This window comes from Squalius cephalus (assembly GCF_949319135.1).
Source record: "Squalius cephalus genome assembly, chromosome: 7".
Taxonomy (NCBI): domain Eukaryota; kingdom Metazoa; phylum Chordata; class Actinopteri; order Cypriniformes; family Leuciscidae; genus Squalius; species Squalius cephalus.
This window is the reverse complement of record NC_137128.1, coordinates 26,888,393-26,992,973: the sequence shown is the minus strand read 5'-3', so window position 1 is coordinate 26,992,973 and position 104,581 is coordinate 26,888,393. Positions and strand designations below refer to the sequence as shown.

General features: G+C 38.9%; 1 protein-coding gene across 3 annotated transcripts; it reads right to left on the bottom strand.

The window, feature by feature from the left end:
• Positions 1 to 2,003: 2,003 nt before the first annotated feature.
• Positions 2,004 to 94,002, bottom strand: ppp2r3a (protein phosphatase 2, regulatory subunit B'', alpha). 3 transcript variants are annotated; one of them, XM_079875663.1, is made up of 15 exons: positions 93,808 to 94,002; positions 76,125 to 76,188; positions 35,913 to 38,532; positions 10,602 to 10,868; positions 9,970 to 10,073; positions 9,784 to 9,886; positions 9,229 to 9,303; positions 7,167 to 7,253; positions 6,901 to 7,057; positions 6,616 to 6,664; positions 6,434 to 6,523; positions 5,320 to 5,495; positions 4,799 to 4,917; positions 4,472 to 4,578; positions 2,004 to 4,320 (listed from the first exon to the last, which is right to left on the bottom strand). In XM_079875663.1, the coding sequence occupies exons 3-15, from the start codon at positions 38,040 to 38,042 to the stop codon at positions 4,224 to 4,226; spliced, it is 3,561 nt and encodes a 1,186-aa protein (XP_079731789.1). In that variant the 5' UTR covers positions 38,043 to 38,532; positions 76,125 to 76,188; positions 93,808 to 94,002; the 3' UTR covers positions 2,004 to 4,223. The 3 variants fall into 3 exon arrangements, with proteins under 3 accessions (XP_079731789.1, XP_079731790.1, XP_079731791.1); XM_079875664.1 differs by lacking the exon at positions 76,125 to 76,188; XM_079875665.1 differs by lacking the exons at positions 35,913 to 38,532; positions 76,125 to 76,188; positions 93,808 to 94,002 and adding an exon at positions 12,251 to 12,848.
• Between the last annotated feature and the right edge of the window lie 10,579 nt (positions 94,003 to 104,581).

The following is a 104,581-nucleotide window of genomic DNA, read 5'->3' as shown; positions in this document are numbered from 1 at the left end:
GTCATTAATTACCCTGATGTCATTCCAAACTCTATTTCATCATTCCTGTGAGCTTCCGCAAGAACCAATGAGGTTCATTCTCGTGTGTTACGCAGTTAGCAAAACCAATGAGGTTCATTCTCGTGTTGGGCAGCACATTTGAGCTTACGCAAGAACCAATGAGGTTCATTCTCGTGTTGGGCAGCACATTTGAGCTTACGCAAGAACCAATGAGGTTCATTCTCGTGTGTTACGCAGTCAGCAAAACCAATGAGGTTCATTCTCGTGTTACGCAGCACGTTTGAGCTTACGCAAGAACCAATGAGGTTCATTCTCATGTTATGCAGCACGTTTGAGCTTCCGCAAGAACCAATGAGGTTCATTCTCGTGTTGCGCAGCACGTTTGAGCTTACGCAAGAACCAATGAGGTTCATTCTCGTGTGTTACGCAGTCAGCAAAACCAATGAGGTTCATTCTCGTGTTGCGCAGCACGTTTGAGCTTACGCAAGAACCAATGAGGTTCATTCTCGTGTGTTACGCAGTCAGCAAAACCAATGAGGTTCATTCTCGTGTTGCGCAGCACATTTGAGCTTACGCAAGAACCAATGAGGTTCATTCTCGTGTGTTACGCAGTCAGCAAAACCAATGAGGTTCATTCTCGTGTTGGGCAGCACGTTTGAGCTTACGCAAGAACCAATGAGGTTCATTCTCATGTTATGCAGCACGTTTGAGCTTCCGCAAGAACCAATGAGGTTCATTCTCGTGTTGGGCAGCACGTTTGAGCTTACGCAAGAACCAATGAGGTTCATTCTCGTGTTGCGCAGCACGTTTGAGCTTACGCAAGAACCAATGAGGTTCATTCTCGTGTTGTGCAGCACATTTGAGCTTACGCAAGAACCAATGAGGTTCATTCTCGTGTTGCGCAGCACATTTGAGCTTACGCAAGAACCAATGAGGTTCATTCTCGTGTGTTACGCAGTCAGCAAAACCAATGAGGTTCATTCTCGTGTTGCGCAGCACGTTTGAGCTTACGCAAGAACCAATGAGGTTCATTCTCATGTTATGCAGCACGTTTGAGCTTCCGCAAGAACCAATGAGGTTCATTCTCGTGTTGCGCAGCACGTTTGAGCTTACGCAAGAACCAATGAGGTTCATTCTCGTGTTGCGCAGCACATTTGAGCTTACGCAAGAACCAATGAGGTTCATTCTCGTGTGTTACGCAGTCAGCAAAACCAATGAGGTTCATTCTCGTGTTGGGCAGCACGTTTGAGCTTACGCAAGAACCAATGAGGTTCATTCTCATGTTATGCAGCACGTTTGAGCTTCCGCAAGAACCAATGAGGTTCATTCTCGTGTTGCGCAGCACGTTTGAGCTTACGCAAGAACCAATGAGGTTCATTCTCGTGTTGCGCAGCACGTTTGAGCTTCCGCAAGAACCAATGAGGTTCATTCTCGTGTTGCGCAGCACGTTTGAGCTTACGCAAGAACCAATGAGGTTCATTCTCGTGTGTTACGCAGTCAGCAAAACCAATGAGGTTCATTCTCGTGTTGCGCAGCACGTTTGAGCTTCCGCAAGTACCAATGAGGTTCATTCTCATGTTACGCAGCACGTTTGAGCTTCCGCAAGAACCAATGAGGTTCATTCTCGTGTTACGCAGCATGTTTGAGCTTCCGCAAAATCTAATGAGGTTCATTCTCGTGTTTCGCAGCACGTTTGAGATTCCGCAAGTAGTTTGATCTCGCGCGTCAATAAGGTTCAGTTCTATTTATGTTCGCCGATCAATATTTATATGTGATTAAAAGCCTAAATTCAATCAGTTCATCATATAAAGTGACCGAGTCTCATTGGACTAAACTCTTTGGACTAAAAGTGGACTAAACCGCACTATTCGTATGGCTTAGTTTTACGATCTCTTTATTAACTTTTTGAGTGAGTAATCTTTGGGTGAGTAATTAATGACAGAATTGTTTTTTTTGGTGGTGCACCTCCCTGCTGTCATGAATGAAAAGCCTGTAGGCATTGCATGAATTAACATTTTTATTTATTTTCATAATTTTCCAAAAAAAAAAAAAAAAAGAGGGAAAATTCATGCGAACACCAGAGCCATCTCATCAGAGCACTTAAGAGATCAAGCTACTCAAGTCCCGTCTTTCACCGTCTACAAGCAAGGCATATCAGATCCAAAAGAAAAAAGAACACGTGGAAAGATATAAAACTCAAAAAAGATAAAAAGAAGAAAAAAGTTGCACACTAACAAGTTTTGTTGTTTACAGCTTCTGTAGCTGCCAATAGCTGTCCAGAAGATCAGATTTGCATAGCGCTCAATGTGATAAAAATGATGAACCAGGATTGTAGCGTTAGTCAAGTTTACTTTCAGCTTTGTGTTTTAATGTCTAATAGTCCTGATAAAAGTGTAACACTACAGCAGTTGTATTGCTCTGTTTTTTTTCTAAGTGCTACTTGCATGTCATTAATGGCAGAAACATGTCCAGTTGATTGTCACCTGTCAGCAATTTCATATTGAATTCCTTCATAAAGCCCCTGTCCACTCAGCTTAATGCACATTATATAACACTGGCAGTTAGAGATATATCATAATTTAAATGTCCCCTACCACTCAGTGGCAGAGTCAATCACATGGGAAAAATAAAATACAAAGACATTTACAGTGGCTATATAAAATAAATGTCCTAGGTCAAAAAAGAGCTAGACTACAGTACAAGGAAAAGCTATTGGTAAACCATAAAATGGCTGGCCAAACAAAAACAAACAAACAAACAAACAAAACCACTTCACATATATAAATATATTACACTAATTACATAAACCAAAGAGTGTGATCGAGTGGAGGGAGGTTTGGCCATCAAGCACACAGAGAGACATTTGTAAATCACTGATCTGGCTGGCCAGCACTAAGAGACATTTCTATCAGTAAAGCTGAAGTCTGTCATTTTGGATTATAAAATAATTTCTCCAATCCCTCCAATTTAATGTGCAGAGAACTATAAGCAAGCGTAGGTTGATTTCCCTGTAAACATTGTGGCTCTGTGGCGCTTTCAACCCAATGGCGTGCGTTCGGGGCGGGACTACCTGTTTGACCGACCAATGGCAGACCACTATGAGATGGTTATTTTTGCAATTCCAATTCATTGCACATTATATGATTGACTTTAAATGTGGAAACTCTAGTTAATAGCACTGAATTTTGGTGACTTGATTGAGTGGCCAACCAAAGGGTCAGGGGTCAAAGGGACTGTGAGTTAATGTCCACGCCAAATAAATAGTATGTTACAGTTCTCTTTACATGATTACAGGTGAAATTAAATACATACACAAAATGCTATAGGACAAATGTCTCTGTACACTGAGGATGAAAAGTATGATGAATGTATATGTATATATATATATATATATATATATATATATATATATAGTTTATATATTTCACGTTTACATTTCTTGAAAAAGATGTGACCATTTCAACCCCAGATAAAAACATCATATAGCTGAGAAAGGACATTTCCAAAAAGCACTTTCAAGTCTAAGATTGTCCTGGTCAGTTCATCTGGAAATATGTAAAAGGAGGTTTTATGTCTGTAATTAAGTTCAAACACTTAAAAAGTCTTTTCTTTAAGCAACAACATGCAATACCATCAGTGACCACTGGGAGCAACACGTTTGCACCGTTGCCACGTCCCTTAAACATAATGTGCAACACAGCATAGCACAAGATATGTGCTGATCTCATGACTTAAATGTCTGGTTTAATCTGAGAGGACTAGTTTCCGTGAATTACGGGCCACACAAGTATAAAGTCTCTCTAGTATTTCCCTCCCCACCCTGCAAAAATATATGGCAGCATTACATATAGTTTCACTCACATTAAAACACATTCTAAACTCATTCTTAAGTTACTAAAAAGTCCTTTTTTCACATCAAAGTCTTTGTGAAGGGTGGATGGAACCAGCCGGCAGTTTAGTTTGGGAGTGGATGTAATTATCAGTATGAGAGTGAAAAACATTGAGTTTACATTTACATGTTAAGACATATTGCACATAAAGCCTTTTTGTGGGTGTCTGAAGCCTTTTGGTTTTAGATGTGGTTCTATTGCACACATGCACACACACACACAAATGTCCTTAATGAAATGTAGAAAAACATTTTTCCCTTTTTGACACGTCAGGGAAAATATGGCGTGGTGGTTCTCCATTCAACGTCATGGTGTGTAGACAAAAACGGCAACTTATGCCGATAAATCAGATATGACCAGCTTATCCATTTTACTTCCAATGTCTGAGGAGACCGTGAGCTCATCGGACTCGTAATCGTCGTCGAAAGATCTGCAAAAGCAAGCATGCAACAGTTAAGCTTCATACTCCTCTGCTATATGGAGTTCAACCACATATACTATAGTTGGTACTGTATCTCATCTCTATGCAATGTAATGAACTCTGTAGCGAATTCATTCCATTACAGAGCGCATTGACTCACCCCTCTCGTAGCTGTTCATTGGCCGTCTCCTCTGCCACAAGAATCTCATACTCTTCGGAAGCATACTTGTCCCAGTCTGAGGGCTCTGGACCATCACTATCCAAATCCTGATACACACACACACACACACACACACACACACACACACACACACACACACACACACACACACACACACACACACACACACACACACACACACACACACACACACACACACACACACACACACACACACACTTACAGTTACAGAATGCTCAGAGTACTAACATAGATAACATCCAGCACAGTGGATCTGGACATAAATGCAACCCATTAAACTCTTACCTTCTGCACTGCAAAGGGATCTCTCTGCTCATGGTCCAGGTACTTCTCCAGATTGAAGAATGTGTCGTAGAATATATGTGCCATCCTGCAGCGCTTCAAATCTCGAAGAGTGATTTTACCTGCCAAGAGACATCATCAGTTGTTTACATTACTGTACATTTATTCACTTGACAGGTAAATTCCTGAGCATTCAAGGTATACAATTTATCAATATCTTACATTGACATTTTTACATTTGGCAGAGACTTTTATTTAAAGCTACTTTCAGTAAAGTCATGGTGGTGCTTTTTATTGTCATTTATGGGCTTTTAACTGACATGAAACTCTAGAATGACAGGAAATTTAGTGAGAAAGAGAAAGGAATGGGATCAGAACATGGGATTAAAGCATGTATACTACACACTAAGACTATGTGTGTTATTTCTACTTTAGAGGTAGCCTCATGTTCTTCCTGTTTTGACTGAATATAATATGGGTGAGATGGAGCTATGAGTTTGAGAGGACCAGAATGGGTTTGTTACCTGGGCATTCTGGTTTAACTAAGTCCAGCATCTGGCACAGGAGATCCTGGAAGGGCAGTGGTTCAATGCCCATCCCCTCCATGCGTTCACACTGCTCCTCATAGAAAAACTCCAGTTCAAACATGGACAGAACACCATCTCCATCCATATCCATACAGCGAAACCAGTACTCTATACTGAACAGAGAGAGAGAGTTATCGTTATTTTAGTAGGCCCAAAAAAGTATTTGGACACTTTTACAGCATTTTTACACTTCAAACAGTGTTTGTACTACCCTTCTTTTAAAAATGCATATTTGTTTGATATTTTGTCATAACTTAGGCTTCAATGTCTAAATACCTTTTAGGCCAACAATCTCTATTTACAGTATGTTCCAGAAAAGATAGACTGGATGCTTAATTTATATGGGCCTAGTTAATTTATCAATCAATCATAACACCTTTTTAAAAACAAAAGTATAAGTATTATTTACATAATATTATCATATTTATTAATATTTTTGAATTAGCTTTTATGTTTATATGTTCAGTTATTTTAGTTTAAGCAATTTTGTAATGTTCTTTAATCATTTTTATTAGTTATGGTTTGATTTTTTATGTTTATTTATACCTTTAATCTATTTTTATTTCAGTTTAATCATTTTAGAACTTCAACTCAAATTTACTTATTTCAGCTAGTTGCCAAGGCAACATTTCTAATTTTTGTTTTTTATGTTTAAAGGTTTGGTCACATTAGTGATATTTCAGTGAAATTTGTCCTCCACTGTCCATTGTTAATGTAGTGATGTATAAAGCACAGCTCACACAGAAGTCCCTTTCGAACCAAACAGCTTTTTCTAAGGTCACCATGGCGAATTCATGAGCGAAATCTGCCTGGGGAACTTGATCGCCCTCCCGTGAAACTCCCGATCACGCCGATTTATTTTAAAATGACTGGATTTCATTGGCAAAAGTTCGCTAAGCAACAACAGTAAATGTCACCGCACCTCAAGTTTTTTTTATTTAAAATGTATATTTTATTTCAGATTTATTTAAAATACCAAAAACTATAACACGTGTTCTCAAAACTGATCTAGAATTTGCAATCATATTTGTGATATCTCATCTGTCGTTACCTCGTGGGGTTCTTTTTGTCCTCTTCTGAAATGAGGAACCAAACAAACTCAGCGTAGCTCATTCTTCCTTCTCTCTGCACTGAGTTTCCCCTAGAAGAAAGAACAAACTTGTATCATAAGCTACATGTATGCCACCCAAGTAAATCTCAGATACTACTTTATTTCTCCCCAGCAGGTCCTACCTTGTAACAGATCCTGAAAACAGCCTCTCAATGATTCTGCTTGATGAAGCTTTGCAAAGAAGAACAGAGTAGACACACATCAAAAGCCATTTCTCAGTACCACACAGTCCACAACTCTGTTTGGAATCTCAATGAGACTCACAAGTTCATGTAAGGGACAGTTTACCCAGAAATTAGTAAATGATAACAGAACTTTCATTTTTGGGTAAATTCTCCTTTTAAATAGTGATAAAAGCTAACAAATGACACTCATCTAGAGCAAAAACAGGTTCACTGTGTACTTACCATGGTCATTGTACCTGGCCAGGTCCTTGGGGTCAATGAAGAGGTCATGGTCAGTGTCCAGCTCCCAGAACTTACAGTAAATGACGTAGAAGTGCTCATAAGAGAAATAATCTGTAATTTGATTGATGTCGTCCTCTTCTTCCAGCAGGGCGAGAGTCTAGTGAGACAGCAAGAGTGGCTTATGATGAAAAAGTCCCTTCAAGTTTGGAAAATTGAATTCAACACATTGAAGGCCTAGAGTTATGATGGCATTTAATAGTGTTTACCTGGAGGAAGTTGCTTCTTCTGAGCTCTGTCATGTTGATCTTGCCTGTCCAGGAGCGATTAACCGTATAAAATATTCTCTGAATCACCTGAAGAGTAGAGAAAGGACATCATGGAGTTAAGGATGTCAAAAAGTTCTAAAGAAAAGTTTAAAAGACCTAGACTAAAGTGCTTGCTTAATCTCCAAAACACTACATCTAGGAACAATCGATAATAAAAGAATTTACTACTTTGGACATAATCCAAAAAGAGTCTTTGAAGCGGTTACTTTAAGATGTTCTCTACATGTTCTACATCATAATAATCATGAAACCCAAATACATAAAGCCTAGGGGCCAGATTTACTAACTCTTCTGGCATCAAAAAACTATTGTCGGGATTTACTAAAGACATGCAGTGAAAAATTAGCGCTGAAGAGGCGTGGACAGGGTTATTTTTGCAGCTGACCTTATTGAATATGCAGTTGTAGAAATTTCCCTTTCAGATGCAAAATTTATGAGAGGAGAGTATTTAAATGAATCACGCAAGGTGATTTCCTAAGATTTGCGCTAGTCAATTTACTGGTATTGGTGCTATTATTTAAAGCCCCAAAAAAGCATGTTTTAAACCAGACGCTAATTTGCGTTGCTCTTAGTAGATTGCGTTGGTCATTATGGAAATGATCCGGCTGTGTCTTTAATGTGCGCGTCGTCATAGATCACACACAGAACTTTCCACTCCCATCTGCGCTTTTTTGGAAATGCGCTCTCACGCTAATTTGCCCTGTTTAGTAAATCTGGCCCAAAATGTTTAAACAAGTTCCAGAACCCATAATCTCTCTACATAATGGCCTCAAGTCAAAGCCCAACTGAGAAATGATACTCTGGATTTCAGTGATGCCACATTTGATAAGAAGTGATATTTTGCAGAGCAAATGTGTTTATCAGGGGTGTCGCTTGTGTTCTTAAATAAAAAATGTAAAAAAAAACACAAAAATGATAACCTAAATAATTTAGGTTGACACTCCAACATAGTAAGTGGCGGTATTGCAGCTTAACGCTGGTTAGCACTCATCATAAAACAGAAAAAGATGACGATGATGACGCAGATTGTAGCTACTACTGTTGCACAAAACTGTCGGAGATGACAGACAATAGCGAGACACGACATATGAAAGACTGATAGCATTATTTATTCACAATTTCAATAGCTATCGCAATAATATCACTAATGAGGCTATTTTGGCCACGATAATCGTGTAGTGGAAATCTGATACTCTAAAAATAACAGCCCAAGTGCACATTGAAACCAGAGAGAAATGGGACATCTTAATTAAGCTTATCCAACTGTTGGATTCTACACCTTCCATCCATAACAGCTCTGAAATCTCAAGTCATACAGGTTTGGAGTAAATGATGACAGAATTTTCAATTTGTATTAAATATTACTGAACATTCCATTCAGAAGTTGTTTCTGCCTGTAGGTACAGATGTCTAGTGACTGGTCGTATGGAGACATACTGGGTTATATCTAGCCCTGTGGTGACAAAGGCCCCATGCTTCAGGCTCCAAGAGAAACAGTGACATCAGTGTGGATTAACATTTCATGGTAGATCAGTCCTCATAGGAGAAATTAGTACCGGGGTGTGTCAGCCAGTGCACCAGTGCAAGGAAGTGTCTAAATATGGGGTTGTGCAAGACCTTTGGTGGCATCCGTGTTTCCGTGATGTCAGGCCACTTTGACGCCATTGCCCTTCCCACCCCCTCCATCTCCCTTCGCAGCACGTGTTGCAGCTGTCCCACAGACAGAAAGATAGACAGACAGGCGCACTCCAGGTTTCACTGTTTCGACGCTTCACCAGCTCAGATAGCTGGATCTGATTTACTGTAAACACCTAAATAAGCTAACAAGGCTTTCAAACTCAGTTGACAGACGCTGACACTCAAAAAGTTGTGAAACGATGTTTTAAAAACATAAAAGAATTTAGCAGCATGTTCCAAAGACAAGAAAAATCCCCATTCCTGTAATCTTATCCCCATGAGAAACTTCTGTCTGTGTGATTGAGCCCTTCATAAAGATGCTTACTGTTGTGATGTACCGGGAATGGAATTCAGGAGCATCTTTCAAAAATGTCAGGCCTGGATGAGTGTCCACAATGTCCTAATCAAAAAACAAAACAAAAACAAGATTAAGTTTAAGTCTACAAAGCTCCTTTAGACCGCCTATGTAATGAATTTATTAAATGTAACATTATTTATAACACAAAAATAAATAAAACAACCATTACAAACTATAATAAAAATATAGCCTCTAATATCCAACACGAGACAGTCAGTTTGGAAAGATTATAATATAATATAATATAATATAATATAATATAATATAATATAAAGCAGGAAAACAAATTATTTATTTTTTTCACAATTTTAACAAAACAAAACACATTGTGCACCATTTAGATCCTCTATTGGTCGCATATTTTTTTATTTTACATTTACCTAAGACTTCTTTTATTCATTATCATATGTTCATATCTAATCACTGATGCAGAAATACAGGTGGTTTCAAAATATTTATTTTTCACAGCTATATGCACTGTAAAAAAAAAAAAACAATGAATCACAAGAGCAATGTTCCAACCTGTAATAGAGGGATGAAATCTTCTTGTTCCAGGTAATTGCAGCCTGGTTTGGCCAGCAAGTAAACAAACTTGGATGCATCATCGTAGCAGCTGTGCAATAACCTGTAAAGAAGAATAAAGGCAGAAAGTCTCAATCCAATGCCACACAAGATGTATAAAGATGTGATGTGTGTGCTGAAACTTACTTTCTAAATGTTGCAATGAATGAGTGAACAGAAACAAAACCTGTTCTCTCTCCACCAGCGCAAATGAACATTGGTGATTTCCAATAGAGGGGACATCCGCATGCCTGTGAAATGCAATACGTGAATTTTCTGTTTTCGTTGCATTTTAAATGGCATTGACATTAAATTATAATATTAATGAATTAATATTAATTAATCTATAATTATAATCATGTACTGCCAAAGAAAGAAATAAAAGCCGATAACACATTTTTATTAAATCTCGATATTACTTAAATGTTTATGAAAAAAACTAAAAATAATTTATGTACATTATAAGATTGATCCTCTTTAAGGGTCCAAATATCTGATTCTCATAGTGTAAATGTCAGGATGGATTATTCTGTTAATATTTCTTAATTATATGCTAATGTTCAAATATTATTCAAAATGTGAGAAAATAAAATAGAGTGTTGTTTGGAGATGGCATCCATCGTAATGCTGTGGCAATACAATTTGGCAAGCAGATCTGCTGGCAAAGACTTCGAAAAACAAGTGTCAGCTTGCATGTTCAAAGCTGTCAAAAAGGCTATTGAGAATGGTTCAGACTATGAATCTCATTTCAGGCAAAACAGTTCTCATTTCATATGCACCTTTGCTATCTTCCCCATTTCATAAATGTCAGCTTTCTCCTCCTCAAACTCTGTGAAGGCTGCCTCAATTTTGGCAATGGCCTCGTCATAGTTGGCTGCACAGTTTGGAAGGCCTTTGGGGAAGTAGAAGCGTGGAATGTTTATGGAGGAGGGTGGGGGCGTGGCCACCACTTTGGCTGGCGGAGGACTGGGTGACCGTGGGGTTGGCGAGGAGGGTGCAGGTGCAAGAGATGGAGGAGGTGTTCCAGGTTTCTTCTCAGGCTGGATCTATTGAGACACAGAGAGAGAAACAATAAGAGAAAGAATAAGGATCTCCATGGGTGTGACAACCGTTTAGGCCAAGTTCTACATTTGCTTCACAAGATCTCAAAGAAATTCAGCTGAATATGAATGTCATTCCACAACAGATCAAAGAAGCCATGCTAAAAAAGTTCAGCTGAAGATGTGCATGAAGCAAACAGTAGATATGAAAAAATGGTGTTAACAGTGGCTGTTTAATATAAATATACCATGTTCGCCATTGCGTGACAAGATGTACAGTATAAGTAATACAAAGAAAATTTCAGGAATGACTTCAATATTGAGAAAACATCAAGGCAGCACATATTTTGTATATTTAGTGCACATCTTCTCATAAGCATTTACTTCAGCATCATGTCCAATCTCTACAGAAGTATTTAGAGTAATATGCGGTATCAAATTAACAAGTAAACAATGCCTTTAAAATAGTCTGTGACATTAAAGATGCCTACTTAATCGCTAGCGATCTTTATGAAAACTTCTCTCCCGGTACTTGCTGTGCGAGGATGTTGGCTCTCGTTCTGCATATTCACGTTGATCAATCAACTTCGGCCTCATCAACTTTCCTGCCGATGTGATGACAGGAACTCCTCCGCAAAAAATAAGACAGATATTTTCCACCTAATCTTCTCGCCCTCACCAAAACAAGCCAAATACTTCATTTCAAGGGGGTTTGTTTACTTTTATGTCCACCTGCATTTTTTTCTCATTGACATAATGGTGAAGTAGAGTGATTTGGGCTCAACTCTTTGTGGATTGGATAAATGATTGGGACATGTTGCATGGTGCTCCAAAACACTGCATGCTTACAGTCTAATTCACAGGCCCGACACTAACAGCTGATGTCAGTTTACTTCATTCTTTTCAGACAGGACATTGCGGCACCAAGGTTAAACTTCTAATAACAAGCTGTGGAAATGTCCAACACATTCTATACATAGTCTTGACATACTGTTCTTATTCTGGTCTCCGGGTAAAACCCTAGAGTCATAGCGTGCACCTCAGGCCGCTTATTTCTAAACGGCACAGTCTTACTGTTAATCAAACAGAAAAAGAGCTGTTGAAGTGCGACTGAATTTTGAAGAAATCTACTGCAAGCAGGACAGGACCAAATGGACGTATTGAAGAGAACAGCTGTGGCTCAAACCCGGCCTGTACCATCCGCTCCCTCCCCCCTCCTCGAAGCTCCTGTACGCAACACTTGGACACTGTATTCCTGTCCTGCCTCACCCCCTTACACTATCCTATTAATAAACACGTTGGTATCTGCCTGTGAATAGTTTGTCTTGTCTGGCATGTGAGAGTTAGCTATGGCATTCTTTACTGAACTACAGAGGTTGGCTACTGACCTGGGCTTGCTGGAAAGACTTGAGCCTTTTCTTGAACCGTGACGGAAGGACAAAATCACAGCCTCGGGCCAAAAAGGCCAGTTCGCCCCGCAAGTCGGGATCCTCCCTTAACGAGGCCTCCTTGATCATCATATTGGCAATGTCAAAAGATTCAAAAAGTGAGAAATGAGGAAAAACCCTCCAAATAAGGAAATTGGAGAAGCTACTCCAACAGTAGGTCCTCAGGAGGATCAGCTTCCGTTCAGGAACTTGCAGAGAACTCCGTTCTAGCCAGTGTCACTCGTATGCTCTTGTTCCACTCACTTCAAAACTCTCATTTGCCAGGCTTTGTCCAGGGATGTAAGGTGGATGTGTCTTGGCGCACGGAACAATTCCTAGAATCGTGCCTGCTACTGTAACAGCTGGAATCCAGGAGCATTGTACCAAAGAGGCCAGGCCGCCAGCCTCCTGATTGCCTTTCGAAACTACAAAACACAAAATCTCAACTCAAGTCCATAGCCAACGGGTTCCCAGCCCTGCGAAACATGAGCCGCTCTGGGTTCTGCCCCCCGGACCAGTCCCCTCTCTCTCTCTTAGCCTGTTCTGTCCTGATGAGCAGGGGGCTGAACGCACCGATATGGAGGGGAGGGGGATCAGCTGTGTCAAATGTCCGTAGGGGTGAGCAAGTTGTATTATGGGAATGGAAGCCCCCTCCCACCCCCAAACAGAAAGGCTAAAGTTAGCCAGAGCACTGATGAAGTTCAAATTGCTCGACCAAGACTTTGTTTATGTGCAGAGGAAGGCAGAGAGAGAGATGGGAGATTGCTTGGAGGGCCAGGCCCCTGTGATAAATGGCACCCGAGAGTTCATGGGGTGCACTTCGGGAGTGGAGTAATAGGGCAGCGTTTTAGGGCACTGCACCCAGAGCATAACAACACTGATGTCTGGAGTGCACAAAGCTTCCTCTCTGCTCTAAAAAGTTTCAAACTAACCGATACTCAACTTGATACTGAACTTGATACTCAAGGCAGACATAACCCAACTGGTGCGCTACAAGAACATTCGAAGGCCCCATGACTTTTCCAGCTGTTCGTGATTTACTGGATAAGGAGAAACAATAGGGATTTTTAAAAATATTCTTTTGACTCAGTTTCTACCTGACAAGACTTTCCAGAGCTTTGCATAACTAGAAAAATGTATATTTAACTTAAAAATTCCCATGGAGTCATACAACTTTTATTAATTTATATGATTTTTCCAGGTCTAAAAATCACACTTTTAAAATTAGACTAACTCATATACAGGTTTTTATTCTACACACACACACACACACACACACACACACACACACACACACACACACACACACACACACACACACACACACACACACACACACACACACACACACACACACACACACACAAACACACTTGTTGAGGAGGTGAATCAAAACAATCAAAAGCTAAAACAACAACAACAGCAAAAAATCTAGATATTTCTTATATAAATCATCTTTAGGCCCCCTTGGAAGTTTGCTGATGCCCTGGTTTCCATAGACTGACCTGGGTCCAATTCTTCATACAGTTACCCGTTGACAATTTGACCCAACCCTGGACTGTTCCATTCTTTGAAGCTGGTCACAGAGTTGTCGTAGCAAAAGGTTCATTAGCTCAAACTTCCACAGGAGTAGATTTAACAAAACTAGGATTACATCATAGCTGAGTAGAGAGGATACCAGAAGTCAGTCCTAGACACTGATCCTTTGTTACAAGAGCATTTTCTTGACCCAGGAAAAAATATTTAATATTATTATCAATTATTATTATTAATTTAAAATATTATTGTGATTAATATTATTATTAGTAATATCCACAATAAACAAATGTCTACTTTAAGGACAATGATCATGAGAAACAATATCACACTCATTATTTCCAACATTGCCTGGGATCAAGTCCATGTTTGTGTAAACATTTTAACTTCTAGTCTACCATCCCCTATACCTGTGTGAACAACAAAACAGAGAACTAAATAAGTATAGTGACACCTAGTGTCTGTGTTTATAAATTATCCAACAGCTATCTTTCTAGAAATGTACACATGGTGGTGTGTGGGTTATATTGACAGACAGCTGCGTTAATCAGTGCCATGTTTACATTTTATCTGCACAAATAAACCAACCAACTTTTTAAGAAGAAAAAAAAGCAAAGGTAATGGAGCTGATTTCTTTGCGTAACTAAGCTCTAACACCCAGCAGATCTTCTCCGCTTTCCTTTAAGCCTTATAAATAACACCCTCTGTACAGGAGGCCTCCTGACATTTTCACTTGTACATAGCAATCCCAGCATTCCCCGTTCTGTCTCCGGCAGCTGTTAGGAGAATATCAAACGCATCAAGATTCCTCTGTGGGCAGAGAGACATAAAGAGGCCTGCCTGCTGCTAACACCATTAGCCAATGGAGGAAGAGAAGAGATGCATGCACAGTTCCAAGTGCATGTAATTAAATACTTATTCTTGTGTTGGCCAATTCTTAGTCTGAAAAACAAACCTGCTGTAAATAGAACATTAATGAAGTTATCTTCCATGAAACAAGTAACCTCAGAACCAGATTATAGTTAGCATGCTTCTGACTCACACTGTATTCTAGCACACTAGGGATCTACTACGGCAAAATGACACAGAACCTGCATCCCCACGGGAGCACTATGAGCACTTAACCACTATTAAGGTGCATGTGAACATGTGCGCTATATGGCTGCACTACGGACAGGGCTGGAGCTAGAAATTCTAGTCCTCCATTTCTTTTTTAAGTGAAGTTCAGGCAGGGACAAGGCCTGATGGACGGTTCACGTGTGCCAACACGTTGCATGATGGTGCTTTTGTGCGGACGACCCAAATTCAGATCCCGCTCGAGTCACTTTCCAGTCTCACCATTATTATAATATTACAAAACAATGTTCTCTGGATCAAATATCTTTGGGAGCTCATGCTTCATTATGTTCAGCTTGCTGGTGACAGAGTGCACTGTAATATCTCTTTAGTCAAAGCAAAAAGTTAGTTTTTAAGTGATCGCATTCATACGCAGGTCTTGTACCATCCAATTTTTTGCGATTTCTAACATTTGAGGTAAATGTACTTTTTTGTTAAAACTTCCTCACACCAAGTTAACGTATGGTATCCAACCATTCAATTATTTACGGAACTGACCTTTAACGCTAATAATAAAGTATTTATTCTTAGATTAATGCATGTATTATTATATAATAAAATTCTAAATGCAAGATCAAAATTGGGTAACACTATTTTAAGGTGTCATTGTTACAGTGTAATATATTTAAGTTCTGAGTAATATTAATTAACAACATGTACTTACTGTAGGGTTAGGGTAGGATTAGAATTTGGTTGAGGGTAGTTGCATGTAATTATGCATAATGTACTGTTTTACTATGGTAAGTACATGTAACTTATGTAACTAAGACACTGTAAAATAAAGTGTCACCAAGAAGTGTCATAAATGACCACAGAAGTGTTCTAGCAGATGTTCTACATAACAGGCCAAACTTACGATGTGACTTACAACATGAGGATCAAGCACACATTGTATTAGCAATCTTATGAGTTTGTGTAATTTATTTGATTACATTTCTTGATTACAAGTCACGATGCCTGACAAATTATGGCAGAATTCCTAGAAACACTAGGGCAGGCCAGGACTTTCCTGTCCTCAGTTGCAGAACAATATAAATACAAGAGTGTCACCTTGCCTAGTGGGTGCCTGTGGAACCAGCGGCACTCGCTCTGGATCCAGGGTTACATTCTAAAGACCTTAAGTGTGTTTCCCCCTCCACTGTTGGCATAACTAATTATTATATTGCAGTCTCTTTGACTTCAAGCCTTGTGCATGCAACTGTAGCTGAGAATTAATACTATCATACTATCAGAACAGCTAGAATATTTCAGCTGGAGTGAGGAACATTCAACTTTAGTTTAGTTGGTCTTTCCCAGACTACAGGTAATAATTATAATAATTGAAATAAGCATAATTTACTTAAATATAAACAATATAAGTAAATTATAAAAATAATATTATTAATATAAACAAAATATAACAGCATACAGTATAGCAGGTAAATATTTACCACAGGTAAATAGTCATGGCCTATATTTGGATTATGAAACAGTTTCTGGGTGCTAAAGGAGAGATGGGCTTGTCAGTGCTAGCATATGAGTGGATTCGCTGAGACAGGCAGAGCTGTGCAATGCTGGGAAATCCTATGAGCAAGGAGTTAATACTTCTACGGCCCTCCGCTTCAACTTCAGAGTCACACCTGTCTGCCTGCTTATGCCAGCCAGCTTGTTCTAGGACGTGCTGTAACAGTGCCCGGGCCTCTCGATGGCTCTGCAGGTGCTGAGTATGTTCTTGCACTGACAGGAGCCAGACTCATCACACCTGTCTCCTTCCCATCATCCCAGACACTCCAGCACCACGCTGAGTCTTTAATTAACAGCAAATCAGTTCTGTAGGATTCCATAGGTATCGGAGTGATGTACGGGTGTCACCCATCCACAGCCATGACCTATCAAAATGATCTTCTTAACCTTTAGAAGATAGATTTCCACTACTAGTGCACTGGCTTTCTAGGATTTGGAAATACTCATGGTGTATTGGTCTTATTGGAGGCACATTTAGTCGAATTACCGGAGAATCCAGCTAAATTTGTTGCATTTGTGGGAATAATAATGTTTTCATTCCATCAATTTTCAGCAGGTCTCAGTTGCACAGTGTTGGGATGCCATTGCTAGCTGAAGCGCAGTACACCCCTCTACCCCTGCACCCCACTAACATTATAACGTCACAATGTGCGTTTGGTATTGGCTGTGTGACAGTGATGGGTACCTCGGTGCAATCAGAAGGTGCTCTTCGCTCCAAATGCTTAGAAAAATTGCATAGCTGCCTGAAAGCAGTTATTCAGAGATTAATTTCAGCTTTCAAAGCTATGCTTAGTGCTTTGATTTATGGCACAGCAAGTGCAGCACAGAACTCTGAGACTGGAGGAGGATGGGGCACCAAGGAGGCACACAGTTATATTAGATCCTTCCTGAAAGTGAGGAGACGAGACAACAGTAAGAAGAGGACAGGACAAATGTGCCTGCATTTCAGAGATGGATAGATGGATAGAGACTGACAGATAAAGCAATAGATGGATAGACAGAAAAATAAATAACCAGCATGTTATCTTTAAAGTCACTGTGAAATCAAAATAGTAAATTCTTATTTTTAATGGAATATTGCAGTGTTAAAGGGTTAGTTAACCCAAAACTGAAAATTCTGTCAGTAATTACTCACCCTCATGTTGTTCCAACCCCGTAAGAATTTAGTTCATCCTCGGAACACAAATTAAGATATTCTTTATGAAATCTGAGAGCTGGCTCACTCCTCCTGTCACATTCACTGTCTGTCATCGTCCTGTCTGCACTACAGTTCCCAGAATCCTCCTTGTTTCCACACCTGAACTCACTCCCTTCATTACCCACCTGTTCGTCATCATCATCATCTGCATCACCTGTCTTGTGTTCATCTGTCTGTGTATTTAAGTTCCTTCTGTTCACTCCTCACTTGTCGGTCAATGTGCTTATGTTAGGTTTGTTAATGTTTATGTTAGGTTATCTATGTTCTGAGCCCACGCTCCCTTTTTGTTTGTATTTGTTTATATTGAGAATTAAAATCTTGGAATTCATCATCTTTGTGTTCGTCTCCTACATCTACCCGGAAGCCTGACAGATTGACCGACCAAAAGACAAGATGGACGAACACCTCAATTTCATCCTTGTGGCCCAGGAGAACCACGACATCCTGGATTTCTCCCGGAAGTTTTTTCAGCTCGCCCTCACAAGTTCTTTGGAGGATGAAACCCTCAGCACACTATTCCTGATCGGGGCTACTTTCCATCGTCCCCTCAACCTCCCAGACATCACTGGACTTTCCTGGAAAGAGACGGTAATCCGGTGTCTGGAGAGTGTTGCGCCCCGGTCAGGAATGTCACCCAACCCTGCACTTCACGCCAGTCCAGCTGAGCCCGCACTTCACGTCAGAGCTGCCGAGACCAAGGCAGTATGCGTCGTGCCCGCCGCCCCTGAGACAGTGAGCGTCATGCCCGCCGCGCCTGAGACAGTGAGCTTCATGCCCGCTGAGCTAAAGACTGACAGCATCATGCCCGCCGAGCTAAAGACTGACAGCGTCATGCCCGCAGAGATTTTGTTTTCTTTTACTCCGCCGAGCTTGAAGCTCCCTTCACCGCTGGTCCCACCCAGCTCAGAGCACTCTTCGCCGCTGGTCCTGCCCAGCTCAGAGCCTTCTTCGCCGCTGGTTCCGCCCAGCTCAGAGCCTTCTTCGCCGCTGGTCCTGCCCAGCTCAGAGCCGCCTTCGCCGCTGGTCCTGCCCAGCTCAGAGCCCTCTTCGCCGCTGGTCCTGCCCAGCTCAGAGCCCTCTTCGCCGCTGGTCCTGCCCAGCTCAGAGCCCTCTTCGCCGCTGGTTCCGCCCAGCACAAAGCCCTCGTCGCCGGATCTGCCCAGCACCGAGCCCTCGTCGCCGGATCTGCCCAGCACCGAGCCCTCGTCGCCGGATCTGCCCAGCACCGAGCCCTCGTCGCCGGATCTGCCCAGCACCGAGCCCTCGTCGCCGGATCTGCCCAGCACCGAGCCCTCGTCGCCGGATCTGCCCAGCACCGAGCCCTCGTCGCCGGATCTGCCCAGCACCGAGCCCTCGTCGCCGGATCTGCCCAGCACCGAGCCCTCGTCGCCGGATCTGCCCAGCACCGAGCCCTCGTCGCTGGATCTGCCCAGCACCGAGCCCTCGTCGCTGGATCTGCCCAGCACCGAGCCCTCGTCGCTGGATCTGCCCAGCACCGAGCCCTCGTCGCTGGATCTGCCCAGCACCGAGCCCTCGTCGCTGGATCTGCCCAGCACCGAGCCCTCGTCGCTGGATCTGCCCAGCACCGAGCCCTCGTCGCTGGATCTGCCCAGCACCGAGCCCTCGTCGCTGGATCTGCCCAGCACCGAGCCCTCGTCGCTGGATCTGCCCAGCACCGAGCCCTCGTCGCTGGATCTGCCCAGCACCGAGCCCTCTTCGCTGGATCTGCCCAGCACCGAGCCCTCTTCGCTGGATCTGCCCAGCACCGAGCCCTCTCTGGCACCCGGGACTTTTCCCAAGTATTTTTTTGGGGGGGGGCATAGGGCTCCGTCCTGGCCACTCGAGGGGCCATGGCCACCTGAGGGGTCCTCACCACCATGGCCACCTGAAGGGTCTCCTCCGCCATGGCCACCTGAAGGGTCTCCTCCGCCATGGCCACCTGAAGGGTCTTCTCCGCCATGGCCACCTGAAGGGTCTTCACCGCCGTGGCCACCTGAAGGGTCTTCTCCGCCTTGGCCACCCGAAGGGTCCGCACCGCCTTGGCCACCCGAAGGGTCCGCACCGCCTTGGCCACCCGAAGGGTCCGGACCGCCTTGGCCACCCGAAGGGTCCTCACTGCCGTGGTCGCCTGAGGGGACATCACCGCCGTGGTCGCCTGAGGGGACATCACCGCCCTGGCCACCCGAAGGGTCCTCACCGCCGTGGCCGCCCGAGAGGTCGTCTCCGTACTGGCCACGCCCGAGGGGTCGTCTCCGTCCTGGCCACGCCCACAGCCTGCTCCACCGTGACCACACCCACAGTCTGCTCCGCCCTGGAGGCTTCCTGCCTTGTCTCCCTTGCCTTGTCTTCCCCGTCAGCCTCCAGGGCGCCCACCCTCCCACCCCTTTGGTCTTTCTACGGCGCGAGGACGCGCCTACCGGGAGGGGGGAGTAATGTCACATTCACTGTCTGTCATCGTCCTGTCTGCACTACAGTTCCCAGAATCCTCCTTGTTTCCACACCTGAACTCACTCCCTTCATTACCCACCTGTTCGTCATCATCATCTGCATCACCTGTCTTGTGTTCATCTGTCTGTGTATTTAAGTTCCTTCTGTTCACTCCTCACTTGTCGGTCAATGTGCTTATGTTAGGTTTGTTAATGTTTATGTTAGGTTATCTATGTTCTGAGCCCACGCTCCCTTTTTGTTTGTATTTGTTTATATTGAGAATTAAAATCTTGGAATTCATCATCTTTGTGTTCGTCTCCTACATCTACCCGGAAGCCTGACAGCTCCATAGGCTGCTAGGTAATTTTTATCTGGCATCCCAGAAATGTTAGTAAAGACATCTTTAAAATAGTCCAAGTGACTACAGTGGCTCAACCTTAAGTTTATCAAGTGACAAGAATATTTTTGTTCGCAAAAAAAACTAAAATAACAACTTTATTCAACTATTCATTTTCATCTGTGTGGGCCTCAGAGTGAGTTCACGTAGTGTAACAGCGCAGCGCTTCTGGGTTGTACGTCAGAACGAAGGCTCACTATTGGCCAGCATCACACGCATGACCAGCGTCGGCCAATAGTGATCCTATGTTCTGACGTACAACCCAGAAGCGCTGCGCTGTTTTCTTGTCGCTTGATAAACTTATGGTTGAGCCACTGAAGTCACTTGGAATATTTTAAACATTGTCTTTACTCACTTTCTGGACCTGCAAGTTTCAATAACATAGAAGCCTATGGAGGAGTGAGCCAGATCTCAGATTTAATCAAAAATATCTTAATTTGTGTTCCGAAGATGAACGAAAGTCTTACGGGGTTGGAACAACATGAGGGTGAGTAATTACTGACAGAATTTTCATTTTTGGGTAAACTAACCCTTTAATAAATGATTTATCCGTGCACATATTTTTTTTCAAATGTGCCCTCATAATCTTGAATCAAAATGTTTTCCCTTCCCTCATGCAGCAACATCTCTTTTCTTCTCTGATGACAGGTTTACTGTGGGGTTTACAACCTGTCACTCACATGACATCACAGCAACAGCAAATCAAAACCATCCAATCAATTCCCGATGGACAAAATCAAGTCCCGCCGTACTTTTTTTTTTTCTTGTTCGAGAAGATTTTTTACTTCAATATACGTCACAACAGGGATGAAAAGACTATTGCAATTTACGTTACATGACGACATTAAACACCAGAACACTGTCTTTCAAATGTTAGGATCATGGCACCATACAATGCATTGCTATAAGGTCCTGCCAACTGATTAAAAAATGTTATCAAATTAAATGCATATGTTGATTAATTAATCAATTTAAACAATTAAATCTAATTGTGTCAACATTTGCTGAGAAAAAAAAAATCCAAAATGCCCTAGATGAAGATAATACAAAATCATTATGTTAATTTTAAAGAAGTCAATATTGTATGTTGTAATTCTATATCACTTATCAGAAGCCATTTTCTGGCTAATCACTTTTATTCCATCATGGATTTGTTCATTTCTATATACACTGATGTGTTAAGCATTTTGGGCGTGGATTAAAAAAAATTACTTTTTCTTTTTTTATTAATAGCACTGAATTAGCACTAAACATTATCAATATTTTCCAAAAACTTATTTTTTCTCAAGCAAACAAGATGCTAGGAAAATCTGACGAACCCCAAATACAAGATGCTGCAAGTTCGTATAAACAGGCACTGATTGCAATATATGATTCTGAATTTCAGGTGAGGCCTGTTCATAGAGACTTACGAAACACATTGATTGGTGTGAGGCCAATATTTCATGCATTTGGTATTAAATAATGCAATTCTAATTTCTTTAACCAGATTTATTAAAATAACTATACTAAAAAGTATCCTGATCTGAGTTCTATAATAATAACACAACCATCCTGTTAATATCAACACCATCCTTTTAGCCTTACACACAGTATTAAAGCAAACTGGTGTTCATAGCACATAAGCCTGTCTCTACACATATAACTCTGTTATATCATGTTGAACCCAAACAGTTGGAGTGACTGGGGGCAGATGGCAGAGGCCGTCTATCTCTCTCCATTGCAGTGCAGAAAGAGAGCACCAGGACTGGACAGCCCATCTCGTCCTCACCCCCACCTCCCCTCGCTCCCTCTGACGCAGGAGCGACTGCCATGTGTGTAAAACGATCCACAAAGATAAAGCTTCTAATTTGCAGTTTATTTCTGCAGCAGGCACTGGGCAGACTTTAGAAACACATACAAATACCAAACCCCCACCACACACACACACACACACACACACACACACACACACACACTCACACCACTGTTTGAATCTGAGCGCTTGAAAATAGAAGTGCCAAATGCCATCACCATAGCGATAACCCTTTACCTGGACTTCTGAGTCCCTCTGAGGAATGTGGGGGCATGAAAGGGGCCTTATTTCCTCACGCACACTCGGCAGAGAGTTGAATTGAGGAAGTGGATTTTATGAGGGCCTATTCTATTCCAAGCTGGATTTCCTCTATGAAAAGCCACACAGTGGGAGCACTGAAAGAAGTGCCATTAAAATGACAGCTCACAAAGGCTGGGCCCATGGAGGATGGGACAGCTTTTCAAAAGCCAGAATATTCTAAATGAACTTAATTTAGAGAGAGACACGACTTTGGGTATTTACGCACTCAGTGCCAGACAGGACATGTTAAATCAACCCCTCAAGTTGTGGAAGTGGAATTACAAGGAGTACTTTAAATATTCTGATAGTGTCAGTTTAGTCAGGGTTTTTGTTTTCATGCGTCAAATACATATACTGCAACTAATAATTACATTAATATTTTAATATATCAAAATACAGTGTTTTTTTTTTTTTTTTTACTTGGAAAAAGTAGAACATTTATTTTTTATTTTTCAAATTTAAAAATGTTTTCCTTTTAAGGCCAGAATTAAAATTGTGCATACAGCCATTTCACCAGTGTTTGATTACTGTGATGTAGGCTAGTTTATATGCATGCACTTATCTATTAAAAAAAAAAAGCCTTTCTACGATTTGTGATTAATACCGGCTCTTGTACTCACCATTGTATTTTATATAATTCTTTAGGATGGTCATCGTTATACGTGAAAAGGAAAACACATTTACTTGTTTCATAATGAAGATGTTGTTAGTTAAATTACTGCCTATATTTTGATCTAATACTTACAGTACTAGATCAAAAACAAAAATTAATCTAATTGATCGGGTACGGTCGGTGTTTGGCAAATCAGCTTTTTCCTATTTTGCAACTAAAGAATGGAATGAGCTTTAAAGAATCCCTAATTTAAAAACTCTTCCTACAGTAAATGCTTTTAAATCATTATTGGAAACTGTTTTGAAGGAGATTTGTGATTATTTTTTTTAAAGAACTGTTGTATTTTATTTATTTATTTATACTTAACTTTGTTGCTGATAAAGAGTTGGTAATGAAAAATGTATCATTTTCAGTAGTGGCCTCTGAATGTTCATTTCATTGCATTATTAGTCATTATAATACTCCATCACTTGATTTATTTGGATACATTATCAAAGACTGTTGATTGGAAAATAGTAAACAATGCAGGAATGTGGGGTAGGAATGTGAATAATCTGTCAGGACAGATTAACGAGTGACTTGGAAGCTCCAAGCTTAGATGAATTCTTGGTAATTGACTGAGGTGACGAACATGCAGTATTGTTGCAATTGATTTGTGGTGGCCTTGTGTTTGCGGCTCTCGCTCAATGTATTCTCCACATGCTGTTGTTTACCACTTGGCTGCCATCTATTTCAGGGCAGGTCAGAGCAGCCTGAAGGTTCTGGCCAAAGGCCCTGCTCACGTTTTTACAACCAAATAAGCAGAGAGCCTGAAAACAAAATGCAGGGGAGCAGTGAAACTGTCTTTATATTCCTGAGTTAAGAAGGTTCTGATCTTGAAAACCTTTTGGCAAAAATGCAAATAAAGCCATACTAAAATAAGAAGGTTCTATTGAGGCAGCTTTGTTTCTGCACTGTAAAACTCTTTAAAAAAGTAATTTACAGGATTAAAGAGTATTAATTGCTGTAGTCAGAAATTTACAGTGAAATGAATGCATGCTGGGTCATTTTATTACAAATTACTGTTAATCAACAGCAAAATTATGCTGACATCACAGTACACTGCTCTTTACTGTGAATTCACATTATAATAAGTTGTCTGTAACCATGCCACTGTAAGAAATTATATTGTTCAGTACTGTAATTGTTTTGAAGTCACCATAATGGTGATTAGTGTCCTATTTGCTTGGGATTTTGGACCTTGTATATTCATATTAAAATTTCTGATCTAACCAAGCCAGAAGTGGGACAAATGAAAACATTTGTTAAAACAATGACAATCTAGAATATAAAATAGGCTAGGCTAATTGGCTTATTCTAAATTGGTCAAACTATATTATTAGCGTTATTTCAGCATAAAGATTTACCAATATCTTATTGGAAATTCATAATTGTTTGTAGATGGATATTTCACAATGGTAAAGCAGCTGCTCAGATTTATCTTTGAAAGGTGTGACATCATCTTGCAACACAAGATTTTTTTTTTCTTCTATCACCTAATGATGCAAAGACATCAATACTCGACATACAAAACACAACAATGGTGACACTCAACAAATAATAATAATAAAAAAGATAAATTCTGAACATTACAAAATAAACAAACACAAACTGCTAAAAGTGAACCAAAAATAAGTTCAGGAGCAGAGATAAAACCAACAAAAATCAAGAAACTCCACAGCATAATCTATTCATGCTGCACTGCATGTTAGGTACCTTCATAGTACACATGCACTGTAGAAATATAGTATGATATTGTAGATTTTACAGAGGAAATTTCCAAGAGTGCCGTAGGATACAAGAAAAGTCCTATTGTGGAATTACTGTAAAAGTAATGCAATTATCAACTGTAATTTCACACTAAAATAGTGTGTATTGATGAACTGCAGCATGAGCCACCACAAATTTTACTGTTGTCATGGAAAAGATTATATATCTTAACTATGTCAGAATTCCTGTACTTTCATTGCATGTACTCGACCATTAAAGTAGTATGTTCTGTAGCTATCCCGGACATATCACATCTACCACGTTAGTATCCTCCTTTGACCTATACATTTATGATGTTGTAGAGAAAAAAGTGAGGTACTAACAACAGCAAAACAATCTACTTGGATTTAGCTAAACAAATACAATTAAACAATGGCGAACAACTTGTTTGATACCTATCACTTACTGTTGCACTAATGTACATTGTTTCTCATGATTGTGATTCCTGTATAAATAAACACATCACTGACTGTCTGTGTTTAGCATATAAAGGCCTCTGAATCACAGAGTAATCAAACATAGCTCAATATGCATATATATAATGTCTGAATTCTACTCAGGTAGCTGCATTTTTTCAAAGTTTTGTCTTTCAAATCAACAGGTGCAACTGGAAGTATCACAGCCTGTCTTGTAAAACTAATTTACCAGTGGCAATAAACAGGAAAGACACACAATTAAAAACAGGCATATGTTTATCATAACTGTAAGGCACATGAGAACTGCTATGAGCCGAGGCCTGCTGCACTTACAGTCCTCACCAGCAGATGGGGGAATGAGCTTATATGTACTGTATCTGTGTGCTAAAGTTAAAGGGTAGTTCAGTCATTTACTCACCCTCGTGTCATTGCGAACCTGTATGACTTTCCTTCATCTTCGAAAACTGAGAAATTCTTTAAATATGGTCTTACAAGTTTGGAAGAACATGAGGGTGAGGTAATTGATGTCAATTAAAAAAATTGGGTGAACTAGCCCTTTCAAAAAATGACATATTGATTCATGTCCATAGGAACATTTCTAAAATTCATAATTTGAACAAATGCACAAAAATTTCACCGGAACATTCATACAGGTTGATACAGAGAACAAATAATGTGACCACAGTTCAACCAAGATATTCCTATATCAATCAAACCATGTGAATGTCAAGCATAATACCTGGATTGAACACAGAGGCTTTGAAATATGATGTGTCTCTCTCACCTCATACAGTCATAGTCATTAGTGCCACATTTAAAGCGGTTGTTAGACTTGTTAAAACTATTTTAAGCTATGCCATTTACCACCCAGGAGACACAAGGTCACGAACCCTAGGATTCCGAAATGTCTCATCCGCCCGCGCACCCTGTCCATTTATCATTTCACTGTATTTGCCAACTCCTATAAAACAGTTCAGGAACTTTACGCACCTCATTTTATGTGGATAAAAGATTAGAGAGTTCCAACATAAAATGCATTGTCACATCTCTAGACAGGGGATACAGTCTGGTTAGGGGAATTTAGCCTTTGAAGAGTGAGTCTGTGGGGAGATGGAATCTCTGACGAGGATAAAGCTTTCATTGGCCAACACCTCCCAAATTCCATGGACTACACTGGATTACAGGTGGAAAATGCAGTCAGGAGTGAGTAACCGCAACAAATACGGCTTATTGGAAAAACACCTTGTGATGCAAGCCGGCAAACATTTGTCTTTTTCCATTCATGACATGCTGTGTACAAGCTATGTTCATGTTGCGAACTCTCTCTACAACACTAGATGGCAGACTATGATTCTTGAATAAAAATCCATAAACACCAGAATGGTTTCACCCAGTCTATTTGAAGTGAACTTAATGCCCGTAGACCATACAGTAAACGACTCAGATTTACAGAAAAATAATGTGGTTCCTGGAGGCCATGAACACACACACACACAAGCACAATTTCCTAAGCTGAGTCAGAGTAAATGAATATTTCACTCACTCTCTTCAGGTCTGGCTAGTCATTATCTGAGGATTAAAAGCATGGGAACATAAGTCCTTGTGTCTGTTGTGGCCACCTCATTGCAAGCACTCTCTGGTCAGATTATCTTGTAGTGCTTACTGAGACCTTACTTTCCATTCCCCTTTTGTCTTGTGCTCTTTTCTTCCCCTCTACTCACTCCCACCAGCAGCACCAGCTGGAAAAATACCCACCAACGTCAGAACTCAGTGACATGGATCCTGCTAAAACACTGTGACAAAACACTAATCACAGAGACAAACCGCTGCCAAAACCAAAGGCTTTCCTCCAATTCAAACATTCCTTTTTTTGGATAGCCGTCGACGTTTCAGGTGCCGTGATTTGGAGATCTCTAGCACAAACTGTAGAAGATATTTTTTTTAATTGTTCTAAAGATACACAGACTAATTTCAAATAAATATAGCTTGTTGTTTACCACCGATTTTATGCATCGCAACAAACTCTGCAAGCATCTAAGTAGGTTAATGTGACCGTCGCTACGACAAGGCAAGGTTCATTATGATGAGATGAGAATCCATTAAAACGCTGCTCCCTCTCAGCGAGCTGATAAAATCAGCCATTAACACTGTTCAATGACAACTGCATTTTTTTAATTCAGCATGCCTGTATTCATTGTCTCTTACTTGTGCTGAGCTTCGGGCATTAAAAGTGACATTGCTCTTGATTACTCAAATGCAAGGCACATGAGTAGTTTGGAAGGTTTCGAAACTGCATTATAAATGAGATTTTTGTCTTTCACACAGTTCACAGGATAATGGGTAATCTCTTGGAAAACAACTTCCAGACAGCATGTTAAAGTGAAGAGCATTGCCTGACTACTGGACACCCTCCATGACATTCTGCCAGAACAATAAAGGCATATATGTAACTGTATACAGTGTGTGCGTGTCCATGTCCGTTTGTGTGTGTGTGTGTGTGTGTGTGTGTGTGTGTGTGTGTGTGTGTGTGTGTGTGTGTGTGTGTGTGTGTGTGTGTGTGTGTGTGAATCAGAGAGAACTTTATTGCCAAGTATGTGCACACAAGGAATTTGTTTTGGTGACAGAAGAAGCTTCCAGTACACAGAGACAACAACAGTACACAGATAGTAAAATAAAAAATAAAGAATAAAGATATATGAATAAGACACATATGTATATATATAATATATAAATAAACATATATAGACATTTGTATGTACAGGTGTGCTATACAGTATACAGCAGAGTAGAATAGAATTCACAGGGAATGGAATAAAAGAGGTAGGTTATTGTCAAATAAATATATTGCACATATTTATCATTGCACATAGGGAGAACATTTAACTGTTCAAAAGGCAGATTGCCTGGGGGAATATGTGTGTGTGTGTGTATTTGATCAATTTAATGTGTCCATGCTGAATAAAAGTATTAATTTCTTTCAATAAAAAAATAATAACCCCAAACTTTCTTTTGCATATACATATTTTAGTTTTGATCACATCCATGAGTTAATTAAGTGAAGGCTAGTTTTGCTAAGCATTGATTTGACAATAGTAATGCCTCACAATGATTCTTTGTAGCATTTATAAAAATCAATATTCTGAATTGAAATAGTGTATTCTGAAGAATTTCACAACAATTCACCATCCAATTTCCAGAGGTATTTCAGAGTGCAGTTAGAACTATAAATTACTCTGAGGATTTAGTTTGGGAGATTCACAGAAAAGCTGTTTAAGATGTCTGAAGATTCACTTAAATTATCTGACAAAAGCAATCTCATTTAAATGAACTCAATACATTCAACAAACACGAAAGGAACCACTAGTGTCTTGATATTTTAGTGCTGTAAACACTCACAAAACCACACACAGAACTCTGTGTTCTTCCTGTAAAAGATCTTACAAAACTATCACTCTGACAAACAGCTGTAAAAATCACATAAAACTTGGTCATCTCACAAGAAATCTGGTTAACTCAAATCCATCCCATCAGACTCTTCACCTAACCATTAGAAAATAAATAATTTGAGAGTATGAATGAGCAACAGTTTCATAGTTGAAAAATAGGAAGCCACTGTTCAGTGCTGATGGTCATGATACAGGAAGATACACAGAGCTCCTGTTTTTCTTCTGTCAAATCCCCATGCCAGCTTAAGGACTTAAGCAGCCCCCGACACAAATGGAGGCTTAAGTACCATATTAGCAGCTCAGACATCCTAAACCCTGGGAAAAAGTTGACATCACTTGGGGGTCTCTATCAGTGCTAAGACTGATACAAACTGTTATTTTGAGGAGGCTGTTGTCTTGTTGCCATGTACTTGTGTGTTGTTTCGTACCAGAGCTATAGCCTCTTCCGTTACTCTTTTTGTATTGGAAACTCTTCACAAATAGCAACAGGCAGTGATTCACAGGAGGATGTTGCACATAAAGGGGTTTCTTGGCTCAAACCTAAGCTGTGATTTCATTTCCTCTCAGTGCAGGGCAGCCATGCCGGTGATGTAATTCCCTGCTGACCCTAAGAAAACAATTTGAGCAAATAAGAAGTTGGACACAAAAGGCGTACAGGCACCCTCACTCACTCCGTTTTTTTATTCTGTCCTTGAGGGAGTGAGCAAAAAAACACTGTCACTTGTGATCAAAACTTGAGTGATTCTGACTGTGAAAGACCGAAATGTACTTTGAAAATCTATTTGACTGCCAGGTGCACAAACCTAGTTTACAAGTGTACAAAGTGAACTGTGTGAAAAATTCTAATCCGGTCATTATCATTAATATATGCAGCTGTGACTTACCAAAGTGTTGCTCTATGGTCATTTTAACCTTGTTTCGGAGAATTCATAGTCTCAGTTATCTGCAGATGTTAGTATGTGTTTGAATGAGGTTGACGATTTAATATGGGTTTTAATGATGCAAAATACTGAGATGGCTACACCAGCAACATGTTATTTTTAATTACAGTACAGTAAGAAATAGAGTTTGTATGACTGTGTCCTTGGCATGGTTGGAAATAGCATAATATAATGCATAATTATAGTATATTTAGAATTACTGTGAAAAGCCAGAACTGTCAAAGACATCTGATCATAACCAGGACCTCACACGATGCTCATAAAGCGGGGTATAAAGTGAGATAATCAATGTGTGTGTGTGTGTGTGTGTGTGTGTGTGTGTGTGTGTGTGTGTGTGTGTGTGTGTGTGTGTGTGTGTGTGTGTGTGTGTGTGTTAGATGACAAACTTACAAACTTAAAAAATAGAACACTAAAATAAAATAAATGACAAAAGCACAAAATTACTAAAACTACCCTAAAAAACTGAAAATATAAAAACAAAAGCTAATGTAAAATAGTAATAAATACTACAATAGGATATAAATACATAAATAAATGCATCAGAACAATGTTTCGGTGATGCCTGGATTAACCTTACTCACACACTCTCACACACATTCTAAATGCTAAACTCCAGTAAAACACGAGTGCAGTCTGTAGTTTCTCTTCACTTCATATAACAGAGGTGTCATGTCGACTCGCTCTCAAATGCGGCCTGGCCAATGGTGACCCAATGTGGTGTGTCTGTGGCTCTAAGCATGACTAGTTGGCCTGAGCCCCTGGAAGAGATCCTTCTGATTTATATTGACTGTAACACTCTTATTGCCAAGCAGGGTGTTCCCTGTCACCATGGAGATTAACAGCACTTCCTGACAGGTGCAGTGAAGGACATATTGCCTTGTCTGCACCATGCGGTCAAACCAACAGGGCAAGGTCTCCAGTCCAACATGGAGAGAGAGCTGTCTCTAGGCTTACAGAAGGAAGGTTTTACATGCAGGCCTTAAATCTGAGGGATGAATGCACTAAACAGTTGCACCACTTTTTCACATGGAATTTCAGTGCAAAACCCTGCACAAACCATATGCGATTAAGTTAAACTAGGCACTAATTGTGCTGTAATAGCACTGCACCGTGAATATTTCAATTCATTCATTGTTATTGTCACACAACCATGCCTGACACTGATCATTATTTTGTCTTACTAGAACTAAAACGCTACAAACTAAAAATCAACCATTTCAAATGCAACAAGTGGGAAGCACAACATTATAATATATAGTATAAAAAAAGTTTAACAGGAAGAAATTCACTTTAATTTTAAGATCAGTATAATATATATATTTTTTACCTTAGAGATTAATGTAAATGTAAAAAATAGATACAAAACAATATATAAATCATACTTTTTTTTTAAATCACAGAATGTTTCCTGATTTGCATAATACTTAACCCTTGTGCATCCTTAGGGACATTTTTGTCTTTTTCAGTTTTGTTTTTTTGATCACTTTGCCTGTGTTAATGCTAACTGCATAAAATTTGGCACAGGTGTGTATTTTTATTGGATTTTTACTATTTCACCGCCATTTCCTATAAAAAATATTTTTTGCACTAGTTACACAAAATACTTCCTCTCAGCGCCTTTTGGACAAAAATGTCCCCATTGAAACACATTAAAACTGCAATTTTGAATCCCAGGGCCATTTAACTATAAAATGATGCAATCTTTGTTAAGAGGCTTTCATTCTGTTGGCAAGGCTTCAAAATTAAAATTTTTACCATTTTTTACCAGATGGTGCCATTTTTTCAGGTTTGGCCTAAAAAGCAAATACTCGCTTTATTCCTGTTTTCTGCTTCGGCATATTATAGAGCCATTTGTATAAATTATGCAATGATAATTGTGTGGGTGTGTTGGTATGGATGTCAGAGTGAGGTTGGTATGTGTGTGTGTGCATGTGTGTGTTTGTAATATTGAGAGAGAACTCAACTGCAAATCTAAAATCCAATCACTGTGTGCAACAGTGGAGTTTTGCTGACATCCAATGGGGAAAATCTGTTACTGCGCCAAAACAAAATCTTACCAAAAGCTCATTTTTTGAGATATCAACCTCAAATTTGGAACACAACTTATATAGACTTATGGCTTTGATTTTCTAGCCGTTTTAGAGTTCAACTTGTTTCATAAAATATATATTTTATATAAAATAATGTTCATAAATAATTTTCATAAACTTAAACCTATATAACTTTCTTTTGGATTTACTTTTTAGTATTTTTATACTTCAGCAATAATCTGCCAAGGGTCTTCTTTAAAATGAGACTAAACTTAAGTCTGTGTTCCCAAGCTTCACATTTTTATGGCAGTTTTTGACACAGTCATTTTTGTCCACTATGTACCTACGTGTAACTTTTTTTAATTGATGCACAAGGATTAAATGCTTATAGTCACTAAACACAACATAAGTATGTGCAAATAAATGCTAGTGGCCACGACTCATTTCATAAGCCATTGAAAACTCATTTTAATTATCTTCACAATCACCTACATGAAGTTTTTAGTTCATAGGTTTCACAATGTCGCACATGTGAAACCAAGAAAGACAGGGAAGCAGTAAATAAGCAATCTCAGGAGAGAAGTACTAGCCCCAGCATCCGGAGCAACAGATTACCCTGTCAGCTCTGAGACAGAGGCAAGGAGGCCCAAACCCGTTGAGCGTCCACTTTCAGCCTCACCTGTTGTTTGGTCTAGCAATGAGCCATGAGACGGAAAAAGACACACAAACAAAAAGACCACACTCAGGTCCTGTAGCAATGCACAACAGCAACTGTTAGATCTGGAGCTGGTTCCCTAGATGCTGAGATGCTGACAGATGACAGATGGGCCACATCTTGATCCATTCAGTGCTTTTGTGTTCGTGATGACACATGCATGAACTAAATGAGATGAAACAAGAAAAGCACTGCAGGTGCACCGTGTTAAAAACAAGACCCTAGATTCCCATCGTAAACAGCAAACAGGTATGACACAACTGCTCAGAGGGAGAACGCATGGTTCTAATGTTTCCGCAGCCTTGTTGATCTCCGTGATTGGCAGCTTTGTGTTTAAATGGGGCAGTGGGCAGGGCCCCTGGCGTAGCGCGCTTATTTTTATTGCTCCCTCGGGTGTCAGAGAGGTGATCGGGTTAGCAGAAAGCTATTCCCAAACTTAGCCGTGACCCCCACGGCAACACTGGGTCCGTTTTCCTTCTGGCGACAGCCAGTCTCTTAGCGGAATGAAATAGTAGGCGGGGAGAAAGCTGATTTAGTCTTCCTGACACCTTTGTCTGTGGATGACAAGAAGGAGGAGAAGTGCCCTAGGCAAATCAACACCATTAACAGTGTCTGTGCCAAAACCCCTGCTGCCTGCTCTTGAACTACCAGCGCTCTCGAAAAAGGACTGTGTGTCCTCCACACCAACTGCATGGCTACAGCATCACAACTCAATCCCAAAATAACGTGGACCAATGAGAGACAGTTACTGGGGGACGTGCATTTTATGAAAACAACTTTCTAACTAAACATCTCACACTCATGATAAAATGAAGCTAATTTTCAATGGATGACTTGCATGCTTTAAACGTGAACTAATTCAACCTTGTTCGAGATAAAACCTCTAGTATTTGGCGTCTTGGGGAAGCATAAATGTGCTAATTTATCTGACATGTCTACAAAACCTAAATAATCAGCCATCAGGGCATTTTTAGGGGTGTGTACGTGTGTGTTCGTGCACAAGTATGCGGCTCATCCAACCTTAAGTGTTCTTAGTTATGCGCTGAGCAAGTACAGAAATAGGATTGGAGGAGGAGCCCCATTATTAAGGGGGTTCCACTCTTGACAGATGTCATGGCAACGTCATAAATAGCAGGCCCGAGATAGAACCTGAGCTGGTATTGGTTTACAAAGCCAGGAAAATAAACAAGAGAGGATTTAACAGTGACAGAAAAGATAAAAAGGGTGGGAGAGAGGTAGAACACAGGACACATTAAGAGCGAGGGTTAAATGTGCTTGGACGACTGACACAGGACATAAACAGCTTGACAACACTTCAGAGAGCTGAGAGTTAGTAAAAATGGGTCATGAAACACTAAAACATATTTCTCGAGACTTGCACTAGATGATGACTTAGTTTTTTTTTTGGAGAATTGAGAGTTGTGCCCATCTATGCAGCTTTCAGACCTTTTTACACATTTCATGTACCTATAAACAAGTACGTCCAGTACGTGCATTTCATGTACATATAAACAAGTACGTCCAGTACGTGCCAGAGTCTCACCCAAGAACCCTGAACTAGAGTATAACAAACTGTGCTTTCTTCTCCCCAACATGATGGATGTGCAGATAAAAAAGAATAAGGTGACAGCCAGCTCCAAAAGACACATGATACTGACCCCACAGTTAACTGCAACAAGCTTTTATGCAACCCGCTTTATATAACCTGGGAAATTACAACGGTTTTAAATGAAAATCATCAAGTAAACTACAATAAAAGACATAATCAACTGACTAAATTGCATCCATTTGAAATCAAACCAAAAGACCAGTTAGCAGTGACAAATACAGACTTTTAAAATACAAAAATGGTAACTAGGGGTCGACCAATATGTGATTTTCAGGGCCGATGCCAATACCGATTATTACAGATCATGTAGACCGATAACCGATATTTTGAACCGATATATAGCCTATGTCTAGAGTAAAAATGTAAATTAATGTCAAAATTAAGAATAACAAGGGGTTTTGACAAATACTTTCTTTAAATGATTTTAAACATATCTTTAAATCTGAGAACTGTTAATAATAACAACATTAATAATAATAATAATAATAATAACAATAACTTAAAAATTTATTTCATTTAGAGACACGCAGGATTCATTTCATTAAGTCATCAAAAAGTTGACAAATTCCGTGACTTTCTGCTTTATACAGTAAATTCCGTTTTTATGACTGGATTCTGCGATTCCGTCCATGTTTTCTGCATTGCGGAAATCACAGGGCCCTGTTATATTGAGGTGTTTTGAAACTTCCGTGTAGTGATTTATTGCAACTTCAGCAAAGTCTGCTGCTGCCTTAACTTTGAGAGACAACTGATGCGTGATCAGTGAAGCAGCTCCAGTCAGCAAGTGCTTTCGATGTGAGAGTGCAAAACTTTCAGTGCCTTCAGCTTTCCGCGTTGATTGGCCGGACTCCTGACTCCCAACAAATCAGATGGGCGGGGACATTGGTCTAGTCTACAGAGTGATGAGTTCCGACAGAGGTGGCTGCGACAGAGCCAAATATAGCGCATTTCAAAATTAAATTATTTTATCGGCAAATCGGTTTTGAAAATGGCCGATACCGATAACCATAAAAATGCTTAATATCGGCCAGGTCGATAAACGGCCAGCTGCCCCTTCACTGCTTATATTGCTTATATTGATTATATTGATGATAAATTTCACTTCCCCTAAAGAAAGCCTTTTCCCAGGTCGTGCACATGCCACAGTATTTTAGAGAGGATTTTATTTTATGGCTATAATGTTGTGCTTCAGCTAATGGTAAAATGGATTTTCCACCTCCATTATATCTGTAAGCTATACAAAGTTCTGCTCGCTGGTTATATAATAAATACTCCTTGGAGAATCTGAAAGATATTTTTATATCTTCTACAAGACAAAATAACTGAATTTACTAAAATTATCCTGTACAACTATACATGTCATTGGTTCTTAATATTATGTTTTGCCTCCTTGAGTATCAGACTGTTTGTAGTAGTTTGTTATATTTATGTATGAGTCTCTGGTTTGCCTTGAAGCTGCTTACTGAAAGTCCTATGCTCTGCATTTGACTTCATCCCCAACGTAGCTCAATGATGTTGAAATCCAGCTTTGCCACTAAGGACAATGGAAAGACTCATGCAACCAATCATAAACGGCTGCAAACACCCATTGATGCTCAAACAGGCAACATCAATGGTACATACAAATTTAAACATTAAAATTTAAGTTCTTCTAATTTTTAACATGTTGCCACTTTTTTTTTTTTTAAATGGCACACTGCACAGATTCGGCAAGAGCTACAGGTATGTCAACTTACGAAAACCTTACACAGACCTAGTTTAGCTGAACTCACCCTGATGACTTCGGGCGTCTGTTGAATGAGAAGTGTTGAGCCTGTGTCCCTCACAGTAGAAACAGGTGTTTGTATGGCAGCAGGTGCACTTGAGGGTGTTGGTGTAGGTGTAGGTGCAGTCTCAGACGAAGGCACAGGAAGTGGGAGTGGAGCCACCTCTGCTTTAGTGCTGGCCAGCGTGTCCTGGAGAAGACGCATGACCTCTCGTTCCTTAGACTGAGTTCCTCTCCCAGCTCCACTCTCCACCAGCTCCTGAGCAAAGCTCTCAATGCTCTCAAGAATCCTGAGCAGCAGAGCTCCATCATCCTCTTCAGCGGCCTCAACCCCTGGCTCGGGTGGCTTGGCCACAGAGGGTCTAGACAAACACACCACGGGTAGATCTTTAGCCACTGAGTTACCAATTAAATGCTGGGGGGAACCTGTCTGCTGGGCACAGTTTTTAAGTTTAGGGGGCAGTGGAGGCTCCTTTTGCATGTTTTGGGAAAGACACTCCAGGTCCATCAAAAGTTTATCAATGTCATCAGCTCCCCCTTTATTAATGTGTGAGATTGACCTTGAGAATAGTCTGGAATCTGTGCTTTTTGGCAAGTACATCTGGTTGACAGTTGAGTCGTTTTTAGGCTTGAACACAGTTCCGTTTCTGCTAAGCTCATGGAGTTTATCTGAAACACCACCACTAAGCTCAGAGTAGCCAGTGGTTCTTTTGGAGTAAGGTCTGGGCTCTGAAAGACTACAGCTGTGCTTCCCATCCCCTTTAACTGCCCTGTCAGGCATCCTTCCCATATTTGAATCCTCCTCCTCGATATACAGAGTCTCCATGGCATCCTTACAGAGACTTTCGCTACTGCTAGACAAAAGAGAGTTTGTGGAAGAGAATGTGTCCGGTCGGCTGGTTGAAACCGTGTGATGGCAGTTGAAAGGTGTTGAACTGCTACTGGAAGCTGAAGTTAAACTGCCATGTGGGAACCCATTAGTTGATGAAGGTGTACGTGCTGACAAACCAGGGAGACTCTGAATGGCTTTCACGTTGCATGCAAGATCCCTAGAGCTATCTGGAGGTTCAGGCTGGGAGGGTTTAGTCCGAGGCTTTGCGGGCGGAGGAGACTGAACAACGTCCTCGTATCGCGGAGGTTGCTCATTGCCAAAGATAGGGGAGAAGGGAATTTGTTGCAGCCCGTGTATACTGTTAACTAGTTCGGCAAGCTCACTGTGCTCCTGCCTCACACTTTGCCCCTGTTCCAGCTCAAGAGGAAGCCTCTTCAAATAGTTGGAAAGACGAGCCATCACATTTTTATAAATGGCCTCAGGATTCCCAGAGTCATCGCTGCTTCCCCCCATTGACTTTCTTTTGATGCACTGTTTGATGATGTCCGTGCACTTCTTCAGATCTTCAGAGCACTTGAGGAGAATGTCTAGACAGGCTTTAATGTCTTCTCCTGATGCACTGCTGTCAGCCTTGGTCTTCTCAAGTATGCGGGTAATTAGGTTCTCCTCTGTGAGGCTATTCAGGTAGAGCGTGGCTACATTGTTTAGGTTCTGCTCCAGGGATGCGCTGCGACTTAGCTTATGCTCTTCGAGTACAGATTTCTGAAACAGGCCAAATGGAGGACAGTTCTCATCATTGCCTGTGAACTGGCCGTAGATTATGTCTAGATCAGTGGATCTCCTGCTGAAGGAGTCTGGCCGAACCTTACGTCCCTTTCTGAAAGTCACATGACTGGCAGAGTACTTGATCTTCTCGAAAGAAAATTCCTTGATTTTCCCGCTGGCCAGGTTAATGGCTTCCCCTGTAATATCCTTGAGGCTTGCTGAGCTTTGGATGGCAGATCCTTTCTTGACTCTGGGGACGACCTGGTGGTAGTCGTCACAGAAGGCCCCAGACACGGTGTTGCTGTTCTCCAATGTTTTAGACTCAAGAATAGTGATGGGCTGGTCAGAACAGTTTCTGGATATGGGGGTATCAAGAACTTCAGCACAAGTGCTGCGGTGAGCCACTGTGCAGTTCAGTCCGTGTTTTAGTGCACCACAGGGTCCATTACAGTAGTGTACAGTGTGTTGGACACGACGGTCTATTACAACGCTGTTGTAACAGTTTATGCTACTGACGACTATGCGATAGGTAGCCGCCATGGTCTCTGTTTATTCATAAATCTTGCTAGCCAACTAAAAACAATAAATGCTATGAAGACACGTTTATATAAAAATGTCAAAGTACATCAATCCTAAAAAGCAAATAAAATGTGCTTTGCTTAGCCTTAACTGCTTCTTGAGCTGATTCCAAGGAAAAAAAGGATTTCCATACCAATCCTTCACCGGTGCCCCATAGTTAAAGGGAAGTTGCACTATAACATTTAGCAGCAAAACTATCCATTCCTTAGCATGGGCCCCAATGGCCTAATGATAGGCCTGTGTGCAGTGCTCCAGATCATCCCCCCTGTGAACAGCCGAAGCCTGTGGGCATGAAGAAGTCCTCTGACTTCCTCTCCAAAGCCACAGCATACAGCCCACCTGGTGACAGCCTTCCGCTGATGTGTTCAGCAGATGTTCAACCTTCTCTCTCTTTCTTTAGCTTGCTTTACCGGCCTGAATCAGATGTTTAAGAGTCCAATGTGAAAGCCACCTGTGAGTGAAAAGACAAAAGTGGGTTAGGGGGAGAGTGAAGGCACTTATTTTGATCAATCAAAATACAGAAAGTCTGTGAGACCCTAGGTTATGCTACCGCATGTTTGGGCTGACTGCATAAGCTATAAACAACACTGAACTAACGGCCTCTATGCAAGTAGTCTACAACCACATACATGTTGCTCTTCTTCAGAGAACACAAGGGGAATGCTAGAAGGTTGTTTCTGCTTCAGGGTGAAGTATATTATATTTCAGTATATAAATTAATTATAAAATTATATTTACATTTATGGATTTGGCAGATACTTTTATCCAAAACGACTTGCATTCCATTCAAGCTATACATTTTTTCAATTCATGCATCGAATCAATTAACTTGGCTCTGCTAAAGCCATGCTCTACTTATTGATTTGGAAACAGAGTATTTTGTAAGACAAAACAGTAACAACAACAACAACAACAACAACAAACAGTTAATTGGAAGAATTGTTCTATCACTGAAGAGGTCACAAAAGAAAAAGAATGATGTACAGTTTTGACAGCAAAATTGAGGCAGTATCTTTAATGGTGGTTAAAAGCGATCACTGATCAGATTTAATTGTTCTTGGTTTAACATATCTCTTATTAGTTTATGAGCATGTTACCCTTTTAACTTCTCTTTGGTACAGCTAAACCACGTGAAATTTTGAAAACTACAAAATGCATAAACGAGTCTTTAAGCCAGCAGTAAACCACAAACTATCAAACAAATACGAACCAAAAATAAAATCAAGTGCTGTAATGCCTAATGCTGGTATGCGGTTATAAAAAATACCTAAGCTTCAGGCATTTTAGGTCTCCTGTGTAATCAAATTTAGTTCTTAAGCCATCTTCAAAGGGGCCACATCACTGGAAGCTGTTAAAGAGCTTGTGATGAAAGTGCACAGACACTCTATTAGCATTCTTTGACAACACACCACGCTCTGCCTCTCTTCCCTATAAAGTGTGTTTACTCAAGAGAGAGCTGTTCAAATACACAGATTCCATAATTGAACTGTAGTACTTATAGCTTAGGTTAATACTGAATCATTCCCTAGGAAAGGAACTAACTTTCCCTTATTGCTCTGATGACAGATTTTTGAAAGTCTATTATTGGAGACCAACACTAACCAACAACAATCTTTCTGCCTGAGCTTCTAAAATCTTGTAAACTTAACTGTACTAAAGCACTTTTTTTTGCACAAAAATGTAGTTCTCTCCTTCAGTCCATAGAAAAATGACATCATATGGATTTGGAGCGACATGAATAAATAATCATTTAATGTCTCTATTGATTACTCTCCCTCTCTTTAATGATAATTATGTCAACAGATGAGTTATTATGAGGCTGAACTGGAGAAATATTTTTTTTATATACTTGAGCTCATTATTAGCATGTCTCAACCAAATTTGTTCACCACGACCAAAGCAATACGCTCCTTTACTCTCCAATTCGTTTTATTATTCCTTTGAATTTATTTCTCACTCCTTCTGGCCCTTTTGTTTTTCTTCCATTTTTTCTTTCTCTCACAGCAGGCCTCATTAAAGCCTTGTCTTCTCTGTGTCTCAGCAGAGTAACAACAGAGAACGAGTCTCCAGGATGTCCACCGCAACCTCACCTCATATAAACTCTGACTATGGCCACGCATGACATTTAAAGCAGTATAATCTGTGTCCACAATATAGCCTCGTAAATGCATTACACTGCTGTATTTCCTCACAATATCGGAACTATGGTCTCTGGTTAATGCTTTTCAGCATGGATTCATTACAGATGGGCACTAGAGAGGTGGCACCTGGAAAAACATTCAGAGAGTGAGATTTACAGGGACAACCCACACTGTTACCCACACTGTTTACAATGGACTGGTCCTGCTTGCCCAGCCAGTTACTCAAAAAGCTGTTGTTGGGTGTGAGAAGAGAACATTACAATGGCAGTCACTGCCTTTTACAAAAATACAAAGAAGTACAGTGTATGAAATGCATAAACAACAGTCAGCCATCTTCAGCATGCCAGGATTTACTTCTGGAAGTCATGAAACGTACCAGCACAGTTTTCCCTTTTTAGTAATTATATACTTATTTTAGAGGAAATTACATTTCCTTGCTGTTCCTTATCTGTCATAATAAGTTAAGAGACACTGTGGTATGAAATACAATAATCAATGGAAATCTCCAACAGTTCACAAAGCTAAATTAATACTTAATACTAATAAAAATAAAATGAATCAGTTCTGAATCGGTGGTTCTCAACCAGGGAGCCTGGGCCTACTGTGAAGGGGGCCTCAAGATTATTTAATTACAAATCAAATTGACAAATTATCAAAATTATTTAATTACTGTAGTACACTATTCTGCCCTACAAAACAAAAAGGCAGTAACTGCATTTTTGGTCAAAAATTAGTTATTATCATTTTCATGACATTCAAGGCATCCTTTGTTATGTGACAAAACATCTTATCTCAAATGTGTGTCGTTTTGGAGAAAAATGGTAATAGTTTTTGGAGAATCTGTAGTTACTGCCTTTTTCCTTGGTATGGTGCCACGTTTTTGGTAAGTAATACAAAGCAAATTTACAAAGCAAGAATACAGTAACTGCAAAATAGGGGTAAAATATCAAATTAAATATGAGGATTGATATGTACAAAGAATAAGCTAATATAACAAAACAGCCACATGTCCAATAATCTACCTACAACTACTTAGGCTGGATGACAGGATCAATTTAAAGTCATTTTTCTCAGTTCTGCACTCAGCGTAGTTACTGCCTTTTTGCTTTGTAGGGCAGTATTGTCACTGTGATTTAAAAAAAAAAAGAAATGAATGCTTTTATTCAGCAAGGATGCATTAAATTGAGAAAGAAATTTATAATGGTACAAAAGGTTTCTATTTAAAATAAATGTTTCTTTTGAACTTTCTAATCATCAAAAAATCCTGAAAAAAGATACAGATATATCTTGGTTTCAACACTTCTTTAAGAAGCACAAGTGTTTTCAACATTTCAACAAAATATTTCTTGAGCACAAAATCAGCATATTAGAATGATTCCTATAGATGTGACACTGAAGACTGGAGTAATCATAACCTAATGACTTCTGAAAATTCAGCTTTGTCATCACAGGAATAATTTACATTTACATTTACATAAAATATATTAACATAGAATTTTTTTTATTTTAAATTGTAATAAGATGTCACAGTTTTACTGCTAGAATTTTTGAAAGCGTTTAAATTCGCCGCAACATTAATAACATCGCAGCAAGATCTATTGGGAAGCATTCAAATTCGGTGCAGAATTCTGTAATAAACCACACATCAGATCAAACGGCGCTGACGTGGAAACCAGGAGAAACATTTGGGGCTTTCGCAAAGGGTAGTTATTAGAGCCCGACCGATAAAGGATTTTTAAGGCCGATACGATACAAATATTTGGTGATATTCGATATATCGGCCGATATATATATTTTTAAAAAATCCAGAAACGCGTAACAAAACATGAACAGTTCTGATAAATATAATATATAAAAATACAAACTTAAGATATGAAAACAACCTTTGAACAAAAAAAAAATCAACTAGGCTATTATTATTAATATTGACAGTAATAATAATAAAAAAATCAATGATGATGATTATTATCATCATCATTTGTATTATTATTAAACAAGACAAAGGTCATTCCGTGTGTGTGGTCATGGGTTCAAAGCAAGAACTGATAAGATTGTAAATGTGTACCTTGAAATGCAATGTAAGTCGCTTTTGATAAAAGCGTCTGTCAAATGTCCGTTTGCATTTTGATTATTTCGAAAACCGTTCATCCAATCGACTTCACAAGGGAGTGTAGTGTCGCATTTGGTGCAATAGCCTATAGATGGACACGCGAGACGCCACACGCTCAGAATTAATAAACTTTTAAACTACAGAACAGCGCGAGCGGGAAGCGGTGCACCTCACGCGGGCAGGGCTGGCGCGTGAGCAGCGCGTATTTTTTCCGGCGTCCAGATTAATCAATGAGTGCATAATGCATTCACACCGGGAGCAGGAGCAGCGCGTGAGCGTCCAGCAGGAGCGTCGCGTGAACAGCAGTGCAGCGGGGGTTTCGGCGCCGAGTCTATTTTTGCTGCGCCGCTTACACTGAATTAAAGTGACAATGCATTGATCATGGCCAAAATACACCGCAGTTTTATCCAAAAAGTGCATTGATGATATCTATTGTGTTTTAAACAGTAAATCAAATGACCAACAGCAATTTAAAAAGAAAACAAATGTCCAAAAACAAACTTGTTGCCCGAATAATAAAAACAAAGATGAACCAAAAGTTATATAAATGAAATTATTAATAAAATAAGCTTCTTGACAAGTCTTTTCTCTTAAATATATTTGAAAATGAAATAAAGCAATGCCAACTTATCCATTATGCTCCGAGAACGGACACTGCAGTGATATAAAACGCACACGTCTGTTAAATTAAGCAATACTTTTAAGGTAGTCTAATATTTTTCTGACTAACAAATTACTGACACAGTAAAGGGTAGATTTAAATAAAGAGAAACGAAATTTAAATAAAGAAAAACGAAATTTAAATAAAGAAAAAACGAAATTTAAATAAAGAAAAAAGAAATTTAAATAAAGAAAAAACGAAATTTAAATAAAGAAAAACGAAATTAAGTTCAATTAAAAACGAGATTAATTTAGATTGATAATAAGGGGTAAAAAGGCTAATACATTTTGTTTCTACTATTATTCTATTTTCCACAATGTCAAAGCAACGCAGCTTAACCCAAAACACAAGCTCAGGCATGCACTTCGGTCCATACAAACTCCGCGCTCTCCGCGTGGCTCGAGCGCATTTTAGACGCGTGTCTCACACAGGCAGTGTGCAAACTCCAACCTGTTAACATGGGAGCCGAAATAAAAACGGACATGCCACGCAGCTGAGACGCTCACGCCACGCAGCCAGTGTTTCGCCGGCCTTATTCAAGCGCGAATGAGAACAGTTTCGCGGGGGATCCCAGGTGTGCAAAAAAAACAAAAAAAAAAAACGAATATTCAAATGTCAAATTTTCAAATCGAATACCAACCCACTGAACGAATATTTGAATATTTGGGTCCAGCCCTAGCTGCTTCTATTTTATTTTTTAAATATTCATTTATCGGCCATTATAAATGCTGATACCGATAGTTTGGAAAATGCCTAATATCGGCCGATAATATCGGCCCGCCGATATATCGGTCGGGCTCTAGTAGTTATAGGAACTTAGTTATAGGAATAGCCACCAGGGTGGTTCCCTGAGAGCTGAATGTTCCCCTAGGGCCATTTTCCCATTTTCCTGGTTGCATTTGCACTGCCAGCAGGTGTGCCATGAACAAAGTTATAGAAGGCGTTTCAGTACACAAATCACCAACATTCACCAAGATTTAATGCAGTAACGCTAACTGTAACCATGGCATTGTGTCAGAAATAGGAGAATTTCTTCTTTCTTTTTTTTTTCTTTTTTTTTTTTACATTATTCATCTCAAGGTTCGTTCAGCCTTTTGAGAGTGAAATTCAAGGACTTTTCAAGGGCTTTCATGTGCTTCACACTTTTTCCAGCACTTCAAACCTCTAAATTTTATCCAATTTTCATGTTATTTTTAATGTGATGATTTGTAAAACTAAAATCTCAAAGATAGGAAAACTAACTCTTTGTGGAAAACAAGCACTTTTATTTCAAAAAAGGGTAACACTTTATTTTACAGTGTCCCTGTTACATATGTTACATGTACTTACCATAGTAATAACAGTAAATTATGTATAATTACATGCAACTCTCAACCAAATCCTAATCCTACCCTAACCCTATAGTAAGTACATGTAGTTGCTTAATATTACAAAGTACTTAAATATATAATTACACTGTAACAATGACACCTTAAAATAAAGTATAATCTAAAAAAAGACATGAAATTACCACTATATCCAGTAGATGAAAACACACAAAAACACAAAATTCCTAATGTAAGCTGAGATTCCCCCAGAGATTCATGGGCACCGTTGACTTTCCATGGCCAAAGCCTAGTACAGACACACAGAAGTTGTTTATCGTAGAGGGTAACACTCTTGAGCTTCAGTGTTCCCAAACAGAGCCTCTCAATAACATAGTCTCCTTTCAAAGTGGGCTTTGACGTAGCTGGTTGTCAAGTCGGACTGAACTCAATATGACAGGAAGAGTGTGGACCGTAGCAAAGAGACGGCTTTTTAATGACAATTTAATAGGCTGATAAACACATGATCCTGCTCTCTATAATTTGCCAGCCGTTTCTATTTCCAGGCCGGTGGGGGTTAAAGCAGAAGCCTTCACACCTTCACATCACTCAGTCAGTGCGGACGCCCATACAAACATCTTATATGTCTGATGGGAGTCTTCTTACAGCATAGGACCTCCCTGGTTAGCTGGTATGGGATGGCTAATGTTGTATAAAAATTGAGATGAATGTTCCTAGAAGATTATGTTTTAATTGTCAGGCAACAGTCTTTATCTCAGCTTAATGTTGTAATTAGCATGCAGTGATTGTTATGGAGAAAGCAGCGCATGAAACGCAAACACACACTGTTTGGAGAGCAAGACAACATCCACCCACATTTTTGAGACTCGCTCTACTGGCAGGAGCAGGAGGAACGAGGATGCAGCAGCCTCATTATCTTTCTCCTCTCGGTGCTTTAATGGCATGCATTCGTTCCATGTTTAATTACACTGTAGCAGTCACGCTGAGAAGTCGCACCCGTGTCCTGTCACATCTGACAGTGCTTTTCAGTTTAGTGTCAAGACTCTGGGCTATCCGATGTTGTCAGCTTTAAAAAATCTGCCTAGAAATAACACCCCCAACATACTATCCTCAAAAAGAAAACAGATTTTCTTGTTATTTTTGCCAGGTAGAGCAATAAATCACGACATGCTGGTCTGCTTTTTGTTTGGCCCAATTAAGAGTTGGGGGATGAAGAATCGATATACAGTACAGCTCATTAAAAAATCCCTGAAACTGAAAAAGTTTCCCTTTGGAAGGTAAATTGGGAGTTTGTGTGAGCCCTCCCTTGTTAGTGGTCAGGCTCGGTCTTGTCACTCTGCACAAGCTGCCAAAGGGAGGCCTGCCATGAGCTTTGTTTGTCTCAGCTTGAGTAATGACTTTCAAAAGCTGTCGCTGCAAGAGAGAACCTGACCCTAGTGACAACAAAACATTAATAAAGGAAGGATTACACGCTCACTGGCTACTAACTCCTTCACACGGTGACCAGGATGCACATTTAACCCTTCAGAGCCGCAAGGGGGAAAGCGAGAAGGACGTCACAAAAGGAGGGTAAATATACGGATGTTTTAAAAACCGAAGGTAACAATTCAGTGAAATGTTGCAAAGTAGCCATGAAATGGTTCATTAATATTCAGAGTGAGAGATTGGGAATGAAAGGGAGTGCAGCATACAATTATTAAAGAAGAGAAACCAAGCCTGAATCACTTTCATTATCACAATGACTATTATACAAATTGCCTGGTTTCATTTTTTAAACAACCACACACATAAATGTACTGTACAACAAAAAAACAACACAAACAACAATAAAAAGCAAGCCAAGCTACAAAGCATATTTATATGGAAGCTTTACTATGATTTAAGTAGGACATCAAATCATAACTGGATCCTAGTTGGTCCTTGAACAACATGCTTATCAATAATTCGATTTTAGGGTTAGTTATTATCAGGCATTCTTATTAACCTACCATTTCCCTCTGATTTTAAGTGTCGTTAAGGTTGACGAATAATCCTGGACCAAAAAAAACTAATTATGAAACAGGGTTGTGTGCTATTTAGAATTGAATCGAGAATGTCTTTTAAAATAAAATTAATTTCCCGAATTGAATTAAGGTAGCAAAGAGGATGCAGAATTTGAATGATGCGGAATTACCTTTTTTCAAAACTAGAAGATAATTTTGAATACTGGTTTGAAGCCTTGTTTAATATAGAATGATAGAAACACTACCATTCAAAAGTTTGGGGTCAAAATATATTTTTTTATGATTTTGAAAGAAGTCTCTTATGCTTGTTATTTTTCAGTTCTTATAATTAGTCTAAAGAAACCAATACTGACCAAATTCTAGTCCAGTTTATCCTCCAGAATGTTTTCCAAAGCTCTCTTTGGGAGCATGAATACACCCCAAAAGAGAGACAGAGAGATTATAGATTGTACTCCAAATTTTTGTTGCAGCAGGAGGAAACCAGACGTTAGTAATTAAATCTTAATTAGAGTTTATTGTTTTGAAACCGCAACAATAAGACGGAACAACGACGCAAACTATTCACACTCATATGAAGACGTCACACAGCATGAATGCCTTACCGACAAAAAACAGCTAATCAGCAAAGGCCCTCTGATACAACAAAGAAGCCTCTGGGAGAAAAAAACACTGCATTGATAATCATGATTCAGTACAACAGCTGCTGCACTAACAGAAATGACTGCATCCACTGTGCATTACTTTCTAATGATTGGAGATCACAAACCACAAAGTAAAGTCAAAGGAGAGGAGATAGAGATATACGTGTCCATTTTGTGCAAACTAAAAAATCCATGATATTTTAAAATTTACAAGAAAAAGGGACCCGGATGACCCCGGCCTCACTCTCTACAGCAGATGTATCATATTGCTTGTTCATCTTTTCATTGTATTCCATTCCTCCTCTTTTGCACTTACTCTCTTTCTTCACTCAACCTCCTTGGGCACTCCAACAGAATTTAGAAATGGTGAGCAGAAGCTTTTGACAGGGATCCCAGACAGCATGGGAACAGAGCCACTAACCCAAGCAGACAATTACATTATGCATTTGGTGACTTAATGTGCATTTAAGGCACGCATGGTACTTTACAGCAGAGAGAGGGGTAAAGAACCTAAGCTTCAAACAGAGAGGAGACACATGGGAGAGAGGCACCAAACAAAAAGTGAGTGACAGTACAGTGAATGCAAGACACAATAACAAGAAAAAGGCAGCAGAGGAAAGGGTGCTTTGTAACTTTTACAGGACCCTATCCAGTCACGACTTGATAAGAAAACCCAGGACAGAACATTTTGTCAACTCCTTGGTTAAAATAATACTTTTATTCAGCATAGATGCATTCAATTGATCAAAAGAGCAAAAGCAAAACTTTTACATGTTACAAAAGATCTCCAATTCAAATAAATTGTGTTTTTTTTTACTTTCAATTAATCAAAGAATGTATCAGTTTCCACAAAAATATTAAGCAGCACAAATGTTTTCTACATTGTTAAATGTTTCTTGAGCATCAAATCATCATATTAGAATGATTTCTGAAGGATCATGTGACAAGACTGGAGCAATGATGCTGGAAATTCAGGTTTGCCATCACAGGAATAAATCACATTTTAAAATATTAGAAAACAGTTATTTAAAATTGTAATATTTAAAAATATTACTGTTTTTACTGTATTTTTAATCAAATAAATGCAGCCTTAATGAGCATAAGAGGGCAATTCCACGCAAAAATGTCACATCCATAACGCCAACTAAATACCATAGCATTGTGTTGGTGTTATGGATGTGACAGTTTTGCGCGGAATTGCCCAAGAGACTTCTTTCAAAAACAATAAAAAAAAATGTTACTGACCCCCAAATATAGTAGTGTTTCAATAATTCTAAATATCTTTCACACTGCTAATAGCTAATGAATGCAGTCTTGGTGTGCATAATTGTTATGCCTGGTTAGGACCCAATGTTAGAGAAATACTCAGAATGCCCTCTGCTACCACGCAGGCATGAGCTAGACAGGTATAGTTTTCATAGTAAAGTTCAGAGCAGAATAATTCAAGTCAGCGGATCAAACATTCTTCACCTCTGAGCCCTTCTGAGCACATTATAAATGTAAAAAGCCTTCAGAGCTTATGAAGTCAAAACTAGTGCTGATATATCTCCACATTTACAACGTGAATGGACTGTAAATGAAGTCAATCTCTATAGTTCACTCTTAGCTCCATCAGACGCCATCAATAAACTGCATTAGTTGCATGAGCTGTTTTATATCTAGATAGATTTTTAACACATGCTAGCTCATTGCAGCATTCTCATTTGAAGCTCTGAAGTACTTGTACACAGTGGCCCCAAAAAGTATTTGAACACTTAAGCCACAGTTGAAACTGTATGAAGCTCATTGCATCATCGCTGCATTGCAAAATATCGAAACCAAGTATAGCATTTATTTGAAGACTGCGCAAGAACACCATTCAAAAAAACATTTAATAAAAAAATCGCTTTTTGTTACATTTGAGTCATAAAAACAAATTAAGACCCATTACATATTGTTCAAAATTTAGGGATCTATATTTCCTTTTTTATGAAATGAGTATCTTATGCTCACCAAATCTGTATTTATTTGACCAATAATACAGTAAAACAGTAATATTGTGACATTTAATTACAAATCTAAAATAACCATTTTCTATCTTTATATATTTTACATTTTAATTTATTCCTGTAATGGCAAAGCTGAATTTCCAGCATCATTACTCCAGTCTTCAGCCACATGATCCTTCAGAAATCATTCTAAAATTATGATTTAGTGCTCAAAAAACATTTCTTATTATTATTATCAATGTTAAAAACAGTTTTAAATTATATAGTTTACTATTTTTGTGGAAACTGTGAACTTTTTTCAGGATTCTTTAATAAATATGTCCAAAAGAACAACCTTTATTTAATATAGATATCATTTGGGCAGTTGTGGCCTTGTAACCCGAAGGTCGTGGGTTTCGATTCTCTAATTCTCGATTCTCGATTTTTAAAAACCACTGCAGCAAAAATGACTGAGCTAAGCAAAGCACCTAACCCCCGTTTTTTGCTGCAGTGGTTGTGCAAATCCAATGATATATTGGAAATGTATTTGTCCACGCTCATTTCCTCTAGTTTTTCACATTTAGATTGCCATTGCCATCACCTAACTTAACATTTAAAGCCCAATCTTCAAAAACACTAATAATTTAATAACACAGTTAAAAGTTAAATACTATTAAGTGTTAAACGCTTAAATATTTAGCAAATCTCAAAATGAATATCCATTATTTTATGCTGTGCATTATAATGTATACTGATGCATAAATTAACTTGTAGCTTTTAACATACAGAAATTAATTTGCGTTTGAAAAAAATAAACATTTTAATAATCGAACATAACATGCATTATATTTTCATGTTATGGCCGATTACTACAATTTTGTAAAAAATTTGTCTAACATATTATATTATTGTTTATCATAATTAATTATTGGCTTATTGCATCGGCCAGAATTTTTATACAAGTGCATCCCTACGTCATGCATCTGCTAAAAATCCCTTTGGAGGTCAGTTCCTTAAAAGTCAATGCATAATGACACAAAAAAGTTAGTTTTGATAAAAGCTCTATGATGGCACATCATTTCCTTCCCTTAAAACACATGTAATGACATTCTTTAGACATTTTAAGTGCGGCTTAAGTGTCCAGATGCAATTTGGGCACACTGTGTATTCACATATGTAATAAACAATTGGATGGGGGTGGAAGAGAAGATCCTGACAGAGACTGGCGCCCTGAAGGAAGTAACTCGAGCCTGGCTCCTTGTACCGCAGCGCCTCGCCACTTTGGTGACAGTGTAGTATGGCCATCCAACAGAGATGATAGACAGCCACAGGAGAACAGCATACTGATGACACGGTCAACCAGGATAGACACATCAGTGTCCGGTCCGGGAACGCAGAGCAATGCTGACTAACACTCAAGCTCATACCACATAGGTGCTTTCTGCCGGTCACCACAACCGCACCCCTTCCCAAACAGACGATGAGGCACCCTACAGCAGAGGGGTTTGAAGGAAGAGCACTGCTGGTTTTCCCACAGGCTAGAGGGTGAGAAGCAGCGATTGCGGGCAGGTGTTAGTTCTCCAGCTGTCCAGAGACTTTCACAATTTTTCACGGTGACTCAACTACTGATGAGAAAAAGGGCCACTTCATTGCATGTACAGCGCATGTCATTTTCTACATCCTGCACTTTCCAATTTAATTCTCAAGTTTCAACTTTTAAGATTAACTGAGGGATCCTTAAAGGGATAGTTTAAGCAAAAATTACCTTTCTGCCATCATTTACTCACCCTCATGTCATTCCAAATCAATGAGACTTTGGTTGATCTTTGAAACACAAATGAAGATATTTTTAATGACACATGAGAGGTTTCTGTCCCTCCACTGAATGTCAAGGTAACCAACACTTAAAAGATCCCAAAAGTTCATAAAGGCAACGTAAAACAAATCCATATGTATCAAGTCTTGTGAATGGATCCGATCACTTTATATGATAAACAGAGTTAATTCATGCTTTTATTCACATATAAACACACATAGAGTGCATTACATATGGAAAAACAAAGATGAGTAAATGATTTTCATTTTTGAGTGAACTAACCCTTTAAGGACCAATTAATAATTCAGAAATAGAATTATTAATTTATTATTTCACATTAGTTATCCTCCATAGGAAGGTGTTGTGGCTGACTTCACATTGTATTCTCCCTGTAACTTCTAGAGCGATTTAAAAGAACATTTCAAAAGATGAGATGAACGCTGAAAGGAGACCCATTTCAACATGACAGCTCCTAAAAACCACTATCAGGTACAAACCCTCAGCTGGAGGAAAAACAAGGAATAAAAGAAAAGCCTATTTCCCACTGAATAAAAACCGTGAAACTCTCTGAAACCTCAAGCTTTGGAAAAAGTTCTTCCACATGTGTCATGTGTCAAAAGAGAAAATAATAAGAATCGTGCCTCATAAATATCTGTTTCACAAAACCACTTTCTTTATTACATAAAGGACATGGAGTGTTCATTGATCTCGATATAAATTAAAGTCTATGGGTGGTCGAGCATTTTTGGTCTCAGCACCACGTCTATGGAATGCTCTACCATCGGGAATTGGAGACTGTTTTAAGAATTCTTTAAAGACACACCTTTTTAGAGCTTCTTATTGTAATTGAATTGTGTTTGTTTTATTGTATTTTATTGTTGTTATTCTCTTTTTGTGTATTGTAGCGCTTTGAGTCTAAGAAAAGCGCATTAGAAATAAAATGTATTATTATATTATTATTATCACAATTATGTACACCGACCAAACCAGAGCTAATACATTATCAATGAGAGTTTCAATTTTCATTAATTCATGAAGGCCAAACCCACTGCATAATGGTAGTTTTTATTTTAATTTTGTTCAGAGAACATATTTAATAAGTCCTTAAAGGGGGGGTGAAATGCTCATTTTCACTCAATCTCCTGTTATCTTGAGTACCTATAGAGTAGTATTGCATCCTTCATATCTCCAAAAAGTCTTTAGTTTTATTATATTTATATTATATTCAAAGGCTGTACCGAGTCTTTCCGGAAAAAAACGAGCGGCTGGAGGCGGGCCGTGTGGGCGGAACTAAAGCTGTGCTAACGCGCCGAGCTAACAACACACAGAGACAATAGAAGCAGTTTTACTCACCGAACCTTTATCATTGTGACTGCTCGATCCTTAAGCATTAGACGATCTGCAAATCCGTCGATCTGGGCTTTGTTTATAAAACAATCATCGTCAAAATGCAGGGAACAAACAGTCTACACAACTCCGTTTATGCTCAGGAAAAACAAACTCCATCCACTGGTGCCTTAACGCTGGGTTCTTTGGGAATCTGTGCAGGGTTGTCTTGCCCTGGCAACCAAAAACACACTTCTTTGGTGACATTGACTTCCCTAAAGCCGGGCAGGGCGCTATGATGGCGAACTGCTTTCGCTCTCTTGCTCTGGTCTACGGTTGCGCGCGCGCCCGCGATCTTACCGGAGAAGTGCCCTTAGGACCCATATAAGGAAATTCCGTTACATCTGACGTCACACATACCCATACTCGAAAAAAACTTTCCGAAACTTGTGACAAACCGGAAGGACAATTTTTGGCACAGAAATACTCCTTCAAACGTACAATTTAATTTTTGAAACTTTGTCCATGTTTAGCATGGGAATCCAACTCTTTAACAGTGTAAAAAACTCAGTATGCATGAAATAGCATTTCACCCCCCCTTTAAAAATGTCATGTAATTTCCATGTGCAATGTTGTACATTAATCCATTAACCTGTTCAAAAAGTGTCAAGAAAGACACTAAAATTATCAAACAGTAATATTGTGAAATATTATTGCAATAAAAAATTAATCTTAAAATGTAACATTTCTGTTATGGTAAAGCTAAATTTTCAGCAGCCATTACTCTAGTCTTCAGTAACATGATCCATGATCATTCTAATATGCTGATTTGGCGGGCTCAAGAAACATTTCTTATTAACAAACTGTTGTGCTGCTAAATATTTTGTGGAAACCGGGATTCTTTGATGAATAGAAAGTTCAAAAGAACAGCATTTATTTGAAATAGAAAACGTTTTTACATTATATAAATGTAGTCACTTTTGATCAATTGAATGTGTCCTTGCTAAATAAAAGTATTAGATTCTTTAAAAACAAACAAAAATCTTCCGTTTTTAAATCGTTTGAACAGTAGTAGATATGAAAGTAAACTTTGAGTCCTGACCCTGGTGACAGCCGTGTTTGATTCTCATCTGACGTCTCTATATCTCAGTGACAGGCACGTCAGCTCAGCAGCAGTCAAGCCAATGCTGGTCGACACTGGTGTGTTTGCACTTGAAAAGGGATTAGATAGAGGTGAGAGAGATAGAGAAAATGAGAGTGTAAACAGAAAAAGGAGAGAGAGGGGAGTGAAAAAATTCAGATGGAAGCAAAGGAGCAAAAGCCTTGGTGCTGTCAGGATGTATTTCACATCCAATGAAAAGAGGCTTAATATAAGTTTTTGATTACATAACTTTCATATTCCAGACCAACATCCCTCTCCGGGCCCAAAACCCAAATGGTGTACTGATCTTTATTTAACTATTCAAGAGTTTCCTGATTCATCTATGCTGTCTGACAGTCCATTTAACATCATGGTGCAGAGGTGCATTATATGAGGCATGGTTGGAAAGAATTGCTCCTGACCAACATTTCTTCTCACTGGCAATCAAGCACTTTTTTGCCCTCAGTCTGAGTCAGACTCTATTTCTTTAATCTAGCTACAAAAAAATACAGAAATAGGTTTGTGGAAAGTTTGTGAAAAAGCAGGAGTAGGATGGCAGAAGTTAAAAGCCACTTGACCGAGACCAACTGCTGCAAATGGTCCATTAACAATTCTTTGAATTTTTAATGAACTTTCCATGTCTTTTTTCAAAGTCTTTTTTTTAATTTTTTTTTATGATGTCACTGGTTTGAGTTGTAAGGCCTCCTAAAGAAAGCATCCACAGGCTATATTTTGATACTGATTCACTCATCACTCATATTTCCACTCATTACGTTAAGCAGAGGCATATATTTGGAGACAAATATATATATCCAACTCAGCCTATTCAGCCCTACACTGTTTTAAGGACCTAAGTGTGTGGTATGGTAATACACAAAAGGGAAAGGCAATCACACAACATGATTGGAATTAATGAGAGGGAAAGAACGCACTAAGCAGCCAAAAAAAGAGAGAGGACAAATGAGATGACACCTCAAAGACGAAATGTGTTAAACGGAGCAGAGAGTACTATACACTCTCAGAACAAAAAAGGTACACAATGGTACAAATAATGTTCCTTGAAGAACAGATTTGAACCTTTTCGATAATTGTACATTTAATGCTACAGGAAAGACCTCTGATGATATTGTTTAGTATAATTGAAATGAAGGTACATAATTGTTCTCACTTCAAGGTTACAGTAATTGATAGGCCAATATACTCTTATTGGAAACTGACAGCACTATTAAATTGGCCAAAATACATTTAATAAATGAAGGGGCAGGGGATATGAAAAACACACAGATTTAGTGTGGACCTGCTCATAGACCAATTTCGAGCCGACGTCACAGTTACGTCACGGCGTTAGCTGGTGGCAAACAAAGGGAAAACTGGAGGCGGCCAATACAAACCAGCACAGATTCGGCTACATAATAAGGAGCTTAAATTATTATTATTGTTATTAAATGTCATCTTGTTGTGTTGTTGGGTGCAAGAATCGACGGAGTACATGCTCCAATTTGAAATTTTATCGCATAATGTTTTCTAAATGATTGTGATTATTGTGAATCATGATTGTATACGTTGTTTTGATTGATTGTGACAAGACTTTTTGAAGAACCTGGTAAGAAAGGGTAATCAAATACATAGTTAAAAAATGAATATGCTATATCTGGAATTTTTATTTCTAGAAAATATTCACATCATTAAAATTGCACCGTAATGTCACTCTTTATATTGTTGTCTTCTGTCTGGCCATGGCACTGGCTAGGCAGACTTGTACGTGAGTCTTGTAAGTCTTGTACGTGACCATTTAGTACAGTTATAGGCATCTAAAGATTTATATGCCCTCAGTTTCTCTTTATACTCTCAGTTTCTCTATCAGGTAGATGTACAAGGCCACTCAACCGGAGGTAGCGTTAACGTTAATCCTGTCAGATCGTCCGTCCATTGACTAAGCGTGTACTGGTCAGCCAATCTGGGATGTCTGTTAAAATGAACTTTTGCAAATAACAATCGCGGTCCTGGACAGTGAGTGACCTTGCACATTAAGATAAAATCGGATTTTATCCAGTCATTATTAAAAAACAAGCTAACAAAACTTGCAAACTAACGTTAGTGAAGCGGCCAGAGGGATCGTTCTGCCACCAGCTAAGCTCCGCCCAGAAAAAACGTCACCATGTTTACCAACTGAAAAGGGTTTTATATTAGCCACATAAAAAAAAACAGACAACAGGCTAAAGAAGCATTAAATACTCCATCCGCTAAGAACAATATAAAAAATAAAGGGACGTTTTCTTTGGCATGTTCAAAACGAGAAAGAATGAGTCATGCCTTTTCTTATCCAGCACTTCCTGACGTTTTAGAAGAGCTGGGCCTTATAAGGCTGTGAAGGCTTCTTTTCCTTTCTCCACCAAGCACAGCCTTAATAAATAATCACTCTCTTTGGGGCCGTGTCAACACAGGCCTTACTTCAGTTTGTGTCAGTGCAGAAAGACTGCCTGACACTTCAAAGCAGCTTTGTTCAGCAATCCAAATGTTTTTGCTAAAATAACAAAGACGCCAAAATTCAGCTAGGTCAAGTTACAAGCCGCAGTTACAATAAACACAGTTCAGAACGGTTCAACTGCACCATCAAATTCCAACTACAGAAGACTATGATTGCACTATTGTGATCTGATGTGCCAATGTGAGAATTACACTCAATTGGGAACCTAAATAGAAAATGTACACATTATAAATTAAAAATTTGTTTAAAATAAAACAGTTACAGTCCCATGTGGACATATGGGTCAAATAGATTATATCATTTTATAAATAGAAATATAATATAATATAATATACAAACATATGATGTACATCAATTTATGAACTTTCGTTTGTGCAACACGCAGAGAGGTGCAAGTTCAAAAAGGGATGAGTTTTTATGTAATTCACAATAATTTGATTTGCTCATGAGACGGCACTTACATCAGTGTTCAAATGACCCAGTGGAGAATTGTTCTACCACATCAAACTAATGAGAATCAGCCAGTTTTGTTCAAGTCATTCTTTTGGTTAAGAGAACAGTGCATGAGCTAAATCTGTCCATTCACATGAACACTATGACCCATTCTTTCAGGTCACTGGTCCCATAAATGAAACGGAGGTACTTTATTCTTCAATAAGAGACTGTTTTCACATAAGCAGATGTTACAGCTCAGTGCTTACTTGCACCAGAATAATAAAATGACCTAAAGACTGTCCCTCCCAGCCATATCCTCCTGACTGTATGAAACGGAGAGGAGCAACAATAAAAGAGATGATAGAAATACCACAATACATTAATACACAGACACATATTCCTGTATACAGATGTAAACAAAATACAGCACTCGCCCACCTCGGTATTTTAAATAAAAAATACAATAAAAAGGGCAAAAAACTAATTTCCTGATTTGTTGTCATCTACCAGTATCAACAATAAAATAAAATAAAAAACATCCACAAAAAAAATCTCATGGATTCTGAATTCTATAAAAAAAAATTTTTAATATAAATCAGTTGACTATCACTGATTTTAACTATAAACCACCCTACTTTTGATGTTTACTGCAATATAGATCAAATATGTAAAGATGAATAACTTGTTCTTATTATACTTTAACTTGTAAAGATAAATGTGTAAACTCACTCGAATACATTATATGCAACAATTTATGGGAGAATATGGCCTTTTGTGAGCAGTTTTTCTGCAATTCCTGTTTCCACGGTAACATTGATGGATCTTCAGCATTACTGGTAGTTATTCTACCCTGGCAACTCAGCAATTAAACTTTTTTTTAAATGGAAATTGCACAGACTTGTGGATTCTGCAAAATTTAAAAACCACAAAGTGTATAAACCTGTCTTAAAAAGGTACTTTATACTGTAAAAAAAAAAAAAAATCAATTCCTATGGATTTTTTTACTTCTGAAACCTGGCTGAGCTCTGTAACAAGAAAGCATTGGGGGAGGAATGTTGGCCAGACACTTGATGGGGTGAGTAAGGGGCGGTGTGACAGTGAGTAAAAGCGAGAGAGAGAGAGAGAGAGAGAGAAGAAAGCTATGCAAGTGTGTGCAAGCAGAGAGCAGAAATTCTCTGCATCCTGGATCCCTTTTCCACTCTAAATAGTAATCATGTCCGACAGCTGACCTGAATTTGTCTGCATCGCTCCATAGCTGTAGCAAATGTGCAACCATCGACCTCTTCATTACCTGCCCACTTCAGCCATTATAAACCTTACCTATTTTCCAGAAAACATGTCTCTTTAGACACAACACTTTGCCTAAGCACGCTACTCGTACGTTTATACAAGAAAACAGGGGTTATTACCAGGCTTTACTCTCTCGTGTACTAGTTCTAGTCAGAACAGTCGACTATTTGAATATTCGATCAATAATAATTGTTCAAAAAATTGAAATACAATTCTGTCTCTGGGCTCAGCAAAGTTTGGAATTAGCTCAAAAGGATTTTACTAAATTACCTTACTAAACGATCTTTTGATCAAATGAATCAACATGCCGTGTGCAAACATTGTCAGGTGAAACTGAGTTTTCATTATATCACCAATACTAGAAATCCAAACCGCACCAAAGTTATTGACCAGTGAGGAAAGACAGCTGTCCATCACTGCATTCACGGCTGCAGGTAAGCGCAGCTGTACCCTCGAGCGAGCCGAGAAGATTACTTAACTGATAGCAAAATGATTTTGAGACATATGCTTCCTTCAAGTTTCAGTGAGGGAGACAGATTAAGGACTGAAAAGACAAAGTGCTGTGAGAAATGCTTAGCGCACCTTTAGTCCAGTCATTTTAAGCCAAAATGGGGTCAACCTTGAACAAATTGGAACAGAAGCAAACTCAACTGATTTTGTATCCTCAATATGTCCTGAGTAAGGAAAAAAAAAGCCCCGAAGAATCCCATTAGGGGAAAGTTTCGAAAAAGACCCAAATATAGCCTATTCATACGCCTATTCATTCTTTTTCTTACGTGAATAGGGTAAAAATTTTAACCTTTAGATATCACCATGAAAATTACTGTGTTGATTACTTGCATCAAGACAAACAAAAAAATGTATTACAAGTTTTTGGAAATGGTTTGTTAACATGGACAAACGGTGCATAATCTAATTACGTATATGTGCTAATTTGCATAAATACCAAAACAGATCTAAACATTGGGTATAACCAGGGGCCTGTACCATGAAGGTAGTTGAACAAACTCGGGGTTACAGGATAAGTTTTGAGTTGACAAAACCAAACCGATGCAATCAGGCTTTATTGGTACCATGATGCAGCTCATCAACTTTCTCTGTCAACTCAGGCTTTGATCCTCAAGCTATGATTACTCCACGCGCGCGTGCACATAAAAGAGTGACGTCGACACTGAACAACCAATCGCGGGTCGCGATTTTTCCGAGATAAGAGATAATCATTCATAATTACGATGAATTTAAATATGTATTTCAAGCTCGAAACAATACGGTTTCTGCGGCCAAAGCAAGAGAAGACTGTTGGAGAAAGATTGCTTATTGTTAATGTGTAAGTTAAACAAATACGTTCTATATTTATGTAAAATTATGTATGTATGTGTAGCCTATACGTGTAATATAGCCTATAGCCTATTTTTATAATATATAAAAATGTGCATGTAGCCTACCGGTACTAAGAAAAATTAATATTCATTGATTTTTAGATGCAACCCCAACTCCAAATGTTCTTGGCAGCAGATAAAGACCAAATATAAAAATATAATTCAAAGTGGTGAGTATTTACCACAACCTTTTATTACTTTTGTGAACATTTTATCACAAACACTTGTTTGCAGAAAACAGAAATAAAGAATTAAATTCAGAAAACCAGAATACACTGGCAGAGTAGTTGGCTCTGAGTAGGCAATAAGGGACGGCCGATTATGGATGGGATTACAGGTGCTACAATCTGACTTTGGTGCTGGCTCCTCTAAGCAAGTAACACTGGGTACGTGTGCAATACATTACTACTTTTTTTAAGTTGTAAATATGGCTGACTGTATGTTCTGCAGTAGAGGGAAATACAGTGTCCCTGTTGAAGCCAGCACACACACACACAGTCTCCCACACAGAGGTCAGTATGCAGCAGACAGAATTACCAAACATAACCTGCTTTTCAACAGTTATGCTTTACATTGGCCTATTTTTATTTATTAGGGTGGAGGAAATGATGAAGACACTGTGTCTGTGTGTTCTCAGACAGTTGCTGATGTAAATGCACTGGGCTTTTTATTGTGGCAAACATTTGAATGTGTGGCATAAAAAAGGGACTGGCCCTTACACATCTCTTTTATTGTAGGATTTTTCACAACCTGCCCCAGAAACTGAGGCCTCTACCTCAATGGGCTTCAGAAGAAATGTGTAAGGATTTAAAATCCTTGACATAAATTACAGTCAGTCCTGTGTTTGTAGGAAGTCAAGGAACTTTTTGTGATTTTGATGAGCCTCCAGAAAACTTGTAATGATCATGTTTGTGGTGGAATTATGTTTCAGGTGGAAACCGACTCAGTCAGGGCCCTGTACAAAAGGAGACTCGAACTAGACTGCACACTAAAGGAGTCTTGAACTAGACTGTCCACTAAAGGAGTCTCGAACTAGACTGCACACTAAAGGAGACTTGAACTAGACTGCACACAAAAGGAGTCTTGAACTAGACTGCACACAAAAGGAGTCTTGAACTAGACTGCACACTAAAGGAGCTGACTGTGAGCTGAGGAGGCTCCAAACAAAATCAAACAGCTAGATAAAACTGATATGTATATAGTTATATACTGTATATATATATATATATATATATATATATATATATATATATATATATATATATATATATATATATATATATATAGTATAACTTATTTAACCAAGTAACACTTTAGTATGAATATTTATTAATGCAACTTTCTCTTGCTCTCTTTCTCCCTCCCATCCCACAAAACCAATAAACAATTTGAGACATATCTGCAGTTTCAATGTGCTTTTATTAAGTGTAATATTGTATGGTGATTGCATCTACATCTGCACCAGCTGGGTGGTCAAGTGTGATCGGGTCAGTTTCATCGGGGAGAAACTGGTTTTGTAGTGTTTCTCGCTCCGTTCTACTGGTGGCTAATATATTGTGCAGAATGGCACATGCAGTCACTATCTGTGATGCCCGCTCTGGTGACTCTGAAGCGCCGAACACAGTTGAAATGTGCCTTTAGGATGCCAAAGGTCATCTCCGTCCTTCGGATGAGACGTTAAACCGAGGTCCTGACTCTCTGTGGTCATTAAAAATCCCAGGATGTCCTTCGAAAAAGAGTAGGGGTGTAACCCCGGCATCCTGGCCAAATTTGCCCCTTGGCCCCTGTCCATCATGGCCTCCTAATCATCCCCATATACTGATTGGCTTCATCACTGTCTCCTCTCCACCAGTAAGCTGGTGTGTGGTGGGCGTTCTGGCGCAATATGGCTGCCGTCGCATCATCCAAGTGGATGCTGCACATTGGTGGTGGTTGAGGAGATTCCCCCATCTATGTAAAGCGCTTTGAGGTCTCAGAAAAAGCGCTATATAAATGTAACAAATTAATTAATTAATTAATCTCTATCTTTACTCTGGTTTTACTGAGGGCCACACTGAAGCGGTGCTGTGGCCCTGTCTGAGGGTCATGATAGGGGGTTATTGTGTAGGTTTTTCTATCTCAGTTCAAATTAACAGTGTTTTTTACTGTACCAAATTTAACTTGCTTTCCTCAAAGTGCTGACACAACACAGACTAACGGAAAATTTGAGACAAGCACTGCATGGAGCCAGGCCATTTGGCATCCAAACTTGATCATATATGTTCATGACCACAAGTCGTCTGCAGATGAAATGTTTATTAAATCATTGTTATATCTGTTAATGTTACTATTAATTTAAAGATTCATCTCACAGAAAATAATCATCTCACATATTCACATCATCTCTACCTGAACATTATGGCTGTGATAGGACTTCCTATTAACATAATCTGCCTCATGTTCCCCTAGAGCAGTGGAGATTGGAGCAATAGACTGCATACATGTTGCAATGACTTGGGAATCCTATCATAAGATTAACAGAAGAATAATAAAAAAAAAGATTCAAAATAATTCTTAACATGTATTATATTGTATAGTACACTTGTGAAATTTGCTTAAAAAAAGTGTTCATGTGATGTCACCCTATCAATATATCTTACTGGCAATTTTATAAAAGCCCTCTTTTATGGACATGGTCGATAAATGTCCGGGGAGCACTATTAATGAAACTTTTCACTCCTGCAGAGCGAGGACCACCTTGCGAATGGTTTGACAAACCGTGTTTTCCCCTAGCTTCTGTGCGTCACCCACCGTGCAAGAATGTAGCACTACCACTTGCAAAAAAAAAAAAAAAAAAAAAACCGCAACGCAATACAATTTGCGGTACAGTAAGTGCATGAATTCGACGTGTTAAATTCTTTATGTGCGGCTCAAGAAGTTCGCAAAGATAAGAATTTCCTTCCGCGGAAAATCTGTATCTTCCATACAAGTAACTATCAGTTAAGGCAAGGGGATTTTGTCAGGCTATAAACTCTTTCTCTACGAAGTGCTCGTCAAACAATTTGCGCTGAAATGTCCACCGGATTTGGAAGAAAAGGTGAAGCCATTGCAACAGACACTTGGAATAAGTTACGTCACCTATATGTTTCTTTGCTCTCAGCTGATTGGTCAAACTTCAGTCTGAGATCTTGAATCCAGAACATAACCTGCCCCGGAGCAGGTTAGCCGTGCAGCGTAAGATACCATGGCAACGAACACCGATTAAAGCCGAGCTACTTTCATAGTACCTAAAACCCAGGGTTGGCGGAAACTAAGCTGAAACATAGCTGGCTAGCCACCTAATCCGGCTTCATGGTACAGGCCCCAGGTGAAAATGTCTTGTTGAATCTTGTTGACACATAACAGTAAAATACTTAATGTTAAGGTCTGAATGGAGAAACAATCTGTGGGACTGAAGAATGAATAGGCGTATGAATAGGCTATATTTGGGTCTTTTTTTCCGAAACTTTCCCCTAATGGGATTCTTCGGGGCTTTTTTTCCTTACTCAGGACATATTGAGGATACAAAATCAGTTGAGTTTGCTTCTGTTCCAATTTGTTCAACCTTTTTTCATAAAATGACTGGACTACTTTACCTTTGTGTCCCTGCAACATCTGTGTCGGCAGAGCATGTTTTCTCAGCAGCCGGCCTAATAGTTTTCAGACTGAGGAGACAACTTTCACACAAGCACGTGAATATTCTTGTTTTTCTCAACATGAGCATGTGAAACAATATAAACATGATAACCATATGCAGACTCGAGTGTATACTGTATATTGGGGTGGGAATGTTTAGGCACCTCACGATCTGATCCGATTACGATTCTGGGAGTCACAATCCGATTCCAAAACGATTCTTGATCTACTTTTTTTCCTCATTATTTAGTTTACTAACTTGAAAATCTTTTAAAAAATATTATTACATTCTCCCACCCCTAATATGTGCGTTCTATATGATAATTGGCACAGTCTGCTTTATAAGCTTTTGTTCTGTATATTTGATGTTTACACACATTGGTGACAAAAACGTATAAAACTTAAAAATAATGCCTCTCTCGTTAAACTTTATTTAAATGAATAATCGAATATAAAAAAAATGTATGAGCTCAAATACTCTAATACAATATATTTGGAAAATTCCCATAAGTGTGCTTATATGGAGAAAGTTTTATATCACAAAACTTGTTTTATAATTGCACGAGATGTCCTTCTACTATGAACTGAAAATCTCTACCTCTGCAGTTGTTTCACCAGAGGTTTAGACTGATAAAGTGCTGTGAAGCTTTGAGAGACAAAATTAAAGACAGGTGGCTGAGACTGTGTAAGCTGATCTTCTCTTCCTCATCCTCCTCTGCACAGTCTGTAGATGCTGGATCAGCGACAGGAGCTCATGGCGTTCTCTGTAACCTGCGTCTGACCTGAGCCTCCCCTCAGAATGCCTGAAACTCCCAAGACTAACAAAAGACTGCCCTCACTTAGTCTTAAAGTTGCTACGAAAGTTTAAGAAACACAATGTGCAATGTGTCTATCGGTTAGCGCTCACGGTCCAATGCATTGAACTTTCCCAACATTGTTTCCTGATTTTTTGTTATTTATCTTTCACCCCATGAATAAAGATGGGTCAAAAACAATGAGGTCTATATTAACTGCTATCTATTATCATGCTCGTTCATCTCAGCAGCAATTGCTCGACTGGTGCAAAACTGGCATCTTTGCTCATAGATACTCAGTTCTGGACACAATAGAGTGCTACAGGGTTGATGTCATTTCAAAGGCCAACCTGGAAATTTGCATAACTCTGGTTCCCTTCACAAAAAGTCAATAGGATTTTTCCACTAGCTTTTGGATTATTGCAGAAAATAAGCTCTGTGACCAACAACAGATCATGATTCTTACACATCATATTCATCAAGACAATCTACACAAATCAACACAACTTTTACGATTTTTGAAGCCTAAACACAAGGCTATAAATGAACTAGGCCTGGTTGCATGAGGTCTTAGATGCCACCATCACTAAGCTTCCGACAACTCGGCTCCAGGTTTTAGGACTCTGACTGCAGCACTATATTGTTTTAGAGCAAATTACCTGAGCTTTAAAACACATGGTGTGTTCACACTTCTCTTGATTCTTCTGGTCTGTACCAATTTGTTTTAATTCAATTTAAATTTCGTTTTTTTAACACCGAACCTAAAGACTTTTATGACACATATTTTGCGAATAAATTAGAGCATCAAAAACAATGATGTGTGCTGGGCTAAATATGCTCGTTGTATGCATGTACATATGATGGTTTTTACCAGCTGAGAACTCACAAAGAGCTGAAAAAATGTGTAAAGGAGTCAAAACCGGTCCAGGAATTCCTTCGTCACATACACAAATGAAGATCTGCTGCAACAATGCGGCGGTTCTGATGCCTGTATCAAACTGTAATGGGCAACGTAGCTTCTATGACGAAAAAAAAAAACAGCTATCCTTGAGCATTCTATCCTTTTTAGAGTCGCATCTTGCGACATTATGTCCTGTTTTTGGTTTGTTTAGATCTCTTTGGTCCAGTCATTTAGATGTCTTTAGATGTCTTTCAGTCAAACCACACTAGAGTTTGTTTGGAAACCTGAAACCTGAAAAGGTGGGTCTCAGTCTGCTTGTTTGTGGCGCACTAGGGTTCCAATGGCAGAGTTCACACTTATTTAAATGAACCACACTAACAGAACAATCACACTAAAGTTTGTTAAAAAAATATGCCAACATGTACCAGCAAGGTGCTAACCTGACCTCTTATTTTGAAAATAAACAAATAAATAAATAAAACATACAACATACAGTGCACTAAATGTTGTCCAGAAAAAATGATCATTTTTGAGCAAGTGTGTAGTGTAGGGTCCACTGAACCCGGCTGTCTCTCTGAAAATATCATGCAGTTAAAGAAGATCTGTCCTTAAATGGCCATTAGTGGTGTATTTTGGTTTTAAGTGATGTCGATAAAATCCTTGATTCTTTGCACTAGATATTGAGGAGAAGCGGGCAAATTTACAGGAAGAGCAGAGACAACGCTCTAAAAATAATCTCAAAGAGACTGCTTTATTTATGGCAACATAAGTGTGTGACCGTGAGAGCTATTAGAGATCAATTATCGCCACAGGTCCAGGAATTCTGGGCAAAGCTGGATGGCCATTATTCCACACTGCATTTCTCTGGGAGCTGGGAACATTTCCTGATAGATCTTAACAGCTTGATATACAAGCATCAGAACTGTAAAAATACACATAAAAAGTATCCGTATCCGGCATCTTGCTCTGATAAGCCTTATCACACTGTCCAATTGCTCTCAACCGACACACATTGGCATGTCAACACCATCTACATAAGAATTGAAATTTAGTCAACACTTTCCAGTGTTTTCCCAAGCTGGTTATCAGTTTATTTAATGAGGTCATCCTAAAATCAGAAAACAAACAGTTTTGACACCAGGAGACTCCACCCTGGCTTTAACTCATCTAAAAACAACATGACAGCAATTGAGATATGAAGAGTAAGTAATGCATCCTAACATTTATCTGACTGATTGTAGTCACACATTCATTTGCCAGGTCTGAAATAAATAAATACTCAGTGTGTGAGGAGTGTGTGAGGGACGCGCGCTCCTCTACCAGTCAAAAGTTCGGAATAATTTTGCTTTTTAAATGTTTTTGAAAGAGGTCTCTTATGTTTACCAAGACTGCATTTATTTGATAAAAAAAAAAAAAAATCAATTGGTGTGATTTGATGATCAATAAATATTCTTATTATTATCAATGTTGAAAATAGTTGTGCTGCGTTATAATTTTGTTGAAACCGCAATACATTATCATTCAAAAGTTTGCAGAGGTGCTTGTTTGTGTTAAGTGAGTTTGTTGTGTGCTTGTTTGAGTGTGAGGTTAATTTAGGGCTACGCGATTAACCGAAATTCAACCGAAATAGTGATTTGTCTAATTAAATACATATCTGCGCAGCGTGTTTCTTCGTGAAGCGCAGCACTGTGATCAGAGCGCCTCGGTGGTTCGCAGGAAATGCTGCTCCATCTCTGCAAGCGCTGTGAGTTTGAGACACTTATAAAGTGCATTTGAAAAAGCAATACGCGGCAAACATCTTTCAAAAACTTGGAATGAGAAACGTTTACAAACCTGTTGTCCAACAAAAGAGGACATATAACGGCAAGTTTTTACTCCAAACTCACTTTATAACATCAGTGGAATGTTTGAAATAACTTCCTTTTGTGAGCTGATGAGGCTTCACATTACAGGATGATGCAGAAACTATATTGTATAGTATTCCTTACAGTGATAAAGGCTATGTCGATTAGAATAGCATTATAAATATGCTTTATTCTTATGAAAATACCCAAGATGTTTAGAAGAACACAGATAAACCATATTTCATTGCAATCGTGTGTTTATTGTCTTCATGTTTCATCAGTCAATACGTCTCTATCTGCGTTTTATTCTGCTAAAATCAAAGCTGGATGCCTTTGTCCATATAAAGGATTTCCTGGAACGTCATTTGTTTTATGACAAGGGCGCCCTCCAGCTAGGAGTATAAATGAAACAGACATTACATTTTATGTGTGTACTCACTAATGTTCAGAGCAACCTATTTTGGGTAAAAATAGGAAAAATAATACTTCTCTTTCAAGAAAGTTGAAGTAAACATATGCAAATCTATAACTTTTACTGCAGTGTAGAGAAGTGTACAGAAGTTTCTCTCAGTGGATGTGATTGTGATTTCCTGACAAAAATTAAGAAATTACCATCACAAATTTTTATCATAATAATTTCATATTTTATAGTAAAACTTTAGACCTCATTGGTTCTCGCACGTCAAGCAAACATGCTTGAACTTCCGTTTATCGTAACTGATGTGAGTTGAAGAATGAATGAATATGCAAGTAAAAGCCTAAATTTAATCTGCTCATCATATAAAATGATCGTGTCTCTTCAGAAATTACAATCTCTTTATGAAGAAGCTTCATAGTTGCGTAGCTGTCAACGGAAGGACAGAGATTTCATCAAAAAGATCTTCATTTTTGTTCCGAAGATGAACGAAAATCTGTCTTAGGCCCCGATCAGTTGAACAGTTGCTTTGAATGTCCAGAGAGTGCGATGATGGAGGAGAAACTTGTGGTGGCTGTCGCGGGTTCCCCGGAGCTGTATGACTTTGGCAAACCAAAGATTCTAGAGCACTTGCGCTACAATCCTTGATTAGACTGACAGGACAGCTGATTCGGGTGGTTGCCTAGCAACAAAAAAAAAAACAACACAGCGCACTGCTCTTTTTAAAACAAGTCAACATAAAAAACTTCCATTTTCTAACCTGAAAAACGCGTTCTGTGTGATCGAGGCCTTATGACAGAATTTTCATTTCTGGGTGAACTATGTTTCTGCGGCCTACCATTTTTGGCAAATAAAGAAGATATATCAGATATATACAAGATATATAAGATATATAAGATGTATAAAATATAGAAAATGTTCTTGTTATGGTTTGTATTGTGTGTGCCCTGAATGGAACTGTAATGTCCTTTGTCAGTCACGTGCCTGTTTAAGTGATGGACTACACTACTTGCGGTTGTTTTCAGAGATGGTAACAGACGCTTTATTCTTGTGCTACAACTGTGTGGCCTGTGCTACAAAACGTTCAACCTCTGTAGCACCAGTGCTATGTGCAAAAAGAGTTAACATACACCCCTGTATTTATATTAGATCAGCTAATACCACAATAATAGATCTATGTTATGTTTTTTTTTAGTACATTTCAGGATTTATTGAAAAAAATGCAACTAACGTTAGTGGTTGCTAGGTGGCTGCTTAAAGTGATAGTTCACCCAAAAATTTTAATTCTGTCATCATTTACTCGCCCTCAAGTTGTTCCAAACCTGTACTCTCATGTCTCAGTTGTATTCTGGTCCCATTCATTGCCAACTAGGCACAAACACTTCTCCTCAACAAGCTATTAACCCTAGGTATGATTATGAGCAATGAGTTTCCATTATGGGCAAAACACAAAAGTATTTTGCCCATGTGCTTCTCCAGAAGGAGGGGCTGGTATAGAAGCCAGGAAAAACCTGCTCTAAAACACACTGATGGGTCAGCCATGACATCCCATACATCTGCTTTATTTTCTCTTGCTGACCTTGGAGGATCTCTGCAAACAGTGAATTAGCACATTTCCACAGATGTCATGTCTCACAGCCATTCATCTTCTGTAAACCGGGCAGTCATTTCCTTACATCTGCCATCTGATGAATATGTTATGGGCGTACTGCATAATCCAAATATTATTGCACCAAACAGGAACGCTTTGCCCAGATGCTACAAATGTGAGTAATGAGACACGGTTCTCTCATATGTCTTGTGTCTGATCCACAGCTGAGGTTCAGTTAAAGAAGGTGTCTATTTTGCTAACCTCAGCAATATGATTAGCCCAGCTCATGCTTCATAAACTTTCATAAATAAAACACAGGTGCAACTCAAAACATCATGAGACTTTAAGCAGACTTACAGGAGGACAACGTCTTTATGGCAATCATCTTAATCTAATCTGCCTATATTGCAATGACTGAGAAGCGGGTAGGTGTAATTAGAAGATAATCATCTCTTGTGGTTAAGATGAGCGGATTGTGTGGAAGGGAGAGTGTAAGACCAGGCTGGATGTGCGAGACAGCTGTGTTTGCTCCAGATCAGCTGACTCCTGAGACGGAGCCCCAGAGTCCCTGCTGCGCTACAGCTGGGGTGACATAAGACAAGACCTGCCATAAATTGGCCCAGCATCTATGTTAATGTATCAAAAACACATACTCGCATACAGTAAACAAAAGAAATCCAGTTGAAAAACGTTTCCAAAATGTGGGAAAGTGGGGTCTTTAGTCCAGTCTGCATCTGGAACAGGCCAGACATACAGTAAACAACAATGCTAGACAGGATGTCCTGTACTAAGATGCTCCATTAAGGGCCATGGTGCTCCCTGAAAATGAATAAACCATCTGAGCGTCAGTGATCTGACAGCCCCAGCTGTATTTGCAGAAAGCTGCTATGGATGGGATACATCTTGGTATTCTGTGCTGTGAGGTTGGCCATTTAATGAGATAATGCCAGAGGGGTTACCATGTGCTGCACTTATGACTAAAACACTTATTTCATTAGCACCTCTAATTATCACTGCAAACCAAACCAGGAAGTGTGACAGAAGAAGAGCTGTGCTGATAATGGGTGTGCTAAAATAGTAAGCGGGGTGACGCTGACAAAATCATGGGTACTTCACTAGTGAAGTACATCTATTTATCCCCCACTACAAATTATATATTTAGAAAAACAATTTGAGTGAAAAGTTGACTTAAAAAAAAAAAAATCAGTTTGTGTAAAACTTGATGAACATGCATCAATCAGTCAATCCAGGACAGAATTTAGAGATACTTAAAAAACAGTTCAATCAAACAGTAACACGGCTAACCACCCCGATCTCTTCAGTTATTTATTAAATATTTTTGTTTTATTTGTATACTATTAAAATATTTAATAATATTTTGAATTAGCATTTATTTTTATATATTTTTCATTTTAATCTCATTTTAAATTTTACTAATTTTGTTGTGCTTTTATTATTATTTTTGTTTATATGCCTATTTAGCTTTCATTTATTTTTATAAGTTTTAGTTTTAACACTTTTAGTACTTCAGCTTATTGTACTACAGTTATTTGCCAAAGGAAACATTTATTTTTATTTTAAGTTTATTTTTAAGTTTGAGTTATGCGTGAAACACATAACAGTTTCAATAAATAAGCTAAAGTAAACCTAAAGAAAAGTATTGTATTTACTTTTTGTGATACCCAAAAGTATAAGACCCTGATAAATAAATAAAACCCTGATAATTTACAGCTGTGTACAACTATTTTCGTTGGAACAAATATATGAATTACACAAGCTCATAGCTATTGGTAAGAATTATTTTAATTATAATTATTATAGGCTTAAATGAAAATGTTCTGACAGTGAGACTGACTTGGTAACCACAGGTAAGACCATGCGTGGTCACTTACTACAAATGATATTATGATTCTATATGTTATATATTTTTTTAAAACGCCTAAACACAGGTAAAAACTATTGTAGGATTGAAAATAATCCAAGATATTTGAAATGAACCAAGACATTTGCTTTACCGTTTTCCACCCCCTCTTTCTACCACAAGGACCATTTGGAGTTCCTAAAGGCACAGAGGGGCTGATAGTGATCAAGGCCTGTAGGCCAAGATGTGTGTACTTTGGGGGTCGATGAATTGTCACACCTTTGGGGGAAGTTGCAATTATCTGATTGGTCAGTTTGAATGTCTCACATTTTGGTTTTAGTCACATGGTCAGGGAAGGGATAAAAGAAGATTGTAACTGATGCTCTGTCTCTTTGGTGCTCTGGCTCTCTTATTCTCTGGGTCCCTTTCTTGGGTCTCTCTCTCTCTCTCTCTCTCTCTCTCTCTCTCTCTCTCTCTCTCTCTCTCTCTCTCTCTCTCTCTCTCTCTCTCTCTCTCTCTCTCTCTCTCTCTCTCTCTCTCTCTCTCTCTCTCTCTCTCTCTCTCTCTCTCTCTCTCTCTCAAACCTTTTCAATTACAACTAATGTGCTAAAGTTTTGATTTGGTATTGACTTTGAAGTGCTACATATTGCAATACAATATGGTCACTCTCTATAGCAACGCTCTAACACATATTTAGCTATTGTAACTGTGCTTATTTCCGTCGCTGGTATAAGTAGCAGTGGGTGGTAATAGACAAGAAATGTACAGTTTTACACCATCTTGCTAATAACATTTCTTTAGTCATTCGGCAGTCTTGCAGCTTGAACTCCTGCAGGAAATCCACCCTTACACTATACACACTCCTTCACAAAGAAACTGCCATCATTACCCCAGACCACTCTTTTTAATCGCACTTGAGTACGGTTCGCGGGTGCGCACCCGAGTTTGGAAGGCAGAGTTCACATCATCCAAACAAACCGAACTCTGACTTCATTCGAACCCGGGTGCGCACCAAAAGTGCTAGTGTGAAAGCGCCCTAAGTCAAAAATGATTGGAATCACTGATTCAGTCGACAGAAATACAGGACACACATAATAACTGCTGAAATATTCGCACGGAAAACGCTTCTTAGGTCAGTCGGAGAGCGCATTGCGTAAAGCTGCAGGCACCACTGCAGCCACGTATCTAACCGAATTTAGCCACACCACCAGGAAAAGAGGGGGAGGGAGATAACTGGCGGGCCGGATTTGGCCTGCAGGAGGCCAACTGAATAGCCCTGGTCTATACTCAAATTCAATTCAACAGGGCTGACAAAATCACTATGATGTGAGCAGACAGTATGTGAAGTGTCTTGTGAGAGCACTCAGAAACCCATCATAATATTCGTATTTTAATTCAGGCATAATTGTGTGACAGTCTCTCAAACGGACTGGAAAAGAGTAAAAACCTCATATGTCTGTTGAAGGCAGCTGGCTGATAATAATTTTCTTCTTGGGTTCTCCGAAGAGATCTCGGGTGCCCAAGTATTCACTGATACTTTAATTCTGATGGCGCCATAAACTGTTCTATTCCTGGAAAGCACTTCCCTGATTTTATGAGAGACATATGTCTTCATCACAGGACTCATTACTGTCAAGTCCCTGTGTTAAGCTCCTTTCACCTAATGAGAATATATCATCATCTAAACCATTTAGCCATTATCAAATATACAGTTAGTATATTTAATCAGATTTTTTGCCCTTTGAAAGAAAGTTGCATCCTCATCATCAGACTGAACAGAAGCTGTGATCAAACTTTTTTACATGTAAGGTTGTGCTGAGTAATGGATGATTTTTAAATATGGGCTTGGGTGGGTTTACTTGGTTGCTGTGTGCTGAGGGTCCTAATGAAGTGAGGAAAATAATCATAAATGGCAACATATGTGGGCCACAGCACTCTCACACAGGGGCTGCGATGTGGAGCCGGTGTTATGTTTTATTATGAAACTCGACACTGCTGGAATGTGTGCCCAACAGTTCTCTAATGCTGACGATATTGGGTGGAGCTTCTTTTTACAAGCTTGTCTGCACGTCGAACAACCACTTTTTAACTATAAAGCCATATCTGAAAAGGCTGTTATATACCGTTTCTTTGTTAATTCAGGCTCCTCAGGTCTGCCCAGAGGAAAGAAAAATAAAAAATTTGATCTCTTTAACATCTCAAATGTTTCTCCTAGACAAAAATGAGGTTACTTTAACATCAAATGGAGACTTTTGCTTAAACCTCCAGCTCCTCACACTTTTCTCGAAAAAACAAAATTTCTAACACTCTCTCAATGGTCTCCTCTAAAGTTTAGAAGAGATCTCAACAAAATCATGCTGTGGTCAGATTTTTCTCCTAAACTAAAGACTCCGGTGGTCTCATATTTGTCTCCTTCAAAGTTTAAGACATGATCTCAAGAACATCACAAACTATGCTTAGCTATTTTTTACCCTCTAGAAGAGATTTTAACAACTTAACCAATCAAATGTCTCAGTATACTGAGACATTTGATTAGTTAAGTTGTTAAAATCTCTTTGATTATTAATACATATTATATGGTTCAAATGTTTGAGTTTATAATAAACTCAAACATTTGAACCATATAATATGTATTAATAATCAAATTAGTCAAGGATTGAGTCATAAGCCATTTAATATGCCTTCCAGCAAAGAAAGCTGACTCCTGTAAGTCAGTTTTGATAAAGGCATCAGTACATTACTATTTCCAAAAACAAATTATGTGCCCTTTGCACATAAACTGTACCTATTCTCTTATTGTGTGTCAGTGTCAGCAACTAAGAGTAACTTTAACCTTATTTCTGCATAACTTCACTCTTAATATAGGCTTTAACTCTGACTGTTTTTTACTTTAGTGCCTTTTAAATACTTGACTTGGTGCATAATTTGTAAAGTTGTTGAGATTTTCTAGCTAAGGAGAAAAATATGAGCCTAGTGTGTAATGTTGTTGGTACAAATTGCGATCCGGGGAGCACCGCAATAGACCAAAAAGGGCACTTTCATTTTAACGATTAAGGGGGCAGGGGCTTATACCGTGGGCCACCAGAGAAAAAAAAACAGGGAATACTAACCACTGCCAGACCAATTTGGTCCACTAGCTCCACCCTTGATGAAACTACTTAATGAAAGGCGAAATGTTTGTAATCTATTCTTAGTTTTGTCTTGGTGCATGTGATCCTCAGATCAGGTCTGGAGAGCCGAGGTCATGCCATGAAGGAGAGAGCACACAGGCTTCACCCATCCATCCTCAGCTGTCTAACAGAGACAGGGTGGCTCCACTTCCCTAACGTCACAAGCCACTCTTGGAGAAGACAGCTCAGTTTTAAAGTGCACTTTGTAACAGAGAAGTGTGGTTTGCCTTCAGTAAATCCAAGAGCTGCCACTGCTCAAACCTCAAAGTCAAATGAGGAACTGGCAGAGCTACAGTTAGTGTCAACGTAAATTGGGAAAGCAACTTAGAATAATGTTCAAGTACTTTCTGCTTTATATTTGCAATCCCAGCCATTTTAAGCAACCGTTTAAAAGCAAATAAAGTCCAATTCATACAACACAGACAGATGCTAATCAACTGCAACAGACAAGTTTGTCAGGTTTCAGATCAGTGTGTTATCCCATCTATATATTTTCTTCGATCCATCTACCCATTAAACATTAAACAAATTGAGTTTTCGTTTTTGTCTTCTTGCGCTAGAATGGTTTAAAATCACTTGAATGTTTAAACTGACAGGACCTAAAACACGTACAAATTATAAACATTAGCTATATGATGGTTAAACTTTGCAATTAATCCCGAGAATCATGTGCGATTCAAACCATGGTGCCTGATCTGCTCCGGATCAACTACAATCCCAATACTTGACATCACACATTCTGCAATGTGACTATCGCGGATGCACACATTGCAATATCGATGCTAAAACAATATATTGTGCATCACTACTAAGGTCATTCAACTAAAAATGTAGTCAAGCTAATAATGTCACTACTTTTAGCAAGTAATTTCCCAACAATGAATAAGACTCAAAAATAGTGAGGGCCGGTCAAATCTGGAGAAGCGGGACAGTCTGCACTCGGCTGGCTAAGAGCATCTGGAGTTGGAGAATATATTTGTTCTGGGGTTGATTTAGGGAGAGGGGAAATGAAGCAGAGAATGACGTGCACACCCCCAACACCTCCGTTACATATATGCTCTTGATAAATTAAAAACATAAATAGCAGTAATAAATGCAATAATGTGGGAAAAATCTAAATAGTCAGACAAATTAATGGGCTTGTGTCGTGTCATTTTCCATGCAACAAAAATGATGCTAATTGGCCTTAGCAAAGGTTAAAACCATTAAATGCAAAAACAATGTAGTCCGCCAACTATGTTTCAGGGAAAATCTTACCATTGCTATCCCACAAAACCCATGGGGCCACAGGGAGACGTGCCTTAGGCACATCACTGCGGGCTGCTCATACTCGACTCAATCACAAATGACAGACAACCACACGCTTGTGTTTTCACTCAAGCTTCACAAACTCAATCCTTACATTGGGTTTACTCCCATCATGCATGATTGCACAATATATTACACAGAGCAGAGACCTCGGGACTTACTTTTGTTAATAAAAACGTATTGAGACGTTTGTAATACGTACAATATGTAATATCGGCAAAGTCTTTCACTAATAGAAAAGTGTTGTCTTTCAGCTGGCACTATTTTCACATGATCCATGTTCTCAATATTTCAAGAAAAGTATCCCTACCCAACAAGAAAGCAGTGTGATGAAAACAACTCCCCATGTGGTTTATCAAAGCCGCAAGTCGTGATTTATGACAAATGGTTCACATTTTGCAATAAAATAATGCCATTAAGACATTTCTTAGCTTGCAACGGGATAAATTCTGTCATTATCTGACATTCAATGTCTTTTGATGATACTCATTTGACCAGGGAATAACTGATAATTATGGACTTCCACCGAGAAAAAGAAAATAGTCACATTGTGAGATACAATGGTATTTTTATATACTCTGAAGCAGGAACAGGCATTCATGGACAAGAGCAGATGAAACAGAGTGTGTGACAAATCATACAAATATTTAAGAATTTATTTATAAATCAGTTAAAGCAGAATCTGCCTGATACTGCAGGATAAGAAAGCCAGTAAGAGGATCCCTTGGCTTAAATACTTGCTGACCACATAATGAAGATTCCACACATCAACTGACTTGTGCAAAAAATACTAAGGGAAAGACATTTCTACTTTGAATCACACATCTTAAATATATAAATAATAAAACATGTCAGCAAGCCTGAGGTCTTTCCTGGTCATTACAAAAAAAGACAACACGGTCTGTCTATACATCCGATGTCAATCTATCCATCTTTATCTCTAACTCCATCCATATCGGTCTGTCTGTCTGTCTGTCTGTCTGTCTATCCATCCATCTCATAGATATATATTTCTATCTATGTGTATCTAAAGATATATATCCATCTTCTATATCATTTTCAGAGGTTGTGTGCAGACGCATTAGTCTGAATTTTATTCTCTGGATCTTTTCTTTTAAAGGGAACAACACTAAAAGGGAATGGTGACAGTATTTTCCCATAGAGAGAAATAATTCAAAGAATAAAATGCTGGGAGGTTTCCTGGGTCGGTCTTACCTCACTCCTTAAGAATGTCCCGTGAGACTGAGGCCAGATTGTGAGGTTGTTATACCGCCGCAGTAAGTGTGACTCATGTATGTTTCTGAGCAATGGTCTACATTAAAATGGACCACGCAGAGGTTTCTACAAAGCTGCCTTGATTTACAGGTTATGGCTGCAATTCAACGTCTTCGGAGAGTTTCTCTTTTCATCTGACTGGAATATGCTTCCTGGAGCGAGAGCAACAAGCTGTGTCATTACTGCCATGTTTCAGTTTACTCAATGGCATGTAAAAAGCCCCCTGTCAGAAATGTTACACTCACCAACTTATAAAACAGAAAAAAAGACAAATACTCTCTCCGAGCAGACACACAGGTGGTTGGTATGGTGCCTTTGGGGCTCAGTGGTGCAGAGGTAATAGCTACACTTTCTCCAGGCATTACGTTTGCAGATCTCCAGTAAAATCAAATCAAAAATAAAAGTACCACACACTTCTGAGTTATATTAGGCAGGAAAACAAACAAGCACCATCTGTCAACAATCACATGGGTTTAGTTTTAGCTACCTGCTACTTGGATTCATTACCTGTTTTATTTTGAGTCCAGCTCTAGCACAGCTCTCGCAGTCCAGAGAGGATTCATACTCCTACCTGTGGAATAAAGAGCACAAAACTGAATAAGTTCAACAGGTGTTTTTAATGTTCAACCTAACATTGACATTTTCACAAGAGAGAAAAAGAAGGCTTTTTTAAATAAAAGACAGACACTGTCTGGTCCATTTTAGGAGAATAATCAAATGGTACACTTAAAACCGTGTGAAGACTACTTTTCCCTAGAAAATGACTAATTCAACCCACAGTGCAGTGCTACATGACACCATGAAACAGCAGAGCACAAACCACTCTATTGCATTAAAGTCTTAAGTGAATCACTGAAACCAGTTTGCGATGTAATCACTGGACCAGAGAGCTACTTAGCCCAGAAAGTTTCAAACATCATGGAAAAACGGTTTAAACGCGTTCCAGTGTTAGCGTTCCTTTTAAATCTTTCAATCTGCCATCCTTTCTTACTCAGCAAATATTGGGATTCCAAATGGCTATGTAATTAAAAAGCAATTTCAGATGCTATCGGCCGAGGAGTCGTAAACGTTGAGCAATGTTGCGGTTTTGACGTGACCAGTTCCATCATTACAGAGCTTCACTCGCTGTAACACTGAGGGATAAATCACTTCACAAAATAATCATTACGACACACGTCACATGAAATCACAATTGCTGATTCATTCTTTCTGCTCACCCAGACTGGGTGGATGTGTTTATAAAAATAGTTTTAAAAAAGTAATCAGTGGCGTTTGGAAGAACTCACTCACTCCATACTCCAGAACTCAACAGAGTGACATAAGCACTTGCTTATGCCACACTGATATATTTAGCTGTTTGCGTATATGACTTCCCAAAATTAGCAAGTTTCAATCTCATACGTATGCAGAAACCACAAAGGCCACAGCTCGCCCCCTGAATCAGTGCCACAAAAAGGGGTGATTGAGTGGGTGCAAACTTCTGTGTGTGGACCATGATATATTTTTCTTGTCAGAGGCATAAATCCCAGAAATGGGAAGGATTATTTTTCTTGGCATTTGGTCCTTTGGTTTGTTTATATCTGTTAACAGACTGACCAGATCTACATCTTTTCCTAGACATTTAACAAAAGGAATTCAACAACATGAAAATATTTTTTGCATTGTGGTATTAATTCGATGACAATTGAACAAATTTCACCACAATTTCTCAATTATGCCCAGTTAAAACAAAAAATATATATGACAAGGTTTATAAATATATATATATATATATGTTTATTTAAATCTGCCTAAATTTATGGCTGTAAAAGAAATTAAATTATGATGAATCATATGCATTATAGTTACTTTAACATTTTGCATTTTTTTTCACATTACAGACATGAAAATTCAGGGGGTTTACATGTGCTTAATTGTCATGAAAAAAAAAGATTTTTTTTTTAAGATTTGAAAATAGGCTTAATCTTTTTAAGCAAAATATCATTTCTTTGATTTGAGGGTGAAATATAATCCTGACATATTTTTGACAGTTTTCACAAGATTCACCCAAATGTTTACTAAATGTTTCTGATAAACAATCTATATGAGCAGCTACTGAACTTGTAACCTCAGAGAGGTTAGGGATATTTCAGGTCTGTATTTTTGGAAACCTTCAGATGAGCTCAGTGCTGACCTGACCTCAAGGTAAAGATACAAATATAAATACTTTCCCATTTTAAACACTGTGTAATAGGACCTAGTTTGGCAGATACATGTGATTTAATAGCTAACAGTAAAAACATGTCAAAACAAGGAAGAAAAGCAAATGCTGAAGCAAATGCAGAGGTTATTTTCCCCATGTCAAGCTTGACTCACACACAAGTCATCATAACATTTAGAGACTCACCTGCCATGTTCAATAATTAAAAAAAAAAGGATCATGTGTCCCAGTCCTTTTTACACCCTTCAAAACAAGCACTTACAGGAAAGTTCCTTTAACGTCCTGAAAGAAATTTGTTACAAAACAATTACAATTTACAGCCATTAGTGACCCACCCAGGGAGGAACCATATGAGCACTGACTGTATCATTCATTTTAAAGACTGGGTGTGAATCAGTAACAAACTCTCCATATTTAGATGTCTGCAGTGAAATAAGCCCATTGGGTTTTGCAGCATCAAAAACAGAAAGACTCATATAGACTATTTTTATATTGCAAATTTGTCGTTTTTGGAGTTTGACTGCAAATGTTTGTCCCACTGTTTTTGACCAATGCATATACCAGAGAGGTTTCAATGATTTTTTCCCATGACATTTCAAGTCGTTTGTGATTACTGGATAAGGATTTTTCATTTTAGAGAGATTACTAGCCTGGGCTGTTTTCTATTTGTATGTGAGGCATCAATCTTTCGAATTAACATACTTAAAATGGTTATATTTTGTAGTTTAAAAACAGAACAAGAGCAGAAATGTACATGACTTTAAGATTTTACTCTTTTCCATATTTGTCAGGCCTGGAGAAAAAAACTTTATTAATTTAATATAAGAATTTAATCAAAAACAATTCTCAGATTTGTTTTCTTTAAAAAAAGCAGAGATTCAGAGCGCAGAGGTTTTTCAAACTATATAGATCAAAATATCACTTTTGTGTCTCACATAAGAAAATAAAGGGTTTAGAACGACAAAGGAAAATGATGAAAAAAAAAATCATTTTAAAATGTCTAGCGTCTACTGTCTACTAAAAGGATAAAATAAGGTCAGTCTTACACACTTAAAAGTTCTCTTTATCCTTTTACTAATTAGAAATTGAAGCTTCACATTTCAAACCAGTGAAGACAGGCTCTCTATTACTTTGTTCTTCTCTCCTCACATCCAAATCTCATTCTCAAATGTTCAGCCTAAAAGAATGTCTCTGTTGTTTCATGACGGTTCTTCAGTGTAAGATGAAATGTGGAGCGAATACATACCTTGCCTTGTCAAACGAATGCGACAGGCGCTTGATTTACCAAAGGCTTTCCGACCAAAGCTCCACCTGGGAATCTCCCAACTTAGATCTTTTCTCCCAACATATCTACCTGGCTCCCAATTGCACCCTATGCCTGTAGATGTGTTTCTATCTATTCATCTCCTCACATCAGCTCTTCCATTCTGCTCCAGTTAGGCCACACCTGTGATGGGGTGCAACATCTGTGCAATCAAACTTCCTCTACTCTTAACTACAGCATAATCCTCCCGAAAATCCCTCCCTACCGTGCCAAAACAAGACCTTTAGGGAGCGAGTGGAGAAAGAGTGAAGGAGGGGTGTTTGGAAGAACATTACCGTCCATGCTCTCTGCTCATTTTGCCCATCCAGCTGCAAGAGCAATTGTAGCCATGGAAACTACTTAAACGCAGCCTGAAGGAAGTGTGCCATTGTGTTTTAGTAATGCACCAGAATAAATAGGGTGAAAAAAATAACACAAGCAGCTAAATACTAATCAGGTTTGGCCACATGTAGCCCAAAGGTCTTTTGAATAATGCACATTTTGAATCATTTGCACAAAAGCCTTAGGATTTGATAATGCAAGACATAAGGTATATAAACACAGCCTTATATATGAAATCAGGCATGTTTAGCATAGTACTTTCCCCTCATTAGCAGCCCAGCATTAAGATTACAGTCATGTCGACATGTTGCAACCTTTGCTATGTTACATTGTGTTCCTTACCCGGGAACCCACCCATAATCAGGGCGTTTTCCAAGAAACAATCATGAAGATCTTTCCAAAAAAGAAGCCTGAGCACAAAGTTTATTGCCTGCAGACAAACAAACGTCAGCTTTCTGCTCAATCGTCTCACAGTAATGAGGTAGTATTTTGCATTTACGTTTCAAGAAAACACAGCATTGACTTTCACAGGAAACAAATCAGCATTCGACGGCAGTCCTCTTGGTATAGCTGATCCCTGATGAAATTTTATAAATGGCTGTTTTGGGCAAAAAATGTGACCACCTCTTCCATATAAAGCTAGATGTTCATCAGAAAAATTAAGCATGAAGTCTTTCATGCTAAATGTAAATCTAAATAAGCAAAATATACACATTTAAAAAATCCAGCAGCTGCCTAATTAGCATTCACAATTCCAATTGCAAGACATTTGTAGTGTTTTTAACCTGTTTATTACTTTTCCATAACATTCCAGCTTCTGAGACCTGGAATGTCAGAGCAAGGCTACAAGCACTTATTATTTTTCTCATTTTACCTGTCGCTCTCCTATGGTCCACAGGGGTGTTATTACTGCTTGTACATGCACTGGAATTGTGTGTACCAGCCTTCAAGCCAGAACAGATAACAGCCACCCTGAGCTCCATCTCAACGCCCACGGACCACCTCAGAATGGCCTTAGTCTGAGAGCTAACATCCATCCTTATTCAGCAATCAATAAACCACAACTGACTAGAAGCCATCATGGTATCAGACCCATCAGAGTCTGAGGGAGGCAGCGTTCATAAACAACATCAGCAGCCGACACGGCCCACATTTATGGAACGTGATGAACATTTTCATGCTGGTTTCCGTCCTCTCACTTTCCCCTAGGGACAAATCTGATTTATGATCTCTGTTTCCCCCCACAGAGCGATGGAGTCATAAGGGTGGAGAAAGAGCAAACAAATTCATGGAGAGCACTTTCCCACTGACATGATGAGGAGGGGCGACCGTTATGACCCCTGTCCATTCCACAGCTGCTGGAAGGCTCTAAACAACAACACTTCCGCATGTCTTCTCCTCTTTCCAGGTGGGCCAATGACACTATGGGGATGTACAGAAAAAAATAAATCCCATATGATTTGAGAAATCCTTCCAAAGTATTGTGGTCAACGAGGTGATAGAAAATATCATATTCTGCAGAATGAGCAAGCAATCTCCCCGTTATTTATATTTTAGTACCGTTGTATTACTAACAATGTTGATATACAGTAGGTTTTCTTAATTTTTATTTTAGTTTTAGTTATTTTAGTATGTCGACTAAATGAATATGAGTCAAATATAAAATGAGCTGTGAAATAAAACAAGTTTCAGTTTTAGTACATTTCTTTTATTTCAAGTAAATAAAATGTTTTAGTTAACTATAATAACCCTGCAATCTCACGCATGTGCTAAAAAGCTCAGTATCAACCGGTCATTGTGTTTTATTGTGGTTGCGACCATAAAGAAAATAAACAAGGAAATGGGGCTGCAACCCTCTGTTATTACTATTCCACATGCTTGCTGTTTACATGGACTCACCCCAAAGCAGGTTTTTCCATAATATAAAAAGAAAAATAACATTTAAATGGCACTCTATCAGTTCTCAAAGTCATTGCAAAGTTCAAAAATCCCAAATTAGCATCTGAACCACAACAAGATTGCGCCAGAGGAGAATGATTCCCACTGTTAGAGGCAACGCCTTCCATAAAACATTTAACACAGCCTTACGAATAAAAAACTATAAGGTTCTCTGCCATTCAAGTAGAGCAATAAGAGAGGCATGTAACTAAAGCCACACAATAGCTTTGTTCTTGTTCTCTTTCCATTTGCCCTCCTTCCTTTCTAATTTTCCTGTGGAACTCTTGGCAGCGCTCCTGGCACTGGAAGAATGTCTTTGCCTCCATGGCTGAGTGGAGCACACACAAGAGTGCAGTGTTAGAGTGGCGGACAATGATTGGCCGCTCGGCACACGAACATTTACTCATCCCGCTGCATTCCACACGCTACAGGCCTGCAATGACACCAGAGCTGCCCCGAGGAAACACATCCCGCTGTGAGCGTGAGGGAGCTCAGGCAATAGGCTCCGCTCCAGAAATGTGCATAATGTAGCGTTTATGAGAAAGACCTGTCGCTGGGAACCCTGTAAACACGCCACAAGCCCTTGTTTGGTATTGTTTTAGAACTAAACCAGGCTGACGATTAGATTCCTGTGAAAGTCATTGAGAGGAATACAAATTTCTGAGTTTCAAAGGATTTTGTCATTTGCATCAAACGAGGGTTAGTGGCATGGCCTTGTGGAACTGGCCACCCAGCGCACTGTGCATCCTGATTGCAGCATGAGGGATAATTCAGCCCAGAAAATACACTGACAAAACAGTGATCTCCACTGTCTGATTGACCATCGAGTAAATCTGAGATAAGACAAATCCTGATTCCATTATGTCATAATCATCTATTGTGGTTGAGATTTCTGAGCAAAGATGCGTGATAGGTCCATTCTAAAATCTAGTGTGCTGCCTTCGACCAATGTCATTGTAACCACTTTAGAAAACTCTAAATGGGCAGCAACTCTGTATGCCACACAAATTTCAGGGTTTCAGGGTCCAACACTCTATCAGAAGCCAGAAACAAAAAACAAAAGTGCTAATATACAATCATGGTGTGCAGTAATTAGGGATGTCCCGATACCACTTTTTCACTTCCGATACCGATACCGATGCCGCAGCTTTGGCTATTTGCCGATACCGATATCAATCCGATATTTTTATTTTATTCTTGAACTAATACTAATAATAATAAAATATATGGAAGCACTTTGCTCAATTAGCCACATAAAAACATCTCACTCAAATGGAGAACAAATACTTCTCCAGTATATAGTCCACAACAACAGTTGATAATGAAAGACTGCCAGCCTTTATTCAAAAGACCTTGAGATATGTTTGGTAACCTGAATGAATTTAAAATTAATTTGCTATATTTCAGATCAATATATTTGTTTCCTTTAAATTTTAATTAACTTTAACTTTATTCTCATCTGAATTATAAATAATTTATTTCTGTATAAAATAATACTACTTTTAAAAACACATTTGATTTTCTTTTTTATTCAATGTAGAATGTGTAACTTAAAAATAAACAGATTAGTGCTCTGTTTTAGGACAAGAAATGAAAACCAATGCAATGATGAATGTCCAAAAGATGATATCATTTTTGCTTTTAAACAGCGTGTGTGTGTGTGTGTGTGTGTGTGTGTGTGTGTGTGTGTGTGTGTGTGTGTGTGTGTGTGTGTGTGTGTGTGTGTGTGTGTGTGTGTGTGTGTGTGTGTGTCAGTTACAGTTTGACAAGAGTTTACAGTTTGACAAAAGCACAATGTTGGGTTTTACACAAATATAAGTAGGCTAAACACTTTTTGCAGTTTTAATGATGTCCTGTATGAAAATGACGGAGTATGTTTTTATGTTTCCACTGTTCGATCGCGCCCGTTCCTCTCTCTCTCTGACACACACACACTCCAGCATTGCAATCTTGACATCGCAGCCTGTTCATTTTGCTGCGTTCACACCAAATGCGAATAGAGCGTCAAATTTGCGTCTATCGCGTCTAGTTCGATGCTTGAAGAGTTTGAATCCATTCGCGCGTCCAAAGTGAATAGGACGCGCCGCGCGCGTATAATGATAAAGTGAGCGTTTGAAGCGATATAGACGCGCGTTCAGAGCTACAGATTAGGTGTCCCTAAAGAACCCGCATATGTATGGAGGTAGATTTGTGTCTTTATTATTCAATCAAAAAAAAGGTTGCTTCAATCAAAAAATATATTTTCAATCAAAAAAACCCGTTTCAATCAAAGAAAAAAAGTGTTTGAATGCAAAAATATATTTGAGACTCAAAAAAATGCATTTGAACACTATTTTTTTTTGCTTGAAAATGTTTTTTTTGATAGAAGTGAAGGTTTTTTTGTTTGAAGCAACTTTTTTGATTGAAGTATTGTTGTTTTGTGTTTGGGCCATATTATGGGTAGGACATTTGTGTCTTTATAATTCAATCAAAAAAGAAGTTGCTTCAAACAAACAAAACATATTTTCAATAAAAAAATCACTTCAATCAAAAAATAAACCTTTTCAATCATAGAAAAAATGTTTTTGAATGCAAAAAAATATTTGAGATTCAAAAAATTGCACTTGAACACTTTTTTTTTGATTGAAAATGTTTTCTTTGATTGAAGTAATCTTTTTTGTGTTTGGACCATGTTATGGGTAGGACATTTGTGTCTTAATTATTCAATCCCAAAAAAGTTGCTTCAATCAAAAAAAAAACATTTTCAATCAAAAAAAAATAATTTCAATCAAAGAAAAAACTGTTTAAATGCAAAAAAAAAAAAATCATTTGAAGTGTTTTTTTTTTATTGAACTTTCTTTTTTTTTGAATGAAGTGAAAAAAGTTTTGAAGTCGTTTTTTTTTTAAATCATTTTGACACAAACGTACCGCAGTGGGGGCGGGTGCTTCTCCATTGGTCAGACATGCTTGAGTGACAAGTGTCTACACCAACGACGTCTTTCTGACAAGCAAGTCATGGTCGCCACTCGCCAGCGAGCCAGGAAGCAGTGGTGGAGTTGTTGGTAAGTAGATAAAACCGTATTAAAATGATTGGTGTCACGTTATTAGCCTACTCTGTTTGATATTTCGATTAAACATACAGCTTGCTAACTTAAATAAGGATCATTATTGGCACAATACTTTAAGCTAGTAACTACTTGTACACTATGTCAGACAATAAGCATCACTTCATTGAACTGCCAGTTTTCCATGTGGAGTTGTGCAGGACATTAGGCTACTTATAAATAATGCCTGACACAGCTAGTTTGCGCACCGAGCAACGGAATATATATTCATGTTACCGGTGGTATGCAACATTATTTTCCGTACGGGACGGCATATGTAAGCCCCGCTCTCAAAATAACAGCATCTGCCTCTGTGTCTGCGAGCATTTGACTGTGATGGTGGGGAGACCACTACCCGTGAGCGAGAGAGAGAGCGGGACGGTCAAATAGCTGTAATCCTGTGGGCTGTGTGAGAAGATAGACTCAGGCTCTGCATGACCTGTTGCTGCTAAACAGGCAGCGCTGTGGGCAACAGTTGGCCTGTGGACTGTTGTTTGACCACTAATGACGTTACGTATTATAACACAATATAGCACAAGCACATAGCAAGCCTCTGTAACGTTACTTAAGTGAAATAAACAATTCAATTAGCCGTTAGCGCACCCTGCTAGCCTGCCTGACAATATGAGGCGTCAGATATCTAACACCATCACACAAATTAGTCAACGTGAGCTAAGTTAGCAAGCTGTATGTTTAATCGAAATATCAAACAGAGTAGGCTAATAACGTGACACCAATCATTTTAATACGGTTTTATCTACTTACCAACAACTCCACCACTGCTTCCTGGCTCGCTGGCGAGTGGCGACCATGACTTGCTTGTCAGAAAGACGTCGTTGGTGTAGACACTTGTCACTCAAGCATGTCTGACCAATGGGGAAGCACCCGCCCCCACTGCGGTACGTTTGTGTCAAAATGATTTAAAAAAAAAACGACTTCAAAACTTTTTTCACTTCATTCAAAAAAAAAGAAAGTTCAATAAAAAAAAAACACTTCAAATGATTTTTTTTTTTTTTGCATTTAAACAGTTTTTTCTTTGATTGAAATTATTTTTTTTTGATTGAAAATGTTTTTTTTTTGATTGAAGCAACTTTTTTGGGATTGAATAATTAAGACACAAATGTCCTACCCATAACATGGTCCAAACACAAAAAAGATTACTTCAATCAAAGAAAACATTTTCAATAAAAAAAAAAGTGTTCAAGTGCAATTTTTTGAATCTCAAATATTTTTTTGCATTCAAAAACATTTTTTCTATGATTGAAAAGGTTTATTTTTTGATTGAAGTGATTTTTTTATTGAAAATATGTTTTGTTTGTTTGAAGCAACTTCTTTTTTGATTGAATTATAAAGACACAAATGTCCTACCCATAATATGGCCCAAACACAAAACAACAATACTTCAATCAAAAAAGTTGCTTCAAACAAAAAAACCTTCACTTCTATCAAAAAAAACATTTTCAAGCAAAAAAAAATAGTGTTCAAATGCATTTTTTTGAGTCTCAAATATATTTTTGCATTCAAACACTTTTTTTCTTTGATTGAAACGGGTTTTTTTGATTGAAAATATATTTTTTGATTGAAGCAACCTTTTTTTTGATTGAATAATAAAGACACAAATCTACCTCCATACATATGCGCGTATCTAACAGTAACGTTAGTTCCGTATTACATTAATTAATGTGCACGCGATATTTATTTATTTTTATACCGTGTATTCTCTGTGTAAATCCATGCACCGAACGTACGTTCAGTACGAATACGTACCGTTCCACTCCTAATGGGTATCGGATCATAGGTATCGGATAATTTTTTTTCTCCCCTCCGATATCCGATCTAGCGTTTTGGGCCAGTATCGGCACGATACCGATGCCGTGGATCGGATCGGGACATCCCTAGCAGTAATACTACCAAAAAACCCTCCAAACCTTTATCTTGATACTGAAATCTCAAATGGACAGACAATTATTCACCTTTTATAAATCGTTAAAAAATAATGGTCCCCGGGACTTCGGTGAGTCCGGAGACTGTAGTGTACACACCATGAGTTTTTAAAAGCTTAGCTTAAATGTGTAATATGAATACATAGTACTCATAGACTGCATAAAGTTTTCTTAAATGAAATGAGTAGAGGCTTGGACACAGAAAAAGGATAGAGTCTGATATTAACAAATTGCTAAGGTAAGTCGACCAACCTGAATTCATTCATTCAGGGCATGGGTATTTCCCAGCAGCTGCTAGCCGTTGAGTGTACATCAGTTGTACACTTGTTATTGCGGTGCATTATGGGATTGAATAAGAGCACTCGATAAAGCATTTGGTTGCGACCGAAATCGCAGACTCTCTAAATACAGTGGGGAGAACTAGTATTTGATACACTGACGATTTTGCAGGTTTTCCCACTTACAAAGCATGTAGAAGTCTGTAATTTTTTATCATAGGTACTCTTCAACTGTGAGTGATGGAATCTAAAACAAAAATCCAGAAAATCACATTGTATGATTTTTAAGTAATTCATTTGCATTTTATTGCATGACATAAGTATTTGATACATCAGAAAAGCAGAACTTAATATTTGGTACAGAAACCTTTGTTTGCAATTACAGAGATCATACGTTTCCTGTAGTTCTTGACCAGGTTTGCACACACTGCAGGAGGGATTTTGGCCCACTCCTCCATACAGACCTTCTCCAGATCTTTCAGGTTTCGGGGCTGTCGCTGAGCAATACGGACTTTCAGCTCCCTCCAAAGATTTTCTATTGGGTTCAGGTCTGGAGACTGGCCAGGCCCACTCCAGGACCTTGATATGCTTCTTACGGAGCCACTCCTTAAGTGCCCTGGCTGTGCGTTTCGGGTCGTTGTCATGCTGGAAGACCCAGCCACGACCCATCTTCAATGCTCTTACTGAGGGAAGGAGGTTGTTGGCCATGGCGATACATGGCCCCACTTGTGCCCCAGACCGAGGGAGATTGACCGTCATCTTGAACTTCTTCCATTTTCTAATAATTGCGCCAACAGTTGTTGCCTTCTCACCAAGCTGCTTGCCTATTGTCCTGTAGCCCATCCCAGCCTTGAGCAGGTCTACAATTTTATCCCTGATGTCCTTACACAGCTCTCTGGTCTTGGCCATTGTGGAGAGGTTGGAGTCTGTTTGATTGAGTGTGTGGACAGGTGTCTTTTATACAGGTAACAAGTTCAAACAGGTGCAGTTAATACAGGTAATGAGTGGAGAACAGGAGGGATTCTTAGGCTATGTCGACATTAATCCGGATACATTTGAAAACGGCGTTTTCGTTTATAAACGCTCTCCGTCCACACTAGCGTTTTCAGGTGTTTTCTGAGGTTTCAGTGTGGAAACTTTTGAAAAACGCCTGAAAACGCTAAATTCACCTTACTGTGCATGCGTAAAACCCCAGAAAAGATCACTGATATGATTCAGATGGAAAAATAAATGAAGAGTTCAGATGCAAAAGCCTCTAAGTGCCATCTGAAATCTTCTTCTAGAATGACAATTTTTATCAAGCTTGTATATTTAAGTTCAATTTCACTTAAATGGCAATGCAAATTACCTATGAATTGTCATTTAAGTTAAATTACTTAACTTAAATATACAAGCTTTATAAAAATGATCATTCTAGAAGAAAATTTTATGATGCACTTAGAGGCTTTTGCATCTGAACTCTTCAAATAATGAAGTTATCGCGCAATTCTTCTGACAGGATCATTTTATTTAGTACAATATCTCACCATTCAATGATGCGGTCCAGGTCGCACACAGTCACCATATGTTTGGTCTAAAACGCAACTGCTCTCATGTATTGCCGCAGGACAGCAAATGTGAGTAAATTCTGTCATCTTTGCAGGAATGTGATATGAAGAGTGTGCAATGTAGAATATTTTTAGCAACAGTGTGAAAGTGAATAGCACATAACTGGCACAATACTGGTATAAACATGAATATCTATTGGTACAATATGCGTCACATGACTAAATTTACGTCATCGTTTTTAAATACCACCGGTTTCACAGTCCACACTACAACATGAAAACGGCGTTTTCAAATGTATCCACTTTGGAATGCGTTTTCAAAAAAGCTTCTTTTTCATTAATAAAAACGCTGTCTCAGTGTGGACGGAAGGCCAAAACGGAGAGAAAAATATACGTTTTCAAATAAAAACGTATTAGTGTGGACATGGCCTTAAAGAAAAACTAACAGGTCTGTGAGAGCCGGAATTCTTACTGGTTGGTAGGTGATCAAATACTTATGTCATGCAATAAAATGCAAATTATTTATTTAAAAATCATACAATGTGATTTTCTGGATTTTTGTTTTAGATTCCGTCTCTCACAGTTGAAGTGTACCTATGATAAAAATTACAGACCTCTACATGCTTTGTAAGTAGGAAAACCTGCAAAATCGGCAGTGTATCAAATACTTGTTCTCCCCACTGTACTGTACTTCTTTTTAATAAGTAATTACTTTGCATTAAAAAAGTATGTTATAGTATGAAAGCGTGTAGTATGAATGTAAGAGCATACTACTATATTCATCATGTTGTCAATCAGTAAGTTTACATGCACCCTCATAATGCAATTATACTGGGATTTCTGGGACCTCATGTAAATGCAATACTTTGATCAAAGTAATGTGATCATATCTTAAAAAATGCCAGTGCCATTGTTTGTCTCAAGATTAAACGCAATAAACAGGCATGTAAACACCTTAATCGCATTATTACCACTTTAACCAAAGTGCGCAGACATACACACAGACATGTTGTTCACACAACTTCACAAAAGAACTCAATGACATATTCTTAAGTTTTCTCTTCTTCAACACAACTCGCTGCGCAGTCTCTGCTCCGTATATCTTCATCCAGACGGCACGAAGAACACGACGGCAGAGTAGGCAAACCCAGCATGCGATGTTCATCACGCCGCTGAATAATATCTAGTACATTCGTAAAAATTTATTTTGAATTTAATGTGAGAAATAGAAGGTCGTCCGGGTACTTTTTACCTGCTGTCTATATGAATACTGTGCACATACTGTTCTGTTTTTCACCTGCTATATAGTATGAAAGTATGCCATTTACTTTACACAGCCTTAGATTTATTTTTTTGCTCAGCTTGCCTCAGTGCTTCAGTGATCTTACTGAAAGATACATGCAATGTTGCCTTAAAATTTGTTCAAAAGTTATTTTAGGAGGCCTGCTTTTGGCACAGTTTCAGCGTCAGGTGTGCTTCCATTATGCCTTGGTTTTGCAGCGGAGCTAAAATAATTAGATATGTCAGCAACTTACTAAACCAGCCAAAATGTTCCCAAGAGAAAGGAGCTTAGCCTTGTACTGATTTGTACATAACAGTAATCAAGCTAGTAATCTAGACCGACTGTCATTAGTCATAAAATTCTGCAGCACCAAATAGATGTCCATCATTCACCAGCTCAGATTATATCTATTACAGTTCATGAAAGCCTTCTCTCAGTATGACAGACTCACCTCCTCATTAGCTGTATTTAAACCTGAGGCACGTGCTTTTGCATTTCAGGTTCTTCACGCCTCATGAGCATCCTGAATTACCTCAAAAGGATCATCTGAATCACAGGAAAACCGCTCTCCGCTTATAGATGTTCACTGTGTTAGAACAGATAGTTACTATGGCAATACCGGAGTTTTAAGATAAGTTGCAGAGAGCAGTTTTCAGATTTTTCCCTCACCTGCAATTTGAATGCCTACAGTGAAACTCTGCACTCACACTTTCCAAACCACTTCTGATTGAATAGATAAGGCCTGATATGAGTTATGAGCGGGAGTTTCCACATCCTGCAAAAGCAACTGAGGAATCCTTGCATGCCAAAAATCTTAAGTGAGTACATTCTAATAAAAAATGGCCATAAATAATTAATAGATCATATTGTTGTAACACAGCTTGAGACTAATACCATTGCAAGAGTGCAGCCCCCCCCCCAAAAAAACACTTAATGGAATGTGAAATGTTGTGTTTACTTTTGTATACTGTGGTTACTATCACTGGTATCACACAACGTGTGTAATACATGATTCATTGACGATCACACTGAACTGTGCATTTTCTCAAGCAGGCCTTTCAGCCTCCCTTGCAGAGGCCGAAATGATGGAAAAAATCCAATCTAAACACTCTGCCCTCTGACCAACCAGTACACAAACTTAACCAGCATTTTTCTCTCTTCTGCATGGCGCCACATGCATCTGTGAAAAGTCTATAAAGAACTGTGGGAAAAGGACCTTGACCCTCCGAAATACTCCTTTTACACCAGGGAATACATTTCCCAAATCCCCATCTGCCACATTCTACCTACATTCCACCCTACGAATTGCCAAATCTCAACAGAAACTGCAATAATGTTAGAGCTTTTCTAAGATCTGTTGTTATGGTTTCTGAAAGATTTTGATCATAACCCCACAATTCCACCGGGCATCACCAGAAAGCTGTCACATCTTATTCCGCAAAGCTCAGATCTCCAATAGCAGCGAGTTCGAGCTGCTAGTTTTATTCAGGGCACAGACAGCAGTGTTTTGTCTGTGCTGTATGGAAATAACAGCAAAAGGAGCAGGGCCTCACACAGCTAGAGCTTTTTTTGCATCTAAATTGAACTATATTCAGAATCAGGAGCCTTCTTGGGAAGCTGTCCCCCGAAGGAACACTTGTTTTCTGAATAATATGTCTAATGGCTGTGGCATGGAAAATCTTGCGCTCTGAATGGAAGTAAACACGTGAAGGGGGCAAATGTAGAGTCTTGAAAGAGACTTGACTAGTTGCCTGAGGGTTTTCTTAATGCAGCATTTGAGATTGTGGCCAGTATCGACATAAACCTTCCAGAGGTGATCCATTTTAATCAGCATAGACAACGCACATTCAATGAGGGGTTTATGCTTAGAGAAGCTCACAGAAGGGACAAACCTGACATGGTGTCTTTCACTGACGCAAACATGCTGCTTACCAAGCCATTTTGGTTTATAAACACAAGCTGTGTTGTAATCCTAACATGTCATTATAGATGTCATGCTCAGAATGGAGCGGGTATGTGGTGGTTTAAGAGAGCGTTTGGATAAAATAATGAATGAGCAATACATGTCACCTGTTAACGCTGGAAAAATAACAAACAATGCATCGAAATATTATCTCATCCAAATATTGCTATTGTTTGGAGAAGCAAAAATTAAAAAGTTAATCTACCAAACATCAAAAACAGACATGCAATCACCGTCCAATTATTTTGTTCACTGTTGTTTCTTTGATACTCTCTTTATGTGGTAAGAGCGAACAGACTATGGCCCTGCTGCTGGAAAAAGCTGTTAAGTTTGAGGGGTTCATGAGATGATCAGTGCTGTTTGCTCGTCATGAGGATCTTCCAGGTGTGGCCCTCCATGAAAGTCACTCAAGTCCAGCTGTCATTTCATGTCCTACATGATGGGAAAACCATTTACATCTACAGCATGCAAGTGTATAGTAGAGCTCTCCTTCAGTGACTGTTTACTTCCATGGCACACTGTGACCAAAGCTGTTGACATACAAAACGACCTTAATAGATCTAACAGTCCTGACCTCCCTCTACTTAAAAATGTTATCTAATTTGAGCTCTTAAAGTGCATTCATGCGAGTAGAAATAGACTGTACGGCCCTGTAAATGTTTCTAAAAATTACGAGGCTTTGCTTTACTAAAAACAAGAATGAGAGGAAGTGGATTGACTATGCAAGCAACATAATTGCATGCCTTGAAAATTGCTATGTTCAAGCCTTTGTGAGTGCGTGCAATTCTGCATGCATGCACTGCAAAAGACCACTGACTAACATATCTATAACCTATATATAACCTATATATATATATAAATATATACACACACACATACATACATACATACACACACACACCGCTTCACATTGTAGTTGTCTAGCAGCCTTGTGGACAGACCTCTGTGCAAGACGCAAGACCACACACATGTACTGTAGGAGGTGCCCAAAAAAGCCTCATTGTAGGGGTCAGTGGTTCAGCTGTGGCCTTCATGTGGAGTTTAATGAGCTTCGGTCAATAGCGAACAGAGGCGGGATGGGGTACAATGGGAAGAGCAGCAAGCCACAGCTGACCAAAACCTCACCAATGCACATCACAGTGGCTCATTGGCAGCCAACCAGGCCCGTGCAGTCTCGGAGCGGCTGGATGTGTGGAGACTGAGGAATGGAATCAGGTGCCAAAATGACTTCACTCTCGAGATGTCAGTAAGGAAGCATATTTTCTGCATATTGTGCCGCTGAATAACTCAGTCTTGTGAGTGAGGAAAAAATATTGTGTTAGGACAACAGGCTGTGATTGACCCAGGACGATCAATTCCGGCACTTAGGAAGTGATTAATGCAAGCTGTGATCCAGAGCTATTTTGGGCTAATTAGAGAGGAAACGATCCTGAGACTGCCCAGCCGTCTCAGTATCTGTCAAGTTATCAGGCTAGTGACAAAGAACAGAGCATAGCTCAAGGTTGCACTCAAGCAGGACAGGCATGCATTTAGTGCAGGCGGGATGCCCAATTACACCCACAGCAGAGAGACCCCACCGGGATATTTATAAAGACAGCATGACAGAGATCTGATCTTTCCAAGATGCACAGGACATAAGCACTGTGCCAGTCCCTACTGCTCAAGAACGAGTTAAACAGCACCTCAGACAAACTAAGCATTTAAGTCTGAACAGTCTGACAGCAAAAACAAAAGCTTACCCACCTAGCAACAGCAAACTATGAATTGTATTCAATTATGTGTTCAATTGTATTCAATTTATGTAGCGTGGGGAAGAAAGGAATGCAACATATTCAGCTCACAGTTCTACATCTTCTAACTCTAAGAAATGCAACAAGGAGGAGAAATATTCGCTCTTTCTGGTCAATTATTAACACATTAGTTAAGTGAAAGTGACAGACATTACATAAGACTAAAGTGAACCTGCAAACAACTAATTAAATGTGTCTGTTGAATACAAACAAAAGCAGGCGTGTACAGCAGTCAGTTTACAGCGCGCGTGAGTTTGATACACAGCCGATGCGGTAAAATCACTACACGATCACAACACATGAAACTCAAAACACTATGCGATATCATCTCAAAAACAACCTACCGTGACTTTCCTCAACACCCAACTTCGATAATAAAGTCTATTTGAACTTCAGTCCTTCCCTTGAAGTCACGGAAACATTTTATTTGACAACCACGCATTCTGTAGCCTAACTTCTACTTAAATGCACAGGATAAGTATCGGGAGCGGTAAGCACTCGATATATCAACAAACACCTACCGTTTCGCTCCGGGTTAAGGCTTGTCATCTGGGATTTTAGGACAGTCCGATATCCAAAGAGATAGTTTCATGACCAAGCGTGTCAACACACGGTTTTGTGGAGTAACAGCGTTCCGCCTTGCCGTTCAGACTCTGCGTGCTGACAGCAGCCAGTGCAGAATGAGCAGAGCTACAGCGCGCGCGGACAGGGCAGTTCCTTACAGACACACTGGGGCGGGAATATATAAACGGTGACACTATGAACGCTTACCAAAAACAGGTTACCTAGGACGCAGATAGGACGCTACACCGACAGAACGATAAATAGAACGATAGCCTAGCTATTATTATAATATTTTGAAGAAAGAACCTGACAGAATAAAAAAAAAACTACCTATTTTTTAAGGTTTCACAGATGTGTGCTTACACCATTATAGGCCTATAGCCTATTTATGAAAATATATAAGTCATAGGCCTATAGTTATACTATACTGAACAAAATTATAAACGCAACACTTGTTTTTGCCCCCATTTTTCATGAGCTGAACTCAAAAGATCTAAGATTTTTTTCTATGTACACAAAAGGCCTATTTCTCTCAAATATTGTTCACAAATCTGTCTAAATCTGTGTTAGTGAGCACTTCTCCTTTGCTGAGATAATCCATCCACTTCACAGGTGTGGCATATCAAGATGCTGATTAGACAGTATGATTATTGCATTAGACAGTATGATTATTGCATTAGACAGTATGATTATTGGACACAATAAAATGCAACTCTAAAATGTGCAGTGAAAAATACAGAAAAATATTATTACAATTTAAAATAATGGTTTTCTATTTTAATATACTTTAAAAAATATAATTTATTTATGTGGTGCAAAGCTAGATTTTCAACAGCCATAACTCCAGTCTTCAGTGTCACATGATTTTTCAAGAAATCATTCTAATATGCTGATTTATTATCAATGTTAGAAACTTTTTTCAGGATTCACTGATGAATAAAAAGTTAAAAGAATAAAGTTATTTTTTTAACTCCGAATCCTGAAAAAAGTATCAAAGGTTATAAGTATAATAGAAAGCATTATTTCAAATTGTAGTAATATTTCACAATATTACAGTTTTTTCTGTACTTTAGATCAAATAAATGCAGCCTTGATGAGCATAAAGGGCTTCTTTCAAAAACATTAAAATAGTGTTCAAACTTTTGGCCGGTTCTTATATATATATATATATATATATATATATATATATATATATATATATATATATATATATATATATATATATACAGTATATGTCCCTTACTACATTGTCCCTTATTACATTTGCCCCTGAGGAACTCTCTGCACGTCCCTGGACCTTTGTGTCAGAGGAGATGTTGGTGTGATGAACACATGTAGGAGAAAGTACTTATGAGGATTCACATATCTTAAAAGACTAATGCCCATTCCCAGTAACTCATTCTGTATGTGGCACAAATAAGTTGCATGAAGGGAAGGAACCTCTCAGAAGTGTTTTACATTCACATTGTTGTCTATTTGGGATCTATAGCATTTCATATATACTGACGGATTCCAGCTCTAGATTGAAAAGATACAGATAAATATAGAGTTATATATTGACAGTTTTTTCTGTGCAGAGGTAAGAAATAATTGCTAAATCTGTCACTGCCATGACTCACCAATTATTCTGCATGTAAAAGATATTATAGGGTTTGCCTGTAATTCATCACAAACTCTTTGACCGCTTGCCGTAAATTCTTTGACTGTTTTCCCATAAAGTATGAATTCAATCTATTGAAGAGGATCTAAGCTCAGCTTAGCTGCTTAGCTGTGAAGTTTTAATGAAACACAGAAGATTAAACCACTTTACTAATGAGGAAGACACACTTATGCAACTACACACTTATGGTTATCTCTGTGTCCCCTGGCTGTCTTTTCTCGTCTCTCCAGACAGATGACAAAGAGCATTCAGTATACAGGCACCTGACAAGGTGAGCAGGTCTATTTAAAGCTAATGGGCCTGTTAAGTTCAGCTGAGTCTGCTTAGCCTTCAGGCATCAGTTACCGGAGAAGACATTTGTGAATAGAGGAGAGCATGGGGGGGTTTGGTTCCAGTCATGCCTGAAATTCTATGGTCCATGGTCTTGATGAAGGTAGAGACCCCTCATCTCTCAGCACCTCTACCCTTCTCAGTCTTCAACTGTCAAATATAGTCACTACCAGCCGAATTTCTCACCCCAGGCCCACACTAACCTAAAAGCTACCTCCAAGCAAGAGCTTCTCCATACAGCTTCACTACACGTCATAGACTAAGTAAATGTGGCAATGTCATGACCCTCAGAGACAGCTAGACGGGGACTCATTTGTCTTAAGGGATGATTGGGGCAGGAATCCAGTGTGTCTATTTCGGAAACACTCGGATGTACAACGATACATCTCAAAAACAGGTCACCGCAAAGAGATTAGCTTTTAAAATCCCAAGCTTTCTAAAGTCTTTGAGACAAGTGCTGTCATACAGAGATGCAACTTAGAAGATAAAGAAAAGAATCAATAGGAGAAAATGCATTTTGAAGTGTAATTTGGGAAAATACATCTAAAAACTGCAATGTTTTATGACTCCAGCGAAAGGATAAAAAACATATAAATTGTGTATTCATCCCCTCTTCATTGTGGGACAAGATCATTTTTGGTGTATAACAGGATTAGCACAATCTTTAGCCAGTAAAGTGCATATATAATTGTTGCTGTATGCTATATTTCAAAGCTTGTTAAACAGCACTGTCTGACTTCCAAATAGATTACGTTGCACAGTCTGTTCCTGAGGAAAGCCATTTCTAAACGCAATATACTGATTCTTATGTATATTTTATTGGCTCTTTCTACATATAACTAGCAAACAAATTCCTAAAAGGTATTCTAACTTCTTGAACCCCAACCAAAAATACATTAGGTTTCCTGCTATATGTCAAACCACAGACACAATGTTTAGCCATTTAAGAATTGAGTCCAATGCACACTCCTAGATTTGATTGCTTACACTGTTGTGCCAATATGTACAAGTCAATGTTTCATCAAGATTTGATATATTACATTATATATTCAGAAAATATTCCCCAAGACAGACTTTCAATAATAAAATAACATTCATACAAATCATACTTGGCGTTCCTCTGAAATAAATCAGATACATTTAGAATGTTTGTAATATATATAAGACTACAAAAACAAGTCATAGATTTCCCTTGAATCCATATGGCAAGCAAATGAAATAACAGAATGTTTAAAGAAAAGCTGAGCTCATTGGAAAAGGTTTTTTCTCAGTATGAAAGCAGAAAGTCGAGCCACAAGGTCAGCCCCTCACCCAAAATCAACATTTGCAGCAGGGGACATGAGAATCCTGGAGCCTTTTGACTCTGAGAACCCCATTCGAATGACACATACAAGACATTTTGCATTGCATTTGTTTGTTTAGCAGGTGCTTTTATCTAAATGAGAATAACACAAGCAGGAGCAATTTTTGTCCAGAAAAGCACTTTTTTTTTAGATTGCATTGAATTTCGTCAGGTGAAGTTAGGAGTTATTTCCGCCACTGATTTTAATTATGAAATAGCATGAATGGACGCTGTAACGTGTAAGCAGGGACAAGACAGAGTGAGAATCCAAATGTGAGCACAAGTTTCTTTGAAAAAACTCAAACACAGATAATCCATCCCAGTGACAAGAGTACAATCTACAAATTGAAACAACTCGGAACATGCATTCAGGAACAACAACCGACAAACAACAACTGAAGCACAGAGGTTAAATAGGTTAACAAGGGGCTGATGAGGGACAGGTGTTGGTGATTTGATGTCATGGGAACTAATGAGGGCAACTATGGTGACAAACAAGGTACAAGGTAAAACAGGAACCAAACACAGGAAACGAACACAGAAACAATAGGAACTGAGAATACACTTCAACATAAGAGTCCTTACAAAACACAAGACACAGCATTTATGTGGTGTGGTACTCACACCGGCTGAAAAATTGCAAATGCATGCCCACTTTCCCATTAACTATATTTGCTTTCCTGGGTCTGTCCTTCTGTCCTAGATCTGCTCACTGAATTACTCTGGCCCCACAGCTGACTTTAGTCACAGCTGTCTGTGCTCTGCATCTACAGTCAGCCTACAGCTGGAACGGAACATCAACAAAGGGAGGAGAATATATATCAGAATTGGCCGGGCCACAGAGAGGAGCAAAACCACCATCAGGATTCAATTAAATCCCAGAGGGGCCGGTGGGAAAGAGAGTGGAGAAAGACAGAGGAGTCAGCTGCTGAGACGGAAAGGAAGTAAAGAGCTCTTTCACTCAGGAAGAGGACTAAATGTCAAGAATCTGGTGTGCTGCCCGTTCTTCATTGTTCACTATGGGAGATGGTCAAAGTCAGGCCACTGGGCTGCTGTTGCCTACTGGCAACCGAAACACAGTACTCATTGTGCTTCCATGTCAGGGGTCAGCACTGAGGCATGAAGGCCTCCACATCAGAGAGCTGGACCCCAGCCATGAAAGATGACCCCGCTGCTCTGCCTCAAAGCTATATGAGTAAAATGTGCTGCGATCCACACAGAAGGACTCTAATGAACATGAGCTTTCTTCTCATGGCCTGTTAATGAGCACAGATTTGTGGTTATACTCTTACACTTCTAGTCAATGGTGTAAAACAGAACTTCTTTGGTCACTAGAAGTCAGATGAGGGAGGATTTTAAATTCATGCCCTGAAGAAGCACAATTATGGCAGTTGTTATGATTGTTCCAGTCTATCAAGTGTAAATAATGAATGAAAACAACCAAAGAAGATAAGGTGAGCTGGTGCAGTGGAATGGAATGGCATGGCATGGCATGGCATGGCAGGGCGGGGGGGGGGGGGGGGGGGGGGGGTGCCAAGAGAAAATGCTGCTTGTTTAGATTAAGTTAGTTGTCAGAAAGCATGTTATAATTAGTGCTTACTGTAAGTGTTGCCAAACTCTCCAGAGCCTGAGCAAACTTCACACTCTGAATGACAGCTTTACATGTGGCATTCACCCCATGCTCACACAGCAGTGAACATTATAAATGCATGGATTTTATTAGACCCAGTGAAAGTCTTGTAGAGTCTCTGCTAGGTAATGCAGACACCTTATCTCTTAATGAAGGGACGTGATACAATGTGGATGGATGGGTGGATGGATGGGTGGATGGATGGGTGGATGGATGGGTGGATGGATGGATGGATGGATGGATGGATGGATGGGTGGGTGGATGGATGGGTGGTTGGATGGATGGGTGGGTGGGTGTTTTGGATGGGTGGGTGGGTGGATGGGTGGATGGGTGGGTGGGTGGTTGGATGGATGGATGGGTGGGTGGGTGGGTGGGTGGATGGATGGGTGGATGGATGGATGGATGGGTGGGTGGGTGGTTGGATGGATGGGTGGGTGGTTGGATGGATTGGGTGGATGGGTGGATGGGTGGATGGGTGAGTGGGTGTGTGGGTGGGTGGATGGATGGATGGATGTTGGTTTAACTTAAAGTATAAGTACCTTGTTGCCTTAAAATTTTGAGTTCAATGAAATTAAAAAATATTATTTTGAATTTGTAAATACGGCACATTCATAGAAGGTTTATAGTATACCTCATTCTGTCTGAGCCAAGAATAACAGTGACTTAGGCCTGCTGGATACAGAATAACTTATTAAGTGTCTGCTTTAGTTGTCTGCAGGATGACAGCGGCCTGTATTTCCAGATGCTGAGTCCAGAAACTACAGTCCTAATCAAAGACTCTTGATCCAATGCCTTGGTGGCCCTGAAAGCCACAGCCACATTGAGCCCTGGTAGACAAACCAAAAACTAAGACGCACACAATTTTTTCCATATGAAAACTGCTATTGAGTGAAGTACCAGTGTTTGAATTTCAGTAGCTCCCTCTTGCATTACCACAGTCTGGCTTTGAATATCATTAATAAAACGTTGACATTAATTCATACATTTTTCCCCAACCTCTGTCATGACAGTATCAGTGTTATTAAGTTCACTGGAAAGTCTGGGCTCATTGGAGGGTTGCAGTCATGAGGTGGACAGTAGCCTATACTTGCACAACATGCTTCAGAACTGTCTGCAAATCCCAAGTATAAAAAGCTGATGATCCGAAGTGTTAACATGCAGCTGAAATAGAATGTGCTACTGTCGAGACTAATGGCACCAGTGCAATGCTGGACGCGAAATGGCACAGGGTGATGTGTTCGTTCTGTCATGCTGATGCAGATCCAGTTTTTGTGTGAAAGACTTAGCTGAGCACAGACATTCTTTCTGTGGCTACAGTTTTCATTATTTGACCTTTTCAAAATGACATTTTTGTAATACGTAATTGCTCTGGCATTTTGAGAACTATATACAGAATCGTGAACTGAAAATAACAATCATATCTCAAAATATAAGAATCCTATAATAATATGTTCAAAAATAGCATCAACAACTAAAGCACATATCAACACTAGATGTCTACACTCTGTCAGTTTCACACCTTTGCCTGGTTTGACTGATGGCTTTTCTGCGTAAGCTTATGAAGTATTTTCTCTTTTTACAAATGAACTGAATAGGAGCCTTGTTTCAGGAAGTGGGTTATGTGACATCCCAGCATGACTCCTTTTGGTTTACCTAAAATGGCCTCAGGCTGCTATTCTGTTAAGAAACTAATGACCACAGACAGACATTCAAAACTCTTTAAAATACTTCTTTGAAATAAAGTGCACTGTGACCGAACTATAGACTAGAGTGCAAACTCATAAATCTCATGGTTTTGGGCTGCTGCTCTATAGAGCAGAGCTGGCAACTCAGACAAGACTTCAGCCAACAAACCTCAAAGGGATCATTTACAACTGATGAATCACATCTCCCTGTATTTCTGTGAGCCATTAAATAAGCTGCAAACTAAATAAATCCCACGAGACAGTCAATAAAGTGTGGAAATACCAATACAAAGAAAGTTTTCTCAGAGTAAACAGTGAAGGCAAGAATGTCAGAAAACAGAAGACTTTAGCTTGCTATTGGTGTGGACACTATTGTTCTTGATGTGAATGGGCCTTTAAGTCCCCATGAAATTAAAATGTAAGTTTTTTGGCTTAAAGTATGAATATGTTAGCCTTAAGGTTGTCTATAAGTTAGTGTGCTCCAAAACAATGACAAAATTCACATTTAGAAGATATAAGATATATGTTCAAAGCTTACAATCTCTCACTTCCGCCAATATGGATCAACGATTTTGATGACATCACTTTGCACTTTAACTTCTCATCAGATTTTCTGACCAATCAAATGCTCTCTAGAATCTGAAGTGTCCCGCCCCCTACATTATAAATAGATGCAGAAGCTGCTGCTGAAATCGATCACTTGTTCACACAATTACTATTTTCTATATGGTGAATGGCACATACTGCACTATATGTCTGGCCGAGCTGTGATATAAACAAAACGCTATTGGCTATTAAAAAAGGGGGGGGGGGGGCTGCTTGTTTCAAGGTACTTCAGTGGGCCTTAGACTTTTGTAGCTACTAATACTAATAATAACGTATTACATATACTGTATGTAAGAAAATATAAGAAACATTTTTTTTTTCTTAATTAAAATCTTAATCTTTTATCTAATCTTTTATTTTTTGCACATTTAGTTTTGTCAACTTGTGTGCAATGACTGATAGACTTCCAGTGAAGCTATTTCATTATTTCATTTCATCACCTTTTGGACTATGTATATATTTAAAGTCAATCAAGTCAAGTGACCTTTATTTATATATCGTTTTATACAAAACAGATTGTTGTAAACTTCAACATGTGTGACAAAATCAAATTCTGCCTAAAGCAGCAAAACACAAGACAATCGTGTTCAGTTCGTGTCAGTTCAGTGTTGATCTGATTCAGTTCAATGTGTTCATCGGTTATGAAACAAGTTCTATTCGGTTTTATTCTACAAAAGTGTCGTTATTCAGCAAATCTCAGTTCAGTGTTGATTCAATTGAATTTAATACCAGTGTCGATGTTGCAAACTTATGAAACAAAGTTAAATCAGCTATAAAGCAGCTATGTGGAAGTTTTGTTCTCATCCAGTAATGTCAGTGCAGTCAAATTTATAGTATTAAGTGTCTTTTTTCATTCCATTAAAAACATGCAGGAAACCCTAAAGAAAGTTAGATATAAAGCAAACACGAGAGAATGACCATGGGCTAAGAAAAAAGCAGAAGCAATAAAAGGGAAAGTGAGATGGTGAAATCTAGCAGTGCTAACGGTTGTCAGCTGAAGGAAGGGTGCAACGTTCTCTCGGCTGTTGATGAATGTCTGCAGTGATGTGTGTGAGGCTCTGAGCCAGGCTGCTTCTTGCTCCAGCACCCATAAATACTGTGCAGGCTGCCTGTTCTGTCCTCAGTCACCACCAGCGTCACCATTCTGCCTAGAAAACACAGCATATAACTACACTCTTCCCTCTCCTTGCATCACTCCTCTCCCCTCCAGAAGAGTGAGGCCCTGGTACAATGGAATTATTGTCATGTATGTCTCACAGGAGGTTCAAAGTGAGGGCTAGTGCTGCTATTATGATCCTAGGGGCAAACTGGAAATGAGGTGTCTTAAGGGATCACAGGACCTGACTTTTGAAGCATCAACAGTGGGGAACAAGCCATAACCGCTCCCGGCTGGTGGTCCATTTCTCTAACAATCTCTGTCTGATTTTTATCAGCCCACACTATCATTACCATCAGCTTTCACTATCACTGTCCTCTCCCTCTAATATCACTCTTATCTCTCGACTCTATCGCATTGGAGATAACAACAATAGCAGAGAAAGAACTGCTCCAATCCTGTCAGAACCTGCGACAGCCGTTCATTTATACACAACACGACTGTCAAGATGTTTCTAATAGCGATAACAGGCACATCATTCTAATGCAAATCAGTTACCATGTGCCGTTCGTGAAATGTCTAACCCCATATAGTTCATTTTTGAATGGAGCGTTTCATCAATATGTCATGTTCAACAAGAAGACATCAAAAACAGCTTTGAAGTAAAAGATCTTCTCTGTAGTACACTGTATCTTCTTCCATCAGGCCTTTGATTACATGTAGATCTGGAGCGGAATAAGGGCAGCTTGCCGAGGGGAGAGTCAGTGTGGAATTTGCAGGAATCTGATCTGGATGACTATATAAGCGTACCTTCACTTCCATGAAACAATCCTTTGTGCGCAACTCTTCCAACTGTGGCACCACCTGGCACAGGCCCAAGTGCAAGGGAGGGCATTGTGTACCCTCCTTATGTCCTGTCACTCAACCCTCCCTGACAAACCAGACTTTTATGTCAGAAATGAGATGTTTTAACAACCTAGCTTACTAACTTACATAAAAAGTCTAATACAAGTCCCATTAACTTCAAAGAAATAAAAATGGACAGTGTAATTAATGTAAACATTCAACTAGTATATGCGTGTGCGTATGTAAGACATTTTGACGACAGCTGCAAGTTGTAACTCTTGTCGTGTTGATTTCGGAGACAGGAATGTCAGCTGCACACCTCTTTATTTGCCGGAGATGAAAAACAAAAGCAATTTGTGTGTGTGTGTGTGTGTGTGTGTGTGTGTGTGTGTGTGTGTGTGTGTGTGTGTGTGTGTGTGTGTGTGTGTGTGTGTTCTGAGCCTACTGCGGATGTAGGGATGGTGGAACACCCTCTCTGGTAAAATGAAAGCAGATGTGCACAGGAGAGCTTCTGTAATGTGTACAATGCGATGTTTCCTTGGCATTACATAAGAAGAAAGAAGAAAAAGTTGCAGAACTTTCAGATGGAATTGTGAAACTTATGGTAGAAAACAAAAACAAAGCCCTAAAACAAACTCTTCTTTCATCCCAAACCATTATGACTTTTGTGAAAAACAACATATTGTTTTAAATGTCTGTTTTTGTGTCCATAAAGTGAAAGTCAGCGGTGTCTAATGTTGTTTTGGACCCCATTGACACTCATTATAATAGACAAAAACAGTTCTTCTAACAAAACATTCTTTAAAATAAAGTCGAATTAGTCGAAAGATACTAAATCATAATTATGAGAAATATTGACATACTGAGTCATAACTATGAAAAAAAAATAGTATGCCATAAAAAATAATGACAAAAAGTAGAAATTGATATAGTAAGTCATTTTAAGTTAAAAACTCAAAATGATGACATAAAAAGGTGAAATTATTAAATAAAATATACATTTTGACAAATGTCATAATCATGACTTTTTATCTCATAATTGTGATTTTTGGGGTCAACTATTTCTTTAAACAGTGTAGGGACCAAAAAAAAGGAGTCTTCTGTGTGGACTGGAGCTCATAAATGTCATAATTTTGAATTACCAAATAATTTTTTATGTGGCAGAAATTGTTTTCCAAATGAGGGAGAGTAATTGATGAATTTTCATCTTAGCGTGAACTGTCCTTTTATTTCAACATTACAGACGTGTGTAGGTGTGTACATAACATAATATCTGTAAAACATATTTGAGAAAAATGTGAACACTTTGCAATATTTTTATCCATATTTAAGGCTTTTTGTTAAGAGTTGGGAATGGGATACATCAAGTCTACATCTGGATTCAGATATGCAATATGCAAGTGCCTGTTTGTACAAGTTCGTCATGACATGAATCAGAAGACAGGTGCAGGTTAGCGTGGCTTGGTTGTGACGCCTGAGGGTTATTTCTACGTGTTTTTAGATTTTCCAAGACAGTGTCATGCTCGGATTTCTCTG

Bases quoted from the DNA above. Each gene is read 5' to 3' on its own strand.
- ppp2r3a (XM_079875663.1), bottom strand. From the start codon at position 38,042: ATGGCGGCTACCTATCGCATAGTCGTCAGTAGCATAAACTGTTACAAC. The intron at 7,058-7,166 runs GTAAACACTATT...CTGTCTCACTAG, and splicing joins GAAGAAGCAACTTCCTCCAG to ACTCTCGCCCTGCTGGAAGA. The intron at 4,321-4,471 runs GTGAGTCAATGC...TTGCTTTTGCAG, and splicing joins AATGAACAGCTACGAGAGGG to ATCTTTCGACGACGATTACG.